Here is a 110,560-nt window from a genome sequence, read left to right as displayed (position 1 = left end):
TAACCTTGTTGCTTATCTATTTTTTACATAGTAGTTTGTATCTCTCAATCCCACACCTTTAATTTTCCCCTCCCCCCTCCCCCTCCCCTCTGGTAACCACTAGTTTGTTTTCATGAGTCTGTTTCTGTTTTGCTATATACATTCATTTGCATTATTTTTTAGATTCCACTTTAAGTGATATCATACAGTATTTGTCTTTCTCTCTGCCCTATTTCACTAAACAATATTCTGTAGGTCCATCCACGTTGCTGCAAATGGCAGAATTTCATTCTATTTTATGGATGAGTAATATTCCACTGTGTGTATATACAAACACACGCACACACACACACACACACACACACACACCCTCATATCTCCTTTATCCATTTGTCTGTTGATGGACACTTGTGTTGCTTCTATATCTTGGCTAAGAATTATTTTTGAAGCCTCTGTTGAGTGCCTCCTCTTTTCCCCTAAGGTGAGACCAGCCCTGGTCACAGGGTAAGATGAAAGGATGTAGAAGAGAAGGGGAGCTGTCCTCTGAGGAGAGGTTAGAGGGTGACATGTAGTCCCTAATCCATCACTTGCTAGCAGGTAACTCTGGGCAAGTCCCTTGACGTCTGAGCCTCTTCCACAAGCAGGGCTGCCTCACTGGGAGTCAGAATGAAAGGAGAAGATTCACTGGAGGGATACCCAACCCCAGGATGGGAGGCTTGAGTAGAGTTTGAACAGACTCAGAGGAGAGAAAAGAGGGTATTCCAGGCCCTGGCACACAGAGCTTTGGAGGCTGGCAAGACTGGAAGGCTTAGGAGAGGTGGGAAATGTGTGGATGAGAAGGTGGAACTAGACATAAAGCAGGAAATGGGAAATCCATGAAAGTTTTTAAGCAGAAGAATATTTTGATGTAAGTGGTATCCTATTCACTTTTGTATTCCCAGAGCCTGGCATACAGTTGGCACTCAGTAAATCTCTGTGGACTCAAAGTGGTGATTGAGGAATATTGATTTAATGGTCTGAAAGATGGACTACCCGGGAAGAGAAGGCTTGGGCCCAAGGAGAGGAGTTAGGAGGCCCTAGCGAGCATCTCAACTTGAAGTGCAATGCCTGGATGATAGAAAGGAAATGAGGGAATTCTGATTAAATACTTCCTTTGTGTTTGCACAGCAATGTGATTTTCTTTTTAACGCTCTTTCAGGTGTAGTCTTGTTTTTGATCTTGGAGTTCCTTGGTGAAATGGAAAAGATAATCAGTATCCTATCCAACCGCTACCCAGTGGTTGGAACCTGTGATGAGGGCTTTGAGGAAGGAAGAAAACATTCAGAAAGGGCACAAGAGTGCCTCAAGTCACACAGCTGGGATCTATTTAGGATACTTTTAGTTTCAGATAAAATTTCTAATTGTGTTTAAGCTTAAGACACCCTAAGCAAATAGAAAATGGCATCAGGTCCTCCTCACTTCTCCCTTTCCTCCAGCTACCATCCCTGTGATGATGATCAAGGGTTGAGGGAGAGCAAGAGGGAGTCTAGAGAATAGAAAGTCAACTGACTGGTAACTTTTCAGAGACTCTTCTATGGAATCAGTCAGGTACTGGGCCGGAGCCAGCCTTCTGGTAAGGAGGTGGGCGAGGTGCAGAAGAAGGACAAAGGAAGAGGGAGGCAGAAAAAGGGAAGAAAAGAGATGCCCTGAACCCAGGCAGTCTGGCTGAAGCCCCAAACTGAAACTCCTGTGTCCTGTGTCCTGTGTCCAGCCATTGGGCCATCTAAGAGGCCAGCCCACCTCAGAAAATGCCACAGGTAACAACTGGAGAAAAGACTCAAAACAACACCACATTGGACAAACCAGTAATTATCACTGCATTTAAATAGAGTCCTAAGTGCATCTTTTAAATTCCATCATCTTTTTAATTCCAAGCAGTATGGCCTTGATTAGTAGGTAGCCCACCCAGTGAAAGAAAGCTTTTTTGGCAACTTTGACACTTCTGCAAAGCAAATAGGCCCATAATTTTCTAAAGACCAAATACAGTTCGTTGAAAACCATTTATCTTTTGCAAGGGACAGTCCCTCCTCTTCTGTGTGACTCAACGTGACTCCGAAGGTTACCACTTCCATGAATGCAGATTTATTTCTTGTAACTCTTCCACGTACTTTCAAAGGACCCTTTCTGGCAGTGTCCCTTTGTATCAAAATCTGGTGGTAAACAGCTCAGCCTGGCCTCAATAGCTACGCCACCGCAGCTGTTCATGGCCAGCTGTGACCTCATTTTACTCCAGTTCCTGTCCCTTTCCTTGCTCTACAGTAAGGAGACCCTCAGACTATATCATTCTCCTTTTCATTAACAAGTTTCCCTTTTCGGACAGCCTTTTCACAGAAACCATTTCGAATTTCCACACTGGTTAACAAGGGGTCCCCAAGTTGTCTGTAAATATGATCTAGTAGATTAACTTGGAACCTCAAAACTCAAATCAGCTGGAGCTGTCAGGATCAATTAATATAAATTCAAACCGGCTTTCAGAAATGCCCGATTTGAAAGGGGACTTGGTTGGAAAGTGAGGATTTCAGATCTAGGACAAGCTTAGCCCTAAATGCTTGATAAGAGCATTCCTCTCTAAAAACTTTACAACAGTAAGTCTCTATTTATATTGCAACATTCATTCAAAATAAAGACTTGTGGAAAACCGTATTCAAAAAAACATTAATCAGTGATGGCTTCAACTACAGTGAAAATGAAACAGGAAAAAAAAAAAAATCACCATTTTAAGTACATGATGCATATTGGCCTGATTTATTTATTTATTTTGCCGCACCGCACGGCATGTGGGATCTTAGTTCCAGGGATCGAACCCACATTCCCTGCATTGGAAGGGCGAAATCTTAACCACTGGACCGCCAGGGAAGTCCCTGGCCTGATGTTTTTAAACAACTTTATCAATGAGGAAACTTGAATATTCTTTCAAAGGAAATTTCCAGAGATAAATAAAACACCTACATCTTCACTGAGAATGCCAGCTGGAGAATGCCAGCTGAAATCAATGATACTTAGGAGGAGGATCACTTATTTCAGAATGGCCCGAGATTCCAAAAAGCACATGAAAAGATGCTCAACATCACTAATTATTAGAGAAATGAAAATAAAAACTACAATGAGGTATCACCTCACACTGGTCAGAATGGCCATCGTCAAAAAATCTACAAACAATAAATGCTGGAAAGGGTGTGGAGAAAAGGAACCCTCCTACACTGTTGGTGGGAATGTAAACTGATACAACAACTATGGAAAACGGTATGGAGGTTTCTTAAAAAACTAAAAATAGAATTACCATATGACCCAGCAATCCCACTACTGGGCATATACCTGAAGAAGACCATAATTCAAAAAGATAAACGCACCCCAGTGTTCATCACAGCACTATTTACAACAGCCAGGACATGGAAGCAACCTAAGTGTCCATCAACAGAGGAATGGATAAAGAAGATGTTGTACATATGCACAATGGAATATTACTCAGGCATAAAAAGAACAAAATAATGCCATTTGCAGCAACATGGTTGGACCTAGAGATTGTCATACTGAGTGAAGAAAGACACAGAAAGACAAATATGATATCACTTATATGTGGAATCTTAAAAAAAAAGGGGGGTACAAATGAACTTATTTACAAAACAGAAGTAGAGTCATGGATGTAGAAAACAAACTTATGGTTACCAGGCGATAAGCAGGGGGAGGGATAAATTGGGAGATTGGGACTGACATATACACACTACTATATAGATATAAAATAGATAACTAATAAGAACGTGCTGTATAGCACAGGGAACTCTACTCAATACTCTATGATGGCCTATATGGGAAAAGAATCTTAAAAAAGAGTGGATATATGTATAACTGATTTACTTTGCTGTACACCTGAAACTAACACAACATTGTAAATCAACTATACTCCAATTAAAAAAAAAAAAAAGGAATGGCCGGAGATTGGCTCTCTTTTGTCCTAGAGATGGGACACTCTTAGGTGTGGCTTGAGCTACAGTTGTAGTCCCTTGGCCTGCTTCCTAGAATGTATCCAATTAGCATTAAGTGAACACCTACTATGTACAAGACATTCTGCTAGGCACTGTGGGGGAGTAAATATAAGGGCATGGTTCCTGCCACACAGCACCTGTAAGTCGTTCAGGGAGCCGGCATATATGAAAATGACGTGAGGTGTGTTGACAATTTAACGTAACAGAAGAGATGCCCTAAGGAAATACAGGAAAGCTGGAGAAAGGGAGAATATTCTTCAGCATCTAAGCGAGATAGTGACATTTTTTTTCTTAGTTAACTGAACTGTGTTGTTTCTATTCTTGGACCTATGGGGTGTCACCACTGAGCTATCCCACTGGTGTTTAGGGAGCAGTGGGGCTATTTAGGGAGCAGAGATCATTAAAAACAATACAAAGGTTCTAAGTAGGGGAGGTGCCTTTTAAGGCTCCTACACCCACAAGCCAGACAATAGCCTCTAGCATGTTTCCACCCAGGAGTCAATTCTTCTGATCCTCCCTTTCCCAAACCAGTTATTCTAATCCTGCTCTATAACCTTTTCTTTCAAAGAATTAGAAGAACTGTAATGGGTTTTCCTGCTCTAATTCTCTGATTGCCAGTTAATTTCCTAATTTGGAGCTAATTACCAAACAGCTTAAAAATGTAAGGCCCAGGCAAAGCTTACTGACAAGCTTTCCATTTATCATCATGGTGTCTGAGGACTGGCCCTTAGCCGAGAACAGAGCTTCCTCTTCTTTCCCAGAACAGACCATTCCTTGTCAGTGTGGCTCTGCCAGATGGTTTCTCAGCCATCATCAACCAAGGTGCTATCTTCATATGTGAAAGTTATAGAGGAGTTAGAAGCCTTTTAAGAGCTGGGAACAACTGCCAAGGTCAACGCTGCATAGAACAAAACTGCACATTTTTCTGTCTGAGGATTTTTATTATGAAGAAAGCTTTAATTCATGGTCATTTGGAGAGAGCTTTTTGCTCCAAATTTTTGGTGGCTTTCCTAGCTAATTGGTTCCTTACTTATTTTTTTCTCACATTTTTGTTTGGAAGTAGTGCAGCCAAGTTTTTGTTTTGTTTTTAGTGGACAATGAACTTGGAAAGTTGTCACGTTGTTAAAAAGTATCTGTTAGTATAACTGATATAGTTTCTTACCAAAAGCAGTGGAGAATCCAGTCTTATCAATTTGGAAGTGAGCAGTACTGCTTATAACAGCATAATGGGGGGGCGGTGTTTAAAAATGACATAACAAGACACATGCTATTTATCATAGTTTCTCAAGCTGTGCCTGGAGCATCTTATCCCTTGACCCAGGTCTGCTGCAGAACAGAACGTGAACAGTGCCCCCTGGAGTTGTGCAGCCAGCAAGCCTACATGCCCACCCCATCACATCTCATTAAAGAGCCTTTTTTTTTCATTTGGAATTTCTTACAACATAATCCCAATTTTGATTAAAAACATATATATGCATGAAAAAGAAAAGGAATAAACAAAAATATTAATAGCTGAATCTCTACAAAAAGAGATGTGTGCTCTTGACACTTTTCCTCATTTTCCAAATTTTCAACAAGAAGCATGCAGTATGTAATGAAGAAAAAGCCGGAAATGTCGTTTCAGTAAGTTCTGAGAATTCCGTCTTCTCCAGGAAGCAATGAATGATTAATTAAAAGCCCTTTTCTTTTTTTTTCTATTTCTTTTGCTTCTACGTGGACTTCAGCCAACTGAATTCCTACTCTGTGCCTAGACTGAGAATTATCTCTCATTTTTCACTTTCCATGCTTTAAGAGGCCTAGACAGAACAGACGATTCCTTGAGAGGGCACTGCGATGGCACGTAGAGGCAAAGGACACCCACTGGAAAGGCTCGTGGAGTGAGAGAGAGCTATTTTAAGAGCAGGAGACACTTGATGCCTGGGATGATGAGGCAGGGAGATCCCAAGACAGCAGCAGTGCTGCTGGCCTAGAGACCAAACAGGATAGCCTGCAGCAGATTGAAGGACTCTAGGAGAGACTTCTTTTTTTTTTTTTCTTTGGCCACACCACACGGCTTGTGGGATCTTAGTTCCCCGACCAGGGATCGAACCCAGGGCCCCGGCATCGAGAGCACTGAGTCCTAACCACTGGACCACCAGGGAACTCCCTAGGAGAGACTTCTTGAAGAAGATAAATTTAGCTAAACACCCAAATGAATCTCACCACACTGAGACAAGAGTTATACACCTGGGAGAGAATTTAGGAATAAATTAGTGATAAGCACCATGGAAGACATAGATAGATGATAGATAGACAGACAGACAGACAGAAAGGCAGACAATTATTAACTCCAGGGAAAACAAAGAGTTGTACAAGAAAGGAAAAGTCATCACAGTACATTACATGACCCAGCTACCAACAGCATTTAAATAATCATACTAAAGTATATATGCAATATCGGCCTAATCAAAATGTTGATGTAACTAGTTTGAAGACAGGAAAACAGAACGCATGTACATGTACGTGAGTAGCAGGGAGAGGGAGGGAGATGAAACAGAGACAAATCCTCATCTTCCAACTGAGAAGTCAATTCATAATGCCTAACTGGAAAAGCAAAAGTAGCATGCCATTTGGAAATACGGAGACAGATACCAAAACAGTGAGTGAAAGTGCTTTTCTCTGGGGAGCATGAAATGAGGGGGAGGAGCAGTAGACTTTTTGTTTTGCCTTGTTTTTTCTTTGTAATAAGTATTTTTAGTAATAAGTATTTTAGAACAGCTTGACTCAAACTGAGTGTGTAACTTTGGTAAAAATACAGACATTTAATAAAAGATGTTACAGCCTCTAGGTATTATCTCTCACTTGCTGCCTTGTCTGAGACAAGCCCAGGGCAGGATGGATGACATATGGCAGTTTGTAATTATGCATTTTCACGATCACTTTGTTGCCTCACTAGCAAACTATACGCTCTCAAGGGCAGCCAGCATGTCTGTTTTGCTTATCACAGTCTCATCAGCACTGAGCACTCAGCAGGCACTCAACACATACTGGTTGAGTGAATGATGAAATGGGTAAGGCAGATCTAGAAGTTAGTGCTCACCATCTTTACAAAAGTATACATAACCGAAGTGTTTACAGGGGAAGTGATCCAATGTCTGGGACCTGCCTTAAAATACTCCAGGAAGAACTGTGGGGAAAAAAATGAAACAAGATTAACAAAATGTTCATAAGAAGTGACGGGGACATACGGGTTCATACTAGTCTCTAGTTTTGTGTAGATTATAGAAAATTCCCTTAAGAAAAGAGAAATAACAATGAAGGTTGTACAGAAAGAGGATGATAAGGAAGGGGCAGCATCATGGCATAAATTTATTAAATTCAGAATTTGGTAGTTGGGAAGGTTTGTGTAATGGGGAATACATAAATAAAAATAAGGATCAGACAGAGAAAACCATAATTCAAAAAGACGCATGCACCCCAATGTTCACTGCAGCACTATTTACAATAGCCAGGTCATGGAAGCAACCTAAATGCCCATCGACAGACGAATGGATAAAGAAGATGTGGTACGTATATACAATGGAATATTACTCAGCCATAAAAAGGAACAAAATTGGGTCATTTGTTGAGATGTGGATGGACCTAGAGACTGTCATATAGAGTGAAGTAAGACAGAAAAACAAATATCGTATATTAATGCATATATGTGGAACCTAGGAAAATGGTACAGATGAACCAGTTTGCAGGGCAGAAATTGAGACACAGATGTAGAGAACCAACATATGGACACCAAGGGGGGAAAGCGGCAGGGGGGTGGGGGGTGGTGATGGGATGAATTGGGAGATTGGTATTGACATGTATACACTGATGTGTATGAAATTGATGACTAGTAAGAACCTGCTGTATAAAAAAATAACTAAAATAAAATTCAAGAAAATAAAAACATAAGTGTCAGAGAAGAAAAAAATCATGTCAAAAGCAAACCTTGTACCTGGGCCATTAGCCCACGAAGCTAAATAAATGCTGAAAGAAGGGGTAGGGATACTTAATGAAGACATGGGAAGGGAAAGTTGAATGAAGTATAGGAGTTACTGAGAACTTTAATATTTTATCCTCCAAATATATACCAACAGTGCCTGTAGGAATAGAACTGAATGCCCCCGATGTAAAAGGCTCACACCACAGCAGTGAATAACCCATGCTCTGGAATCAGACTATCCTGGATCTGAGTCCCAACCCTACACGTACTAGCTGCGTGACTGTGGGCAAACTGCTGAGCCTCTCTAAGCCGTAGTTTTCTGTCTATACAATGGGGACAGTAATAGCACCAATGAGATACAATAATTGGAGGTTCCAATGAAGTAAGTCCTGTCAAGTCTTACCCATGCCTGACTTAAGTAAATGGCTAACAAATGGTGGTCACTATATGCTTGGGCAAGGGATTCTGCCAAGAGAGTGAAGATCTTAGCAGTTAAGTTAAAAGGGGACAATTTTGCCAGGAAACCAACTGCCCTGTCCCTCAGGCCTAGGAAACCTCCCAGAGGCACTGACCCTTACAGAGTGGCCGAGCAGTCCACAAGTACGGCCTGCAGGTCTGTGGGACCAGCCACCAAGCAGGGCGACAAGGGTGGCTGGTCTGGGAGCTCTGGCAGCTCACGGCTGGTGGGAGATACAAGCCTCAGCCACCAAAGCCAAGAGGGACACAACCCAAGATTCACATTTTCTCTGTAAATGTGAAAACAGGACAGGTCCACGTCTCGGGAGAAGTGAACTTAGAAAAACAGGCCCATGTCTCAGGAGGAGTGAAACTCCTCCTGACCCAGAGGTCTGAGGAGTTTCAGAAAGGCAGAGGGAGAGTACACTGGGTGCTTGGAGGAGAACGAGGAGAAAGTGAGCGACGGTCAGCGTACATGTCTCATTTGTACACACTACAGCCAGATCGCGCCCAGTGGGCAATGAGGGGCCACGGTGAAGGCCTTCTTTCCAACAGGGAAACAGCTCTGCAGAGATATGTTTCAGAAAGAGTCTGGTAAAAGGGGCGGGAGGTCTGCAGAACAGGAAGACGAGTCATCCAGACGGTAGGGAGCCAGGACTTGATTTAAGGTATCGAATAAGGAGAGGTTAGAATGGAGAGATATGCAAAGGCAGGAAGATTCAGTAGGACAAGATAAGCAAATGAGATGTGCCAGGCGAGAAGCAATCCAAGGTGATTCCCAGGTGTTCAGCTAAGTCACAACCAGGTGGAAGCTAGCTCGACCCTCCCTCTCAGTCAGGTTTGTTCAGGTCAAAATCCTTGGCTTCACCTTTGACTCCTCTTTCTCTCATACTCCACATTCCGCCCAGTCAACATTCATTCAACAAATAAATGCTCACTGAATGCCAGGCAGTGTTCCAGGTACAGGGGAAGACGGCAGTGAACAAACTAGACCAAAAACCTGCCTTCGTGGAGCTGTATCTTCTAGAGGTGGAAACAGGCAATAAATAAGATAAATAAGCAAAGCATATGGTATGTTAGATTCTGATAAGTATTGGGTTGGCCAAAAAGTTCGTTCGGGTCTTTCCAGAAGATATTATGGAAAGACCCAAATGAACTTTTTGGCCAAACCAATATTAGGAGTAAAACAAAGCAGAGAAGAGTAATAGAAGTGTACAGGGGAAAGAGTTGCAATTTCAGCAATTTCTATCCACTCTGTTCAAAGTAAATCCAGAGGACTTCCCTGGTGGCGCAGTGGTTGAGAGTCCGCCTGCCAATGCAGGGGACACGGGTTCGAGCCCTGGTCCGGGAAGATCCCACATGCCGCGGAGCAACTGGGCCCGTGTGCCACAGCTGCTGAGCCTGCGCTCTAGAGCCCGTGAGCCACAACTACTGAGCCCGTGTGCCACAACTACTGAAGCCCGTGTGCCTAGAGCTCATGCTCTGCACCAAGAGAGGCCACCGCAGTGAGAGGCCCGCGCACCGCAACGGAGAGTGGCCCCCGCTCGCCACAACTAGAGAAGGCCCGTGCGCAGCAACGAAGACCCAACGCAGCCAAAAATAAATAAATAAAGTAAATAAATTTATTTTAAAAAATAAAAAAATAAATCCAGAAATAGACTTCACACAACTTCCACTGCCACCAGCATGGTCCAGGCTACCATCACCTCTCAACAGCCTCCTGCTACTGCAATAGCTTCCCAACTCGTCTGTCTGCTTCCACCGTTGCTCCCCTACAATCTATTCTCAGCATAGCAGCCCACAAATTCCACTAAAACATAAGCCAGATGAGGTCACTCCTTCGTCCCAAACTCTCCAAAGGAGGAATAGAAATGGACCAGAAATTCCAAATGCAGCGTCACAGAACACTGAAGGTCTAGCAGGGGCGGGAAACTCTAGGTTTATGGTGGAGCTAATCAGCATGGTGCTTGGGGGCTTAGGTGCAGCTGCAGTGAAAACAGCTGGTTCAGTTGATGGAGAATTAAAATGAGCAGGTCACAGAAAATGGAAAGGGCAAAGGGGCTAGGGACTCAAAGGGCTGGGAGGATGGGACTGAGTTGGCTGACCCAGAGATCCCCGAGACAGGATTCAAACACTTTCATACTGTGAGGACTGGGCACGACCACCAGAGTCTGCCTCTACGGTGGCGCAGAGGCCAAGGAGTTGGCCTTTATGTTGAGCACGGAGGGAAGCTGGTGATGAGCTCTCAGGTGAAACAGAATAAAGCGTTTTGGAGGGTGACTAGCAACTGCCTAGAGAAGAGGCTCAAAGGAGATGGAGCTGCAGGCAAGGAGGTGAGGAAGAAGGGGTTTCAGGTCTGCAGACCTAGTCTGGGGACTTGGACCCGGAGTGAAATGGGCATGTGCAGGAAACTCAGCAGAAAGGAGCAATATATTTAGAGACTTGGGGATGGAGGTGCTGGGAGAAATTTCACCCCTGAAATATACACTAAAATGACACAATGTTTATGAAAGAAACAAAGAGGAGCCTGAAAGGGCTCAGGGTCCTTGCTTGAAGCAGGGTTACAAGTACCTTGGGAGGTACTCAAAGGCTTAATAAAGGATTAACTGTACAATTATTCCAATTTGGGGGATTAGAAAGATTATATCAAAATCAATTGGGATTTGGTAATTTTGTGAAGCTTACTTTAATAAGTTTTAGTTTCCTTCATCAGATTTTCATAGAGAGACTGAAAGTTTGATATAAGTACGAATTTATTGACATCAATTTCCTTAAGCTATTATTCCAACACAGAGAGGGTACCGAAGAGCTGAAGACAATGATAATAAACCCACAAGATCTGAAGTTTTCAAGGCCCACTCCCTCCAGAACAGAGAGAGAGACAGAGAGAGAGAGAGACAGAGAGACAGAGAGAGAGAGAGAGACAGAGAGAGAGAGAGCAGGAGAGAGGGAGGCAGAGAGAGAGAGAATGAACAAGTCTTCAAAAAGAATTGGAGACTGCTTTCAATTACAGCAAGAATTAATGACAGTTTGACAATTTAAGCATTTTATCCAGAAACACATACCTATTCCATAGATACCAAATTGATTACCATATCACTGAGTTTGAAAATATACAAAATATTTGTTGTTCTTACATACTGCAATTAAAGCCTAATTTTAAAAAGTGCACAGTAAAAACAGCATAAGGAAACCTACAACATCCATGGTATGTGTCCTGTTTTCCGTTTTACTGTCAACATCAAATTCTGGATTTACCTTACTGGTTACAAATATATTTTAAATACTTCAAGGCCATTTACAACACTGACTACTTTACTAGGTCCAACAACGCTCCAGCTTCCTGAAGGCGGCCAGCCCTGGACGTGGAGTCTCGGCCCCGCAGCTCCGCGCAGCAGTAGCAGCTCTGCAAAGAAGTCACCAACCAGCTCTTTGTAAACTATCGACTCTTGTTCTTTTTAGAATTCCCCTGTGCAAAGAAAAATATCAACAATAAGAACGGCAACCTCTAGAAAAATCATTCACGCGGTTTAGACACCAAGCTGTCTGGAAGCCATATTTCACTGTGGAAAACTTTAGTTTCCAAGAGGGAGAACAGCTGATAACCTTGTATCGCTGACTTTTATACAGGAATCACATAGCGGTTTGTTACTTTTAACTCTCCCCACTTTCTCCATCCATGAACCTTATTCCCCTGGGGTCTGAGGACAGGCAATAAAGAAAGAAAAGAAAGCTATCTTGGATTTATCAAACCTCAAATATTCATTTTGTTCCAAAGACAATGTAGTTTATGATTTCATAAAGCTGATAAAAAATTTTAGCCTGAACATGTTCCTTTGCTGTTGAAATAAACACCTTTTAAAAGGTCTTAATAGGTACTAATTTTGAATATGTGCCAACTAACACCCCAATAGTAATGATTACTGTCAAGGGGAAGATCAGATACCAGTTGAGAACAAGTTAGAGAGAGAATGTCTTAACTTATTCCCAATTCCCTCACATATCGAGATTTGGACTTTCCAGTTTTATGTAACTTTTCTTCCTTCTGGAGAGGTTCAAATTCCTACATTTAACTATTACATATAAGTACTTTTTTTTATTAAGTAGGAAATGATTGCAGAACACAAACATTAAGAGCAAGATCATAGCAAACAAATGGTTTCAGGACGTTTACTTGGTATCCAATGGAGACCATGTCAACTCAGCCATAAGATGATGCTATAGCAATTTAAATGACTAATAAATGGGGGGGGGGTGCAAAATATAGGAACCACAGAATGATCAAAGAAAGGTTAACAATAGAAACTACAAAGTGAAGAAGGATCTCTAACTCAGTGTTTTATTAATGACAGATATTCTAAGGACTAGATTGAAAAGTTCTAAGAGGGCTTAAAACTTAGCTCACTTCTAAAGTGGCTGCAATACAATTACCTTTGGGACAATGAGCTTTGCTATACCCCACATTAACCCTTCTCAATTCAGAACCAAATGCCTTCTGCAGCTCTGAGGTCTGAAAACTCTCCCTATAATTATTGCTACTTTTTTACAAAGGTTAGGTGCTAAAGCAGGCTTTCTCCTACTACTCCCACTAACACATGTGCTTTCTAAATGAGTCGGCTATTGCCCTGATGGAATATCAAGAGGCCAAAAGGGTTAAAGGAGGTATTCTTCAAGAGGACCAACACTCCACGCTCTACCTCCAAGCTCAAGTTCCTGAAGCACAAGCAACTGGAGAACCCGAATCAGAACCACACTGGCTGGTGACAATCATCACAAGATGTCCCAGGAAAGCATCACAGGCATTCTCTGAAGCAGCCAGAGGCCAATCAATAACAAGAAACTACACTGAGAAGCAAAATTACATAACGCAGATTCTAGTGCATGAACATGATACATTTTCCAAGGAGATACCAACTGAGCGGGATGCTGCCCTGTACCACCGCTGGCAGATGCTAAAATGAAGCTATGGTTTGTTCATCTCTCTGTCTTCCCCAGTGCCAGCACACAGCAGGAACTCAATACATGCCTGCTAGATCAGTAAGGGGCAGCAGTGGATTTCAAAGAGCACAGGCTGGAGACAGTAAATCCAAGCTGCTGGTGGCAGAGTATTGTCTGAGTTACCAAAATATGCCAAGCATCTGAGATGATGCATGAAACCAACTCTCTGGCCTCTTGAAGCTTACCTTGCATGGTAAGAGTATATACATTATGATACAACAAAGAGACATGATATGTGGATATGCCTTTCAACACAAAAACATTACCAATATCTACTGACCCCAGCCTGGACAAGCAGAGGCTTTATGGGAAATGAAATCTAAGAAGTTTTTGGAATTAAAAGGACAAGACAGTCCTAGGTTATATGAATATGTATGAGAATAAATTTGCTAAAGAAGGTTACTCTTCAACAGCACCATTTTAGATTCACATAGATAGAATAATCCCCATCATAAACCCCCCAAGAATCCTCCTAACTAACAGAACAGTAGCAGAAATGCCAGAAATGCCCAAAATGCCAAAAAAGCAACGGTCACAGTGTTAGGGCCTCAGAGGTCAGACCTTCTCTCAACTTATAACTCAATCAAAGAATCTTCATTCTACTTTCAGATAAGAAGACAAGTGAAATGATTTATAAACACTTCAGATCTCTTAACCTTTTGTTCCTGAAACACACAGCAATGAAATACCTTGTATTAAATACATTAAATATTAAATATTACACTGCAGAGAGACCCCTTCCTCCCCTACCTTACTAGACATCTTTAGTGTGTCAATCTCTTCTCTCTGTTTAGATAGTGTCTCGTTCATGCTGCACAGGTGGTCGCTCATCATACTTAATTGATCCTCATAACTCCTCTTGGTAGTTGTCAGCTCATCCTAAATGGCCAGGGAAAAAAGAAAAGAGAAAGCAAGACCCCACTGATCATACCACTCTAAAGCTTTTTTAATTTAGGAAAAAAATGTTTGAAAAGTAACCTATCAAGATGACCTATCTGATCAATTAATATGAAGGTTAAGCCACAGGCCTAACAGGAGAGCAAAGTTAAAAGAAACAGGGCAGAGGTTTTTCTCATAGCCTTCAAAATATGTACGGAATTTCTTTGCAAAAATGAAAAAGTTTCCTTCTATGCCAGGGATAAAAATGTCACAAAAAAAAACAAGAGGGCTATATGACCTTTCTCAATTCTCTTAGGTTTTCCTGAACCTTCGGTGAGGTGGGGAAGGCGATCTCTGGCACATTCCCACTACCCCACACCTTGACGGCCCACCGCCCTCTGGGCAGGACCCTCCCTGGAAGAAGCACCTTCGTCTCTCTTTCCATCTCTCGGGGCTCTCTTTGACCTTTTAAAATCTAATCCTGTGCTCCTAGCTAATCTGATAAACAAACTTGAAACCAGGAGGAAGTGCATGAATTATTTCTTTGCCTGCATCACATTTATATTTAATAGGGGCTTTCCGGAAGCTAGGCTTTAAAACAAAGCAGTGAGTAAGGAGGAATATTTTGCAGCCCTACCTTTCAGTTTACATCAGTTTTATGAACCAGTAAAGAGAAGGAACAGAGTCACATGAACAGAACAAGCCTCCCACCCACCATGACAAGCATTAACTGGGAGGAGGAGAAAAAGGAAGGACTCTGGGTAAATAAGTACTATTCAAAGAAATGCTGACTGCAAAACTACTTACAATTAAAATCAAGTCAGAGCAATAAATAATACAACTACTTCTTGCCTGACATAAATGAGATGTTACTTTAAAATGAGTTAGAAATAAAATGGTTAGAAAAATGTTACGTCTAGAGGTCAAATGCCACCATTTGAGAAAGGAAATGCTGATTTTTTTGGCCCAAGGACTTTCAATGAAAAAACATACTAACACTGCTTAGCTAACATGAACTCACCTGAAGTCTGCTGATGTTCTGACTGGCTACTTTCATCTCTTCTGCCAGCGCCTCTTTAGACTTTTCAGCCAAGGCCAGTCTTCTAGAGAGTGCTCGGCACTGTTAAGTCAGAAAACATTCCATTATCCCAGGGACCATTTCCCCAAACCAAATTTACTTCAGGGAAGGTTACTAGAAAACAATCCCCCAAACTGAAAGTACTTCCTTCCTTCCTTCCACAAATATCTCCTGAATGTCTACAGGCCTTGTACCACACACTGGAGCACACGAAAGAAAGATGTGGTCCTCACTCTCATCATTTTAATAAGGGAAAAAAAGTCTACTAACCCAAGCTCATAGATGTTTTTTCCTAGCTCTAGCCTGATGACCAGTGGCTACAAAACCACCAGAAGTTTCTACATTTACCCAGGATTCATTTACACCCACACTGGATGAGAAGGGAAGTGGTTATTTCAAAAGTGATCAACGGCATCATGCAATATGAATCCTAAGATACTTTTCTTGTGTTTTAAGTCCTTTATTGGAGACCATATCACAGGAACAATAAAAGTTTTACAGCCCCACTCTACAGATGAAAAAAAAAAAGTGAGTGCAGGACTTTAAAGATCCCACTTGCTTTCTTTGGGGATTCTAACCAAGGCTACCCAGAGACAGAGTAGATCAAGAAGAAAAAAGAAAAATTCTATTTCATACTATTGTTCAAAGAGGGCGTGCCATTAAAAGGATCACTAAATTTTCTGATAAACCATGAGATTGACAAGGAGGATCTGTTAAGGACATGTGCGAATGTTATGTCAACATCAGATGCTTGGACTGACCATTCCAGTAAAGTAGTACAGAGGGCTACCGCTTCCTGTTTACAGACAAGGAAAAACTAGAACAATTTAAAAATTCTTGTATCACAATTGTGCTGAAAGAATTTACTAAGATAAGCAAATCTCTTGGAAATAAAACAGCCTCAGAAATTCCCCGGTTACTCATTTCATTCCTCACTGGAGAATTTCAGGAAAGTTCAGCCAACCAAATCAACCACCCTCCTTTAACCACACATCTATCTGTGTGCTCAGCACTGAACCTGAAAAAGAGGGAGAGAGTTTTGCAAAGCACGGGTCCTCATGAGGATGACAATCAAGTCTAAGAGAGTAACTCAGAAGGCAGTTAGGGATCCAAACCAGACCACCACGATGGGCTGTGTGCACCGAGTGGCTGGGATGGTAAGCACTGCAGCAGTTCTATGGTGAGTCATCCAGCTTGCCGTCCTCCCTGTTTTCTACAGCTCAACAGCTATCACTACTGATCATCTTATCAAACAGGTATGTATCCCTAAGCTAGGCACATCATTTATTTCAGCAGGAGAAAAGAAGCAAAGCCCCCCTCCACTCCTAGCAACTGGCTTCCTGTCAACTTCTCCGTCTCTGTAAAATAGGAGAAAATCACAAAGTCGCATCCCAATGAAGGGTGTTGTCTTTCCTTTGTCAATTTCCTTAACAGTTTAAAGCATTATAATTCTCCGTCTAACATCTATAACTAACCTTTTAATAAAAAGTTTCCCATCAGAGACCTTACAGGTATTCTTATATGTTGAGCGACATCCATTCTATCTTATCATTTGTTTCTCACTCTTTGATATCTGTAATTTCTTCCTTCATTTTCTCCCCTTCTCATCAATGAATTTGTATTTTATTATCTTGTATAGTGTTTTTCTAATCCTCTTAAGAAAATGAATTATTTGGTGAGGAAAGAAGAAAATGTAACAAAAAGAAAGATTTTGTATTTTTTAAAGGTTGAAAGAGGTTACATTTTGCATTTTATCACTTACAAAAACTGATTTCCACAAGCTGTCATTTAGAAACTAGAGTATTTAAAAAAAAAAAAAAAAAAAAGAACCAGGCATACTTTGCTTTGAATTTCCCTAAACGAAAATTCCTTGACCTATGAATGTTACCCGCCTATAACTCTCTAAAACAAGATTATAATTATAATCTATAATTATAATGCTCCAAAACATGCTACATAACCATAAGAAAGGCTACCTGTTATATTCACTGCAATAAAGATTTTTGGTTGGTATGTGGACCAATCTATACGAACTCTAACCAAATCCATATTGCGGACACACAGACCCTGACCTCTCTCTTCTAGTGAACAGCAGGAGGCCAGGACACTGACCTAATTCCTGAAGGGGTTAGAAAAATCCACCTGATCCAATTAACTCTCCACTCACCTCAGCATAAAAATGCACTGACTTGCTATCAGCCAGCTGTAGCTGAGACGTCAGTTCCACTATCCTTGCCATGTAGTGATTTCTAATTAAGTCTTCCCGAGAGTCCACATCTGGAGCCTAAACAGAGCACACATAACTCAATAAATAAATGCCAGTGGAATGAAGCAGTTCTGAGAGAGAGAGAGAGAGAGGAAAAAAAAAATTAATATCACTTTAGCAAAAAAAAAAAAAAAAAAAAAAAAAAAAAGACATTTCCTACATTTTCCTTTGAAATTTGATGGGAAATCATAGTTTTCCCACCCCTCGGAGAAACTTCAGACAGGGCAGGTAAATATATATTGCAAATTTCTTTTATTCAGCACCCTGCCTATCTCACAATGAAGCTGAGGCTTCAAGAGAGCAAAGCAGAAGTGAAGTCTTGGGAGGCCCACCACCAATGGGGCCATGTCTCTCCACTCAGTTTTTATTTGCCACACACCTAACTTTCAAAATCTCAATCTGTCTGACTCCTATGTCCTCCTCTAACTGGAAGAAAACAGGTGAAAGGGGAGCATTTATTGGAACTCCTAAAAATCTGAACATTCTTTTTTCCCCCAAATTATCTTAAAATAGCTCTAATACTCTTAAACATACTATCAAATTAAACTATTTCTATAATGAACAATTTATGGTCCTTGTCCCAGACTAGTTTTCTACTAGTTACTCTAGCAATGACACACCACTCAGTTTAGTTTAAAAATACATGCAGAAGTTCAAGGTTACCTAAAGTATAAGGCTAATAAGGAAATCAAAGAATTTACCTGAACTATATTTACCAGTTTACCATACTGACTGGAAAGCTGAGTGACTTCAGTGTTTTTTTAATGGTTATTTGTAAGCTTACATCTTGTAATATTTCAAAACTAAAATGTGCAAACCTATCTGACAAGCCAAATCTGACCTGGGTTCAGTCACTTGAGGGCTGAAAAGAACTACCAAGCCCACTGATGGTCAAGGCCCTGAAAAGCCCTGCTTTGCCAGCCGGCCCACTGGAAGGGTAATGGCTTGCAGCCTCCTGCCACATGCCAGCGAGCTTGTCAAACTGCCAAGTCAAGTCATTCAAGGAGGCAATTACAGACAGGCTGTAATTTATTGGTGACAGTTAAAACTGACCCAGAGAGAAAAGCAACATGGATCCACATTTGCTAGAATTGTCAGAAACGCAATTAGATGAAGCTGACTTTTGCCGGATTTTGTCAACAAACATGTGGCAAGATGTTTACTAACAAACAACATGATGTTAAGCACACATTACCTCACTGTCAGACGTCCTGGTTAAAATCCCAATCTAGAACATAAGGGAAAAAAGCTTTAGAACAGACTGCTTACACTTCAAACGCAATAGCTTTAACACTTGTAATGCTTTTTCTCTTCTCGGTTCACACTGTTTCAAAGCACACTTGTGGGAATTCCCTGGCAGTCCAGGGGTTAGGACTCAGACCTTTCACTGCTGTGGGCCTGGGGTTCGATCCCTGGTTGGGGAACTAAGATCCCACAGGCTGCATGGCGTGGCCAAAAAAATAAAATAAAATAAATAAAAATAAAATAAGCAACATTAAAAAAACCCAAAATGAACAAACAAAACAACAACAAAAAACCAAGCACACTAGCAGTGGAGCTCTAGACGATTACCCTCAAATCAACCATCTTTCAATACAAAGAAGCTGGACCTACAGATAAGTAACCACAGTCATGATTTCTGTCATGAGGCAGTAATGGATAGTGACCATCACTACTTCCTCTATCAGAATGCTGTTAGCTGTTTTCACTGAAACCCAACAAATTGTCTGGGAAGAGAGAGAGGAAGAACAGTTTTTAACTCCTCTTTTCATTGCTACGCTTATTTCCAAAGCAGCGGCCAAGGAGACCTAAAGACAGTTTCACGGTGACCATAATAACTAAACATTCCAAACACAAAACACAAACAGCAAACTCTCTGGCTGAAAGCTCAAAAGGATAAAGAAGAAATATCATTATGACATTAATAAGTATTCATTTCAGATTTAAACTAATGAAAAAGAATATGTATTATACACATAGTGAAGTGCTGCCAGGTTTTTTAAAGCTTGCTTTTGTGGATTCAGAGTTCAGAAACAGATAGTAGTCATGGTTCTTGAATTCATTTTATTGTTCACAGTGGAAGGGCAAGTGCTTGGGCTCAATAAGTTAAGGAAACTATTGGAAACTCAGTTTTGATGGATTCTGTTAATCAGAGATGACACTCAACAAACTGTTTTCATGGATTCTAAATAATATCCTCAAGAGCACTACTCTGAACTGTGAGCAGTACATGAATGTCATGCCCACCCAGCTGTGAAAGGAGCTTTTATGAGACCTTTTTTGACAGAGGAGCCCTAATTTTCTACACACTAAAGCAGGAACAGCAATTAGTCTTTCAGTGAAAAACCGTTTACAGTAACACTCATCACTTTAATTTTATACATTCAAATATGAGTACATTTGGCAAAATAAATCACAAGCATGGGATTTACCCCTTATCCCCTTTACTCCTGGGTTATGGTTTGACAATGTGGTAGAGCACACAGTCCTGAAAAGGAATGGAATCATATAACTTCAAGAAAAAGCTACAACATTTATAATTTCAACATTTTCTCATATGCCGCTGATGAGAGTTTAAACTAATACAGTCCTTTGATAAAATAATTTGGCAATAAAGATCAAGGAACGTAAAAACATTCATGCCTTTTGACCCAATAACTCTAACCTTGAGAGTTATTGGGTTATCCCAAAGAAATCATCTGGATGCAGAAAGAATCTTATGCATAAACATGAGATGTTATTTAAAATAATAAAAATTGTAACCAATGTCCAATCATAGGTAAACTAAGGCATATTCTATATAGAATACTGTGGAATCAATAACTAAGTTTACATAGAGTTTCTAATAACAGGATAAATGTTTGTGTATTAATGTTATGCTAAAAGATTTTAAATTTTATATAGTATAATGTCAACCAAGTATGAAATTTTGTAGAAAAAAATGTTAACAGTGGTTGTTGGGTATTCAGGAAAATTTCAACATTTTTTTTCTTCTTTTATTCTTTTGTATTTTAAAATTATCTACAATGTACATGTATTGTTTTTATACTTGAAATATATATATTTTAAAACTCTGTGAATTTAAGCAATGCTTTTTAATTTCAGCAAAAAAAAATGGAAACTTGTATTTGTCTTTCTTGAGGTTACTGCTTGTTTTTTTTTTTTTTTTGGCTGCATTGTGTCTTCTTTGCTGTGCATGGGCTTTCTCTAGTTGCGGCAAGCGGGGGCTACTCTTCATTGTGGTGGCTTCTCTTGTTGCGGAGCAGGGGTTCTAGGCACGCGGGCTTCAGCAGTTGTGGCATGTGGGCTCAGTAGTTGTGGCTCGCGAGCTCAGTAGTTGTGGCTCGCAAGCTCAGTAGTTGTGGCTCGTGGGCTCTGTAGTTGTGGCTCGCGGGCTCTGTAGTTGTGGCTCACGGGCCCTGTAGTTGTGGCGCACAGGCTTAGTTGCTCCATGGCATGTGGGATCTTCCCGGACCAGGGATCGAACCCGTGGTCCCTGCATTGGCAGGCGGATTCTTAACCACTGCACCACCAGGGAAGCCCCTATCTTTTATTACAATAATTAACAGGGGGCTGAATGTTCAAATTACAGTCCTAGATATGTTAATGAAACATAATAAGCATTTAACTTTTGCAATGCTATAGGGTTAGAAATAAGAAGTTTCTATCTGATGTAACTTTTTCGGCCCCAAAGTGCTTGAACCAAAGGAATCTTCTGGGGACTTGTGAGTTTCCTTTGTTAATCAATTAACTTTACAATGGGCACAGACTTTGCTCCAACACCCAAGAGGAAGACAACAGAAGGAGACACACACACTTAGTTCACTTAACTTTACTTAAGGCAGGATGGGAGGTTGGGGGGGTGGGGTGATAAAAAGAAAGGCTGAAAAGGAAACATCAGGGAAGGCAAAAAAAAAAAAAAAAAAATGCCGTTGCTTTTTCTCTCTATTGTCTCCAGGTTATTTTTGGCAGGAATCTGCCACATGCAGAAGAGAAAGAGAGTTATGTGGGGAGACCCTTCTCTCAGCCTGAAATACTCTTCTCCTGCCTTGGCCTCCTGCTCATTTATGAAACCCACCCATGTTACCTCCTTTGGGATGTCCTCCCCAAGCCCTCCAGGCGACTTCTCTGTGATCCCACAGCACTCTGGACAGATGTCTATCCAGGCTCTCATTCCATGAGACTGAAAGCAACCAAGGGACGGGAATAGATTCACCATATAGACTAGACTGTGAAAAATGCAAGGAGGCCAACCAGGTCTTGGTTCTCTGATCCTGACTGTCAAAGACAATGCCCAAAACTGGGGTTCATGGAAAATGTGGCAACTCAACTGTACCTTAAATGATGGGAAGAGTTTTGAATTCAAGAAAGTCGAGGAGTTGGAAGGCAAAGTATTTGAGCATGTAGGTGACAGGAGTTATGAATAAACAGGTATCCAGGCAAAAGAAACAGCTTGAACAATGACAGGGAGGCAAAAACACAAAAAACATTACCAGGAAAGAGAGCTCGGTTTGAGTTTGTACAGGGAAATGCTGAAGAAAGGTAGTTTGGAATAGGTGTTCACAGACCTTGAATGCCAAACTAATGAGTGGACTATATCCTATAGATAATAGAGAGCCACTAAAAGTCTAGAAGCAATAGAGTGCATAATCAGTAACATACTCTAGGAAAATTACTATGCTAGCACCTTATGAAGTGGGTGGGAGGAAAGAGATCCTTAACAGATGCAGACAGAAATAGCACACACATGCTAACCAGACAGACAACTTAAAGTTATAGCAATTTCCAAACTCACCAAACCCAAATAAAGTCATCATCACTCACAGCCCAATAGTGTTTGGTACTAAAGGTTTCCCATGTCCCTGGAAATCCTTCTCACTTACATATGTAAGAATAGTGTGCTCTCCTTTGAAAATGTTCAAATAAAAAGACAGTCCTCAACTTTCAGCAATTGACATTAATGACTCAAATACACCAGTGTTGCCAACTTCCAGTACTTCAGAAAGGTAAGCCATAAACAAATACATTTGTCTGCTGATCTATTTTCTGACACCCATCAGAGCACAAGGCCATGTTGATTAAAAGGACAGGGTGTGGACCTAGATGTTCTGGGTTTGAACCCTAGATCCATCACTTACCAAGTGTGTGATTTCAGATGAGTTACTCTACCTCTCTGTCCCCCAGTTTCCTCATCTATAAAATGAAGATATGATAGTACCTATAATCTCATAGGATCTGTGTGAGGACTGACTGAGTTAACACACTGAAAAGTCCTTAGAACCGTGGCTGGCACATGATTACTGCAATTACTATCACTATCATCAGTGCCCTGCCTGGTCTGGTCCCATAGTTACTCCCTGACAGCACCAATTACTGTTAGTGCAAATGGGAGAAAACGGAAGGAGCAGATGCAGGGAAGCAGGGAGAGAAGACAGGAGTAAAAAGAAATCAGACCCAGTGGAGAACAGTCTGACCTGATCAATAAGACAGGCTCTGAAGGGAAGTCCAAAGATGAGTGCTGGCAGTGTTGCACTTCCCCAAATGGTACCCGGACTGATGTCAGAATTCTGCTCTGTTGGTTAAATGTTCTTCTAGGCAGTCATCTTCCCCTATCAGAGGCAATGTGCAACACTTGTGGCTGAGACTCAGACTTGCCATCAGGGGTCACATAGGATCATCCAGTGAGCATAGCAGCCATTCAAATTACTGCTCTGAGAAGTCTGCTTTATGTTTTTTACTTTTCTAAAAAATTTTCATTCTTTTTTCCTCCCCTACATTTTATTATGAAAAATTTCAAACATATAGAAAAGTTGGGGGAAAAAGTATAATAATCATATGTAGCCACCATCTACATTCAGTAATTAACAATTTGCTCATTTGCTTAATTTATCTGTGTGTGTATATATTTCCTGAACAATCTGAAAGTAAGTTGCAGATATGATGATACCTTACCCTGAGTACTTTGGCATTTATCTCCAAAAAATAAAGGTATTCTCCTAAATAATCAAAATATCATTATCAAACCTAAGAAAACTAATAATAATCCAGGTTTCTGACACTGTTGAGGTGCAGTGAGGTCTGTATACATCTTGAAAATAGAAGTTAATTTGTATATATTACTATCAGGTATGCTCTGAATCAGATGCAAGGGAGATGTGAGGACCATGACTTGCTCTTCAACAGCATCAGTGAGCTACAGGGGTAGCCTTAGGACATGGCTGTCAAGAAGTGCCATGGCTCTCCTCAAATTTCTCAAAAAAGGCTAACGGAAATATATTTAATGAGATCCTTCTAATTTTGAGGGGTATTTTCCCCTTCCCTTCCTGATTTCTCACTTTCTAGATTTTCTAAATTTTTTTTTTTTTTTTACAGTGGGCAGAAAAATATAATCAGAAAACTTTTCTCAATGTAACTGAATTTTATAATTCCACAGAGATGTTTCTTCACCTTCTAAATCACAGCAATTAAATATAAGGCAAGAAATATAAAGTTGCAAAATAACTTGTCAGTATATTGTCTTATGAAGGTTAGCTAACCTGATGGGTTTCTATATTATACATATGTCACAAAGCTTTATACTACCTAGGAATATACCACGTAATTGGTTAAAAATGGTATTTGTCGTCATTTCTATAAAAAGTTAGGCAGTTAGTCCTTTGTCAGAAACATAACCCCCATATCACCAATGTTTCAGTGGAAAAACAGAATCACCTTAAATTTGACTTACTATATCTTCTCCAGGAACACAGCCCTTACCATGGGGAAGTCTCGCATGTAAAATCAAAGAGAATTTAATAAAGTTGCTTTTTGAAGGGGGCATCCTGCTTACCAATCTGCTTTTTCTAGAGCACATGGATTATTCCTGTTATCAAGTGACATGTACTTTAGATGGTTAACACTGAACACTAAGATGGATCCCCACCAATTACCATTTAAAAAAAGAAGACACTTACCAGACTACTGCTGTGAACGGGCTCTGGCACAGCCTTGGCGGACGTGTCTTCCTGGCCCACAGCGGTCACCACGGCGGCCCCTTCCTGGGCTACCCCAACCGCCTGCCCACTACTTGTGCTCTTCAGTTTATCTGCAGTTCGCTGGTTTTCTTTCTCCAGCTTGATTTTAGCTAACTGTGCTTCCAACATCCAATGTTCTTTTTCCTGCTCCAGTTTAGAAATCTTCTCCAAACTCTGCTGAACCTTGAAAGCAACAGAGAGTTCTGCACCTTAGAGGATGATGCAGACAAAACTTACCAGCCAAAAAAAATACTTTATAGAATGTAGACCAAAACTACTTCACAGGTGTGAAAACAAAAAAGGTTGATCCTGGAATAGGGAACATTTTATTAAACAGGATACAAAAAGCACAACCATAAATTGAGAAATTGAACTAGAATGAAATTTTAAAAATCTCTGTTTATCACAAGGTATAATAAAGAGAGTAAACAGGAAAGCCACAAAGTGGAAGATGCATGTATCCAACAGTGGACTAATACCCATAACATATAAAGAACTTCTATAAATCAATGATAAAAACATAGACAACCCAATAGAGAAACAGGAGAAAAGAAGACTTGAATAGGCACCTGAACGTTACTATAAACATAAAAAAGAAGGTATTCAATGTCACTATTTACCAAGGAAAAGCAATTTAAAACCACCCAAATGAATAAAAAAATAACAACAAAAAACACCCAAATGACTAAAATGAAAGACAGAAAATACAAAGACGGACATGTTTATGGAGCAATTGGAACTATCATATAGTGCTTGGGGGAGTGGAATTTGGGACAAACACTTTGAAAGCTGTTTGGCAGGATCTTTGAAAATTGAACTTGTATCCTATGACTTAGCAATTCTACTTCTAAGTATATGCCCAAGAGAAAAACATGCATGTTTATCAAAAGACAAGTATAAGAACGCCCATAGCAGCCCTATGATAGTCAAACACTTGAAAACTACCCAAATAGTCATAAGCTGTAAGAATGGATAAATAAATTATGTATTTTCACACGATAGAACACTCAACAGGAATGAAAATTGACCAATTACAACTACACATAACATGGATGAATATTATAAATATAATGTTGAACAAAAGAAGCCAGATCTGAAAGAGATGCTACATAATTCTCATTTAATATAAAGTTCAGTATCAGGCAACAGAACAAAGAACGCAGGATAATGGTCACCTCTGGGGAAAGAGGAGAGTAATAACTGGAAAGGGGCATGAGGAAGGTTTCTGAGGTCCTGGCAATCTTTTTTTACAGGTATATACCTTACATGAAGAAATGTTCTTTTTTAAAAATTTTATCTAGCTACCGGTTACATTAATGTGTTTACTTGTGAAAATTCACTGAAATATATTAACAATTTATATACGTTTCTTTAAGTATGTTATACTTCAATAAGAAGTTTAAAAAGAGCTAATTTTCAAGGCAAATGAAAGCTGGAGAATTAAATAAAAATAAAAACAATCTTAGAGTGAATTCCAAATGCTTTACCAACTATCATCGTTGAACAATTACCACGTACCACTGTTCATGATATTTTCCTGCCAGTATCCTACTGAAGCCTCCTAACAGTCCTACAATTCTCACGTCTCAAAGAGGAGAACTTGAAGTCCCAGCAGCTCGACCACCTGCAAAGCTAACAAACAGAGCCAGGATGTGGGACCTCGTGTGTCTGGCTCATAAGTCTGATTCTTTTCACCGTATCACACTGCCTCCCATTGGCTCAATTAATCCTTACGGGACCCTGAAAGGTAGATATTATCCTCGCTTTAGAGAGGCAGGATGTGAGACCCGGAGTGCTTATCAGACTAGCCTGCAGCTGGTCAATGGCAGAGTGGGAAAAGCAATAGCTCTGAAGTCAGACCATTCTGCTACTTACTAGCTACTATGGATAAAAGCTGTTTAATTTCTTTGAGCCTTACTTTCCTCACATAAAATAAGAAGGAAATCTAAAATAAATTTTTAAGATATTCCACATTTCACTGTCTCAGGAATTTTTTTAGGAATTATTATGTGGATTAAATTTTTAGTTTCAACATCCTCTTGAATTAATGTTGAAAAGATAAGTGATATGTGTCCAATGAAAATAAGGTCGGCATAGGCAAAATACTGTCTCAGATGAATTTGTACTCTCTTTAAAATAAATATTTCCAAAACTAAAGCAAGCCAGGTGTTAAAGTAAATAAATCTCTGGCGAATGCTAAACTGCGGTCAGTTTGTACCAACTTCTGAAAAAAATAGTACCGCCTACCTCCACGTACCCCCCAAATTCAACTGATCAATTGAGCGTTGGAAATTTTTCATTCCTGTCCATTTAGGAAATAAAAATAACTCACTGAGTCTCTGGCCACACCCCCCCTTTTTTGCCTTATTATTTCAGACATTTAAATCTAGTACCTAAATAATTAATCAGCATGGCCAGAGTGTGCTGATATTACTTTATTGGCAATCATAACACCAATCGAATCAGGATGACTTATTTAGAGTATCAACAAATGGTTTTCAATGAATTATGCTTATGGTGCTTTTTAGCATGTGTTAATTAACTTTACATGTTTACTTACACAGCCTTTTAAATTGCTCTATGTGTATGAAAACCTTCTATAGGGGATTTTATATTCATGCTCTTTAACAAGTACCGTGATTTTCCCGATGCCATACCTGTTGTGCGAGGCCTTCTCGACTTTCAGTAGAGCTGAGAAGGACCCGGCGGTTTGCCAGTGCTTCTTCATAAGGCACAGATTCCAAGAGGGGCTATGGAAAAAGCATCATAAGAAATAAAGAAAAAGGTTGCATCATTTCCCTGATCTTACAAATAAGAATGCTAAATGAGGTTTGATAATAAAATTCAGATGTATGTCAACATAGACTAGTTCCTTTAATACACATAAAAAAGGAACTTTAAAAAAAAAAGAAAAGAAAAAGAATGAAGGGGAACATGTCATACCAGTTATAAGAGACACTATCTAAAACCATAAGACTTGCACCAAAATAGACAGATGAAGGAATGGCATAGAAAATCTAGAAACAGACAAAAGCACATACAAAAATGTATTATGTGACAAATGTTGCATTTTTAAATCAATGGAGAAAGGATAAGTCATGTAAGGACAATCAATTAATAATTTAGAAAAATAACTATTTAGACCCCAATTTCATACCTATATCAGAATAAATAAATTCAAGATGGGCTGAAGATTTCAATCTAAAAAGTTTAGACCACAAAAATACTAGAAGAAAATATAGGTGAACTGACTTTCCAAGAGTCACCTGAGAATCACCACCGTAAAGAAAAAGCCTGGTTTAATGATATAAAAATTTAAACTTCTAAATTTTGAAAAATTACTACAGCAAACTGAGGAAAAATATTTCCGACATAAACAAAGGACTAAAATCCTTAACATAGAACTCCTTCAACCCTAATTAGGAACATTTATTTAAAAACAGGTAAACAACTTGAACAGGAAATTGAAATAAATATAAACAGTAATTTTATGAAAGGATGTTCTATTTCAATAATAAGCAAAGAAATGAAAATTAGAACAATAACATGGAACCTCTTGTTTCTAAGATTGACAAATTAAATTTACGGGTTAAATTTATACTTCTATTGCTGGTAAACTATAAATAGGTAACCTTTGAAACATTCACAGACTTTGAATGAGCAATTCCATTTTTAGGAATTAATCATAAAGATATAATTAAAACAATTAGGTAGCCTTATACGTTGCTAGGAGTGTACAACCACTCTTACGGGTAATCTGGCAGTAAATATTAAAACTTAAAACCACATTATCCAGAACATTCCACCTCTCAGTAATCCACACATATGCCCAAGGAGGCACTTACAAAGCTATCCATTGCAGTATAATTCTAACAGTGAAAAACTGGAATCAACCTAAATGCCCACCAAAAAGAGACTACCTAAATGAACAAGAGAATACCTATATCATAGATTTCAATGCTGTGTTTAAAATGAATATAGTAGCCATCATATGTATTGATACAGACAGGTCTCTAAAACATATTTTAAATGAAAAAAGGAAGCTACACAATGAAACATGCATTTAAGTTAAAAAAAAAATTTAGAAAAGTCTTTATATTCTTCATATTTTACATACAGTTCAAAGTTTACAGAGATGAGTAAAAATGCTCCAAAAGAGTCTGGAAGGTTGCCCACCAAACTGATAACTATAGTTACCTCTGGAGAGGAACTGGAATTAGGGATTGTAATTTACCTATAATGTTCTCATGTAATATAAGAATGTATTTATGCATTATGTGTAACTAAAAGTTAAAAAGAAATAGAGAAAGGTAAATATACAAAGTTGCATGTGCAAGAATATCCCCTGTAGTGTTGCATATAACAGTGAAAAATAGGAAGCAACCTAAAAATCCACTAGCAATGGATGGCTTAATTAAATTATCACACATTTATAGAATGAAATACTATAGATGAAATACTAGATGCATTAAAATGATAGCAATTTATACTTATAGATATATATTTTTGTTATATAAAGATATCCACAATGCATTAAAGAGGAAAAAAAAACAGATTCTAAAACAGTCTATGTATCCAGATACACCGCTTTTTATAATGTGTGTGTGCATGCATGCATGTATACACATTAAAATTTTATGGTTAAGAGGAGCTACCTTTGGGTTGTGGGATTTTCTTCTTCATGTACTGCTGTTGCTTCTGATTTCTTTTTGCAATGATCATGTATTCTTATTACATTGAGAAAAAAATTATAAATGTATTTCAATTTTTTTTATGTCTACAAGTTTAAGATTTTCTGAAGTTTGACACTTACTGGCTGCCTGGCCGTCTCACCCTAAACACTCTACCAGCCACTGGAAACGTAAGTCTAATACAGCCTAGGAAGTGAGATTCGGGTCTCAGTCCCACCCTCCTCTCCAAAGACCACCCCACCCCGCAACACCCACCAACCACCTGTCCCTCAAAATTGTATAAAACCTAAACAATATGAACTGTGGGAAAACTTCTGCCATTCTCTGGAATTATTCCAGATTTTCCCTCTGATTTAAATGTTAACAGCAGCTCACAAACCTTTCTCAAAGCCTTCATATAGGCAGCAGCTTTTTTCTTATACTGCAGCATGCATTCAGCTGAGAGAGGACTGATGAATCCACTCGCTGTCTTAGGACCGTAGCTCAGGGAAGCAATGAAGTAGTCCACGTTGTTGCTGAAGAAAGACGCAATCTAAACCAAGTGTGACAAGAAGATAGATTTTGTTTTCCAATAATATATCTAAAATGCATATCTAATAGTTTTCAGAGCAAAGTTAAGGATACTGAGAATGTAAATGAAACTTCAACACATGATCAAAAGCCCACATTTATGTATTTGAAAAGAATACATAGGGAATGATTTATAATAAACACAATGCAGTATAAATTTTGAGACCAGACTTGTGACATGTCTTAATCTAGACAAATTCTACTGTTCCTAAAAACCAAGGCTGATTCTGATTTATTCTGTAGACAACGTTTATGAGCTGTTTACCTTACTAAGTCTGCCCCTGCTCTCAAAATATATACGTTTGGGTTTATACATTCCATTTGCATTTTAACTTTGAATGTTTCATATTCCAACACAAGACGTGATACAAGCATATTGAATATATGATCTCGCATATTGAATATATGATCTCTACTTAAATTTCATCCTGTAAGTCTCAATCTGTGCATTACAAATATAACAGGAAAGAAAAAGACTGAAAATTCAGCAGACCCTTGTCATTTACAGGTTTAACATTTGCTTAATCTATGTAAGCAACAACAAAGATCCATGACTGTAATTTTGCTGAGCCATGATTCTGAATCTACAGTGCTATATGAAATGGTGATATAAATAAAAATGTCTAAGAAAGTTATTAGCCAGAAAAACTAAAGTCTTCGATACATTAAAGAGTATTCTATTTCAATAAATAAGAAAAAGTAACTTGTGAAACAAGAGTACTCTACCTTGTCAAAAACTGTTCAAAAAGTAAGCAATCACTCACTAATGGTCTAAAAGATTATCTTTTTCATTAATATTTTACTGTATCAAATGAAATTCTATGTTAGGTAGTATCCAAGAAAACGAAAACTCTAAAAATCTTGAGCTGTATATTCCTTGTGTATGACATAGATAGTACAGTGTTTGCATTTCAGTCATGGTAGTATACGGTGAGGTTTACTTTCTTTCCTCTCTCTAATATTTCTACATTTCCCAAATGTTCTTTAACATGCATATGTTATACTTTCCTAGTGGGTTTTTTTAAAATTACAAATGATAAAATTTAGTTTAATCAAACCACATTAGCTAAGTATTAAGCTGCCACCAACTAATACTTAGTTCAGATACTTACTTTAGCTAAAAACCATTTATAAAAATTTCAGAGTGAAGATCAAGTACCTTTCCTTGAGACAACTCTTAAGGTTTCAGGCAAAGCAAATGTAAAATAAGCTACGAAGTATATAGGTATTTAATATTCCAGAGTTCTCCTAAAAAAGTGACAAATGCAGAGACTCTTGTAAAATGTCAACATTCTCTTTTTCCAGAATTGTTCACAATTGAATCAAAGTTAGAATCATCCTCAGAAAGTTTCCAGAATGCCTGTGGGTGAAAGCACTAAAGAGGAGGCAGTGGGGATGGTCTTCTGGCTAAGGAATCCTGTAGGCACTGACCTGCGAGCTGACAGATCCAAAAGGTAACACCTTTTAATTACGGCCCCAAACTTAGCAGACTGTCAGGAAGACTGGTCTGACTTTGGGAAAGATGACACTGAATACCTAACATAACATATGATCATTTCTGATTAACTTAAAACACTTGAAAAAAGTGTGCTCCTACTAAGGTCAACCTGTCAGAAAAATAAAGGTATACGACACAGATAGAGATTAGCACTTTCTTGAGAAATTATGTTGACTCTGCTGAAATAAATGGGCTAAGACAGTCCTGAATACAGTACTTTTGGTTTTATATGTATGGGTAGTTCTCAGAGAAATCTTGGTCACTAAAGGCTTTGATGACAGCCACATGAACATGTGCTCTTAGAATGTGACCTGCTGAAACCAGTTATCCAAGACAGAACAATTTTTAAAGAAACTGCACTCTGGTCAGTTTATAATAACAATTAAGTACTTACTAATCCAAATGATCATTATCTAATATTAAGAATTCAATGAGAAGACACATGTTGAAGTCACCTTAAAAGTACTTATTAGGGTACAAAACCACAGAAGTAGCATTATCACAAGTGTTGCCAAAAAACAAACAAAAAACCTGGAGGGGAAAAAACAAAATATTAACAAAAGTCTTATAATTCTTTTTCTTTTTCTATATCCCAATTTCTGTATAGCAGACCTTTAATATACACAAGGATCTATAGTGAGACCACCTGGAATCTTTCAATCATCAAATATCTCATTAAAACATCAGAAGTGAGTGACCTACTTCCTCATCACAAATGCTTAACAGTAACTACCATATTGTTTCAAATATTAGGTAGGAAGGAGGAAAAGGGAGACAACTTTATTTTATAAAAAAGCCTGGTAATCGAAAATCCTTTCACAGATCAATTTTCCTACTAGGTCATTCAAAAAAAAAAAAAAAAAAAAAAAAGGAGCACATTTAAGAGTTGAATTTAATGTCAATATAAACCAGAGAAAAATTACCTTTCCTGCTCCATTTGTCAATGCCACTACTGACGACAGGATGCAATCATTAGTTGTTATGAGCTTCTGTGTTGCTGTTGGAAGTTCATGCTCTATTGTAGCCTTTTGACTATAATGTTTGGAAATATCTATAAACCCAATCAAACAAAAACTCATTACTATCTATATACAAGTTGTATACAGATAACCAGCCCGTTAACTTCTTATATCTACTCTTACAAATTTACAAGACAAATCTGACAAAAAATGGTCCCAAATATGAGGATTGTGCTGAATATCAATTAGGTCTCAAGTTCACATGGAAAGAATAGAGAGTAGTGAGGGTCTCTTAACACCATCCTGGTGTCTCTATTACAGCCCCCAGCAGGTGGGTCTCATTCTCCTTCATTTGAGTGTTAGCCCTTATTCTAGTGCCCGGTAAAGGACCCTGAGCAATATTTACCAGTTAAAAACCTTGTTTTGATAGTCCAGCAGGTACAAATGAGAGTTTACATTGTGCTTATACAAACAAACCATGAGGCTGGAAAAGAACAGCTAACACAGGCACAATGTCCCACAATCCTCAATGGATCTTAGCCGGTTTGCCAGTACATACTTTAACAATAAGAAAGGTTTGCATGGCCAAATAAGGATTGGATACTCTAGCATCTGGCTTCACATTCTATTGCCTCTAGTCCAAGAAAGTTATAACAAAGGCCTGTGGTTATGGAAGCATAGAAGAGAGGCTTAGATATAAATGTGTTGAGAGAAACAGCAGTAGGTGAAATTGGCCAAACAGCTAAGCTTGGGGTTTTCTGGGTCTCTGAGAAATAAAGTAATTTCACCCTGGAAATAAGGGAAAATGGGAGAATTACCAAGACAACATTGATTTACAAGGAAGGGCAATTATATTTTTAAATAAAAAGGTGTTTATGATACAGCCTCCTTTGAATTTTTTACAGTACTTCAGTTACAACAGCATTAATTATCATTACCAACAAAGCAAAAAATAAATCACAAAACATGGAAACTAACTTTTATAGCAGGTGTGTATACAAAGAATTTCATTTATTCAGAATCAAGAAATTTAGTTGATTTTAGACTATAGATAATTAAAAGGGAATAAGACTATTCAAAAAGAAAGGGTATTTGAGATTTAACCTAGTATGATACTGATATTTAACAAAATTACTGTTTTATGAATAAGATTACTTTTACTGAAATTTAAAACTAGGAAATTGCATTACTTATATATATTGTGTTATATACATATATATATAAACTTTTACATATATAAACTTTTACATATATAAACTTTTAATTTAAGATAGTCTTAGATTTATAGAAAAATTACAGAGAGTTTCTGGATACCCTTAGCCAGTTTTCACTATTGTTAACATCCTACACTACTATGGTACAGTTGTCACAGTGAAGGAACCAACTAATTGGTAATTACTATTATGTCTAATATTTTTTAAAAATAAATGATTATCCTCTATATATTCATGAGATATCCAAGTGAATGAAAATTCAATTGGAACACTGAACATTTTTTTGTATACTGAACTTGCTAGCCCCTAGAGTAGACATTTTCTTTCTATACACCACAGAAAGTTTTATTCAATATTTTACTGTCTGTATACAATGCTATAATACAGCTGGGTTGGTAGGCAATCTTGGTTGATTGGTGTAGGTGATTGAAATACTTATAAAAGATGTACAATACTAAGAATCCTCCCGTGGCTTCTAGTGGATCAGAGCTACTGTAGTTTGACTATAATAATTCTCCCAATCCAACTGTTTACTCTTTATCGAGTCCAAATATTTTCATTATTTAGGGTGTTCCTCAACATTAAAGTTTAACTCCAAAAAGTACAAGGAAATCATGTGACCTAGACAAGAGATTTATTTTCTTTTATGTTTCCTATGAGTCTACCTGCTTTAGACTTGAGACTAAAGATCAAACAATTCTCACTTAGAATGCCACTTGTTAAAAGATTAATTCACTTCCATTTTAATTCCTTGTAGGATACACATTTTTATAAATCTCTCTCTTTTTACACTGAGACCAGCCTGCTTTCTTTTTTTTTTTTTTTATAATTTTATTTATTTGTTTATTTAATTTATTTTTGGCTGCGTTGGGTCTTCGTTGCTGCGCGCGGGCTTTTTCTAGTTGCGGCGAGCGGGGGCTACTCTTCGTTGCAGTGCACGGGCTTCTCCTTGCGGTGGCTTCTCTTGTTGCAGAGCACAGGCGCTAGGGCACGCAGGCTTCAGTAGTTGTGGCACATGGGCTCAGTAGTTGTGACGCACGGGCTCTAGAGCACAAGCTCAGTAGTTGTGGCGCACAGGCTTAGCTGCTCCACGGCATGTGGGATCTTCCCAGACCAGGGCTTGAACCTGTGTCTCCTGCATTGGCAGGCGGATTCTTAACCACTGCGCCACCAGGGAAACCCCAGCCTGCCTTCTTGATTGCCTTCCTTCCTTCCTTCTTTCCAACTTGGACCAAGCAATTAAGGAAGCATCAAGGGAAAAGATTTGAAATAAAAGTTCTCTTAAAAACAAAGTATATTCTGGTAATGCCAGTTAATGCTCACTCTGAGTTTTCATGAGAGATATACAATAGTCTTCCAACTGGGTAAGAAGACAGATTTGAACTGTAAAACTAGCAACAAGAGGCCATAATCTGCTTGCCAACCATCCTTCATGTTTCCCAATATTCTCTCTTTATATTATGTTCACTTTCAAGGACAGAAACAAGCAGAGGCACAAAGGGGGCTAAGGGAGCCTCTGATCCTCCTCTGATAATCTCCACCAGCTCATAACAAATAATAATAGTAACATTCTTTAATTTGGACCACTTGGCATCTTATGTCATATATGAACAAAAGCATTTTTAGAAAACTCAGAAGTACATTATTATTTATAGAAATATAAATAAAATCAAGATTTTTTTAAATGTAAATGAAGCTTTAAGATCCTCAAGGGACAGCTACCCTCCAGCCTCTCTTTTATTTATAAATAAATTTATAAATTCTAGAGAAAACACTAGCAGGAACAAATCATAACATTAGCATAGGAAAACTTAGGAAACAAAACCAAAAAACCTGTAGCCACAGAGCTACTTGTGGTTTCAATGGCCTAGTTCTACGTTACGTGAAGTTCTGGAATAGAGGACTATGGTTAAGTCTGAGCTCCCCAAACCAAAAGCTGCACAGGAAAAAGGTACCAGTCCCTTGGGTTTTCTATGGACCAGACTAGGTTGTGCAGGGTTGGGGTTGCCTCTTGTCACCTGCCACCAAGACTGTCTACGCAAGCTGTGACTCCTGCAACCAGTGTTAGCTCCAGAAGTACAGTGACTTTTAAAGTTCCTTATAATTGAAGACAAGCCACAGGAAGGACCATTTTCCAGACTGAATGGTAAGGTAGTACTGGGTAATTCCACTGAAACTAAGAATGATTCCCAGTAACATAGGTTATGTGGTTATGTGCCAATCTATAGAAAGGCCCCAAATATACCCATCTTATACATGCCATCCAACAAAGTTTTAAGTTTTTAAAAAGTATTTTCTGTGAAACCAGTAATTGGTCACTAATTGTACACTAAACACCACAGTGAAAAATCTAGGCACCTGGGCTATTTCCAATAGTCCTTAATAATTGCTCCTGCCCTCCTCTCCTCCCCCTACTCCAACAGTCTTCAAAAGGAAAAGAACGGAGGAAAAAAACCTAGAAGCCATGCAGAAATACAGATTAAAAAGTCAGGACTCAGAATCACATGCTAGGAAGCAAATGAAATGCCCTTCGGCAAGCATATTCTTAGGAGCACATAGCAACTAAAAACTGACCAAAGCTTGAAAACAGACCTTCATTCCTTAAGGCTCTCCTGAACAAAACAGGACTTATAATGGGTACTCTAAACACAAAAACACACAGGAGGGTAGAAAACCAATGCATTCTTTCTGGGATCTTTAAACCTTCATTTCCTCAGTTCCTTCATGTTTGGGCTCTAACAAGTGCAGTATTTTGCTAAATGCCTCTGAACAGCATGTCTGGCTTGATAAAATTCATACACCTGCCTTAAGTCAGTGTAATGTATTTTTGGCTAAAGTTCCGTGCACAAGGGTTTCTCTTCAGCACTTTGTTTACCTTCAGGAAAGCAGCAGATGGGAAAAGCAGAAGGCAGTAAGCTGTGCACTTCAACGTAAGCCAAATGCTACTAAACCTTTATCTGGGGTCTATTAGCCTTGGCAGTATTTGTTTAAATCTCATTCAGGCAGATCTGAGAAAATGGGACAAAGCTTATTTATGTTCTTTTCCAAGCCTCACCTTTCATGACATCATGAAATCCATGCAGAGCAGCACCAACATTTGTTAAGACAGAACTGTAGTTTGTCCGAAGGAGTCCATCTGGCTCCGTACCTAGGAAACCAAGATCACAAACCTAAGCATTTTCCCAGAAGAATTCACCTGAAAAACTGACAGCCCACCATCTCCCCTCTACTTTTGGGAAGAGAGAGAATGAATACTGATTGTGATATGTTGAAAATAATGGCTCTTAAAATCATTGTAGACACATTCAGATAGAATGGTGATAATTACAGGGATCTAAACTGATTTGCATCCCCCATGTCCACAGATATTAATGGTTATAAAAATCAAAATTAAATTGCTAAGCAGGATTATGTCTTTCATGATTCTTTTTGAAATGAAAGCCTTTGTGAATTTCACCTTGTTACTACAGAACACATTTCTCATTTTGTGCTTTCCCTACATATTATTCTTTGCTGAACATCACTAAAAACACTATTAGTCAAACATCACAGTTCCAATTCTGGCATGACAGCATAAGCAAGCTCCACATATCCACTCACCAGCACAACTGGTGAAAATGATTTAAAAATAACCACTTTAAACTCTGGAAATTATCCTAAGGGCATACAGCAAGTGAAGAAACATTTAATCAAGAAAATCTATATTAACTCAGTAAGAATAGCAAGAATCTGTGGTATGTGAACCAGAACCCACTCCGTCCCCTCACCAGTCAGTGAGCTAGAAATCCCAGTCCAGAGGGTGCAGCCAAGAACACAAGACTCCCTCTCCCCTAACTCAGCTGGAGGGCTGCATTCCTTATCTCGCTCTCAGCTACCTGTTGCTGAGGCTAAGTTCTAGGTAAGTATGACTCAGAGGTGGGGGGTTCTCTTCTTTTACCCAGCCCTGACTTGTGGGATGGAGGCTCTACGTGGGCATGGTGCTGCTGAGAATCTGTGGCCCTGATCACCCTGGCCCCAGCTCATTAACAGGAGTTCCATGCTGAAAGAGGCAAGCTGAGGAGACCAGCAGCTGCTGCCCTACCCTCTCCATGGAGTGCTCAGCTACTAATGCAGGTGTGTCACTCTGAGAGAAGTGCATCACTTTCATCAGCCCCTGCACAGAACCATGGCTCAGAGATTTAACCCAAGGGAGAAACAGTTCTTAAAACAGAAAGTTCTGAATCTCTTCCCAAAGGAATTGACTTAATTCACAACAGACTGTGGAAAAGTTCAAGCCTATGGATGCTCTCAAAAATAATGGCACTTGTGCTGAAGGTAATTCGGAGGAAACTGGTGGATTCATTGGAGATATAAGGTAAACTGACACCTATGGTCAACCGATTCTTAACAAGGGTGCCAAGACCATTCAATAGGGAAGGAATAGTCTTTTCAATAAATGGTGCTGAGACAACTAGATATCCACATGCAAAAGATGAAGTTAGAGCCTTACCTCACACCATATACAAAAATTAACTCAAAATGGATCAAAGACCTGAATGTAAGAGCTAAAACTATAAAACTCTTAGAAGAAAACATAAGGGTAAGTCTTCACAACCTCATATTTGACAACAGTTTCTTAGATATGACACCAAAAGCCTGAGCAACAAAAGAAAAATAAATTTGACTTATCAAAATTAAAAACTTTTGTACTTCAAAGGATACCATTAAGAAAATGAAAAGATAACCCACAAAAATGGAAGAAAATCTTGCAAATTACATATCCAATAAGGGATCTGCACCTAGAATATATAAAGAACTCTTATAACTCAATAATAAAAAGACAACCCAGTTGGAAAATGGAGAAAGGATCTGAGCAGACATATCTCCAAAGAAGATATACAAATGGCCAATAAGGACACAAAAGGATATTCAACATTATTAGACACCAGGGTTATGCAAATCAAACCCACAATGAGATACTACTTCAAAAAGTCAGATAATAACACGAGGATGGCAAAAATCAAAAAGTCATATAGGGCTTCCTTGGTGGCACAGTGGTTAAGAATCCGCCTGCCAATGCAGGGGACACGGGTTCGAGCCCTGGTCCGGGAGGATCCCACATGCCGCGGAGCAGCTGGGCCCATGCGCCACAGCTACTGAGCCTGTGCTCTAGAGTCCACGAGCCACAACTACTGAGCCCACGAGCCACAACTACTGAAGCCCGTGTGGCTAGAGCCCGAGCTCCACAACAAGAGAAGCCACCACAATGAGAAGCCCACGCACCGCAGCAAAGACTGGCCCCTGCTCGCCGCAACTAGGGAAAGCCCACGCGCAGCAACAAAGACCCAGTGCAGCCAAAAATTAAAAAATAAAATAAATAAATTAAAAAAAAAAAAAAGTCATATAATATGGGGGGAGATCCAGATGGCAGAGTAGAGGGACATGGAGCTCAGCTCCTCCCACACATACATCAAAAATACATCCACATGTGGAACAATTCTCATAGAATACCTACTGAAAGCTGGCAGAAGCTCTCATACAACCAAAGCTGCAAAACAGATCCCTGTGTAACTGGGTAGGACAAAGGGAAAAGGGAGAAGAGGAATCGGGATGGGACCCACACACCTGGGAGGGAGCTGTGAAAGAGGAAAGGTTCCCTCACCCTGGGAACCTCCTTCAACAACTGGGAGGTCCACCAAGACAGATAGGGAGCTTCAAAGGTTCTAGAGGAGAATGCAGGAGCTGGCCTGTGGCCCTGCAGGGTAGAGAGAGACCAAAACAGATGGTCCTTGCCATGTTGCCGCACTTCCTAGCCGCAGACACAGCTGCTGGCGTGTGCAGCAGCTGGGTGCTGAAACTCGGGCTCAGCAGACAGACCCAGGGAGAGGACTCGGTTTGGCTGCATGGACATAGCCCAAAGGGCCCAGAGTGTGGCCTGGGGCCACAAATGGGGGTGCATGCAGACAGAACATGAGCCTGCCATAGGAAGCCCACTGTCAACACAGGAAGGGAGGGGCATGGATCCCACTGTAGCAGCCTCATCATCAGTGTGCTCACAGTGGGGCAAGGCTCCAGCCACTGTGGGTTTTGCGAATTTTGTGGGCATGCACACAAGGAGGTGGGGCTGAAATCTGAGCCAACTACAGGTGCTCCCGCAGTGGAGGCAGCCTCTGAGGGCAATGCCAGCAACAGTGAACTTTGTTGGAGTGCACATCAGGTGGCAGGCAGTGTCACAGAGTAGCACATACTGGCAGACAGCTCCTGGGGAAGGACACGCAGTGGCTCCTTTTCCAGAGGGAGCACTCCAGTTCCACCTACTGCATACCACAGCTTAGAACTAGATCTGGGGTCTTCTACTCCAACAGCTAGGGAGCAGACCCTGCCCCCTGACAGGGCTGTGACAAGCAGAGAGCAAAGAGGACACCACCCAACATCCAGTGCAGGCTCTGGTCACCACAACACAAAACACACCACTTAGCAAGGGAACAAGGGCCAGTACACTCTGAAGAAAGATGTGGCAAGCATCCATACCAAAAACAGCCTTCGCACCAAAAATACCAGACTCACACAGTCTATACAGGATTGCTCCCTCATAAAACCAGACCTTCAAGACAACAGTAGATAACTGTTTCTCCTAAATTCATAGAATCAGAGAAATATAAATCAAGTGAAAAAGCAGAGGTACTACTCCCAATTAAAAGGACAAGAGAAATCCCCTGAAAGAACAAACAATGAAGCAGACCTCTCCAGTCTACGAGACCCCAGGTTCAAAAAGGAGGCAATAAAAAATGCTGAAGGAATTAAGAAAGACTATTGATAGAAATGCAGATTACTGTAATAAGGAACTAGAAACTACAAAAAGGAGTCAATCAAATCAGACACCTCAATTGCCAAGATAAAAGTCGAGATAAAGAAAATAAACAGCAAACTAAATAATGCAACAAAATGAATAAGTGATCTGGAAGATAGAATAATGGAAATCATCCTATCAGAACAGAAGACAGAAGGACAAATGAAAAAAATGAAAGCAACATATGAAATCTATGGGATAATATAAAGCATGCCGATCTACGCATAATAGGAATCCCAGAAGAAGAAGAGAAAAGGGGATCAAAAATTATTTGAAGAAATTATGGCTGAAAACTTCCCAAACCTAAAGAAGGAAACAGATATCCAGGTACAGGAAGCACAGAGGGTCCCAAACAAGATGAACCCAAACAGATCAACACCAAGACATACCAATAATTAAAATGGCAAAAGCAAAAGATAAAGAGAGGATTCCAAAGGAAGCAAGAGAAAAACAGAGTCAGTTACAAGGGAACCCCCATAAGGCTAGCAACTGATTTCTCTACAGGAACTTTGCAGGCCAGAAGGGAGTAGCTAGATACATTTAAAGTCCTGATAGGGAAAAACCTACAACCTAGGATATTCTACTCAGTAAGATTATCATTTAGAATAGAAGGAGAGATAAAGAATTTCTCAGGCAAGCAAAAACTAAAAGAATACAGCAATACTGAACCTATCCTAAAAGAAATATTGAAAGGTCTTCTCTAACTAGAAAAGAAGCAAGAATGTATAGGAAAGGGAAAATCACAACAGGAAAGGCAAATATATAAAAAGATTGAAGATCACTTACATAAGCCAGTACATAGATTTAAAAAAATTTTTTTAATTAAAAAAAATTCTGTGAAAGCTATTATAACTATGATGAAAGTAAAAGGATAAACATGCAGATGTAAAATAGGACATCAAAATCACGAAATGTGGAGGAGGCAAGTAAGAAAATGTAGATCTTTTAGAATGTGTTTGAGCTTATATGACTACCAGTCCAAAGCAAGTAGATATAGTTATGGGTTAACATACTTGAAAACCAGGGTAACCACAAATCAAAAACATAAAACAGATTCACAAAAACCAAAAAGAAAGGAAATCAAGCATAATACGAAAGAAAACCATTAAACCACAAAAGCAAAAATAAAAGAAGAATGAAGAAATACAAAATCAACTGGAAAGCAAGGTTTAAAATGGCAATAAATATGTACTTATCAATAATTACTTTGAATGTCAGTGGACTAAATGCTCCTCTCAAAAGACAAAGAGTGGTAGATTGAATAATAAAACAAGAACCTACAATATGCTGCCTATAAGAGACCCACTTAAAGGCAAAAGACACACAAAGATTGAAAGTGAGGAGATGAAAAAAGATATTTCATGCAAGTAGAAATGACAAGAAAGCAGGAGTAGTAATACTCCTATCAGACAAAACAGGCTTTAAAACAAAGGCCATAAAGAAAGACAAAAAAGGACACTGTATAATGATAAAAGGATCAACAAAGAAGAGGATACCACAATCATTAACATACATGCACCCAATATAGGAGCTCCTAAATACATAAAACAAATACTAACAGACATAAAGGGAGAAACTGACAAGAATACAATAATAGTAGGAGACTTTAACACCACAGTGACATCAATGGACAGATCTTCCAGAGAGAAAATCAATAAGGCAACAGAGTTCCTAAATGACACAAAAGAACAGTTAGACTTAAGTGATATCTACAGGACACTACATCAAAAAAAAAAAAAAAAAAAAGAATACACATTCTTTTTCCAAGGGCACATGGGACATTCTCTAGAATAGACCACAAACGAAGACCCAAAACAAGCCTCAACAAACTTAAAAGGACAAAAATTATTTCAAGCACCTTTTCTGACCACAAGGGCATGAAACAAGAAATCAACCACAGAAAGATAAACGAGAAAAAAATGATTATATGGCGACTAAACAACATGCTACTAAAAAACCAATAGGTCAACAATGAAGTCAAAGAGGAAATTAAAAAATACCTTGAGACAAACAACAATGAAAACACAACCATACAAAACCTATGGGATGCAGCAAAAGCAATCCTAAGAGGGAAGTTCATAGTGATACAGGCCTATCTCAAATAAACCTAAACTACCACCTGAAACAATCAGAAAAAGAATAAACAAAATCTAAAGTCAGCAGAAGGAAGGAAATAATAAAGATCAGAGAGTAAATAAATAAAATAGATATTTTAAAAACAACAGAAAAAAATCAATAAAACCAAGAGCTGGTTTTTGGAAAGGATAAACAAAATCAACAAACCACTGGCCAGGCTCACCAAGAAGAAAATAGAGAGGGCCCAAATAAACAAAATAAGAAATGAAAGAGGAGAAATAACAACCAATACTGCAGAAATATAAAAAAATCTTAAGAAAATATTATGAACAGTTATATGCCAAAAAAAAATGAACAACCTAGAAGAAATGGACAAGTTTCTAGAAACATACAGACTGCCAAAACGGAATCAAGAAGAAACAGATAATCTGAACAGACTGATCACAAGAAGTAAAATAGAATCTGTAATTAAAAAAAAAAAACCTCCCTGCAAACAAAAGTCCTGGACCCAATAGCTTCATTGGGGAATTCTACCAAACATACAAAGAAAAACTTACACCTATCCTTCTCAAACTCTTCCAAAAGACTGAAGAGGAAAGAACACTCTCAAAGTAACTCTATGAAGCCACTATCACACTGATACCAAAACCAGAAAGAGACACTACCAAAAAAGAAAATTACAGGCCAATATCTTTGATGAATATAGAAGCAAAGATTGTCAAAAAAAGTTCAGCAAACCAAATCCAAGAACACATAAATAGGATCATACACCATAATCAAGCTGAATTCATTCCAGGGTCACAAGGATGGTTCAACATATGCACACCAATCAATGCAATACACCACATGAACAAAAGGAAAGACAAGAAACACAAGATCATATCAACAGATGCAGAAAACGCATTTGACAAAATTCAACATCCATTCATGATAAAAACTCTCACCAAAGTGTGTATAGAGGGAACAAATTTCAACATAATAAAAGTCATTTATGACAAACCCACAGCCAACATAATACTAAGTGATGAAAAGCTGAATTCTGGAACAAGGCAAGGATGCCCACTTTCATCACTTCTATTCAACATAGTATTGGAAGCCCTAGCCACAGCAATCAGACAAAAAAAAGAAACAAAAATATCCAAATTGGAAGGGAAGAGGTAAAATTGTCATTTTGTGCAGATGACATAACACTCTATATAGAAAACCCTAAAGACTCCACACAGAACTATTAGAACTCATAAATGAATTCAGTAAGGTAGCAGGATATAAGATTAATATAGAGAAATCTGTTATATTTCTTTACACTAACAATGAAATACCAGAAAGAGAAAGTAAAAAACAATTTTGTTTAAAATCATATCAAAAAAAAAAAAAAATCCTAGGAATAAGCCTAACCAAGGTGGTGAAAGACTTATATACTGAGAACTATTAAACATTGATAAAGGAAATCAAAGATTATTCAAGAAAACGGAAAGTTACCTCATGCTCTTGGACTGGAAGAAATAATATTGTTAAAATGCCCATACTAGCCAAAGGAATCTACAGATTTACTGCAATCCCTATCAAATTACCCATGACACTTTTCACAAAACTAGAATAATCTTAAAGTTTATATGGAACCACAAAATATCCAGAATTGCCAAAGCAATCCCGAGGAAAAAGAACAAAGCTAGAGGCATAACCCTTCCAGACTTCAGATAATACTACAAAGCTACCATAATCAAAACAGCATGGTACCGCACAAAAACAGACATATGAATCAGTGGAACAGAATAGAGAGCCCAGAAATAAACCCACACACCTACAGCGCATTAATCTTCAACAAAGGAGGCAATAATATACAATGGGGAAAAGACAGTCTTTTCCGCAAGTGGTATGGGAAAGCTGGACAGCTACGTATAAATCAATGAAGTTAGAACACTCCCTTACACCATACACAAAAATAAACTCAAAATGGCTTAAAGACTTAAATATAAGACATGACACCATAAAACTCCTAAAAGAGAACACAGGCAAAACATTCTTTGACATACATCGTAGCAATATTTTCTTAGATCAGTCTCCCAAGGCAAAAGAAATAAAAGCAAAAATAAACAAATGGGACCTAATCAAATTTATAAGCTTTTGAACAGGAAAGGAAACCATAAACAAAATGAGGACAACCTACAGACTGGGAGAAAATATTTGCAAAAGATGCAACCAACAAGGGCTTAATTTCCAAAATATACAAACTGCTCCTACAGCTCAATATCAAAAACACAAACAACCCAATCAAAAAAATGGGTAAAGGGAATTCCCTGGCAGTCCAGTGGTTAGGACTCTGTGCTTTCACTGCCGAGGGCGCGGGTTCAACCCACTGATGGGGGAACTAAGGTCCCGCAAGCCGTGTGGCGCGGCCAAAAAAACAATGGGTAGAAGACCAAAACAGACATTTCTCCAAAGAAGACACACAGATGGCCAACATGCACATGAAAAGATGCTCCACACTGCTAATTATTAGAGAAATGCAAATCAAAACTACAATGAGCTATCACCTCACACTGGTCATAATGGTCATCATCAAAAAGTCTACAAATAATAAATGCTGAAGAGGGTGTGGAGAAAAGGGAACCCTCCTACGCTATTGGTGGGAATATAGATTGGTACAGCCACTATGGAATGCTCCAGTGATCCCACTCCTGGGCATATATATGGAAAAGACAAAAACTCTAACTCAAAAAGATACATGCACCCCAATGTTAACAGCGGCACTATTTACAATAGCAAACACATGGAAGCAACCTAAGTGTCCATTGACAGATGAATGGATAAAGAAGATGTGGTATATTTATACAATGGAATATTACTCAGCCATAAAAAAGAATGAAATAATGCCATTTGCAGCAACACAGATGAACATAGAGATTATTATACTAAATGAAGTAAGTCAGACAGAGAAGGATAAATATTATATGACATCACTTATATGTGGAATCTAAAAAAATAATACAAATGAACTCATTTATAAAACAGAAATAGACTCACAGACATAGAAAACAAACTTACGGTTATCAAAAGGGAAGCGGGGGAGGGATAAATTAGGAGTATGGAATTAACTGATACACACCACTATATATAAAGTAAACAACTAGGATTTACTGTATAGCACAGGGACTATATTCAATATCTTATAATAACCAATAATGGAAAAGAGTCGAAAAAAAAGGATGGATACACACACACACACACACACGCACATGCTGTACACTTGAAACTAACACAATGTTGTAAAACAACTATACTTCAATTAAAAAAAAAGAAGAAATTTTTAAAAAATTCACATAATAAGTATTGGTGTGGATGTGGAAAAATTGGAACCCTGCTGCTGGTGGGAATATAAAATGGTACACATGCCTTGGAATACAAGCTAGCAGTTCCCCCAACAATTAAACATAAAGTTACCATATGACCCAGCAATTCCACTCTGAGCTATATACCCAAGAGAAATGAAAAGATATGTCTACTCAAAAACTTGTTCACAAATATCTATAGCATCATTATTCACAATAGCCAAAAGGTGGAAACAACCCAAATGTCCATCAACTGATAGGTAGATAAATAAAATGTGATATAACCATCCAATGGAATATTATTCTGCAATAAAAAGGAATGAAATACCTATACATGCTACAACTTGGATGAATCTTGAAAATATTATGCTAAGTGAAAGAAAGCAGTCACAAAAGACCAAACAAAAGACCACAGATTGTATGATTCCATTTATATGAAATGTTCAGAACAGGCAAATCTATAAACAGAAAGTAGATTAGTGGTTGCTTGGTACTGGGCGGGGACAGAACAGTGGAATAAGAGGGTGATAGCTGAAGTATACAAGGTTTCTTCTTAAGGTGATGAAAATATTCTAAAACTGACTGTAGTGTTGATGCACATGTCTGTGACTATAGTAAAAACTACCGAACTGTACACTTTAAATGGGTAAATTGTATGGTATGTAAATTACATCACATTTAAGCTGTTACAAAAAACAAATAATCAAATCACTACTACAAAAATCATGGTTTTCTTACAAACATCATTTAAACTGAGGTCCATTCAATGACCTGAAAATACTTTTTTCAAATTAAACCAAAGGGCAACACACAGCATTTTTTTTCCCCAAGACCGTCAACCTTTACATTTTGGGGCTTTGTTATGATACAGTTCTGCTAAAAATAGCATTTTTACTATTAACCTTCCCCTATGCTACTTGTTGGAAAGTTGCTACGAATTCTTACGCTTTGCCCCTCTCCATTTAAAAAAGAGGAAGGAGAGAAAGAGATTTAATATTTAATGTATGTCTTCGATGCCTGATATTGTACATTCTTAATTTAACTTAATAATCACATTTACCTCCATTTCATAAGTGGGAAAACAGAAGCAGAGAAGTGATTTGCCCAAGACCATAAATGTATAAGGAGCTGGAGGATTTGAATTCAAGTTTTTCTGACCCCAGGTCCTAGGCTCTTCTCACTCCGACACGCCAAACCACGTCCCTCCTCAAGCTTCTTGTACTCTAAGTTCTTCAAGTTGAACCATGAGTAACAAACATGCTTACTTGGCAAGGCGAGAAGACCAATGTAAGTCTGCAGCTTCTCAAACACAGCTGTCATCTTTTTCATGTCCTGGGACAGCTCTAGATTCCTGGCTCGTAATGCAGACGTGCAAAGGGAAGCTTCACATTCTTCTTCTAAGCTAAGAAAGGGCAGATTTTATAAAAGCGAGCATCCTGAACGATTTTCAACTAGCTATAAGAAACCATCTAAATTCTCAAACATCTATATCCGAAGAGAGAATTTACCGAAAAAAGGAATTTGATCTCATTTACAAGGTTCCATTTTTTATACCATAATACATACACCTGCTTGCTGCAAATGCCAATGCAGCAAAAGACGACTAAATGGAAGAAAAAATAAAGGGAGGTGCCCATTATCTTTCCATCCTGAGAGCAGCAAAAACATGTTTCCCTTAAAAATATTTTCAGGAGAAAAATATTTCATAGACTGAATTCCTAAAGAGAATTAATTACACAGGAACTAGGAGAGAAAATCACTGAGAAACGTTTTTCAGTGTATGTTGGTTCAAAAGTCAAACAGATTGGAAAAAACAATCTATAGGCTCAATACAAAAATAAATGCTTAACATTCATAAAATACATTTTACCATTTTCAATTTTAAATGATGCTTTGGAAAACTTAATTATAAGGTTAAAAAAAACTACATTGACTCTTAAGAGTGTTTATTTAAAATGTGCAGTAATCAAGTAAAATGCTTTTTACACAAAGCTACGAAAGTTATTTGCACAGAATGATAATCATATCCATTCCCTCGACCTTGCCTCTTCTCCTCTTCTACTTATTTATAGCAAACAGCTTCATTCAGTACTAAGCCCATTTACTACTAATGAACATGTCATCTTGTCAACTAAAGTGGTATTTAAACCAATGACCAAAAAATTGCCTAAAAACATGAATACCTGATACGATAGGGCTGAAGGCATATGGAACAGAAAATTCCAAGAATAGGAATCTTAAATCAAGAAAGGACTTATCCAGTGTTTCTAAAAATGTAATAGTGAAAAAATAAATTAAGATAAAATAACAATGCTTAACTGTTTCAAGTAGTAAATACCACTTTTGCAATGGTTCTTTTTTTTTTTTTTTTTAATACAAGAAAAACAAATTTAATTACATATGTAGGGGAGTCCACAAAGACAATGAGACTCAAGGGCAAGTGGGGCAACTGAGGCTTATATATGCCATCCTGAGGTAAGGAATGGGATAGGAGCCTGGAGAAGGGGAAGTCACAGGATGATAAGAAGAGCAGATGTTTGGCAATTAGAAGTTTTGCAATGGTTCTTAGAGTCTTTTCAACATAAGCCAAATCAATAAAGTGTATTCAATTTAGTGTTAAACTTCCAGAGTCAATTTTCAAAAAAACTTTAATTATACTGAACTAAATAAAACATTTAAGGATCTGAATGAAACTGTAATTCACAATTATTAGTTTGTCATAATTCCCTGATTCCTAAAATTCTGTCATGTGCACAAATCATAGAATTCAGTTACTGAAATACCTTGTTAGGTTAGAATTAGGAAATAAGATGGCTCTTAACACATTAATTTTTTAATAATAAAATTTCGTATTATTGAAAAGCTAAAACCTACTACTTTAGTTTTACAAGGACTTAAAAACTATAATTACTTGTATATTTTCAACATCTGTAAGTTATTCATCTACATATTTCCTAAACCTTATTTTGCAATATACTATACTACATATATGCTCTTATTTCTCCTATGTTCCAGTTGTATTATTCTTTGATTACTTTTTTTAAAGACTAAATCTTAGGATGAAAAGATTTAGATGAATTAGGACTCTTGGTTAGTTTTAGACCAGAAGTATCAAAATGTACAAGCAGTATTCTCAAATTTCCAATTACATAAATTATTTTCTCTTGCCTTTCCAGAAATGTTTAAGATGGAACATTTAAGGTTACTTAATGACATATCCTATGAGGGCTTAAGTATGTAAACAAAGTTTTTACTTTATAACTTAAATAAATCACCAATAATAAAAACAATATACTATTTCAAAGAAACCTAAGGATTATAAATTGCAATGTAGAGGTTAACTATTATAACCCCCATCTAGATGTTTACAGTAAAAGGATAAAAAATACCCCAAAATGAAATATTTCCTTCAATAAATGTGTCATTCCCAATCATTAAAAATACTCGTTCATATTGCATTATGTGGTTATAGTAGTAATCTCAGTACAGAATACAGAAAAAACCCTAGCTGACAAACTACAATTCAATTTTCTTACATATATGTTTGTGCTGCTCAAACCATGACTTTCCTTTTTCACAGAAGTCCAAATTGGTTGTGGTGCAGAAAGGTCAGGCAGATCACAAGAAGCACATGTTATTACTTTATTAACTCCAGCACAGCTCAGATGACACCTCACAATTCCCCAAGCTCCCTGGCCCAGAGGGTAAGTACCTTTTTAACTGATAAGGAAGAATCTTCCTAAGAAAACATATGTAAGAGGTTAAATGCTCTGAAAAAGTTTTCAATTTCACAGTTGTCTCCTGGAAAAGAAAAAATTTCAAGGTTAATAGTGTCATTTGAAAAAGAAGAGCTCCCATTTCCAGAAGTAAAACATAGAAGAAAATTACCAGGACAGTCACAGTATCCTCAGTAATACTTTCAAATAAATGAAGCATTCCTTCCTCAAGAGGGCGGACATAGGATGCATTTTCATGAAGATACTGTGAGAACTAAATAGAAGGGAAAGAATTGTGAGTTAAATCACTGGAAAAAAAAGAATAGCAAAACATTCATAAATGGACTCGCTGAGTTTTAAACCTAAATTCTTCTGCAAACTTTTTTTGGGAAATCAGGCTTTTACACAGAGCTCCCCTCTAAAATCCTAGATATTATCCCCAAGTCCCCATTCCACTGCAAAATGAGGAACTAGAAGAGGGATGACATAATTAATGACCAGGCATGAAGCAAATGGGGAGGGGATACAATTTACAACACAGCACCGACAGGCCTTCTTCTCTAAACAACTGCTTCTTCATAGGGGTCCCAGTTAAAAAAAAAAAAAGATTTGATAATCAAAACTGTATGACAGATTTTTGTGTTATATAACTCATTTAATTTAACTCATTTTTTAGAAGCAAAAGACTTTTAAGTACAGTTTCTTATTTTCACTGTATACAATGTTCAAGGTTAACAAATTCCAGTAATGTAATTATCATCAAAATGAGAATATAAAAACTTTTATAACTGTCATGGATACTGTAATATTTACAAAGGACTAATTCAGTATGAAGAATAGATTCAGAAAAAGATCCCCCAGGCATTTAGACAATTGAGAAGCAAGAAGTTAATTTTTCACTTGTGAAATATCTCAGTTTTCTAAATACTGTATAATGGCTTAAATTTCGTTTTCTCAGTATAGAAATGTAAGGTCTCATTTTGCAGATAGGTGATTCAATTGGTCCTAGTGCAAACTACACAGATATATGGCCCTGGGAAATTCAGTCTCTCTGGGCTTCGATCTTTACAGCTGTAAATAAATTGAACTCTAAGCTCAGGTATAAATGTCTACTCTATGATTCTATGAACAAGTCTAAACGCTTTGGTCATCTTTTAACAAATGGTTTCTGAATCTTCAGTAATACAGACTTAATAGAAAATCACATAGGGCCTTTCAGAGGCCAAAGCACCAAGGGTAAAATATTGAGAAAAATATGAATTCTTCAAAGTAATGAAATGTTTCTGTTAAGATTAACATATTTGATTCTCGCTGTGTGGGCATAATATGGCAACAAGCTAAAATAAAGTAATGGCTGGAATTCCCTGGTCGTCCAGCAGTTAAGACTCAGCGCTTTCACTGCTGGGGTCCGGGTTCAATCCCTGGTTGAGGAACTAAGATCCCGCAAGCCAGGCGGTGTGGCCAAAAAACCCCAAAAACCAAACAAACAAATAAATAAATAATTAATTAAAAGTAAAAGTAAATAAAATAAAATAATGGACAAAGAATCAGTGGAAAAAAATGTTTTTATATTATAGGGAGTATAAAAGAAAATATAACTACATTAAAATGCTGCAGTTCCATTTTCCTTACCGAGGTCATCTGAAAGCTTTTTCCCACGGTGATATTAAAGAGCATTTCAAAGGCCCAAAGTTTAATTTTTATGAACTTCAAAAGATTTGTGGAGTCAGATGAAAACTGATGAAAAGCAAGCATCTGCTGAGGGCTTCCTATGAGTACGGCAGCATGATGACGATGGTAAGAGCTAGCCTTTACTGAGTACTTACTATGTGCCAAGCACTGTTCTTAGGACTGTACACGTATTATCTCATTAAATCCTCAAACATACCTACCTGTGGGGTAAGTACTTTATCCTCCATTTTCAAGATGCACAGAGAGGTTAAATAAACTGACCAAGGGGACATAGAAAGTGGCAGAACTGGGCTGCCACCCCAGAAGTATGACTCCAGAATCTAAGCCTTTGCTATACTAATAGGATCTGTGGACATAAACACTATTCAAACCCTGGAAATACTGCATGATGCACACACAGACACCAAAAAAAAGCTGATGAGAAGAATCAGGTAAGTAGAGAGTGGCATGACTCACTTCAGACACCACAGTATGGGGCACTTAGAGTTCATCTATTGCAAGCCCCCTAATTTCCTCCCTTCAAGATGGCCCCAATAATCCCCACCTCCTGCTATTCTTGGCTCTGAGTAACACCCTCGCACACTGTGTCAGGGCCAGTCTGTGTTACCAGCACGATATGGCAAAAGTGGTGGTATGTGACTACGTGCCTACTCCCTATGGTTTCCTACTCCATGGTTTTGCTCATGTCTTTCCCTCTTCTGCGGGGAAAAAATACCCACCCCGCTTCGCTCCTCCTATGCAAATCATGCTCATTTTTCGAAGTCCAGTTAAATCACCAAAGAACCTTTCCAGACACTACCACGGACAGCAATCTCCCCTCCTTGATGACCTCATATCACTTACTGCCCATACCACTCACTCACACTAAGGTCTTTAACGACTCCCTTACTATTTCATTTCTTAAGAATCCCCACGTTTGCCGTATTTTATCTTGAGGGTAAAGACTACGACTTGTAGCTTTTCCCACGTCCTCCACAGTACTTGGCGGAGGCACAGAAGTGGTCTGATAATTAGTAACAAGTCTCCACATTTGTTCAGGGCAAACAAAAGGTATCCTGAGTTAAATGTACCTTCTGATTCAATGGAGATATAGTGTCAATGGCAGAATCAACAGGAAAAATCTGAATCCTCTGTTCTGTATAGGTGTGAAAGTTCAGAAGACCCTTGACAAGATCTTGAACAAAAGCCAGGGCCTGCCCAGCGATATCCCGCATCTTCAGCTTTAAAATGAAAAGGATACAGTTAAAGTCAGCTATCAAGTTATAATTCCCAAACAACTTTGTTAAGTCTGCTTTTGGAGAAACATTTGAACTCTAGTATAATTATTCCTTAATTTAAATTCATTTGCTCCCACTTAGATTTTAATATTACCGTCTAAGTAAATTACAACAGAAAGCCGCCAGTTTTGGTAAATATACCTCTCCACTTAACCTAGACTGTTTAAGTGCAAAACCTAAAAGAAAGGTATGACTCAAAAATCAGTGCATCCCACAATCCAGTTCTAATGTTATCGGACAAGAGATGGCAAAAATCTATACTATTTACAAATTCAAAAAACAGCGAGTTACACAATTTTTAAGAATGTGTGAGAAAAGAAAGTAAAGTTAAACGCAATGGTTTGGTGCACTAAACAGGGGCCCAAACAACTAACTGGTGTTTCTGAAAAGTCTGACACACACATCACTGAAAATAAAAACTTCATCTTTACCTGATGTCTCCTATTGTGGACTGGAACGTTCAGAGCGTTATACCGACTATATTCTACAAAACAAAAATGGCTGTTCGTTAAGTCGTTTTACATTGACGAAAAAAGAGCTTAACTGAGAAATAATAAATGCTCACCCCATTTCCCAGCTTCTCTCCCCCTCAGCCCCTTCCCTTCCTGATCACTGCGGTGCACTCCACACAGGCCTCTTTGTACTCTGTACCCCTCATTCCCACCACTCCCAACAGGGGGGTTCATCCCTCCCAGTTGGGTCAACATCAGTTTCTCTCCCCAGATCTAGGCTTTTATTCACAAATGTACACACCAGTAGGTAAAGAGATGCACACCAATCTGTTAGAATATTAAGCCACAGCAAAGTTACCCTCAACATCTTTCCCATAAACCTGCTCCCCGTCTGCCTCTTTGACTTCCGTCAATTGCACCACACTGCCTCCTCTTGCTCCCTTGCCTCCTTGCATCTCCCTGACAACTCAGGCTCCCGCCCCCATCACAGCACATCAGGACTACCATCACAACAGCATCAGCCCCCTTCTCCCATTCCTGGGTAGTCTACACTCTGTTGCCAGATTAACTCTGTGAGTGCACAAATTTCACCAAGACATCCCCAAAAGCTTCTGCAACAACCTACTGCCTTGCAAAATTAAGTCCCAAGTCCTTTGCCCAGAACTTGAGGGTCCAGCCCCACCCTCCCTTTCAGAACTTACCCATCATTGGCCTCCACATCCCACCCACTCTAGCCTCCAGTCATACTTAGCTAATTACTGCTGTCAGGCCCTGACAGCACCTTTATCCTACATACCACACTCCATGCAATTCCCTGGCTCGTTCTCCCTCACCTCTCTGACCAATAAAACCTACTTTTGCATCCTGGCCCAGCTCAAAGCACACTTTTTCCAAAAGGCTTCCCCAAACAACCCCACCAGTAGTAATCATCCTTACTCTGAAACCCCAAGAGGTTCTTCATGGAATAGCTTAGCTTATATTTTAGATATTTCTCTATCTTGTTTCTCCCCTACTGGACTATAAATTCCTTGAGGGTAGGTAGAGATTTTTGTCTTACACGTTTTTGCATATCCTGTGCTCCCCACCCATTTAGACTTTCAGTAAATAATCTCTAAATATTTCGGAACTAAAAGTAGTAACCTACTTGTGACATGGTAAGAACCTAAAATAGGGTGACAACTAGTATTGGAAAAGAAAGGATAAACCCAAAGAGATTCAGAAGGAAATGATTAGAACCTCATGACTAAGGATTAAGGGGAAAATGAAATGCCAAGGTTTTAAGTCTAGTGGATCAAAGTACGCTGGTGCTATTTACATTAATGTAGAAAGCAGTAACAGGTGTTGTTTTCAGATGAATTTAGGTTTTTGATATAATAATGACATATGCTGATTTCAGTGTTAGAGCAAACTGCTATTTTTCTTTGGTGTCTTTTCTTCCCTCTTTTTTTAGGTCTTCCCTAAGAAAAATTGAGAAGAAGTCAAAAATTAATTTCAATCATATAATTGTAAAAAAGGGAATGTGTACTAATTTAAATTTAAGTTTCTGCATCAAAAAATTGTTTTCTTTGTCTTCAAGGTTTAGATTTAATACCTGTCTAAAGGTTACAAATTTGGCATCTGTTATATATGTAAGTTGATTTTTCTTTTTTTAACTTCTTTTTGTTGCTCTTGGCTGTGTAAATTACCAGACCATTGCCAGGATGAGCAGGAAGCAGGGCTTACCCAAGTCAACTCCCTAACTATCTCTGGGGATTGTTCAAAGGGCAGGAGATACCAGGCTAAGAAGATTCATCTCCCACCCATCTCCTTACTCCTCTCCCACCTTGCTGCCCACCATGATCAAATTTTCTTGTACAAATATTCAGGTACTTTATGTGCAGGTTGGTTTTCACCTTGGGATATGTTAAATACATGCAATTAAAAAATGTGGCTTTGGGCTTTTTCCAAGAAGCCTAGCTTCAGAATAGTTATGTGACAAATTAAAATCTCCCTATGAAACATGAAGGCCAAAGCTGATCAAAAGGACAAAAAGAAAGCAACCCTCTGTTAGGCCAATGAGATTTTCTGCCAAATAGATTACAAATTATTTTAATTAGTTGGCTATCATAAAGAGGTTCAGAGTTGCAAATAATGGAAAACTGTACATAATACCTACTTGTATCATTAAAAGGTACTTTTTCACTGATGATTGATAAGGATTCCTCTAATCTACCTGACAAATCTTCATGAAGATTCTTTAACTGTAACTGGCTGAAAGAAAAAATACAAAACCACATTATCAACAGACAGTAGATCATCATTTGCTTGTTACCTCAACAGCTGGTATCAGGCTTTCAGAGGATGGTACCTGACATCTGGGATACCCTTGGTAGTAGAGAGTTGTAAAAAAAAATGAAGATAAGAAAAATACTAAGCCTTGATTCTAAAGCTCCTGAGACTCCTGCTGAATGACTGGAAGTTTCGAAGAATTTATCACGTCCCAATATCTTATACAATTTTAAGTTTATCTCTCTCCCCAAGCTCAAAATAATCTTAGAGCCACTTCAAACTCATAAATTTTCTCTTTACAGCACATAAATATTTGTCCAAGTATTATGGTAAACGTTTTTAAAGTATTAAAGCGTTTATTTTTTCCTTGAGCTCAGAATCTGATCATTTTTGGTTTTGATTCAATTAAGAGCATAGATACACCATGCATGTTCAATGCAACTAAACTGAAAAAATTCACTTGATTGATCCTATTAAAACCTAAAATATGTCATTTATCAAATAAATGTTGGTGCATGCTCTTACTACCTAGAGATAAGTAATATTTTAAGATGTAAATATCTCCAAATTATCAATAGATTACATAACCTCATTTTATTTAAAATGTACCATTAAAAGGTTGACACCATGATCATTAGTCAGTTTTCCTGCCTGGGACTCTCAGAAGGCCTTCTCTTTAGAGCAGTCTAAAACAGAAAGGATCCAGTCCTCAGTACTGGAGCCCCAGAATGCCATCTGCCACAGTCCAAAACATCTGCAGGCTGAGGACTAACGCACAGGCCACTCTACAAAGAATTCATAAGGTCCCGGAGATAACAGAACTGAAAAGGACCCTGGAGATGATCTACTCCTGTCTCATTGAAAATGTGAGAAAATTAAGACAGACGAGCTACTACACCAAAACTCGGGTCTTCTTATTCTCACTTCAGGGCCCCTTGGAATTCACGTTTCCACATACCATTCTTCTGTCCGAAGTCGACATTCCTTGGCCTCCTTTTCTAGAGTCTGAGATTTTACCTGAATTTTAGAAGGAAAAAAAAGCACAGGGAACTCTACTCAATATTCTGTAAGAAACCTAGGTGGGAAAAAAAAATCTGAAAAAGAATGAATATATGTGTATGTGTAACTGAATCATTTTGCTGTATACCTGAAACTAACACAACATTGTAAATCAACTACACTCCAGTAAAATTTTAAAAAATAAAAAAATTTAAAAAATAAACTATGCCAAACTATATTGTTTGGCTTTCCATTTTGAAATCCTGCAGGTAGAGAAAAAATTTTTCTACTCTTTTTTTTATTTTCTGGTTTTCCCCTATAAATTTTATATAGCTATTTACTTGAAATTGTGTTCAATTTGCTAGAAATGTGGTGTGACAAATATAACTAACCAAAATTATATGCATATTGGTCTGTCAAAAAAAAAAAAAAGAAGAGCGGACGGCTCAGGACACAGATGTGAGCTCGCTGAGGAGACGCTGCAGGCAGCAGTCCTGCCTTGAACGGCTAACTTCTGTTCTACAGAGCAGGCGGATGATTTCCAAAAGCCTGGACTATTTTTTCACGTGCTCTCCCCAACGGCGGATCTTACCTCTAGTTTAGCCTTGTCGTTCTGCAGCTTCTCGATGGTTTCCATGTACTTCCGGGTCAGGCCATCGACCACAGCTTGGTGCTGGGCCGTTTCCATCTCCAGAGTGGCCAGCCGACTCCTGAGCTCTGCTTCCACGTGCTTGTGCTGCTCATCGGCTTCAAAAAACTGAAAAGAAAAGAGCATGGTGTCTTCTCACAACATCCCAATATATACAAATGAAGAGAAAACAACTGCAGCGACTAATCACTGAGCAACTTCCGTAAGGTTCCATATGCTGACTGTGCAAAACCACACAGGCATGAGCTCGGTGGAGCCTCGCGGCAGGTCAGAGGTGGTGTACTTGTAGTCCCTCCTTTACAGACGGGGAAACAGAAGCTTCAAGGGATGACCTAACTTGTCAAATGTCTCACAGTCACAGACTGACTCCAAAGCCTGTACCTCCCCTTCCTCTCAGGCTCATGGATTTCTATTTCAAACCATTTCTGGCACACAGAGAACTCAACTGACCAGGGTATAACTTTTCTGTTAGGCTGACTTCTGCAATTAAATAATCAAAAATCAAACAGATGTTACTCCTGAAGCAGGTAAGGCTCCTTTCCTTAATGAGAAGCCAGTAGTAATTAAGAATTATGAATACTTAACACAAAATTCATGAAGTCAAAAGTTCAGTTTGTAAACATTTTCAAAGACTGAGAATACATATTTATTTTCCACTGTTTGACTATGCTCACCATTTCACACAAAAAATCAGGAGGCATAGTTGAATACACTACCCTATGACTCTTAAAAACATGCTGAATGGTTTGGAGCAGACACTGATTACTCAACATTCCATAAATATTTGAGGGCCTGCCATGAGTGAGGCCCTGTCCTGAGGCTGGGCAGACAAAACCGACATGGTCTATACCCTAATGAGACCTTACAGACTAACAGGGAAACAGATAAAAACCAACTAAGCTGTCATAAATTAAAAAGCAAACAGTACTTATTGATAAGCCCCCATCTAAATGATCCATCCAACCATCTCCTATATAAAATGAAGAGCGCCCAGTATACTTCTTTATTGTTAACTTATGAAGTTATTCTGCTGTCCTCTGAACAAGTGCATATTCAAAGCACACATCCGTATTAAAACATGAATGAGATCTAAGAAATGAATGAATGACAGTGATGTATGTACCTAAGGACCACAGGAAACATTAAAACACCCACCCATACACAAAACACTCTATCTTGCACTGGTTTTTCCACATTGCAGATCATACAACCCATTTTTAAATTCATATGGAAAAACAGAAAGATTTTCTCACTTGTATGTGCAACCGTTCATTCTCTTCTATCTTCTTTTGCAGGTCTTCATCAAAGACACTCTTCTGCTCTTGACTCAACTGAGAAGAAGATTCTCCACTTTTCTGATGGAAAGAATAAGTTATGTCCACATAACTTTCATCCTTTAGAGAAACATCCTAAGGTACACAGATTCTCTATCACCTTAGTAGCTTGTCTCTTCTACGTGTTCACCATTCTCAAACAATCCTGCAAAAGGTATACAGTCCATCATTTAACTTTTCCTATGTGACACAAGTTGGAACTGCAAATATTGCAATGAGCAGGAAAGCTTAAAAAAGAGAGAGAAAATAACAGATAAGGCTCACTATTCTTTGCAGATGAATTCAGGAGTAGTTCTGTTGGAAGACAGAGCAGACCCAGAAAGCTAGCAATACAAATATGCTAATAAATATCATTTCAATTGATCTTTTGGTTTGGGAAATGACAGTTTTACCAATTCCATGAGTCTGAGTTGCTAAAACTCCTTTAAGAAATTAACAGCATTCACAAAAACACATTTATACAGAAGTTCACATAAATTTCTAATTTAAAAAAACATAAGATAAAGCTATTATAAATAAACAGAAGGAAAAAGCTCAAAGATTATGAAAAATACCTGCCTTTTGCCTTTTTACCAATATTAACTTTTTCTACATAGAACAGCATTATTTAAGAGCCAATAATGCACATCTGTTTTCATGAAATACACACAGAAGTGAGACTATTCAAGGGACAGCCTAACAATGAAACTGTTCAGACATCAGTCACCACCCTCCTCTGCCTTTCTTGTGCTTCACTCCTCACTTAAAATGAAGTCGTTTACTGATCCAATGTGAACCAGTGATTAGAAAGCCCTTTGAAAATGGAGCAGCTATGTAACAAACAGACAAACAAATAAACATTAAATGCGAACACAAGAGGTATGTGCACACAAGGAACACTGTTGAATGACATATTCTGGGTGCTTAGTGCTTCCAAATGTGGAAAGCTCTTATTAAAATTAATTCAGAAGTAATTATACCCAAATCTCTGCTAAAACAGCCCTGGGAGAGGATCTCACTAACCTGGGGAGCATGTTTGAAATACAGATGGTTACCCCCTCCCCAAGGGTCTTTCAGAATTTCCAGAGCATGTGTATTTTGACAGTTTCCCAAGTGATTCTAATACGTATCTGTTTTGCCCTCTCTCTTCCCCATTTATTTGAAAATTACCACTCTAGAGAATTCTTCCATGTAGGGGAAATGCATATGGAAATGTACTAACACATAATTATGTCAACTGCCCATCATATGGCAAATACAGTCCTGGGTACTTTTACATGATCCCATTTAATCCTGACAACAAACCTGAGAGTATCTTCCCCACAACTGAGGTTGCAAGGCTAAAAAATTTGCCTAAAGTCATAGAACTATAAATGGCAGACAAAGAATTCAAGCCTGGGCTCAACTGCAAAGCCAGCACTCTTCCCTCCACACCATGCTGCTTCAGAGTTACTGCGGGCCTTCTTCCCTCCAACCATTCTATTATTATTGCCTCAATCCACACATTTGTGGGGTGCTGTTCTACAAACATACAAGACTTCTAAAGACTCAATCACTAGCTCCTGCCCTTAAAAAAGAAGCAACTTCTAAATCACAGAATGATCAAAAGTACTGGACCATCCATCTTAGAGTAATCAGAATCTCACCTCACTACATAAAACCAGAAGGGAAAAAATTATATTTACATCTCAGGACAAGAATACCACATTGAACTCCTAAGACTAAACACCCGAAGAAAATACATCTGCAACAAACTTACAAGCCTAATGTATGAGTACTTCAACTGCTACTTTCACAGACAGCAGTTACACTTTGACAATATTTCTCATTCTATCTGCCCTACCTTGGGTTAATGGCAACTCAGTATAACTAAAAAATATCAATAATTTTGACCAATATGAGATACTCCCTTCACTTTTCTCAGTCACTAAATCAACTATGTGCATGTTGGCTCCTAATAAATTCTTGAAAACTTACTTCCATATGAAAATGCCTCTAGTACTTGGTATATATTAATAATAAATGTCTGCTTTCTTGACCCAATATCCAGGTGTAATAATGGAACTTCAGAGTATTTGGAGGTGAGGTCTTCTGTTAAAACCAGGATGGCCTGGAGACGTCTGTACCTAATGACAAGGTCACACTAACTTGCTTTTACTTGACCTACCTTGTTTTTCTTGCCTCGGGGTTCACTAAGAGCCAGTTCATCTTGAAGTAGCTCTACCCTCTTGGCAAGCTGCAGATTTCGGAATGTCAAACTGTCCATTTCCTGCTGCAGTTTTCTCAGTGATTGATCCTTCATTTTCAGTTGTTCCTACATCAAAGTGAAAACAGACCATTCCTTGTAATTTAGCCTTAACATTTAAAAATAATGAAAAAAATATATTTTTCTTTCACCAAAATATAATCAAAACCTCTTGCTTTAAGGAATTCAAGTTGTATGTTTACCATTACAGTTCCTATGTTTTTAGCTCTGTTTTGTGACAAAATCATTTTCTGGCCAAACCAAGCATATTTAAAAATAAAACTAAAAGCGTATATATACTGAAGTAAGTCATCGACTTAGAGTAAAATATCCACAACTACGTGTTGTTATATAATGTTGTTATACTTGTGTCTGGCAGTGAGGAGACACAAAGTCTGAGGCTACAATTTTATAAACTTGAAAGTTCAAAGAGAACCTCAGACTCACTGATGATGCCCTTCAGTAAGCAAGAATAGAAGAAATAAATTTGTATTCACTATTTCCTATAAATCCTCCTTGAATTTAAGTCAGTCGAAATGAAGTCTTTTTAATACACTTTAAATTATTCTGATTTGTCAAAGATAAAAATCAGTATTATCCTAACACAAGAATAGTTTCAGATGCTTTAAAGTGAAAATAGAAACGAAATCTAAAATCTAAACAACACATCTTCTACTGACCATTCTGTACTGTTTATACCATGACAGGGTAAGAAAATGGGAAACAAGAGAAATATTTAGTTTCACTCTATTTTTTAAAAAAAATATTATTCTGGGGCTTCCCTGGCAGTCCAGTGGTTAAGACTCCGTGCTTCCAATGCAGGGGGCATGGGTTCGATCCCTGGTCGGGGAACTAAGATCCCACATGCCACGCGGCACGGCAAAAAAAAAAAAAAAAAAAAAAAAATCATTCTAACTATATTTTCCTTACGACGTTCTGACAACTTTGTGTTCACTGGTACTCAAACACAGATGGCCATATACTACCGTATATTGAAAGATCTGTACTTTTATTACTTTCATTGAAAATCCACTATAAAGCTAAGAGGTCAAGTTTTAATGAATAGGGGATTTAAAGATATTGAAACAGCAACCTAAAAACCAGAGGCTGGTGTCTGCAATCTATTGACATTATTTGCATGTTGAGGGCACGGCTAGAGGGATAGACTATGTTTTCATTAAAGAGAAAAACATTTTCCTTTTCTGTTGTTTGTTTAGTAAGTCCTTAATTTTTACTTGAAGTTCAATGGTAAACTTAGGCCCAGCCCATGTCCAAATTACTATATATTTCAAATTATAGAAATTCAAATCAATGAATGCTTACTGTATCTAACAACTCATTGAAGAGACAAACCCAATATAATCAAATGCCTACTCTAACAGAGACATCCTAACATTCCCACTGAGCAAACTGGCAAACTGTCATTCTCACCGTAATTTTAATGACCACTGTGACGAATAGTAAAACATAAAGTAATTTCTTTACATCCTTATAATTAGTTAATCACTAGTTGGCTAATGTTCCAACTCCATTAACCAATCATTAATTTCAGAAGACATCCACCCCAACCTCTCTGTAAACCCTAGTTTCTGCAATGAGGACGATAATAGTGGTGTCTGCCCTCACAGAGCTGTTGTGAAAACTGAGATAATGGATGTAATGTGCTAGTGTAATGCCTGACACACAGTGGGTGCTCAATAAATAGAGCCTGCTGTTGCCACCACAGCCACTATCACAGAGTTAATTGAACACAACCAGCAACAGGAGGGTGTCAAACACCAGAGTGGGCTACTAAGACGAGCTAGGAAATACCTTCCCCAGTCATAGGTTTTAAACATCATGAGGAGAGATAATAATCATTTCTTCAGTGATTTAGGCAAAATAATAACTTGGCTAACATATCCTGACTTTAAAGCTTATTTTTAATCATCTCAGCTTGGGCGCAGAGAGCTTTGGGAGTATGGGTAAGATGCTCTGAACTATCTCAGCCCTGAGTCTGTGGCACAGCACCTGAGGAGGGAGCGCCCTCAAGAGACAGATTTCTCTAGTGGAGGGTCCAACACCAGCCAAGTGAAAGGACATATCTCTGGGTCTTGGAGACCTGAGTGGAAATTCTCAGGATATGTCACTGGTTGGGGCCTACTCCAGAAAGAGAGAAGAGTAAAGGGAATCTTAAGCCCTTTTCTCTAAAGAGGGAGCAAGGGAGAGAGCGAAAGAATGAGGTAGGCAGTATATTTAACTGCAACTTGGCCAAGAAGGAATCCATATCCTAGAATTAATTTTTCCAATTAAAACTATCACTAAGCAGTACTTATTATATGCCTACTAAAATGAGGTAGAAACGTATTCCTGCAACTCCCACCACATATCTCCTCTCAGTTAAAGGTGCTGATGGTAAGAAGTATCACTCAAACAGTCCTCATTAACACAGGTTATTACTATTAAACAGCTCGACCTCAAAGCAAGATTAATGGACTAAATGATTCACACTTTCAAATCCATTTAGTAGGGGACAACCATCGGCTGAATGCTGGGGATATAAACATGAGTATGACACAGCCCCACAGAGTGCTATCAGATGAAGCCAGATAAGAAGCCCCATTAATCCTGATGAATTTAGCTATGAGAGAAGCAAGGTATGAGAGAAATGCATTACATACAGTCCAATAATACATTTTTGTAATTTCTACCTAAGGAAGTCAAAGCACATCACATTCATACCTAAGCAAGTAGGAAAGTTAAACACAAAAAAACTCTATTACCCTCCCCTATTCCTAGTGAGTCACTGTCAGAGTTGGGAATTTAACCCAGAAAATGAGCTGAATTCCCTGCTGTGAGCTTCACCAAACACTAACCTAACCCTCACAACACAAAATACCCTGTAGCCTACCTTTAAAGCAGCAGAATTCGCTTGTTCATCCACGACACCTTTTTTCAAGACCTGATTCTGAGCCCGAAGCTGAAAACAGAGGAAGTAATAATTAATTTTTAATATAAAGCAATCACTTATAGCAAGGAAATCACTTACCATAACTTTACAGGAATCAGTACGCTGAGTAACTATCTGCTCACATATATATGAGAACAAGAATAGTAGCCCAGAAGAGAATAGTAGAGATCATCAGTCTGCCATTTTACAAATAAGGACACAGAGGCTGAGCTGCCCAATGACAGAAGACTAATCAATGCAAAATTGAGACTAAAATCCAGGTCTCTCGACTTCCTGTACATGGTTCTTTCTATGAAACCAATCACCTCCCTAAATAAAAACTAATGCAATAGATAATAGGGTACTGAGTATGTCATTTTCCTTGAAACTCTGACACACCATTCATCTGTAAAATACATACAACTGGACTGATTATGGAATAAGAATTCTACAGAAAATCAAAGTATAGGGCATCAACATACCCAGCAGTACACTTTGCCTAATGTTAGTCATGCAAATATCATCACCCACAATAGCCTCAGGAATGGAGAACTTTTAATCAGGCATCAGCGGAAGCAGTGTACAAAAGCAACTAAGAAGCAAGCTCAATATAGAAACTGATAATAATAGCAGCTAGCATTTGAATGCTCGTTACATACCAGGCACTGTCCTAAATACTTTACATACGCTACCTCATTAATCCTCACAACCCTATGAAATAGGTGCTATAATTATCGCCATTTTACAGATGAAACCAAGGTACAGAGAAGTTCAGGGGCAATGCTGAGATTCAGACACCAGTAGTTTTGACTCCAGGCATAATGTCATTAGACAATACTGGCTACTATTTTATAAAGCTACATATAAGTGAGAAAAGTAGTGGGCTGGAGAGGTGGCAGAAGCCTTTGAAGAGGTAGGACTTGGGCTTCTTTCACAGTTTTTTTTTTTAATTGAGGTCTAACTTTATTGTAAATAAAATATACAAAACAGAAAGTATACAGCTTGATGAATTTCTACTTAGGTATACATCTATATCACCACCACCAGCAGGGTTTTGAAAGATAAACCTTCCGTAGTTATCAGCAAGCACAACACAGAGCATGTATAAATATAAATATACCAGCCCAGTGCAGCTGAAGCAAAAAGGGTTACAGACTAATTTTCTGAGGACTCAGTACAGAGACCATGAAAGACCAGCTTCTTCTCTGAGAAACTAAATGAATGGGACAATTTTATCTATGAGCTTAAAAAAAAAAAATCTACTTCTAGTTCTGCATAGCTCACATCTGTCTCCTGAGAACAGAAATGACCTTTTTCTATGCCAAAAGAGTAGGAATATTTGAATATTTATGAATTATCTATGATTGTTTTTGTGTGGCAATGACAGAGATGAGTAGATGCAACAGAAACCATATGGCCCCAAGACTAAAATATTTGCTATTAGGCTCTTTACACTCTGCTCTAGAAGTTCAGAAGAGAGAAATAAATACCACTTTAATGTTGACTTCCATTGCGTAGTATTTTACCTTTTAAGCAATATCAACATATTCTTGGATAATGTGCTACCTAGGTAAGAGAATTCAAAAAATACTTTCAAATCCATATAGCCAAAGGACAGTGATACTACTTCGGTCTTTAGGTTTCATTTCAGACCCCTGTTCTAACTTTGCTCTCTGATCTTCTTTGTGTGGTATTTAGAAGCTGCTAATGACTGCCTCAAGGACTAGGGATGAAGCTTGAAATCTGCTGAACTGACAATTTTCTGTAGGACCAGAACTACAGCAGTTTTCAAACAAACAAAAAAAAAACCTCACCTTTAATTTTTAAGGCACACTTATAAGCTACATAAAGCAAACTGAACAGCCTACTGTGCCATAAAAGCAAAATTAAATTTTTCAAATTACTGCTGTTTGGAACTTAATCTGATTATAATGAAAAATGATTTCAATTTTCCTTTGGAAAATACTGTTTGCTAAATTGATAACAATTCAAACACAGTTTCAATGGAAACATTCAACAGAAAATGCAGCTTTTAGAAATATTTATCGAATATCCCTTTCTATTATTTGGTAGGTAGAAAAGGATAAGCTTGGCCTACTCCACTGCCTTACTACCTGCACTTGGCATTTGGCATCTTCCTGCATTTCAGCATCACTATTGCCACATCTCTGCATTACTGACCAACATCTTGTAAAATGCGCATACCCCTGTGACCAGTCTGGCCTTTTACAATCTTATCTTTCTCCTCACCAGCATTCACCGCAGTGGGAGGCAAATGCAGTGTTTGTTTCAGAAAGTTACCGATGGTCACTAATGCCTCTAGGAGACTAGTGTGGAGACTCCAGTGGATGTGGATGTAACTGAGAAACAATTGCCCTGAAGTCTCCACTAGGACAGAAGAATTCTCCAGAAGGTGACATAGCCTATTTCCAGCAGCTGTGCCATGCACTTTTGTTCCATTCAGTAGAGAAATGGTCCTCTGAATCCCAACTCAGAAACCCTCTTAGTCCTTTCAAACCTCATTTTTCATTGTGTTGTAACCTTTTGATTAGCTTTACCTTTACTCTGAAAACACAGCCTTTTCTCATTTTGACCAACCAAACCCCAACTGTTCTTCTTGAGCCTACCTCCTACTCTGGTCCTACTTCTTCCATAAATTTTCCCTAACCACTCTCTATAGTGCCCCTATGGTCCACAGTGACCTTGCCCTCAGTTCCCTGGGCACTTGCTAGTAACAAGACATCTCTTATTTAAACTGTTCAGTTTTAATTTTACTTTTTAAAGCAGTACATTTTACGTTTACTAATTTATGTATGATTTCTATACTGAAGTCCCATCTGCCAATTAAACTGTCCTTCACAGTAGAGACTACAGTATACTTCCTTGTGTCTCCTGCCTACAATGAAAGATCAATGCTATGGATAGAGAAGGCGCTCAATAAATTTTTAGTTAATTAATCAAATTAAGTGCTGTAGGGCTTCCCTGGTGGCGCAGTGGTTGAGAATCTGCCTGCCAATGCAGGGGACACGGGTTCGAGCCCTGGTCTGGGAAGATCCCACATGCCGCGGAGCAACTAGGCCCGTGAGCCACAACTACTGAACCTGCGCGTCTGGAGCCTGTGCTCCGCAACGAGAGAGACCGCGACGGTGAGAGGCCTGCGCACCGCGATAAAGAGTGGCCCCCGCTTGCCACAACTAGAGAAAGCCCTCGCACAGAAACGAAGACCCAACACATCCATAAATAAATTAATTAATTAATTAAAAAAAAAAAATTAAGTGCTGTAAATAAAAGGTGTTTAAATGTAACACATTAAACAACTATAAGAGATAGCTAGGATCTTCTGTATTAGAATCACTCTTACATAACTGTTTCCATACAGTGGACATTCTGACATTTATACATGTTTTATGACCCTATAAAACAAATCTTTAGATGTATAGCTTTTCTCCATTACAAAGTAATGTATGCAACAGACAACCTGAAGCCCATCCCTAAGCCTCACCAAAACCCTGATTTCAGCACACTTGAGTCATCTGCAAACCACAGCTTCAGTATCTCTGGCCTGGATGATCCTTAAGAAAACTCCCAGTTCTAACGTTTTAGGTATTCTACAGTGCTGGGAATACCACTTAGTCTTTCTCTCTGCCTCCTAGCTTGCTCCTCGCCGTGGAAAAGGATAAAGTAACTGAAGGCTACATACTATGTACTAATGGCTGGGGTCATTTTGTCACTGAGTTGGGAAGAAAGCCTTTTTTCAGAGCTGCCCTCAAACGAGACCCTTTCTCTAGCTCCTGCTCCCATGTGAGGAAATTCATGAGGACAAAACTCCCACTCCCAATCCTGTAATCTAGCTGCCTCATCAGGGACTGGTTGGAAATTCAGCCGAATTAAAGATGGAGAGTAGGACACCCCTTGTCTTTCTAAAGCCTTGCTATTCTAAGTAGGGTCCGCGGACAGCTGCAACAGCATCACCCAGGAGCAGAATCTCAGGCCCCACCCCAGACCTACTGAGAAAGGATCTGCAGTTTAACAAGGTCTTCAGGTGAGTCGCATAGACACTTACATTTGTGATGATCTAGGGGCTAAGCTAGCACAGCTCGACAGGGTAGCCATATCCACGTGTGCCCATTTAAACTTAAATTACGTAAATAAAATCCAAAATTCATTTCCTCAGCTGAGCTAGCCACATCTCAAGTACTCAACAGCCCCACGTGCTAGTGGTCACACTACTGGACAGCAAATATGCAGAACGTTCTCATTCTCCTGAAAGTTCCACTGGATAGCACTGAACGCAGACTGTTTTCCAATCCACCTTTAGTAGTGAACCCTACACATTAGGGTAGAAAAAAGCTGATAACTCCATTTTAATCCAATCCAGCCCCAGAGTCTATTTCTCTTACAAGAGAGGGCGATCAATCAGGTTCAGCCAAGCCCTGCTATCTGGAAAGCAAATACACCAAATCAAGACTGATCCTTTCCCAAAATGAGCAGCTCTAAGAGTATAAGTCTAAAAAGTTTCAAAAGGCAACCTCCTTTGTAACTAAAAGAAGCATCAATTGCAAAGTCAACTGTTAGAGAAATAATGGATGTTTACCTTTCCCACTGGCTTTTTTTTTTTTTTTTTGCCAGTATCACACTGTTTTGATTACTGTAGGTTTTTTGTTTTTTTTTTTAATATTTATTTATTTACTTGGCTGTGCCAGGTCTTAGTTGTGGCACATGGGATCTTCGTTGCCGCATGCGGGATCTTCCCTGCGGCACCTGGGATCTTTAGTTGCAGCATGTGGGATCTAGTTCCCTGACCAGGGATCGAACCCGGGCCGCCTGCATTGGGAGCGTGGAGTCTTACTCACGGGACCACCAGGGCAGTCCCCCCATTGGCTTTTATTGCCTTGAAAAGAGCTTTAAAAAGATTATCTGAGCAAAAGCTACTATACTGATACCATTTCCTGAGCAATAGTTCTGGTAGGCATCCAAATGACTGGAGAGGTTTGTTACAACACAGACTGCTGGGTCTGACCACCAGTTGCAGATTCAGTAAGTCCTGGGTAGACCCAAGAATTTGTCTTTCTAACCCATTTCCAGCCACCGATGATGCTGAGCCAGGGTCTACACTTTGAGAACCCAGAGTAACACAAACACTGGAAAGATTAGAACTTCAAACTTGCCTACGCATGAACATGGTGCCAGGCAAAAGTGCAGAAGCCCGTTCAGAGAAAGCAGGCTGAAATCAAATGAGCCAGCACTGCATGCTCTCAGCCTCATCTCCAGAATGAGATATACCAGAGCATCAGAAGCAGAGCAGGCCGTGGAAGAAACACCAAGTAAGAAATGGTCTTTGAAAAATGAGGCCTTGATTAACTTTCCCTCACGTCTCAAAGGGGCAGCCTCCGTCTATTACCTATTAACTTCATAAATCTCTGAAAACCAGCTTCTACATCCCATTCCCCTCCCCCAAACTCTGTTAAACCAGAAATGTTTAACGCCTCCAGTGATCGCCTAATTGCCCAAACCAGAGGGTCTTCATCTCCACTTTTACTGACCTTTCCATAACAACCTGTCCACCTCAGAAATTCTCACCTGCTTCGGCCTCCGTGGTTCATCTTTTATCTAACGAAACTCTCAGCCTCTTTAATGGGAGCTCCTCAGACTGCTTTTTTTCCTTCTCAAGGGGAAAAAAGACTATGACAGAAGTTACAAAGGAAGAAATGGGCCCCTTCCCGGAACACAGGCCAAGATCTGCATTAAATAAGAATGAGAAGATTCTGCAAATGTCCTTGGTTTAGGGATCATGCTTGCTGCTCTCTTGATTTGTAGGCCTCCTTCTACATATTAAAAGGAAATCTTTTTTCTTTGTATCCTAAATAAGGTAAAAGAAAGATGTAACTGGATTTCAACATCAGCCCACAATTTCTGCACCAGGGAAGCTATCAAAAAAGTAGACTACCCCCTTCCATAGGCACAGGGCTGAAGGTATCGATAGCATAGATCTTATCTAGAAATTGCTTGGCACTAGAACTGACAGGGAATGAAAAGCACATGAAACCTTTTGACCAATCCCTGTTCTCACATTCTGAAATTTCCATCACATTGCAATTAAAAGGATGAAAAAGGGTCTGGCCCAATACGGGAGATAACGGAGATAACCTGAAGTCTGGCAGACCTCCTATAGTCTCCTTAGCATTTCCTGCTACAGGCACATCCTTCCCACAGGTGTTCCCCAAAGAATCTACCTAAAGTGATTAACTCTCAAAGTTCAACTATTGTCTTTATGGGAATTATTCCAAAAGCTTTGGCCTTTGTCCTGACTTTCAGCCAGTCCCTCTCCACTAGAAATTTTCAGCAATTACCCCAACATCATCTCAAGCTACTATGTGAATAAGATAGCTTCAATGTACCTTCCAACCATAAATACTATGATTGCACCTAAACTTCGCTCCAAACTGGCTCAACTTCCTGCCCACCTTCCTCTGCCAGTGGCAGTGGTGTTCCCTCAGAGCAGTCCATGGGCATGGGTCACCTTCAGGGTCAACTCTCAGTCTTCCCTCACTCATCACGTCCCACAGAATGAATGAGACACAAGGATGACTGCCTTGACACCTTTATATCCTTCATAAGTTTGCTGCTATGTGCAAAGCAGGCACACAAAAAAGAGGTAAACTAAACCATATTTTTAAACCATAATTCCTAAATCTAAGCCCCCCTCTCCATCTCAACAGTCACAAACTTTATTTAATCCTACATTACACTCCCCCAAATTATTCAAAGAGCCTATAGTCTGGTCTTCTTTTCACCAATCTTTCCCCATTTAAGTCCATCCTCCACACAGCTACCAGTTTTCTTTCTAAAAGCAATGTCACTCTCCTGTTCGAAAACCTTTAACGTCTCTCCATTACTCAAAGTTCAAACTTTTTATTTGACATCCACAACCCTTCATGATCGGGTCCAAATTATCCCTCCAACCATATTTCACCACTCTCTGTCATGTATCTGAACGTGCCTTCATGTCAGCAAACAGAGACTGTCTCCTTTGCCTGGAGTACTACCATCCATCCCTTCCTCCCTATTCCCTACTCCCCAATCTAAGTAACTTCTACCCTTATCCGCCATTTCTTCTGTGCTCCCACTGAGCTAACACTTGTCATCCTGTATCGTAATTATGTACAACAGTTGAACATTCTATTAAAGGGTTCTCCTTAAGGTGGAACTCTGCCTCACTCAACAGGGCCTGGCAGATTGTTCGCAGGTGGCACCAATTGTCTGCTGAATAAAAGAGCTTACAAATCCAAAATAAAATCTTTCAAAGTTTTTATTACTTTTGGGAGGCTATACAAATTATTTCAGCAATGCAGTCACTGTGCAAAATATTTCTGGAACTCTCTTCTGCCATTTGGAATTGCCTTGTGAGCTTGTTTACTCTCCAGAAAAGAAAATCAGTCCCCTTACTTTATACTCATGAAACATTTTCACCCAAAAATAGTAGAGCCAAGTTTGAGTACTGTCATCCTCCACCCACCACACTTCATCACATGGATTTGTTCCAAATAAGTTCCGGCCCTTTCAAACAAAAAAATATTCCTTCAAAGGATAAAAACTTGCCGTCACTAACATCATGCCACAGGCCCTTAAGGCAAATTCAAATGGAAACGCAAGAAGTTTTGCCAATGGTAGCACCCATGGAATAAGTGTAGCATCCCAAAAGGCTCCCATTTGATGGTCAAAAGACTTAAGTGTGTATGTTTAGGCACAGGTTTTATTTTTCAAAGAATATTTCATTTTGCCCTGCTGCATATTTGTTACATGAAATTAAAAAATGTGTCTGTTTCTCCAAATTGTAAAAAGGGGGCTAAGTCTTCCAGTTGCTCCCATGAATGCCAAGATCATTGAAAACTAAGTTTAACGACTAATGAATCAATTTCCAAAAATGTAAGATTCTGCTTCCAGGACTTCATTAGAATATTCTTGAGGCAGAAGCACCCTACCCATTAAAGCAGCACCACCCTTCTCCGAGAAAAGGGTTCCATCATTTAAAAGACTGATGCCATAAATACAACAAAGGGACAGGTCCCTACTTTGCTTAATTCAACATGTATTGAGCACCTGCTGGGTGCTCCTCCCCAGTCCAGGTGATCCAAGAAAAAGAGAGATAAAAGGACACAGCCTTAGCACTCAAGCTTTCAGAATCATTTTCAGACAACATCTTGCCAAAGCACTGAATCCATTCACAACCACCCATCTCTGGTGAAGCAGTTTACACGCATGACTCTATTTACACTCCTGAATTGACTGGGGGCAGATAAATCTCTTTATCCTCATATCATCCCTGTGGGAAAGGAGAAAGCTTGATCCTTCCCATCGCTGGGCTGGGAAAATTGAGGAAGCAGCCGTGGAGGGATGGCCCTCACCTTTCCTCGTCCCCTCCCGACCAGCACCAGAGGCGGAAGCCAGGATTTCTGACATCCCAGTCCAAGCCCGCTAGTTCAGTGAGAAGGAAGAATCAAACTCCTGCTCCTTCCCGCAGAAACGCACACGGACCCAGACACCGCCCGGCCCCATCTCCTGAGAACTGCAGGTGAAGGCACGGTAATGGTGGACAGAAGAGGCGGAGGAGAGAGAAGGGGCGCGCTCGCGTTCCCCCCTCCGCCGTCCCCCTGTGTCCCGACAAGTCGCTGCCAAGGCAACCCGAGGCCACAGGGCCGGGGACCCCCTACTCCCCGCATACGACGGGTACCTTCGAATATTCCTGAGCCAGCTTCTGGTACTTCCCCTGCAACTCTGCCGAGGCCATGGCCTCCCCCGCCCCGTCCAGGCCAGGATGCCCAAGGCCGCTCAGCCCCGCCCCCTCGCCCCCAACCCCAGACACGCTGCCGGGTACGGTTCCGCCAGAGCCTGCCCGCTCTGCCACCACCGCCGCACCTCCTCCTCCACTTCCGGGTTCGCCCGGTGAGAGGAAGGCGGAGTGGGGCCGGGGGCGGAGCGACCACCGGGGGCGGGGCAACGTCTTGACATCACGGCCCCCACCCTTCCGCGCCCGAGCACGTGCGCGCGCAGGCTCCCCGGCGCTCCTGGGCTCCGCCTCTGGGACCGGGGGGCGCCATCTTGACGCATGGTCCAAGATGGCGGCCTAGAACAGGGAAGGAGAGAATGAAAAGGGGAAGAGAATGATGAGAGCCCACAGAATGGGCGGGGGGCGGTGGAGAGGGGCGGTGGTTGCGAAGAACCGAGGACCGGAAGAAGAAACATTCTAAGCGCATCAAGAATTCTGGCCGGACACAACGCCCTCCCCCGCTGGTTCCCATGGCAAGCGTCTGGCGTTTGATGGTTACGTCTTTCAGAAGGTGCACTGAGAGAAAGACCTCTATATTCCGCTACCTCGTTTTCCGGATATGGTAGCCCCGGACATGCCCTGCACTGTAAACTCTCAGACCTCCCCCGAATTTATAACGCTCGCTGTTGCCACCCTCGCCTGCTCCAGACCGGACAAACCTCCATTGTCTTATATTTTGACACTGAGATGTCTTTGTGTCCATTCTCTACCCACTCCATTCGCCCACCCCTGCCACCATACGGGGACATCAGAGCTTTTTCTCAGTGGACTGGGAAACAAACCTTTAGGAAATTTAAGGGAATGACCCCTGCCGCGCATGCAGAGAGAGTGGAAGTTAAGGACAAATAACTGGACGATTGAAGCAAAAAATAGTCTGCCTGAAACATTTTATGCCGCTTCATTCATTAAATATGTTTTGAGGACGTATTATGTGTTAGATATTCTAAGCATTGCATTTATTGCAACATTGAAATGTTCATAGAGGAATGAATACATAAATTCAGAATATATGTTTGCCATAAATTACAACACAGCAGTTTAAAACTATAACCTAGATCTGTATATATCTGCATATATCTGTATATATCAACATGACAAAACTGTTAAATGTAAAAAGCAAATTGCAGTATACTACAGCATGAAAAGATACATTTAAAAAATATGAAGCAACATTTGTACTGCTCATGGACACATGAACAGGTACTAAAAATAGAGAAACAAGAACTGGAAGGATACACATCAAATTCTGGGTTGTGATTGCCTCTAGTGAGAAAAAAGAAAGGGGAATGAAAAAGAACAAAGGAGCATAAACTTCATTTTCATTTAATTTTTTTCAAGTAAATGTGACAAGATGTTAACATTTATTATCCAGGTAATAGGTACAGGGATGTTAGTTATTTTGGCATTTTAGAATGCTTGAAATTTTCCATGATTAAAAAAACTGCTATCCTGGTTTCTTGTTTGACTATGAGTAAGCCTGGGATTTTATAGTGAAGGCCTGAGCCCATTATGCACTTTTCAGCCATTATAATGTGTAAAAGGATTACAGACTTTTTAAAATGTTAATTATATTTTTCAATTTGCTAATAGCCAAGTCCTGCTGTCCAGCAAACTTGCAGAAATTTTTTAAAATTATTATTATTAGTTATCCATGGCACCACCAAGCGGCAGAATTAAATATTGTAAGTGTATTTCTGTGGTTTGTAAGGTAACGGAATTTTCAGTTATTTAAAAATAAAATGCCATTTCAGAACTAACATTCCAAAGAAAGAATGTGCAACTTTGGCTATAGAGCCTGTGTAAGTTTATTTTACTGAACTGAGAAGTTTATGTTTCCACTGCTTAACCTGGTTGTTCTGTCAGATGCATTGTTTCCAGATCTCAACTAATAAATCTGAATACATTAAAGTTAGGAATCTATAGACTGAGAACAGTGTGGAACTTCCTATGGTTGTACAGATAATGACCAGTTATGACATTGGGTTACTTAGATGACATTGTCAGTCTCTGAGTGAACATCATTTCCTGGTGCGGTAGAGTCATATGTTCTCTATCTTTGCATACAACTGAAAGTCAAGAACTTCTTTCAAGCTTCGAAGCTCTGTCCTTTGAAATCATACATTCTACTTCATAATAACCTGCTATGTGCAGCAGCTATTACAGTGACATTGGGAGACCAGCTAGCCCCACCAATACCTCCCCATACAGTCATTAAGATAACTAAGTAAAGATTTTCTCTGGCCTGGTTTCACATCCCCATGGCCAGTCACCACACTTGATTATTGAGGTAATGGACAACAAAGAGTGCTTATATGGGTGGATATAAGGAAAGGATTAAAGAAGGCAACTTACAGGCCTTTTATTATGACATATTGTTTTTGTTATTTATTTTTTTAATCCAGTGGGAAAATATATGTCACTCTACAATGAAATTAAAAGAAGGTAGGGAAGGAATAAAAGAAAGAAAAGAACTTCCCTCCACATGAGTTTTTCCTGAGCAGTTAGCTCCAAAGTTTACATTTTTGTAACGAGTACTCAGTGAGACAAAATCTGAAGACTTGCAACTTTAAGGAGCTCTACAAAACATGGGAATTCTGGGCTTGAAATTTTGTAACTTTTTCCTTTGGCCATGCCCTCATGCTTTGCCTATCTCAGTCACAGCAAGACAGAAGAATGACAGAATAAGCCCAGAGCCCTGACATACCTTGTCCAAAATCACATGAAAGACACTGGCAGAAGCAAAACTAGAACCCAGGTCCTTCGCCTCCACTGCAGGCTGTATTTTCTCTGTTTGGTTTAGTGCCCACATGTGGTAAACCCTTTACTATTTAGTTTAAACAATAAGGTGAATGAGTCCTAGATTAGAGGTAAGGATACCAAAGGGTATGTTATGTTCCTTGGTATTTATTTGGACTTGTACCTTCATGAAATAGATACCTTTAGAGCTGTTTAAAGGGAAGGGGGTGGGGCTGGTCTAAGTATCCAGGGGTCTTTCTCATAACCCAAGGGAAAGGTCCAGGAGGTGGGTGGGGTGCAGGTGAGAAGCAGAAACATTTTACTGCTCACACCTCATTTCTGACCCCTGCTCTCCTCTGTGTTTTCACTTCATAGTTGTTTTTTTCCCTTCTGGTTTTCTCTGCTGCCCAGTCTTACAGGAGGAAATGGTCACATCCAACATCCAGATTTATATACATTAATCTATAAGATTTTTTTAAGTTTATAACTGTATTCTACATGTATTTATATAGCCTTGCATTTTTAGAAAGAAGACTGTTATTCACTATTTTCTTCCCAAGCCAATCCATTAGCAAGACCCAAATCTGTCCACTATTTTCCACCTCTATTGCTACTATCTCTTGTCTGGATGCCTCAAAAAGCCTCCCACTGGCCTCGCAGCGTCCATCCTTGCCCAACTGCAATCTTTCCTCCACAGAGCACCCAGTGTGATCTTCTGAAGCATAACACTTATTAATTAAAACCTTCTAGAACCCACAGAGCACTTAGAACAAAGTCCATATTCCTTACCATGTTAATAAGCCTTTACATAGTCTGGTCCCTGTGACCTCCCCGCTTCAAGTTCCAAAAGGGCAATAGCAAAGCCTCAAGTCTTCTTAAGGTCTAGGCTCTAGAATTTGTACATCACTGCTGCCATATTCTACTGATCAAAGCAAATCACACAGCCAGACCAGATTGATGGGAGTGGAGAAATACACACTGCCTCTTGATAGAAGGGGCACAAAGATCAATTGTAAAGGGTATGAACACAGAGAACCCTGATTCACTGGGGTACATTATTAGAACAATCTACCACCCTTCACCTCCTACACTACCCTTCTTTCTGTTCCTCAGTCTTCAGAAACTTTGTACCTGTTTTTCTCCAGTGGAGCTCCAGAATTTCTCTGTAGGAGGAATTTAGGAGGATAGATCTAGTTGGAAGAGGGAACTGGGTAGGAGACATTTAGAGCTGAGTTTGGATAGTGAACTCACTGAACTTATTTAAGATGGTTCGAGGGAGCTAAACCCCAGACACCACCAGCCTTTCCTTGGTGCTGCTGCTCATTATACTTGGCCTAGCCTTTCCTGGATCTGGGTATGATTGCATCCCCATCATTCAGGTCTTGGCCCACCCATCGCCACTTGGGAGAGACATTCCCGAGCATCTGCTTAAATACTTCCCTTTCCCATCTCTCTGTGCTCTATTGTTTTATTTTCACCATAAAACTTATTGCCACTTGAAATCACCTGAGGCAAATCAGCAGCTTTTGTAAAACCCTCCATGTATGTATCTCGTCTTCTAGGACTCTAAGCAACTTCTCCAGAAGGGCTCTGGGGGCCCTGTCTGTGCAGAGCTATCTGCAGACCTAACATTCTAGGTTAGACAGAAAAATGGCCTCTCAAAGATATCCACGTTCTAGTCTCTGGCGCCTATGTTCAGGTACATACAATTAAGGTTGCACATGGAATTAAGGTTGCTAATCAGCTTTCCAAAGAGAGAACCAAAGAGATGGCAGCATGAAAAGGAATCAGCCCAACGTTGCTGGCTTTGAGGATAGAGAAAGGAGGCCACAAGCCAAGGAATGCAGGTGGCCTCTAGAAGCTGGTGAAAGAAAGAAAAGGAATTCTCCCCTAGAACCTCCAAAAGGAACACAGCCCTGCCAAGAGACTGATTTTAGCTCAGTGCGACCCCTTTCTGACTTCTAACCTCCGACACTGTGAGATGACAAATTCGCGTTGTTTTAAACCACTAAGTTTGGAGTGATTTGCTACACCAGTAACAGGAAAGTAAATAACCCCTATAGTTGAGGTAACTCATAGTGCTACACTCAGCTCCTTTCTTCTACTGTGACCTGAGGTCATTGATCATCCATGGCTCAGAGTCATCCCAGCCACATTCTTCCCAGTGCCCAGCCACACACTGTATATTACCATGGCTACACTGCAATACTGTGACAGGTAAAACAGTGGTGCATGGGAGCAGGCTCATACTGGCTTGAGAGAGCCAATTGTTAAATTTTCAGGAGTTGTGCAAGTTAGTTATTAAACGCAGCCATCATTAAAGATTAAATTATATGAACGTTAAATAAGTTATATTACAAAGATAACCATTCAAAACTCATCACTTCCTTATTTTACTATATTTACTATATTTAACTCTGATCTAAGCTCTTGAAATTACTTTTATTGTATCTATACAATACTATACAGCGGTGTGCTATGCATATCTTTGCAACTCTGCATTCAGTGACATCATGTTGGTAGCTTGAAACTGACCATCATGGGAGGATTTACACCATGGAAATAGGCAAATGCTACAAATCTGGGCTCCCTCCACCCCAGAGCCAGTTACACATTTGCCACCTGTGTATAGGACATTTGATACCTGACTTTGGAGTGTTACCTACAACTTCAGGGTGCTCTTTGTATTTTCCACAACGAAGGCCATGAACATCTGCGCGAGGCAAAACCCAGGAACTACTGAGGCAAAATTCATCTGCTAGGCCCCTGAGGTCTCAGAGTCTGGGTCTAATTCATCTTTATTTTCCTAATGCAATGAGTGCTCAAGAAATGACAACTGAATAGAGAGAAGAATCCATAGTTTCTTCAAGGTGAAAAGTGACACCTAACTTGAACAAGGCCCTTTCGATCACAGAATGACAAACACTCTTATTTTCTCTATAATTAATGAGTTATCATTATTAGGTAATTAATTTAAATCAATAGGAAATGTTTCATAAATGTTAGTAGCTGCTATCATTACAATTATTACTTTTAACCCACAATCTATCCAAGTCCATTAACATATCAATGTTCTTCTATATTAGGTATCTTTTTTCTTAAAGTCAGGTGAGCAAAGTCTTATATTTACCTTTTGAATAATACTTGATTATGAGAGCTTTTCTTGTCTTAGCCTTTTAAAAAGTTTCTAACAATCAGAGCTGGGAAAACTGGACAGCTACATGTAAAATAAAATTAGAACATTCCTTCATTTACTAAATACAAAAGTAAACTCAAAATGGTTTAAAGACCATAAAACTCCCAGAAGTAAACATAAGTGAAACACTCTGACATAAATCATAGCAATATTTTCTTAGGTCAGTATATGTATGTGTATATATACATGATAGACTGTTACTCAGCCATAAAAACAGAATGAAATACTGCCATTTGCAGCAATGTGGATGGACCTAGAGAATATTATGCCTAGGGCTAAGGCAGACAGAGAAAGACAAATACTATATGATATCACTCATATGTGAAATCTAAAAAATAATACAAATGAATGCATATACAAAGTAGAAACAGAGTCACAGACATAGAAAACAAATTTATGGTTACCAAAAGGGAGAGGGAAAGAGGGAGGGACAAATTAGGGGTATAGAATTAACAAACTACTATACATAAAATAGATAAGCAACACGGATTTACTATATAGCACAGGGAATTATACCCAATATCTTATAATAGCCTACAATAAAATATAATCGGCAAAAAACTGAATTACTGTGCTGTACACCTGAAACTAACATAATATTGTAAATCAACTATATGTTGATGAAAAAAGTTCCTAACAATCAATAAGCCCAATTAAAATTTTTCACTAGCAAATTAAAGACAAATAATTATTTTTCTTGCCTTTCCTATATGACAATGAGAGAAAGTTGGTAAAAGAAGTTTCTTCTTTACAGAACAATTTCATATAATAAATATGGAGGGATAATAGAATTTTTAAAAATAAATTTATTTCTTTATTTTTATTTATTTTTGGTTGCGTTGGGTCTTTGTTGCTGCTCGTGGGCTTTCTCTAGTTGCGCGGAGCAGGGCTACTCTTCATTGCGGTGCGCAGGCTTCTCATTGTGGTGGCTTCTCTTGTTGCGGAGCATGGGATCTAGGCACGCGGGCTTCAGTAGTTGTGGCACGTGGGCTCCAGCAGTTGTGGCTCGCAGGCTCTAGAGCACAGGCTCAGTAGTCGTGGTGCACTGGCTTGGTTGCTCCGAGGCACGTGGGATCTTCCCGGACCAGGGATCGAACCCGTGTCCTCTGCATTGGCAGGTGGATTCCTAACCAATGTGCCACCAGGGAAGTCCCTAGAATTTTTAAAAATCATCATTTTGCAATTCCTAACAAGACTCAAGGCAAAGATCATTTGAAACCATTGGATGAAGAGTTGATGGGGAAGTTTACACTGAGGGGATCAGGTCACAACCACCTGGAGCTACATAGTGTCTTAATTAAGAGTGGGGCAACCATGCCACTTATGGACTTTCCAATGCAGTATAGGATGAACTATACAGCACCACTTCTGAAGCATACTTGCCAAAGTATTTAAACTGAATCTCATCCGGATTTTAGACCAAACTTCTAGTTTATAAGAAACCCAGGAGTTAGAGGGAAAAGTTAAGCAACACTACAGAGGAGCTAATGGACATATGCAGAGTGTAGAACTATTGGACCATAAGAAAAGGAAGAGCAGGGGTGCTTCTGAGAAGAGACTTGGGGTTTTCTTACAAAGTTAAACATACACATTCACTGTGACTAGTTATTTCACTCCAGGGTGTTTACCCAAGAGAAATGAAAACATACATCCACAAAAAGAGTTATACAAAAGTATTCACAGCAGCTTTTTTCTTAGTAGCCCAAATTGGAAACAATTTAGATGTCTAGCAACAGGAGTGTGCCTAAGCAAATTGTGGTACGCGCATGTTATGGACTGCAACTTACGATAAAGGGAACATGCAACAACGTGGATGAACTTCAAAAACATTATGCTGAGCGCAAGAAGCTGTACACAAAAAAAGTACATACTGTATATTTCCATCTTATATGAAATTCTGGAACAGGCAGAGCTTATTCACAATGAAAGAAATCAGAGCAGTGGTTGGGGGTGAGGGGAGAGTTTACTGTGAAGGCACAGGAGGAAACTTTCTGAGGTGATAGAACTGTTCTCTTTCTTACAAGGTCCTACTGTATAGCACAGGGAACTATGTTCAATGTCTTGTAATAACCTATAATGGAAAAGAATCCAAAAAAGAATAGATATGTGTACATATGTATAAATGAATCACTTTGCTGTACACTTGAAACAACATTGTAAATCAACTATACTTCAATTTAAAAAACTATCTTGATAAGGATATGGGTTACCAGGTGTATACATTTATCAAAACTCGCCGAATTGTATGCTTAATACCTGTGCATTTCACTATATATAAGGATAAGTCAATTAAGAGGGAAGGAGGCAGGAGGAGAGAGAGAGAGAAAGCAAACAACTGCAAAACAAGTTTTATATTCAAAGAAACTTGAATGTAGACTGCTTGTATGGGCATTTAGATGGCTCCAAGGGGTTTTTAGGTGTAATAATTGTGTATGGTTAGGTAAGAAAATGCCCAGTTTTTAGAAACGCCTACTTCAGTATTCAAGATAAAGTGACATGATGTCTGGATTATAATATTTAAGGGGAAAAAAAGGCAACTAAAAAATGAATGGGATACATAAAGCAAGAGTGACAAAATCTTGATAATTCCAGAACCTGGGTGGTGAGTAGATGGAAATATTGTTCTCTTCTCCCTATTTTTGTGTATATTTGAAAACTTTTGTAATAAAAAAATTGAACTGTCCTAGGTGAACAAAGACAGAATATAATACCCACAGTGTAAAAGCAGAAAATATATGGAAACTCTCAATGTTATGTTTTCTTTCATTATCAGACCAAGGATCAATTTTCCCCTTTTTTCTGCCTTGGCGGGATTTTTCACTGTTGATTAAAATTCACACATTCCAAGATCATAGTTACGAATGGATTATAATAATCACCTTTATTTCATATTTCCATCAACAGTTATTGAGAAATAACCATTAATATGCCCCGCTGAGAATGTTCCAAAAGCATCCCCTAACGCCCAATTACTCTCCCCGGAGAAGGCGTCACTGGCTCCGCAGAGTGGTTCTTTCTGCCTGGTATAATCTCTTGTTGCCAGCAGGGGGCGCGCACTCACCGAATTTGTTTAGGAAAGATAAAAATCAGACGACAGTCCGACTGGCTGATTATGAATCTTTCGGTGCGCCTAAGACCAGTGTTTGTAATTGTTTAGGCACGTCTCTAGTGACCTCATCCCACTACACCTGAGTCTTTTTGGGGAAACAATTAGCCTGTTTGAACAGAACAGGCAAGGCAAATTAGTAACTGGAAAATTAGTCATTCTACCGGATGCGATGGGACATCCTGTATTCCCTTGCGGCTTAGAGTTAGGGTGTGGACCCTTCTTCTTCACCTGGTGGCTGGGAAAGGAGACAAGTCACGCCTCTCCGCAGGGCGCAGCCCTTCCTTTGTCCTGGGTAGGCTGGGCGGGCAGAGCAGGAAGGAAGCGGGCCTTGGTGGACAGGGCTTCCCTGGGACAGATGAGGGGTCCCTCTGGCTCGCAGCCTCCTGAGCCATGAGAGGCGGCCTTCGGAAGCCTCTGGGCTGGAGAAGACCCCGAAGAGGTCGTACCATGTGCTCTGCCAACCCTGGGAGGGGATTCCCCAGCACATCCTGGGCCCTCTTCCGGGCCAAATTCCTGCTCTGTGAGCAAGGCCTTAGAAGACACGGGGCTTGAGGCAGAGGATGAGAAAAGGAGGGCTCGCTCTCACTCAGCTGCAGGCCTTCCCAGCAGAGCCATCACCAGAGGGGGGCCCCGGGTGAGAATAGGACTCCACCGGAGAATTACATTCTGGCCACCATGCCTTTACACCTTCATGTGTTCATTGAACAGGTACCAGTGTGTGTGTGTGTCGGGGGGTGTGCCAGGCCCTGGGATAGGTGGTGGAAGCACCTTCAGGAGCCCACAAACAGCCATCTGGCGGGGGAGGCAGGTCATAAAATCATACTGATACAGCAAAAGCGCTTCAGCAGCTACAGGTACAAAGAGGCTCTGCGCTAACACAGAGGAAAAGAATCTGGACCTTTTGTGAATGGAAAGGAAGAAAGTACCGAGGTTAGGGAGGGTTTACAGAGGAGGTGGGCACTTGGAGATTCAGTCAGCCCGTCAGCCAATAAACGCTTACTGAGTGCCCTGCGTGTTGGGCACAGTTCCAGGCACCGGGACGCATTAGGAAAGAAACAGTCCCAAACCCCTACCCTCTGTGGAGGTGGTGCTGTGGTGAGGGACACAGAGCATGAATAATAAATACAGCCAATACCTACAGGCTAGAATGCTCTCAGGACGGCTGGGGAGGGGGTAGAGTTTATGGTGAGGTGGTCAGGTGAGCCTCATTGAGAAGGTGAGACTTGAGCAAGGACTTCCAGGAAGAGCAGGAATAAGCAGACCCCCTGGGTGCAGGTATCTGGAGGGAGTGTTCCAGGCACAGGGAGCAGGCAGGGCTGGTCCCCGAAGTGAGAATGTGCTGGCGCATTCGAGGAAAGGCAGGAGGCCCATGTGGCTGGAGCAAAGGGGAGAGAATTGGAGAAGGAGTCATTTACAGGTGGTCTTGCAGGCAGTTGTAACAACTCTGGCTTTTACCCTGAGAGAAGTTGGTCATCTTTGGAGCAGTGGTGTACTGGTAAATTGAGTCTCAAAAAAAAGAAGCCCTGGTTTTTTAGCATCTGCCTATTTCTGTGGTGTAAATACTCCCACACAGCTTATTCTAAGCTACCAACGTGACACCACTGACACAGTAGGGAAGACATGTGAGCGTGGTGTCTCACCAGCTGGGACCAGCTCCTCCAGCCCACCATTGCTTTGGAGGGTTTTGAGCAGAGGTGCGACGTGATCTGACTGGTGTCTTAAGGCCACTCTGGCTGCTGTGTTGAGAGCAACTATGGGTGGGGGGGAGGGCAAGGGCCAAAGCAGGGGGCCACTTTGGAAGCTAGTGCTGAGACCAAGGTGAGAGAGGATTGTCTCAGAGGTCAGCAGCAGCGGAGACAGTGAGTCCTAGACAGATTCTTCTGGGTGTATTCTGAAGGAGGTATATTGAAATCCACCTGGTTTCTTGGCAGACTGCATGTGGGGTGTGAGAGAAAGACAGCGATACAGGATGGCCCTGCGGTTTAATGGAAGGCTTGGAGGGGAATGAGCAGAAAGGCATTCCAGGCACAGGGAACAGCATGTGAGAGCCATGTTGTAAGCACACATTGTATTTGGGAAAAAGAAACAAGGAGGGGGTGTGGCCAGTGAGCCCGTTACATGGGCAGAGGCTGCAGACGGGGCTAGAGAAGAGAGTGCACCCCAGAGAGAGCCAGGACTCCGGCTGTAGCCAGGGGACAGCCACTAACGGGGTTTCAGCAGAGAAATATGTGCTTAAGTTCATAAGAAGAAGAAATAACTGGAGAAGCTGGAGGCAGTGAGACCAGTTAGGAAACTGCAGCATCGATCGTTCCAGGAGAGGGAGCGGGAGTCTCACCCAGACAGTGGTGGTGAGGCTGGAGAGAAGAGGAAGAGAAGGAAGAGTCTGATGGCCTGGCACTGGTTCCAAGGCCAACCTTGCATATGGACCACGGAGCACAGTGGGCACTCCGTACCTGTTTGTTCAATAAATTAAGTAATCAGCTGATTGATGTGAGTCTTGTCTTTATAAACTTCCTCCCATCCCTGCACTTATCTCCCAAATGAAAATGTCTTTTCCAGTGGACAAATAAATTTATTATATTAGAAATATAGTTTAAATGCACATGCCCCTGTGAGGGAGCTGGAAGGTTCTCACTGTCAGTCCAGGGGGTGGCTGCATAGGTGTCCCTCAGGCTGTACGAAGCAGGCTTGCACACTCACTGGACGCGGGTACGTGCACATTGGCTGGCCATGATTCACTCTACCACGTAAATGACAGACACAGAGCCCTTCCTTAGACCGAGCCCTCGTTTCCAGGAAGGAAAAGAAGCCAGGAGTATTGGGCGAGGACAGAAGGTAGAGAGGAGGGAAAGAAGGTGTAGACAGAGCATAAGAGACTATAACCTTTGCCCGTTTGTTTGCTGTTGAAAATTCACGTGGCCACGTTTATCTGTAAATCCACATCTTTCACCTGTCACACTTTAGTTAAGGTGGTGTGATAGGAGGAGAAAGGACAGGTCAGTACTTGGTGGCTGACACAACACAAGACACACAGGGCCCAAATTTGCCCCTTAGCAAGGCTGTGTGGGACCATCCTAAGACATCATTTTTTATAGCACTGTAAAAGCCCCATCATCAGGCCCCTGGTCCATCTATCTGGGAGGAAGCTGACTTTTTCCGTCCTTCAAATCTCTTCCCACCCCACAAATAGCTTCTCTTCTCCTCCATGCCCAGGACGCACATGTGTCTCTTCCACAAGGCCTTTCTGCACAGCACGTGCAGCCAAAGACCCGTAGACTGTTCCAGACGGATCATGAAGCCCAAACCCCACCTACTCCACAGAAGAAGTTATTACTTCCTCAAGTGCAGTCGTGGATTGTTTTTCATTCTTATAGGGTTTGTTTTCTCAGTTAGCCTGCAAGTGTGAGTTCAAGGGCTGACCTAGCCGGGGCTGGACTCCCACAGGCTCTCAAGGATATTTACTGTTCTCAGATAATGACCCACACCCCTAAAAGGAAACGATAGATGGCCACCTTTCGTGCTCAGACTGTGAGGAGTGTATCCATTCATCTCCACCAGATTTGGATTCTCTCTAAAAGGACCAGAAGAGTTTGTGTGTGTGTGTGTGTGTGCGTGTGCACGCACCTGATTGTAGGTGTGTGTCCATTTTTGAGAGTATAAACATGTTAATAACTATCATTTATTAGATGCCCACTGGGCACCAAGAACTTAATATTCTCATTGAATCCTCACAACAGCCCAGTGAGGAAAATGTTATTATGGAATCTGTGATTAATAAATCCATTACAAGCTAGTCGTGGGAATGACATGAGACTTTCTGATTTATTTTCTCTTTGGAGATGTTTGATGGTTTTTACAGCTAGGTCAATTTTTTTCCACTTTATCACTTCTATGGGATTACACTGTCTATAATTCAGACTGTTATGCATGATAACCAAGTTTAATTAGAAAAATAAAAATGCATTTCTGCATTTAAACATTTTTAACAAATGGTAGTATTACTCGTGAACAGTTCTAAGTCAAATGATTTTACTAAGAGAAAATCCTCACTTAAGTAACTGTTAGATCATGAAAAATAAATCTTGAGCAAAAAGCAAAATAATAATAATGTCTGTTACAAACGGGTGTTCGGTGTGCTTTGGTAACTTGTTCTAATTGTTTCCTTAAGAACACAAGTTACTAAGTGCCTCAGTTGCTATACTGATACTCAGAGGAGTAAAGAGACTTGCTCAGGGTCACACAAGCTCAGTCTCTGAACGCCCTTCATCTACCTCCTGCTGGACAGAGAAAGTCATGCAAGAAATACAGGTGTCCCTGCTCTCCATGTGGGCATGAGCTGGGGCCTGGGATCCTTGCAGGTCAGGTTGGAAATCCCCAGGAAACAGTAATCGTAAACCAACCCTAAGCCAGGAGCAAAAGAGGGTGAATCTTTCAAAAGGTGCTATTCCAGAGCTCACACTGGGGACATTACTGACTGATCCTCACTTCCTTTCTGGACCTGAACACATTTCAAAACAAAGGGTTTTCTAAGAATGAAGATTCTAAAACGTAGCGGGAAAAGAGCCCCGGACAGTCGTGGGGTGGTCATCAGGCAAACACATCACTCACCACGTCCTCAAAAATGATGACACCTTCGCCAGTGTTTGGTTTCTGTTGTCCTGGCAACACGACATCTCTGAACAGTCCTTCTCCCAGGCACCTCTGAAAGAAGACGGCCAAAGGGCTGTAGCAGGAGTTTTGATCAAGATAAAGCCCAACCTGAAGTGCAAGTTGGTTGAGATTTGTCTGTGGTAAGGGTAAAGATTCTCACTGCCCTGCAAATATTGTTTATATGTGTTTGTTTTACACCCCTCTCACTCCTATGGGCGTTCAAGGAAGCAGGCACAGCCCCTGGCATAGTTCTACCCACAGAGGAGGCAATCAAGCCACATCTGTGATTGGATGGAATGAAGTGACATGATTTTAAGGAGGTCATAACATTTTTTTCCCCCTCAATTGTTTTACAGATGAGGAAACACACAGAAAGGTTAAATTACTTGCCCAAAGTCACAAAGCAGCTTAATTACTGAGCCCAGTCCCAGAGTTCCTGACCATCATCTGGTCCAGGGAGATCCCACTGGCCTGCAGTTTGCACAGGTTCTCTGTCCCCTTGCTTTGCCTGGGCCAGGCTCCACAGGAGACACTGCCGCTTTGTATCTCCCTCCTTGGCGCAAGATGAAATCAGGTGGTCCCCATTCTTCCTGTTCCACTCTGCCAAGTTTATCCGAACACATTTCCTGTGCACAAAGCCAGCTCGCCAATTATCTGCTCCAATTAAGGCATGTGAGATGTGGTTAATTCAGTCACTCCAGCAGGGTGACCAGGGCGAACCGTGGGCTGGCCGTGCAGGCTGCAAGTCCCCTCCATGCCCCTGGCCGTGCTGCTTCCCCTGGCACTCTCCCTACCCCCAGATGACCTCTGTGGTTTCTTCAACTCCCCATCCCTTCCTTTCCAAGCCCCTGGAGTTCCAGAACTGTGCCTTGCCCTGGCTCCCCCTCTATCAATAGATAGTTCTGTCCTAATTCTGTGTCCTCTGATAAACTAATGTGTATAGAGTTGTCATGGTAGATCACAGATTAATATTGATACTTAACTCTCTCAGAAATAATTAACTCTCAAGTGACATTGCACATGAGGCATCTTCTGTATTTATGCCCAAAGCCAGGCTTGCCACTGATGAATGTAAAAATCATGCCTGTTTGGCTTTGACATACAAACCCCACTCAGCTCTCTACTGCCAGTCCTTTCTGCCTCTTAGCATGAAAGCGAAGAAGGCAGACAAAGGCTGAATGTGTAATAGTCTGATCAATGAGGACAATGGGCACAATGTCAAGACCAATGCATTTCTCCTTCTTTTATGAAACAAGTGTTATAACCCTGAGATGCAATGTATAGATAATATAACCTACTCATACATACCTTCTCAAAAATAAGATCAGCATACTGCCTTGACTGGAAAGATTCAGAGGAGAAATAAAAGGGAGGTCATTTGTAATAAAGTAATATGTATTTCAATATGGAAAAGCTTGGGCCCAACTACTTTAGAAGATAAGATGAAGGAAACAAATGTAATTATTCATACATTCACCATGAACGGGACAGCTATAAACGTAGATCAATACAGTTGTGTCATGTTGCATATAATTAGTGCTGTGAACAAATCCTAGTAAAGGTCCAAAAAACAAAGTACAAGATTTCTTTGTTTCACATGGCAGTTGCATTCCTGGAAAATTAAGTGTGCCTGAAACCATGCAAATTATACATTTTATTTATACGTAAAATATAGTTATGCTTGATGCACAGGTAATTATAAACATTGTTGTTGTCATTTTAATTCTGCATGAACATCTATGACAGCACATCCCAGGCTCTTATCTACTAAATACAAGTAGTGTCATTTATTGTGACAGCAAAAATGTACAACCACCCCCCCAAAAAATTTCCAAATGCTTACTGTGCCCTTCATCCCATAGAAAGTCATCCCCATAGCAATTACAGTTAGCCTCTACTAACAGAGTCAAGTGACAGTAGTTAAACAAGATAGGGGTTTGTTTCTCTCTCAGGTAAAATAAATCTGGAAGCAGGCAGGCTTGGGCTGGTTTTTCCAAATCTCCTATCCTTTCTGCTCTAACATGCCTAGTACTGATTTCCATCCTTAAGTTCATGGTCACAAGATGGCTGCTGGAACTCCAGCTACTGTATCTGTGACCTAGGTAACAAGAAGAGAGAAGGGAGGAAGTCAGGAAGAACAAAACCACATAGTAGATGAATAAGGCTCCTTTAGGAGTGTTCCTGGAAGTCTCACACAGCAACTCCCTTTATATCTCATTGGCTACCCCTGTCCTCAAAGCAGGCCTAGAAATGTAATTTTTTAATTAGGTACTTTGCTATCTCTAATAATAATGGGTTCCATAGTGAAGAAGCAGGAGTGAATGGACACTGGGTAGGCAGCCAGTCATCTCCACCATATAGCTTCACCCACTGACAATGTCCAGAGAACGTGCCAAAGCCCCGAATGCAGATTCAACACACAAATGCTAAGGGAGGTATGCAATCTTTTGGGTTGCTTGGCTCAGGGTCTCAAGCTTATGTGGGCTTCAATATTTGTCTGCTATTCCACATAAGGGAGCAGAGTGAAGCTTCATCACAGTGATCTGGTCTAACTAGATCCTGTTACTGAACAAATTTGGGTCAGAAGACCAATCTGAGAAGGGGCTCAAAACTCAATATCTGCCTGAGCTTCTAGTGTGAGAACTCAAGATGACAGCGGTTGAGCTTCTCACATTTGGCATTAGCCATTCAAATGTGTGTACGTGTGTATGTTTTCCAGACTTTGTGCCAACCCCTCTAGAATATTCCTAGGGGGAGTTCTGTTCAGTTTTACAAACATGCATTGCATCTACTGCATTTTTCCTGCTGTGTGCCAGGGATGCAAGATGAAATAAACAAAGGCCGTTCCCTGGAAAGCTTACATTCTGGGCATGGGGGCTGGAAGGCAGGGAAAGAAGGGAAGGGAGGGGGTAGCAGAGAGAGGCCACCGCATGCTGAAGTGGTCAATGCTGTGGAATAGCACGTACTGGGCGTTGTGTGTCCGCAACAGCCAGCACAGTGCCATTCCTCGTGGGTGCTCAGTAAACAGTTAGCTGTATCTTGACTTATAATTCTTCTCTGTGATGCTTGGAGAGGAACCTGTCCTCTTCCAAGCTGAGGCTTCCCGTGCTGAGGAGTTACTCACCGCGGCTGAATTGCTTTGCTTTCCCTTCCATTTCATTCAGTCAACTATGTCCTAGAAAAAGTTACCGAAATGTGTTTTCATTTTCAACCTTGCAGAAAGCCTTCTTGGTTGAAGCCATGCCAAAACTCTTGGAACTGGGAAATCTCAGAGCTATACAAAGATAATAAAAATAATCTCTGTACTTGGAAATTCCTAATTCTTCCATAGCCTCAAAATCCCTCCAGAGGGCAATTTGGCAATTTTCAAAGTTTTAATAAAACATTCATACCCTTTAACAGCAATTCCTCTTCTAAGAACTTATACCAAGAAAATAATGAAGGAGGTACACGAAGATCCAAAAATATGGATATTTGTTAGAGTTTGGTTTATCATCATGAAAGATTGGAAACCACCTAGATGCAGTTGCTTCCAATGTTTTCTAACCAATAACAGGAGATCAATGAATAAATATAGTACATTCCATATAACAACACATTATAGCCACTTGAAATGATTCATTTAGCAAGTGATTACCTGCTATGTGCTAGGCACTGTTGTAAATAGGATACATTAGTGAATAAAACAGACATTGTGGATCTCATTCTGGTTATGTGCCATAATTGTACTTATTAACATGAAAATATATTTAGGATATATTGTTAAATTAAAAAGGCAGGTTAGAATGTTAGTATTCTTATTAAGAAAAATAATAGCTAACACTTATATGGTATTTATTATGTGCCAAGCATTATGCTATTATATGCCAAACATCAAACATTTAATTTACATAAGAACCCAGTATGACCCAATACTTGTTTAAAAATATTTCTTATATTTGTTACTATTTTGTTGATTAAGATGGGCACAAGTGTGATAACAAAGCAACTGTTTTCCTTCTCCCACATTTACTTCAAACCTACTTTCTGGATTTGTCCTTTTCCTGCACCTGGATGAAGTCTCAGGCAGGTCTCAAAGCTTTTATGGTCCCTTTCAGTCAGTTGGGTGGTCTTAATTCGATAATTCAGTCCAATCTGAACTTTTCCACTTAAAGGGAATCTTCTCCTCCAGGCCAACCTGCTGTGAACTTGGACTCCTGGAAAGCTTAGTAGTGCTGTCTTCCCTCTCATAGCGCCTCATCTTCCCTTCAGCTCCAACCCCATCCAAGGCAGGGCCCTTGGGATGGCACTGGGGGAAGGGCAGTCTTCCCTGGCAGGCTCATCCAGATCCGTCATTGGATCCTGCGTGTGTGGTAGATGAACCTTGCAGCCTCTTTCTCTGGCAAATGCCTTTGCAGGTTGCTCCCAAAATTCACTGTTAAGGACGCTGTCTCTCTTCCAGGTGGAAGCTTCCAGTTCTCCCCTCTACCCATGGGGTTTCCAGCCATCTAGCTTACACTAACCCTATCCTTTGGGCCCTTTGCCCTCCCACTCAGGTATCCTCTTAAGAGGTCCCCTTTTTATTTTTTTTTAAAATTTTGGCCACAACCCACAAGCATGCGGGATCTTATTTCCCCCACCAGGGATCGAACCCACGTCCCCTGCAGTGGAAGCTTGGAGTCTTAACCACTGGACCGCCAGGGAAGTCCCTGTGGTCCCCTTTTTAAATAACTCAGGCTAGATCCCTCCTCGGATCCACATGGCCCTGGCGAAGCTCATACATCTTGGCCTGCCACCATGGCAGTGCAGCCCTTCTCTCTCCTTGCTGTTGGGTAGGCTTAGGTCTGGCCACAGTCTCTCATCTGCGGGCTTTTCTTGACAAAAGGCAGGCACCAGTTCCCAAGCTCCAGAAGGACGTGTCTAGCTCTCTGAGTGGGTCTTGGAAGTCCCTCTCGCTTGGCTTCGGATGAGGGGATGTACTTCTCTCCCCCCTGGGAGGTGGGGTGGGACCCAGCCCACCAACAAGGCTCTCCATGACATTTTCTCTCACTACTCTTCAACCCCTACTTTTTACGCTGGTGGGGTGATTGCTTAATTCTGGCAGAACCTGTTTCATAATCTCTCAGTCTACCCTTGCCTAGGCATCACAGCACCTTAATTTGAATATTTAGGATGTGGGATTCTTGGGTACCTATTGTATTGTTATCAACCTGTAGGGCTTCAGCCAAAAGTAAGCAGAAAGAGTCCCTTTTTAACATCCTGTTATGTACATATAAAAGTGCACATATTTGAATGTTTACTTCAAACTGCTATCAATTCTCTTCAGATCATGGAGTTATTTTCCTCTTTTTTGTTTATCTGTACTTTATCTATACCTACTTTGAACATTAGAAAAAAATGATCTTTTCAAAAATTTTATTGGAGTATAGTTGATTTACAATGTTGTATTAATTTCTTCTGTATGGCAAAGTGACTCAGTTATACATATATATATTCTTTTTCATTTTTTTAAAAAAATATTTATTTATTTATTTAATTTATTTTTGGCTGCGTTGGGTCTTCATTGCTGTGCTCAGGCTTTCTCTAGTTGTGGCGAGCAGGGGTTACTCTTCGTTGCGGTGTGCAGGCTTCTCATTGTGGTGGCTTCTCTTTGTTGCAGAGCACGGGCTTCAGTAGTTGTGGTGCACGGGCTCAGTAGTTGTGGCTCGTAGGCTCTAGAGTGCAGGCTCAGTAGTTGTGGTGCATGGGCTTAGTTGCTCTGCAGCATGTGGGATCTTCCTGGACCAGGGCTCGAACCCATGTCCCCTGCATTGGCAGGCAGATTCTTAACCACTGTGCCACCAGGGAAGCCCTTCATATTTTTTTCCATTGTGGCTTGTCACAGGATATTTAATATAGTTCCCTGTGTTGTACAGTAGGACCTTGTTGTTTATCCACCCCATATGTAACAGTTTGCCTCTGCTAACCCCAAACTCCCACTCCTTCCCTCCTCTACCCCCTCTCTCCCTTGGCAACCACAAGTCTGGTCTCTATGTCTGTGAGTCTGTTTATATTTCATAGATATATTGATTTGTATTGTATTTTAGATTCCACATATAAGTGATATCATATGGTATTTGTCTTTCTCTGACTTCACTTACTATGATAATCTCTAGGTCCACCCATGTTGCTGCAAATGGCATTATTGCATTCTTTCTGATGCTGAGTAATATTCCATTGTATATATATACCACATCTAGAAGAAAAATGATTCTTAAAAGGAAAATATTCTCCCACATGTAAAAAAAACAGAATCTGGACACAGAACTTACACCCTTCCCAAAAAGGGTCACAGACCTAAATGTAAAGCACAAAACTGTTAACTCTTAGAAAATAACAGGAGAAAATCTAGATGACCTTGGGTGTGGTGATGACTTTTTAGATACAATACCAAAGGCATGATCCATGAAATAATTGATAAACTGGACTTCGTTAAAATTAAAACTTTCTGCCCTGCAAAAGACAATGGTGAGAGAATGAGAAGACAAGCCATAGACTGGGAGAAAATATTTGCAAAAGACACATCTGATAAAAGACAGTTATCCAAAATATGCAAAGAACTCTTAAAACTCAACAATAAGAAAACAAACAACCCAATTTAAAAATGGGCCAAAGACTTTAACAGACACTGCACCCAAGAAGATAGATATACAGATGGTAAATAAGCATATGAAAAGATGCTCCACATCATATATCATCAGGAAAATGTAAATTAAAACAAAGACGTACCACTACACTCCTATTAGCATGGACAAAATCCAGAACACTGACAATACCAAATGCTAGTGAGGATATTGAGCTACAGAAACACTCAGTCATTGCTATTGGAAATGTAAAGTGGTACAGCAACTTCAGAAGACAGTTGGCAGTTTCTTACAAAACTAAATGTACTCTTGCCATACAATCCAGCAGTTGAGCTTCTTGATATTTACCCAAAGGAGCTGAAAACTTATGTCCACAAAAAACTGCACACAGATGTTTATAGCAGCTTTATTCATAATTGCCAAAATTTAGAAGCAACCAAGATGTCCTTCAATAGGTAAATGGGTAAGTAAACTGTGGTACATCTAGACAGTGGAATATTATTCAGCGCTAAAAAGAAATGAGCTCTCAACCTATGAAAAGACACGGAGGAAGTTTAACTGCATACTGCTAAGTGAAAGAAGCCAATCTGAAAAGGCTACGTATCCTATGATTCCAACTATAATACGTTCTGGAAAAGGCAAAACTATGGAGACAGTAAAAAGATTGGTGGTTGGCAGGGTTTGGTGTTGGAGAAGGGCATTGATAGGCAGAGTGCAGAGGATTTTAAGGGCAGTGAAAAAACTCTCTATGATTCTATAATTATGGGGATATGTCATTATAAATTTGTCCAAACCCATAGAACGTACAACACCAGGAGTAAACCCCAAGGTAAACCATGGACTTTGGGTGATTACTATGTGTCAATGTAAGTTCATCAACTGTAACAAATGTACCACTCTGGGGGATGTTGATAATGGGGGAGGCTATGCATATGCCAGGGCAGGAGGTATATGGGAAATCACCGTCACTTCCTCTCAATTTTGAAGTGAACCTAAAACTGCTCTAAAAACATAGTTTTTAAAAAAGGGAAAATATTCTTCCTGAAAAAATATGTACACACATTTATTTTCTATTTTCTTCTTGAATCAGTTTTGGTTTTGGGTCTTCCTAGGAATGCATCCATTTCATCTAAGTTATCTAATTTATGGGCATGCTGTTGCTCAAGTGTTTCTTTATAATTCTTTTAATTTCTGTAAGATTGGTAGCAATGTCCCTATTTTATTCCTGATATCAGTAATTTGTGTCTTCTCTCTCTCTCTATTTTTTTTTTCTTGGTCAGTCAAGCTATAATTTGTCTGTTTTCTTGATCTTTTCAAAGAACCAACTTTTTATTTCATTACTTTTCTTTATTGGTTTTCTATTTTATTTATTTCCATTTTTATCTTTATTATTTCTTTTCTTCTGCTTCATTTGGATTTAGTTTTCTCTTCTTTTTCTAGTTTCTTAAGGGAGAAGATTAGGTTATTGATTTGAGATCTATCTTCATTTCTAAAATAGGCATTTAGCTATAAATTTTTCTCTTAGTACTGCTGTAGCTGCATCCCATAAGTTTTGGTACATTGAATTTTTGTTTTATGCATTTATTTACCTACTTTTCTTATAAATTTCACTTTTAAGAGTGTTTAGTTGATCAGACTCAAATTAATGAAACTGGAGGATATTCTATATTCAATCCACCCTGTAATGCCCTTTAGACAGTGTTCTACCCCACCATGATATTTTGGCTGTTCAGGCTCCCCTTGGGATTGGTTTGAATAGTGAGTGCTCTTTTACATACCCATTTGCTGCTTTAAATTGCTCTCAGGGCTTCAAAGGCCCTTCTGTTCACTGGTTCACATGGCTATAGCCAGCTACTTCTTCAGAACTTAAAATACAGGCAAATCTCCCCTATACAAGAGCTTTAAAAACTTATTCTTTTATTTTACCCTTTTATTCTTTCAACAAAAATTTATAGAGTACCTGTCATAAGCCAAATATTGCACCAATCCCTAGAGACACAAAAGTCTTAAGACAGTTTTGGGGGCTTCCTTGGTGGCGCAGTGGTTAAGAATCTGCCTGCCAATGCAAGGGACATGGGTTCGAGCCCAGGCCTGGGAAGATCCCACATGTCGCGGAGCAACTAAGCCCGTGTGCCACAACTACTGAGCCTGAGCTCTAGAGCCCGCAAGCCACAACTATGAGCCCACGTGCCATAACTACTGAAGCCTGCGTGCGTAGAGCCCGTGCTCCACAACAAGAGAAGCCAGGACAATGAGGAGCCCACGCACCGCAACGAAGAGTAGTCCCCACTCACCGCAACTAGAGAAAGCCTGCGCACAGCAACGAAGACCCAACACAGCCAAAAATAAATACATAAATAAATAAATACATTTATATATTAAAAAAAGAGATGGTTTTGGGTTTGTGGTCCTGATGAACCTGTTTACTTCTGAACCGGATCTGACTTTATCTTTTAAACCTCAGTATAGTCCTCAAATATATGAGCACCAACATGTTGAAGACAGATTTTTTTTTTTTGAGGACAGATTTAACAATACTAGATAAGGCATATAACAAGTCAGTGGAAATGATCTTTGCCCCCTGTGTGTTTGCGATCTAAATTAACTTCACATTGACTTAATTATAGGGAAATCTGGTCACACTTTTAACTAGATTATGAATTGGTTAGTTATTTGAGTCTCAGTTTCCTCAACTGCAAAATGAGTCTTGTACTAGTTAATTTGTAAGCGTCTTACAATTCTAATGGATTATATATAATTCTCCTATTGGAGTCCCCCAAGTGAATACCATTAATTAATTATGCAAAGATATATGTGCATTTACTATGTGCCAGGCACTAAGAGAGAAAACATGGTATCGACTGTCCTCATGAAACTCACTTAATGTGTCTGCTAATTGATTTATTATCTGACTAAAATAATAATAATAATAATAAAGATTTCTGTTCTTTAAGCCCACTCACCTGCAGTCAATTAATCTTCAACAAAGGAGGCAAGAATATACAATGGGAAAAGACAGTCTCTTCAGCAAGTGGTGTTGGGAAAGTTAGACAGCTGCACGTGAATCAAAGAAGTTAGAACACACACTCACAGCATACACAGAAATAAATTCCAAATGGCTTAAAAACTTAAATATAAGACATGACACCATAAAATTCCTAGAAGAGAATATAGGCAAAACATCCTCTGACATAAATTATACCAATGTTTTCTTAGATCAGTCTCCCAAGGCAATAGACATAAAAGCAAAAATAAACAAGTGGGACCTAATCAAACTTACAAGCTCTTGCACAGCAAAGGAAATCATAAACAAAACGAAAAGACAACATGCAGCCTGGGAGAAAATACTTGCAAATGATGTGACTGACAAGGGCTTAATTTCCAAAATATACAAACAGCTCATACAACTCAATAACAAAAAACACAAACAACCCAATCCAAAAATGGGCTGAAGACCTACATAGACATTTCTCCAAAGAAGACATACAGATGGCCAATAGGCACATGAAAAGATGCTCAACATCACTAATTATTAGAGAAATGCAAATCAAAACTACAATGAGGTACCACCTCATACCAATCAGAATGGCCACCATTAAAAAGTCTACAAAAAACAAATGCTGGAGAGGGTATGGAGAAAAGGGAACCCTCCTACACTGTTGGTGGGGATGAAAATTGGTGCAGTCACTATGGACAACAGTATGGAGGTTTCTCAAAAAAATAAAAAGAGAGTTGCCATATGATCCAGCAATCCCACTCCTGGGCATATATCTGGACAAAACTATAATTCGAAAAGATGTATGCACCCCTATGTTCATAGCAGCACTATTTACAATAATCAAGACATGGAAACAACCTAAAGGTCCATCGACAGATCAAGAAGATTAGGTATATATATATACAATGGAATATTACTCAGCCATAAAAAAGAATGGAATAGTGTCATTTGCAGCTACATGGATGGACCTAGAGATTATCATACTAAGTGAAGTAAGTCAAAAAGAGAAAGACAAATACCATATGATATCACTTATATGTGGAATCTAAAATACAACACAAATGAACTTATCTATGAAACAAAAACTGACTCACAGACATAGAGAACAGACTTGTGGTTGCCAAGGGTGTGTTGTGGGGAAGAGTTGGAGTGGGAGTTTGGGGTTAGCAGATGCAAACTATTACATATAGGATGGATAAACAACAAGGTCCTATTGCACAGCACAGGGAACTATATTCAATATCCTGTGATAAACCATAATGGAAAAGAATATATTGATATATATGTATAAACGAATCACTTTGCTATATAGCAGAAACTATAACATTGTAAATCACACAACATTGTAAATCAACTATACTTCAATGAAAAAAAAAGATTTCTTAAGGAAATCATTATACTGTATAACTGGGGGCAGAAAAAAATGGTAAACAATTAGGGCTCTCAAATTAACAAAAAATCAGTTTCATGAGAGAAATTCTAAAAGAATGTGCTTTTTGGGAAACAAACCGAACAGTCTGAACAAGATGATTCTGGAAATCCAGTTTGGAAACAATACTGCCAGACCACACCTGGGTCTGTCCAGCCCTGTGCTAAATTCTCTAGCAGAGTCAAGTGCAAAAGAGGAGGGACAATCTTGCAGAACTTTCTGACTGGTTGGAAAAATAAGATATACTTGCAAGGCCCCCTACCTGAGAACTCATACAACACCTTTGTGCAAATTGGGAAAAAGCACTACTCCAGGCAGACAAATTACAAAATGGCATCAGGGCGACAAATCAGATAAAGACATTTCTTGAGAATAACTGAACGAGGGTGTGTGCGGACACATGGAGCATAGGCTGATTTCAGCTCCACTCACCGCCTCCCCTAACTCTGTGTTGGGCACAGGCCTTACACCTGTGTGACAGCCCCGCTTATGGGGAGCAAGAGAATAATGGGTCTAAAGACACCAAGGAGATAATCATGTGAGTTAAATCATGACCCTTGTGAAAAAGAGGTTTTAAAAATTTCCAAATTTACCGGTCTTTTCAAACCAAGTAAGGTCCTTAGTCTAAATAGAAAGTTTCCTCTCATGGCCTTTAGAAAGATAGCTTAAAAAAAAAAAAAAAAAAGCTGCATTATTCATATTAAGCCTTTTGTCTAGAGATTATTGCCATATCAGCAACAAGAAACCCTGACAGTGTGAGGGTTAAATGTTTGAAAATTCTCTTCCACTGAAGGCTGATCTTGTTGCCTAGTGACTGCTGCGTTGCTTGCTGCTGTCACTCACCTTTTCTCCAGAGAGTTATCCCACACTCTCATAAGGAAGGTTATGATTGGACAAAGGTGACATCATAGCACAGAGAGGAATGGCATCTCTTTGTCAAGACAGCACCAATAAGATGACTCAAGAGTTGGTGGCCAAGTGTTTTGGTTCCTTTGTTTTGTTTCTTTAATATAGAGCTAACAAATTTGCTGAAACATTTTCTTCTTTTCTTGCCGAGCCAATTTTGCAGGTGTTAGTAGTGAATTTTTGCCCATAAAAATATTCCTTGACAGCATATGGATTATCTTCCCACCCATTTAATCAACACTATCCTTGCCAAAGCCTTTCCCCCCTCCCCAAGCACTTGGTCAGCACTTGAGAAGCTGAATAGATTACAGGCAGAAAATGACTACCCCACAGCTCATTATCACACTACTGGTTGCAGAGTGGAATTTCATACAAGGCAGGTTCTTCTGGGTGCTTATCCGAGAAGTACCTAAAGTGGTTCCAAAGCATCAGTTTCAAGGACAGCACTGTAATAATCCTTCAGCACACATACATAAGGCATCAAAAAAGTTTTTAAAAATTTGATTAAAGTTGAAAGCACACCTACTTTTAAAATCAAGCAGTTGGAAAAATCTCACGCATTTTAGATAATAAACAAACATAAGCTCTTTGATTACTTTTAAAATTTACATCACACGTTTGCCCTGCTTTGAAAATCAAGCCTGATAGTCTTTATTTTTTGTTTTGTTTGTTTATTTTTTACCCTGACTTCAGCTACACGTGTACTCTTGAATATTTCAGCCATTGAAGACATTAGCTATGTGATTGGAGGGTCCGTTGCAGGTTCATTATGCCAGGCTGCTATATTAAATCATCTGTTGAATGTGCTCTTTTCTTGGTAAATATTCGGTATACAGAATAGTCACAGCTGGTATAATTGGATAATTGCTTCCAGTTAATGCTCTATTTCGAAAGCTGCAACTCCATATAAAGCTTAGAGTTAAGCTGTAACAAAGGAAACCCCCAAGGGGAAACAGAAGAGAGTGAGAATTCCTTTCTGCAATTCTACTGGAAAGCAATTAGAGAGAGAGAGTACTAATAAATTATATATGGTCCTGCTTTTACCTGCACTGGTAAAGAACCTGTAGTGTGTCAGCTGAAATGTGTAAATACACCACTGCCTCTCCAAAGAGCTGGCTGCAAGTGTTTGAATATTGCAATTTCTCATTTGAATAATCAACATTTTTCTTAAAGTGAATTCAAGCTGACCATACATTTCCTGGGGAGAATTCATCTAAAAGAAGGGAGAGATAGTATTTACACAGAATCAAGTTACAAGGAAATACTTAGTCTCAGAATTATCATCAAACACTTATTTTCAGGAAAAACCAATTTCATTTGTAATACAATTTCCTTTAAGAATTCAGATTGGTGTGTAAGTGAAAGCAGAAAGTGGGTGGGAGTTCTTTTAAATGAAATCTTAATAGATGTGAGGGGCAAATTCTGCTGCAACACGGTTCTTGCTCATTTGACTAGAAAGATACCAAACATCTCGGTTCTTAAAGTGTTTGCTTGGCAACAGTGAATTAGGCTGTTGTAGAACTGACAGTGCTATAATTTGATCAAGATTCAGTTTTATATTTACTTTTACTCTACCTATTAAGAGATTTAATACTGTAAACAAGATCTTAAGGGAATGCTTGAATTACTTAATGAAACCTCTCAGATAGGCTAATTATAAAATTATTCCTCTCTATTCCCTTAATGCCATAAAAAACTTGGGTGGCTTAGATCCAATTATATTTAAAAGTAATAAAGATGTATTTTAATAGACTTTGCAGTAATGTAGCCTTATAATAATGAGAAGAGGTAAGATTTTTACCCTATGAAACAACTTGTTAATAAGATACAGTAATATATGTGCCAGTTTAGAGAAACACCACTACTATCTTAACTTCCTGGATTTACATACATTTCTTGGTTTTGGAGTTATTTTGGCTTGAAGGGTAACTGTAACAGGTGATAATGTAGAGGATGTCCTGTTTTGTCAGAAAGTATTTAATTAAGATTTTGGATTTAAGCTTTGCTATGGACAATCTCTAAATCTCAAGGTGTGGTAGCGATCCTTAGAAAAATATCAATAATTTGTTTACATTACTCGCAGATCTTGGATTCTAAGTTCTTACTGTGGTGGCCACAGAACTCTGCAAGGCATGGCCCCTGGTACCTGAATACTTCACAGGCCTCAGCTCCTACCAGTCTTTCCTTTGCACTGGATGCTCCAGGCAAATAGCATTCCTCTTGCTAATGCTGTAAAAACATCAAATAGCTGCAGCCTCTACTTTAGCCTTCACTGTTCCCTTCCTCTGGGTATTTGTGTATGTTGCTCCTGCACATCATTCTAATCCCTGCTCAGAGTCACTTAGGTAAGAGGTCTTCCCCATCTAAAATAGCAACTGTTGGGCTGCACCCCACAGGCCTGCAAGCCCTGTACTTGCGTAGTTTCAAGATGGGAGAAAGAGCCTGGAGTCAGCAACAGAGACATCTATGGTTTAATGGATGGGGGAGCTTACCGTCTGAAACAAGGTCCTGGAGCAACACCCCACCGTGTGCAGCAGACAGCTGGCAGGACATGGCAGCAGTCTCCACTCTTGGTAGGAGGGGGAGGTTACCAGTTATAGGGGAAATGACATCATGTTGGCTCATTGGTTACTAGGGAAACTAGCAGAGGGGGATGCCCCTCATCACCCCTTTGATTAGTTATCCCAGCGGAGACGGTCTGATCTAAAGTTAGAACAATCACTAGCTGGGGCGGGGGCAAGTATGTAGGAAGGCCAGTCATGTGACTAGGATATAGGTGAAGAACACCTATATCCTTGAGCAGGGGATGTGCAGAGAGCAAGAGAACAGCCATCTTGGGTGGCCTGACCACACAGCAGCTGTCACCTCTCCTCTTCCTCCCCTGTTTTTCTTCATAGCACTATCACTTCCAGTATTTTATTTCAAATTTTTATTTTGCCAGTCTCCTCCCACTAGAATGTAAGCTCCATGAGGGCAGAGACTTTCATCTGTTTTGCTCACTGCAGAACCACGAGGGCCTCGGCAAAGATTTGTTGAATAAATGAATTAAACGCCAATCATTCTTCTTGTGCTCGGTTGGTCCTGTAAACTAGAGGCAGAAAAACCAGGTAGTTAAAGCACAAATTTAGGAACCAGGCTTGGTTTTTTTTTAACCATTTACTAGATGGTTTAACTATTGGCAATTTAAGCTCCTTGAGTGTGGATTTCTTTGTCTATAAATAACATATACCTCATTAACCTCAAAGAGTTGATGTGAGGATTAAACGAAATAACAAACAATATCTAAATGCTTGGCTTAGTACTTGCCATGCCTGTCAAGTAGAAAACACTCATTAAGTAGTAGTTACAGCATTCCAGATAATACGCTTCATAGATGACTAAATCAGATTCAGGTAGTTCTTAATTTAATTAAAATTAAAAAACCATTGAACTCCCAGCAACTGATTTTCCACACCCACCCAACCCTTCTCAGAGAATATTTCTTTCTGTCCGATCCATCTCATACTTTGTATGGGAGCCATCCATCTGACTTGAAGTGTCTTTATTCAACTCTCAGCTCTGAAATTAATAGAAGCCGTTGAATGTATTTCAGCTTCTCATCTGTTCCTTATTAACAAATTTTTATTAACTCCTTTACTCTGCAGTTCAAATAGGACAATTTATTTTTGGTTTGCTAAAATGAGTTTGAAGGTCAAGGAGATTTTCTCCCCAATGTCTGTGTATGTGTTTTAGCTCTCACTCCACCCACCCTGCCCACACCTCTATCTTGGACTTCTTGCCTCCAGAACCGTGAGAAAATAAATGTTTGTTTCTTAAGCCATCCAGTCAGTGGCAGTTTATTGTAGCAAACAGCCCTAATAGACTAGCACACCGGGCTATATAATAAGTGTATGTTTAACTTTATAAGAAACTGCCAAACTGTTTTTCAAAGTGTCTGTGCTACTTTATATTCCCACCAGCAACCATGAGATTTATAATTGCTTCACATTTTTAAATTCACTTGTATTGTCAATCCTTCTCATTTTAGACAGTCTATTGGATGTGTAGTAATATCTCATTGGGGTTTTAGTATGCATTTCTCTGATGACTAATGATGTTGAGCATCTTTCTGTGGTCTTATCTGCTATTCATATATATTTTTGGTTAACATTCTGTTCAAATCTTTACCTGTTTTTTACTTGATTTATGTCTCTTTAATATTGACTTTGAGTTTTTTTAATGTTCTGAATACAATCCTTTGTCAGATATACATGTTGTGAATATTTTCTCCCAGTATGTTGTTTGCTCTTTCATTTTCTTAATGGTGTCTTTTGGAGAGCAAGAGTTTTTAATTTTGATGAGGATCAGTTTATAAATTTTTTTCTCTTATGGTTTGTGTTTCATGTGTTTTATCTAAGAAATCTTTGCTTGCTCTGAAGTCAAAAAGGTTTTCCTCTGTGTTTTCTTCTAAAAGTTTTACACTGTTAGCTTTAACATTTAGGTCAATGATATTGATTTTAAATAAATTTTCATGTACGGTGAGAGATAAGTCAAGATTCATCATTTTCCACATGTATATACAATTGTCCAGCACCATTTAAAAAAAAAAATTATCCTTAGTCCTTTGAATTAACTTGGCATCTTTGTCAAAAATCAACTGCTCATATATGTGTGGATTTTCTTTCTGGACTATTCTGTTTCATTGAAATATATATATTAAACCATACTGTGTTTATTATAACTTTATAGTGAAATTTGAAATCAGGTAGTATAAGCCATTCAACTCTTTTTAAAAAATGCTTTTGGTTATTCTAAGTCATTTGCATTTCCATATAAATTTTAGAATCAGCATGCCAATTTCCTCAAAAGAGCCTGCTAGATTTTGATTGGGACTGAATTGAATGTGTAGATAAATTTGGAGAGAATTGACATCTTAACAATATTTAAGTCTTTGGATCCATGAACACAGTGTATCTGTCCATTTATTTAGATGTTCTTAAGTTCTCTCAGCTAGGGTTTATAGTTTTCATTGCACAGGTCTTGCACATGTTTTGTTAAATTTTCTCCTTTGTATTTCATTTCTTGCATACTAATGTAAATAGTATTTAAAAAAATTTCATCTTCCAGAAGTTTGCTGCTACTATATTGGAGTACAATAGATTTTTATAAATCATTCGACCTAGTATCCTGTGGCCTTATTAAATTTATTAGTTCTAGTAGCCTTTTATAGATTTCTTAGGATTTTTTTATATACACAATCATGTTGTCTGTAAATAAAGGTGACTTTATTTCTACCTTTCCAAGCTCTATGCACTCTAATTATCCCACCCCACCCCTCCTTCCTCTATTTTATTTTTGGCCTTACCAAAGTGGCGAGGAGGCCCAGTAAAATATAGAAGTAATGAGAGGGGACACCCTTGGCTTATTCGTAATTAAAGGGGAAGTGGTCAGCCTCTCACCATTTGATACGATGTTTGCTGTAGATTTTTCAGAGATGCCTTTTATCAGGCAGAAGAATGTCAAGAACTGTGAAGGATGTGAGCTTTTACAGTACTTTCAAGCTAACAAGCTTACCTGCTACAGTTTCATGCATGCTGGCAGAAAACATGAGACTCTTGGGTCAGAGACAAAGAAATTTATTACTTACAGTACAGCAAGCAACATGAGATTCACAGTCACTTTGGGTCTCAGTTTTCCCATGGGGCTGTGCAGAGCAGCCCAGGTGGATGCTGCTTAGGAAACCCTAATATTTTATAAAGGCTGCAAGCAAATGTGTCTGACCTTTGCCCCAAAGGGAGCCATTCTCTTTATTATGCTGGACCGCTAACAAACCTGTCCTCTACTCTGAAGGGAGACACTATATCCATCTTCCACAGTCATTCACTATAAAAATATCCTTGAAAATATAGTCTGGAAGGAAAGATTGTCAGTGCCTCTGTTTGCAAGACATGGGAAAGTGTGAGAAACCCTACTTCACTTCCATTAGGATGATTTAGGATTACTATTATGAGAGAGAGAGAGAGAAGGAGAAAGGAAGAGAAGAACAAGTGTTGGAGGGGATATGGAAAAATTGGACCATTTGAGCATTGCTGTGGGAATGTAAAAGGGTACAGCTGCTGTAGAAAACAGTATCATGGTTCCACAAAAAAATTGAACACAGAATTATCATATCATCTGGTAATTCTACTTTTAGGTATATACCCCCCAAAATTGAAAGTAGGTATTTAAACAGATACTTGTGCACCAATGTTCACAGCAGCATTATGCATAAGACCCAACAGGTAGAAACAACTCAAATGTTCATCAACAGATGAACAGGTAAACAAAATATGGTATGCATTATGGTATGTATATACATTGTATGTATATTATATTATATATTATTTATGGTAAGTTTATAGTGATACAAGCTTACCTCAATAAACAAACAAAAAAATCTCATATAACCTAAACTTACACCTAAAGGAACTAAAAAAAGAACAAACAAAACCCAAAGTTAGAAGAAAAGAAGTAATAAAGATCATAGCACAAATAAGTGAAATAGAGACTAAAAAACAACAGAAAAGATGAAGAAAACTAAGATCTGGTTCTTTGAAAAGATAAACAAAATAGATAAAATTTTAGCCAGACTTATCAAGAAAAAAAGAGAACAGTGTCAAATAAATAAAATCAGAAATGAAAGGGAACTTACAACTGACACCACAGAAATATAAAGGATCATAAGAGATTACTATGAACAATTATACACCAATAAAATGGACAACCTAAAAGAAATGAACAGATTCCTAGAAATGTATAACCTCCCAAGACTGAATCTGGAAGAAATAGAAAATATGAACAGACTGATTATCACTAATGAAAGTGAGTCAGTAATTTAAACACTCCCAACAAGCAAACGTCCAGGATGTTTCAGATGGCTTCACAGGTGAATTCTACCAAATATTTAAAGGAGTTAACACCTATCCTTGTCAAACTATTCCAAAAAATTGCGGAGAAAGGAATGCTTCCAAACTCATTCTTTGAGGCCAACACACTCTGATACCAAAACCAGACAAAGGTACTACAAAAAAAGAAAATTACAGGCCAACACAAGAACATAAATTCAAAAATCCTCAACAAAGTATTAACAAACTGAACTCAACAATACATTAAAAGGATCCTACACCACGATCAAGTGGGATTTATCCCAGGAATGAAAGGATGGTTCAATATCTCAAATCAATCAATGTGATACACCATATTAACAAACTGAAGAATAAAAATTATGATCATCTCAATAGATGCAGAAAAACTTTTGACAAAATTCAATATCATTTATGATAAAAACTCTCAGTTAAGTGGGTATAGAAGGAACATAACTGAACATATGACTTTTATTAAGTCATATATGACAAACCTACAGCAAACACTTACAACTACATCAAAAAGAATAAAGTACCTAGGAATAAATCTAACTAAGGAAGTAAAAGACCTGTACTGGGAGAACTATGAGACATTGATGAAAGAAATTGAACATAACACAAACAAATATTCCATGCTCATGGACTGGAAGAATTAATATTGCTAAAATGACTGAATTCCCCAGGCAATCTTTCAGATTCTATGCAATCCTATCAAAATACCAATGCATTTTTCTCAGAACTAAAACAAGTACTTTGAACTGAAACACAAAAGACCCTGTATTACCAAAATAATCTTGAGAAAGAAGAACAAAGCTGGAAGTATTATGCTATTTGATTTCAAGGTATACTACAAAGTTACAGTAAACAAAACAGTATAGTACGGGCACAAAAACAGACATATACATCAGTGGAAGAGAACAGAGAGCCCAGAAATAAACCCATGCTTATAATATCAATTAATCTATGACAAAGAATCAAGAACACACAATGGGGAAAAGACAGCCTCTTCAATAAATGGTGTTGGGAAAACTGGGCAGCTACATGCAAAAGAATCAAACTGGACTACTTTCTCACACGATATACAAAGATAAACTCAAAATGGATTAAAGACTTAAATGTAAGACCTGAAGCCATAAAATTCTTAGAAGAAAGCTTAGTAGTATCCTCTTTGACATTTGTCTTAGCAATATTTTTCCCCTCAGGCAAGGGAAATAAGCACAAAAATAAACAAAAGGGACTACATCAAACTAAAAAGCTTTGCACAGTGAAGAAACTATTAACAAATGAGAAAACAGCCTTCTGAATAGAAGAAAATATTTGCAAATGATATAACTGATAAGGGGTTACTATCCAAAATGTAGAGGACTCATACAAGTCAACATCAAAAAAACAAACAACCTGATTGAAAAATGGGTAGAGGACCTGAATAGACATTTTCCCAAAGAAGACATACAGATGGCAACAGACACATGAAAAGGTGCTCAACATCAATATCATAATGGAAATGCAAATCAAAACCACAGAGAGATACCACCTTACACCTGTCAGAAAAGCTACTATCAAAAAGACAATAGGGCTTCCCTGGTGGCACAGTGGTTGAGAATCTGCCTGCTGATGCAGGGGACACAGGTTCGAGCCCTGGTCTGAGAAGATCCCACATGCCGCGGAGCAACTAGGCCCGTGAGCCACAACTACTGAGCCTGCGCGTCTGGAGCCTGTGCTCCGTAACAAGAGAGGCCACGATAGTGAGAGGCCCGCGCACCGCGATGAAGAGTGGCCCCCACTTGCCGCAACTAGAGAAAGCCCTCGCACAGAAACGAAGACCCAACACAGCCAAAAATAAATAAATAAATAAATAAATAAATAAATAAATAAATAAATAAACTCCAAAAAAAAAAGACAATAAATGACAGGTGTTGGGAAGGATGTAGATGAAAGGGAACCCTTGTGCTATTTGTGGGCATGTAAATTGGTACAGCCAATATGGAAAAACAGTATGGAGATTCCTCAAAATATTAAAACTAGAACTACCATGATCCAGCATTTTCACTTCTGGGTATTTATCTGAAGAAAACAAAAACACGAATTCAAAAACATATATTAATCTCTATTTTCATTGCAGCATTTAAAATAGCCAAGATATGGAAGCAACCTAAGTGTCCACTGATAGATGAATAAAGATGTGGAATATATACATACATACACACACACATATATATCTACCTGTCTATCTATCTATATATATGCCATAAAAAATGAAATCTTGCAGCCTGTAACAATATGGGTGGACCTAAAGTGTATTATGTTAAATGAAATAAGACAAATACAGTATGATTTCACTTATATGTGGAATCTAAAAATCAAAACAAATGTAACAAAACAGAAACAGTTTCATAGATACGTATATAGAACAAACTGGTTGTTGCCAGAGGGGAGGTGGGATGGGAGAAAAGAGTGAAATAGGTGAGGGAGATTAAGAGGTACAAACTTTAGTTGTAAAATAAGTCACAGGGATATAATATACAGCATAGGGAATACAGCAATATCATAATAACTTCGTATGGTGACAGATGGTAACTAGACATCATGGTAATCATTTTGTAATGTATAAAAATATTGAATCACCATGCTATGCTGTACACTTGAAACTAATATAATATTGTAAGTCAATTATACTTCAGAAAAATTTGTTCATTTCATCTAAGTTGAATGTATTGGCTTAACGGTCTTAATAGTACTCTTTTATTATCCTTTTAATACCTGTAGGATCTGTCCTTATGTCTCATTTCATTTCTGATTTTGCTAATTTGTGTCTTCTTTTTTTTCCCCCATTAATTAATCTGGCTAGAATTATATCACTCTTATTGATCACATCAAAAATATTTCATATATTTTGCCCAGTTTTCTGGTTGTTTACAGAGGAGCTTAAATCTGACCCTGTTACTTCATTATGGCTGCAAGTCAAAGTGTCAGGGTGAAACAACGAGGACCTACTGTATAGCACAGGGAACTGTATTCAAAATATTGTAATAACCGATAATGGAAAAGAATCTGAAAAGTGTATATATATATATATATATATTCAGTTATATACATATAATTGAATCTCTTTGCTATACACCTGAAACACTGTAAATCAACTATATTCCAATACAAAAAAAAAGGGGGGGAGAAAACCAAGTCATGGAATAAAATTGGGGGAAAAAACCCAAAAACAAAGTGTTAGGGTGATTTCTTAAACCGCATACACCTTCATCGGCTTCCCTAGGTACTTAAAATAAAAGCCCAAATCTTTAATTTGACTCACATGGCTTTGCAAAGTTTGGCCCCAGCTCTTTTGCTTTGTAAGACTAGCCTGTTAGTTCACTGAAAATCTCATGTTTTCTCCAATCACAGGGCTCTTAGTGAATGCTGTTATCCTTGCCCAGAAGAATTTGCCATGCTTTCATTCCCAAATTACCTGCTTCTTTCAGATTTCAGCTTAAATTACATTCCTCAGGGTAACCTCCCCTGAAACCCCAGATTAAATGTTATATATTTTGAGAGCTCTTTATTTTCTTCTTTCATGGCAATCACCACAATTCACAATTGTGTTTACATTTTTAAGAGTGGGATTGTCTATTTTTCTTCTTAGTGTGTATTGTGTCCAACACTTAAAACCCAGTGCTTGGGATTAAGCACTGAAATACTTCAGTGAAAAGATGTTCAGTTCACAAAGGGTGTGCAACTTTTTGTCAATTCGTCTCAATATACAGGATTATCATATGAATTTAGTTCCACGGCAGAGCACTTTATTTATTTAGCCTCGCTTAAAACACCAAGTCCTAACTACTGGACCGCCAGGGAATTCCCGACTGCAGAGTACTTCAATCTGGCTGCAGTCTCTATTTCAAATTCTCAACCAGCAGATAGCAATTTTGCTTCAGGTTCTTAAATCTCCCCTGAATTAATAATTTTTACAATCTTTCTTTCCTGCACAACTCCTTGTTTCCTCTATTATTAAAATTTCCCAACAAGGTGGATTTGTTAAGTATTTACTTGAACCAAAACCTCACGGTTAAGGAAAATCTATAATGGAAGAAAATCCACCTAAACAAAATTTCTGTGTAAGAATCACTTTCAGTTAAGGAGGGATTGTTGTTTATCCACTATATTATGAGGTACATAACTTGCCCTGAAGTTCCCTGAAGAGTGTTTCTAGTTTTCCAACAATCTTTTTGAACACAAACTATCCTTAAGTATGTTATATTCTCTGTGTAGCACATGGCTATTTTAATTTAGAGGATAACAGCGTCTAAACATTCCTCTACTTAAAATTTCATGGAGCATATTAATATGGCTATTTCTTTTTTTTTTTAAAGGAATATTTTTCTTTTTAATTAATTAATTAACTTATTTATTTTTGGCTGTGTTGGGTCTTCGTTTCTGTGCAAGGGCTTTCTCTAGTTGCGGCAAGCGGGGGCCACTCTTCATCGCGGTGCGCGGGCCTCTCACTATCGCGGCCTCTCTTGTTGCGGAGCACAGGCTCCAGACGCGCAGGCTCAGTAGTTGTGGCTCACGGGCCTAGTTGCTCCGCGGCATGTGGGATCTTCCCAGACCAGGGCTCGAACCCGTGTGCCCTGCATTGGCAGGTAGATTCTCAACCACTGCGCCACCAGGGAAGCCCCAATATGGCTATTTCTAAGATTAGTAATTATTTTCATTCTTAAAGATTCTCAACACTTTTATATCTAAATTTTTGTACTTTTTGCTAGCTTCATTTCCAAAAAAAAAAAAAAAAGATCCATGTCCTGAAATTCTCGAGGAAAAGACTAAACACGTTTTAACCTATATTTTAATATTTTTCTAAAAATGGTGTATAAAAATTATACTAGCTCAGAACTTGTATGAGCAAGAAAGTGAATCTAATAGTGAGAATAAGATTCTCTCTTTAAAGGGACAAATACATGAATCCCAAATAGCTATTTTTAAATGAATCTGGATTTCAAAGGGAGTTTAAAATCAATATGGCTGTCTCACCAACTCATTTTGAATACACAACTCTAGGTAGATACTACCATTTAAATGACCATTACAGAACTTCAAAGAAGTGACAGGGGGAATTAAAATCAAAGTATTGGTTGTAGATTATTCCATTTTACAATGGATGCCCAATTTTTAACAGGTGGTTATTATGGGTATTTTTGAAGTAAAACTACTGTACAGTTGACCCTTGAGTAAAGTGGGTTTGAACTTCGAGGGTCTACTCATACTTGGATATTTTCCAATAGTAAGTACTACAATACTACACAGTCCACGGTTGGTTGAATCTGCCTTTGCAGAGGAACTGAAGATACAGAGGGCTGACTATAAGTTATATGTGAATTAACCTCCACGTTGTTCAAGGGTCAACTGTATTTAGAAATAGTCTTTTTTTTGGCCGTGCCGTGTGGCTTGTGGGATCTTAGTTCCCTGAGCAGGCATTGAACCCAGGCCCTCAGCAGTGAGAGTGCACAGTCCTAACCACTGGACCACCAGGGAATTCTCAGAAATAGCTTTAATAATTACATATTCTAATCAATTTTTCTTAGTTATATTTCAAAATATCTCATTATATATACGAACAGGAAAAGTTCAACTTCAGGAAGAGAATAATGTAACTCACACTATTTTAGCTTTCAATGATTAAGATGACATATAAAAACCAGGAAAAAGAATACTTTCAAAAAATAGCCTTTAAAAAATTCTGAAATTAAAACTTTTATTCTTCATCTGCATGACTCCAACTTTGTAACACTGGAATAGAAAGAGTGTGTGAGTGTGTGTGTGTGTGTGTGTAGGAGTATGAACCACCTACATCTACACTACCAACCCCCAAAGGACAGAGAAAGT

General features: G+C 39.3%; 1 protein-coding gene across 1 annotated transcript; it reads right to left on the bottom strand.

Moving 5' to 3' along the window:
* Positions 1–11,150: 11,150 nt before the first annotated feature.
* PPP1R21 (protein phosphatase 1 regulatory subunit 21) lies at positions 11,151–72,171 on the bottom strand. Its single transcript, XM_068564208.1, has 22 exons — positions 72,087–72,171; positions 63,317–63,385; positions 60,349–60,495; positions 58,122–58,223; positions 56,812–56,976; positions 56,179–56,237; positions 55,108–55,202; positions 52,932–52,984; positions 52,294–52,443; positions 49,704–49,805; positions 49,528–49,616; positions 47,081–47,217; positions 36,637–36,729; positions 32,332–32,459; positions 29,720–29,872; positions 27,307–27,399; positions 24,590–24,832; positions 18,832–18,864; positions 17,538–17,654; positions 15,314–15,412; positions 14,164–14,292; positions 11,151–11,884 (listed from the first exon to the last, which is right to left on the bottom strand). Exons 1-22 carry the CDS (start codon positions 72,141–72,143, stop codon positions 11,855–11,857), a joined length of 2,343 nt encoding a protein of 780 aa, XP_068420309.1. The 5' UTR covers positions 72,144–72,171; the 3' UTR covers positions 11,151–11,854.
* Positions 72,172–110,560: the final 38,389 nt, after the last annotated feature.

Source organism: Eschrichtius robustus, chromosome 15, assembly GCF_028021215.1.
Source record: "Eschrichtius robustus isolate mEscRob2 chromosome 15, mEscRob2.pri, whole genome shotgun sequence".
In the NCBI taxonomy this organism is placed as follows: domain Eukaryota; kingdom Metazoa; phylum Chordata; class Mammalia; order Artiodactyla; family Eschrichtiidae; genus Eschrichtius; species Eschrichtius robustus.
Note: the sequence above shows the minus strand (reverse complement) of the source record. Positions and strands in the feature narration are given on the sequence as shown.

Bases quoted from the DNA above. Each gene is read 5' to 3' on its own strand.
- PPP1R21 (XM_068564208.1), bottom strand. From the start codon at position 72,143: ATGGCCTCGGCAGAGTTGCAGGGGAAGTACCAGAAGCTGGCTCAGGAA. The intron at 36,730-47,080 runs GTAAGCATGTTT...TTGGTTTCCTAG, and splicing joins TGGTCTTCTCGCCTTGCCAA to GTACGGAGCCAGATGGACTC. The intron at 32,460-36,636 runs GTGAGGCTTGGA...TTGGGTTTATAG, and splicing joins ATTTCATGATGTCATGAAAG to ATATTTCCAAACATTATAGT.